A 121,896-nucleotide genomic window follows, 5' to 3' on the forward strand; every position below is an offset into this window, starting at 1 on the left:
GGCTGGATATGACGGCTGAGTAGATGCTGCCCATTAGAGCCTAGGGAAGGGGTTGCCTCGAGAGTGGCTGAGATTAATTCACCCAACCCCCACCAAGCTAGAGACCATCAATAATTAGTTGATTTCAGAAAATTAAGAAATTAGGTCTTTCTTGGATACCTAGCATCTGTGGCCTGAGATTTGTACCTATTGCATTGGATTAAGTACAAAGGGGGACTAAGGGAACACCAGGTATCTTGATTAACTACAGGACAGAGATAAGTCAGGCTTCCAAAAGACTCTGAAGCCAGGCCTGAAAGGAAGCCAGAACTCTGTGTTCACCTCCCATTGCTGCTTCTTTCCGGAGGTCTGTCTGACCCTTTTCTTTCATTTCACATGATCGGCCACCATTCAGTGTCCCAGTCAAAGATGACGCCTCCCAGTTCCAGAATGGACCCATTCGTCCAGCCTGGGGTCCTCAAGCAGAGCTTGAGGCCAAGGGAGGCACATCGCTGGAGACCTGGATTCAGGGAGCAGGAGGGAGGGGCAGGAAGGGAGCCATTCAAAGATGCATCACCAAGTGCTCAGAGCTTCAGGTGACTGGCTGCTTGATCCCCCAGACCCAAGGGAGGAGTCATCCTTCTGAGAGAAGGGAGGAGAAAGCATCTCAAATGCCTTCCCACCATTGAAAGTTCCATCTTTGGACCTGTGGTCTGCCACCCAATCCTCCGATTAGCTAAGTCCTGCTTATCTGTCAGTTCTCCATTTAAACATGACCTTCTCGGGGCAGCCAGCAGTCAGCTGGTCCCTTCATACACTAGTCACCTTGGTAGCCACAAAGTCACATCCAGCCATGGACATGATCACAGGAACTCTGCAGACAGACAGCTTTGGTTCAAATTCTGGGTCTGCCACTCATCAACTGTGAGACCTTAAGTCATCAAATCTTTCTGTACTTCAGTTTCTTTGTTTGCAAAATGGGAACAAAAACAGTGTCTACCCCACAGTCCTACTGTGAGGATTGACTTGTATATAGATATTGCTTAGAGGTGCCCGGCCCACAGACACACAAAAAAGTGCTCCACATCACTCAGCATCAGGGAAATACAACTCAAAGCCACAGTGAGATACCACTTCACACCAGTCAGAATGGCTAAAATTAACAAGTCAAGAAACGACAGATGTTGGCAAGGATGCAGAAAAAGGGGAACCCTCCTACACTGTTCCTGGGAATACAAGCTGGTGCAGCCACTCTGGAAGACAGCATGGAGGTTCCTCAAAAACCTGAAAAAAAAAAATGAAGATATGAGGAGACAAGTCAAAAATAAACTAGAAACAACAGAAACAACAAACCACAGAAATGGTCACATAGGATTCCACATGCTGGAATCCTCAGACACAGACGGTGAAATGTAATGTTTTATCAACTCCAAAATGCCTTTAATTACTACAGACTGCATCATTTGATGTCCTACCAAAAGAAGAAAGTTAGGCTGCCAATAGGTCATATGCACCTCTCATTGCTTTGAAATTGATTTCAACCATGTGAAGAGATCAGCCAATTTCTCCTGCCTTCTATAGCATTGTTTCATGAATGATGGGCAATCCTTTGCATGGTTTCAGTGTCAAAATGCAATACAGGGCTTCCAGTCAAGATGAACGAACAGAGACCAGATTTAGCCTCCCATCTGGAATAACTCAAAAGTGGGATAAGATGTATGAAACAATGGCAGTCGAGATATTGGTCATCAGCAACAAAGGACAGTGACTCTGGGGAGGCAAGGAACAATTGAGGGAAGCCCCATGATGCCCCAACCACAGCTCAAGGAGGAGAAATCTTGACAACCTCCATGAGTTGCAGAGAAGTTGGGATGATAGGGAAGCCAAGGCAGCTAGAGTTTTTAGGGCAAAGTATTGGAGAGAAGGAAGATTCTCAAAGAGAATTCTCCAGAGATCCAGATGGTCCACTTTGAGTCTTCAGTTGATAGTTTATCAGCACATGCCTGTGAGGAAACTACCCAAGGCCGGGCGAAGCACTATCTTCAAAGGTTAGAGGGAAAGGTACCCAGAGCTCACGCAGGTAGGAATAGGGCCTTCTTCTAACAGCAAGAGCAGAAAACCTCACAGTGAGTTTCCCACCCATTTCTTTTTTTTCTTTTTAACATATAATGTATTATTTGCTTCAGGGGTACAGATCTGTGATTCATCAGCCTTACACAATTCACAGCACTCACCATAGCACATACCTTCCCCAATATCCATCATCCAGCTACCGCGTCCCTCCAACCCTCTTCTCCTCCAGCAACCCTCAGTTTGTATCCAGAGTTTAAAAGTCTCTTATGGTTTATCTCCTTCTCTGGTTTCATCTTTTTTCATTTTTCCCTCCTTTTCCCTATGATCCTCTGTCTTGTTTCTCAAATTCCTCATATCAGAGTGATCATATGATAATTGTCTTTCTCTGATTGACTTATTTCACTTAGCATAGTACCCTCTAGTTCTATCCACTCCATAGCAAATGGCAAGATTTCAGGTTTTGTTGATGACTGCATAGTATTCCATTGTATATAAATAGCACATCTTCTTTATCCAATCACCTGTTGATGGACATCTAGGTTCTTTCCATAGTTTGGTTTTAGTGGGCATTGCTGCTATAAATATTCGGGTGCACATGTCCCTTCGGATCACTACATTTGTATCTTTAGGGTAAATACCCAGTAGTGCAATTGCTGGGTTGTAGGGTAGCTCTATTTTCAGCTTTTTGAGGAAACTCCATGCTGTTTTCCAGAGTGGCTGCACCAGCTTGCATTCCCAACATAGTGTAGGAGGGTTCCCCTTTCTCCACATCCTCACCAACATCTGTCGTTTCCTGACTTGTTGATTTTAGTCATTCTGACTGGTGTGAAGTAATATCTTATTGTGGTTTTGAGTTGTATTTCCCTGAGGCTGAATAATGTTGAGCACTTTCTCATGTGTCTGTTGACAATTTATATGTCTTCTTTGGAGAAATGTTCATGTCTTCTGCCCATTTCTTGATTGGATTATTTTTTGAGTTTTGAGTTTGGTAAGTTCTTTATAGATTTTGGATACTAGCCCTTTATCGGATATTCTATTTGCAATATCTTCTCCCATTCAGTCAGTTGTCTTTTGATTTTGTTGACTGTTTCCAAATGACCTCTGGGCATCATTTAGGTATCTGAGAAGGATCTTGCCAGTAGTGGGGGAAAATTAACCCTAGGTTAAGTGCAGCTCTGCTATTTCCTTATAAAGTTCTGAAAGGATCAGACTATTTCCATATAAATTTACTGCATCCCAGAACAAAGTTCAACAATATTTATAGGAACATAAAAATATCCAGCACCCAATCGGGATAAAATTCAACATATTCAGAATCCACCATCCTCAATATCTCCACTGCCAGTGCTCCAGACTGGGCCACCATCATCTCTAACCTGGATAATTACAGTGACCTCCTAGCAAGTCTTTCCCATCACCCCTGGCTCCTAGCGGCAGTCAGGATAGACCAGGTTATGCTGCAGTAACAAAGAACACCAAACAGCGCAGCCACTTAGCCAACAATGGTTTTGCTCCACACTCACATTCAGCACAGATCTGGAGAAGGGCTCTGCTCATCTGTGTTGGCCCAGTTGGGCTACTGTAACAAAATACAATTGATAGGGAGGCTTATAAACAACAAATTGATTTCTCACAGTTCTGGAGGCTGAGATGTTGGAGATCAGGGTGCCAGCACAGTTGGAGGCCTCCGTTGTGACTTCACATGGTGGAAGGGACAAGGGAGCTCTCTTGGGTCTCTCTTACAAGGGCACTAATCCCATTCATGAAAGTTCTGCCTCCCAAAGGCCCCCCTTCCTAATATCCTCACCTTGGGGGCTAGTTTTTCACCTGTGAATGTGGGGGGCGGGGGTCACATTCAGACCACAGCATCATCATGGTCTCTCCAGGATCCAAGCTGACAGAGCACCCACCCTCTGGAGTATTTCCAGGCACAGAGTAAGGGTGAACTTGCCTATTGGCCCTTCTGCCTAGAAGCGATAACACTTTGCTTCTGTTCACATGTCAATGGCCAAGCAAGACACATAACCTACCCTGAATAGCGGGTGGAAGACCGCAATCCAAGCACATGTCCAGGAGAGCTAGAATCTATTCTCGTGCTAACAACAGAGCGATCTCTGTAAGACATACGTCAGATCATGCTGCCCCTCAGGGTCAAAGCCAGCATTCCACGGTCCCTATAAGTCCCTCTGGAAGTCAGTACCCCATTACCTCTGTGACCCCATGTGTCCTGTTTCTCTTCCCTTTCCCTGCTCCCCTCCAACCACACTGACTTCCATTCTGTTCTTAGACATGCCAGCCATGCTCCCGCCTTAGCACTGGCTGTTTCCTCCTTCTGGAAAGTTCTTCCCCCAGGCACAGGCATGGCTCACTGCCTCGCCTTCAAGTTTGTACACAAAGTCACCCCCTCAATAAAGTCTACAGGTTGCACCCTATTGAAAATTGTTTCCTGCTCTCCTGACCCCCAGTCACCGAATCCCCATTAGCCTGCACTACTTTTATTTTGCTCCTAACACTTTATGCCTTCTAACATGCAATACGATTATCCTGTTTCTTATGTTTACTGCTAGAACATGAGTGTCACAAGAAAAAGGATCTTTACGGGTATAGTCCCAAGCCGCTCAGGCAATACCTGGCACATATTAGGAACCCATTAAGTACTATGTATGCAAGTGATAAATACTTGTATACAAGCAATAAATAAATACGAGTGAATACATAACTAGGCTCCCCAGGCTACTTGTACTTTGGGATCATGCTCCCACACACTTTAAAAGGCTGAACCGCAACCTTCATATTCAGCGCAACAAACTTATAGGGTAACCAAGCAGTTAGACTCAGATGGCGATGTGGGGTGTGAGAAGCATTGAGGATGATCAAAGGTAATTTTTGCTCCTGGGGCCAGAGTGTGGGGGCACCCTGGCTGCAGTGACAAGCTGGTTGCCACCCAGTGGCTGAATGAGGAAATGCACCCAGTCTGATCTGGGGAAGCTCTTAGAGGACAGGTGACCTCTACGTTTTAATTCCTTTCTGCGAGTTTTTCTAGGCTTTGTGAACAAGATGAGAGTCACTGGACTTGGTTCCCTCTGAGGTCTCTGGCGTCAGTGCCTATTAACCTAAAATGTGGCCCAAGCCCTTTTTCCAATCAACGTGATCTTTCACACACGTCCGTTTGTTCATCCATTCATGCCTTCAACAAACATTTGCTGAGTCGTGCCAGGGGTCCAGACACGGTGGGGAAGAAGAGGCCCTGCCTTTCCCGTGGAGAGGAAAGCCATCCATTTATTCAACAGGTATTTACTTACTACAAGCCCACGAGCGCTGTGCTGCGTTGCAGAGGAGAGCTAAGGAGACAGACTGAACGGACTTCAGGACGCCCATGTTCTATTGACAGATCAATATAAGCATGCAACAGTTATAAGTGCTGTGAAGGAAATGCACATGGGAGACAGATAAGGGGGGCTGCTTTAGGGAAGGTCTCAGAAGAGAGGATATTTAAACTAAATCCTAAAGGACAGGAATGGACCAGTTGAGGGGAAAGCCTTCCAAGAAGAGGGAACAGAATGTGCAAAATGGTGGACATTCTAGAAATGGAGAGAAGGCCAGAGTGACTGGAGAGGAGTGGCTAGAGGCCTACTGGGCCTCATGAGCCCCAGAGGGCAGCAGAAGTAAGATCCTGCTGGGGCTTGGCTATTGCATGGCCTTGGCCTTTATAGATATTATCGAACTTGTCATATCTTTTTTTTTTTTTTAAGATTTTATTTATGTATTTGACAGAGAGAGACAGAGAAATCACAAGTAGGCAGAGAGGCAGGCAGAGAGAGAGGAGAAAGCAGGCTCCCAGCTGAGCAGAGAGCCCAATGCAGGGCTCGATCCCAGGACCCTGAGACCATGATCAGAGCCAAAGGCAGGGACCCAACCCACTGAGCCACCCAGGTGCCCCTAACTTGCCATTTCTAAAGACCCATCTAGCTGGAGACAGAGAATGGAAAGTGTCAGTCCGTTTGGGCTACAATAACAATATTACAGACTGGCTGGCTTATAAAAACAGGAAGTTATTTCTCACAGTTCTGGGAGCTAGGAATTCCAAGCCCAAGGTGCTGATTTGGAGTCTGGTGAGAGCCCACTTCCTGGTTCACAAACAGCTGCCTTCTCACTGTGTCCCCACATGGCAGAAGAGGTGAGGGAGGTCTCTGGAACCTCTTTCATAAGGGCTCATTCATGAACCCTCACCCCTATGACCTAATCAATCCTAGAGACTCCCACCTCCAAACAACCTCAAATTGGGAATTAGAGTTCAACACGGATTTGGGGACACAAACATTCCATCTGTAGCAGGAAGCATCTGCTTAATGATGAAGAGTGAATACAAACATTAAGAAAACATCAGTCCTGTCCTCAAGTGGCATCCTGCTTCTGGAAGGAACATGGGTCAGGCACCCAACAGGTCTGAGTTCAGATCCAAGCTTCCTCAGTTTTCTGTGCTATGCTACTAGGCAACTTCTCTGAACTTTGCTTTTCTCACTTGAAAATGGGAAAAATAACACATACCGGGGGTTTCTTGGATAAATTAGATAGAGAAATGGGTGTGGAATGTCTGGTGCTGTACATAGCTCCTGGTAGTTGATCAGACACACATCCGTCCCTTTACACACATCCCTTTACAAAGTGAGGGAAGGACAGGTATAGGCACAATTTAGAAGCACAGAGTATGTAGGGCTGAAAGCAGCACTAAAGGACCCAGGTCATTGAGGACTTGAATGCCGATCTCTAGCACATGAATATCAATGAGCAGTGGGAGCCAGTGAGGGTTTCTGAGCAGGGGAGGATTGTGGACAGAGCCTCCTTTTAGGAGGAAGATAATTATGGCATCCAGGAAAAGGGAGAAGATGCAAAGAAGCTGTGCTTTCCTTCTTCCAGCTCCTAAAATGTAACTTTACTCAAGCTCCTCCCGACCCCCAAAGCTCTGCCCTGCAGCCTGGGCCCCTGGAACTTTGCTCTAAGGCCCACTTCCTTGTAGCCTATGATCTATTTCGCGGGACCACAAGTGCCTTGCTGCTGAGCATTTGTAGGTTCGGCTGTGTTCATTGTGAACATCTTGCTGTGTCAGTCAGGCAGGCAACAGCCTTGGAGGGAAGAATCTCTTTCAAAGTCCCCTCCCTGCCTTTGTTCTGGAAGAGGCCTGATTCCATCTCAGACAGCTGATGAAGAGAAGAAAAAGATCAGGGCCTCAGCTCTCTGGGCCTGGCTGTCCATCCTGCGGACACGGGATTGAGAAGTACAGCCTGACAGTCAGGCAGACATCAAAAATCACAAAAAGACCAGAACCTGAATCAGGATGATGGACTCAGTGCCCCTTGGATGGGTAGCCCTCCTCCCATATAAACCAGCCATATGGAATTCTGCGGTCCATCAGCTTTGGCATTGATTTTCTATGGTCTGCAGCTCTCAAGCTTGCAGAATGCACTTCTAGGACAGAAATTTAGAAGAATAAAATCAGCTAAGGCAGCAAATTTACCTTTTCCTCTGCCCTGTTCTCTTCACAGCCCAATCAGGGGACATGCCAGTGCTCCCAGGAGTGTGAACACAGTGAAGCTTGGTGTGAAGAGGTCTCTAGGGAGTGGGTAGGGACAAAAGCAAGCCCAGCCCTGGAGAGAACTTAGGTTCAAGTTAAGGAGATGGAGATAGATTCATTCATTCCCATAGGCATTTCCTCACGGCCTTTCAATGATAGTCTGTGCCAAATGCTGAGACAAATAAGACCCATTCCAACTCCTTGGAGGCTCAGAGTCTGGCAAAGGAATCAGTTCTATATGAAGTCAATAATGGCTGTGACAAGACACAATGATAGCAGGAGGGGGGATGGAGAAGCAATTATATATCTGGGATGCAGGGCTTCCTGAAGGAAGTGACATCCAAGCTGGGCTTTGAAGGTTGAATAAGAGGTCACTGGCAAGGTGGGGAAATGAATCACTTACACTAAGGTATACCCATAGGAAAAAAACAGAATATACATCCTTCTAGAGATCACAAGTCATATCTATTTTGGGGATGTGGGGAAAACAGAGGCAACTGGTGGGAGCTGTGACTGGACACAAAATCAGGGGCTAAAAGAGAAGATCAGGACTGGGAAGGAGTAGATATTTGATACTAAGTCATGGAGAATCAGTATTAAAAATAGGTTTGAGATTTGGATGCACTTAAAGGGAGATGTTTAGCTGTCTCAGATCAGCTAATAGGAAAATAACAAAAATACATGTACTTTATGTATATTATCTCATTTAGATTCTAGAACAAGCCAATGAGGTCAGTGACTATTCCTTTCCCATCTTATACATCAGGAGATAGGGTACAGAGAAGTCACATGACTTGCCCAAGGTCACATACTTGGTAAATGGTGGTTGCCAGCCATGGGAAGGAGGTATGGGGAGTTATCACTTAAAGGATACAGAGTTTCAATACGGAAGGATTAAAAGTCCTGTAGATGGATGTTGGTGATGATTCCACAACAATACAAATGTACTTCATGCCCCAGAACTGTACGCTTACAAATGGTTAAAATGGTGATTTTATGTCATGTGTTTTATTACAGTAAAAAGGAAGACAGAAAAAGATAAAGGAAAAGCATGGAAAGATGCAAGCATTGCATCTTCTGCTACAGGCAGATGAGAGGAAAGTCTGTCTCCCGGGGCCAGACCTGCCACAGAAGAGGCAAGCCCAGGACGGCTGAAGCCCCAACTTGGCCACTCCATGTACAACTCGGCCAGGTTGCATAGCCTTTCTGGGAAAACCGAGGAAGCTGGCTGATTCACAGATTTCCTCTAGTGTCGGCCTTCTGTGGTTCTGCCTTATTAGGAAGGCTTGGCTCATTCAGAGGACGAGGTAAAAGGAACAAAAAACCCAGGCCTTCCACATATTGGACATTACCAAGTAACTTAACTTACAGTGGTTCTTCAGAAGAACGTGCCTTACAGAAATGTTATCAGTGAATGTCCTGGTATAAAACAGATGGCTCTCTCAAACCAGGACACCAGGGAAGTTTACTAGAGTCCACTTACAAAGGTGTGAGCAGGGCTTAAGGAACCCCGGGGGCGGGGGGGAATGATGCAGTACCCAGGCTTTGCAACAGCATGACTGTTAACACCCTTAGTGGAAAAAAGGTGGTTCCAGGAACCCTGAGGGAGAAGATATGTGGAAGGCCACCTTTGGTAAGCACAACCCTGCAGGAAGAGAACTCAGGAAATTAGACTGAGACCTCTCTCTTCTTCTGCCCTCAGTCTCCTGCTGGGGCCTCCCATGGGCCAAGTCCAACAGGAAGCTGAGTACAGGGAGCCCATCAGTGAAATCCACACAGGCCATCCTCTGGAGCCAGAGCAGGGCGGTAAAACCTGGCAACGAATTTGGAGGGGCAAATGGATGGGTGGCTCCAAAGTGGTCGGCACCCTGCTATCCAGGAACCTGGCCAGGGCTGCAGGGAAGCACCCTCCCTTGGAGGACCCTTATGGTCTTTCAAAGGATGACCTGGGATCCAGGGTGGGAAGGAGCCTTGGCTCTTTCCGGCCTGGAGGGGAGTGATGCAGTTTGTTGGACAAATGACTCGTGTTCTTCCTAGTGTGACAGCATTGGCCAGGCTCCTATCCATGCACTGATGTGTACATTTGTTCAGACATTTGTTCAGCGGCCACCTGAAAATGACTCTGAGCCAAGCCAGGGCTAAGCCAGGGCTAGGAGGCACTAAATCAAGAAATGTGAAACAGCCCCAGCCACCTTAGCTGGTGAAATATGCCCAGAGCCACACAGGGATGGGTTCTTTCTACAGTTCTGTGAGTCTGGAGGCTGTTCTCAGGTACCCCATCTGTAGTATGGGCCAACCACCTTTTCGTCCCAGAGTTGTCTTGACCGTTCAAAAGGAACATTTCAGAAAAGCAGAAGGCGTGGAGGAAAAGCTCCACGTTTGGGAATCAGTGGCCTCTGTTCCAAGGACACCTCTGCCCCATGTTCCCATCCACTGCCCTATTATGCTGCCCTGCTACTGTCGTTGCAATTATATTGTACTTGCATTTGTTGCGATTTTTATCTTCCTCTCTCCCCATCTCTGAGTGTACACCTAGCAAAGGAAGCTCCTGGCCTCTGGCTACTCCCTGAATCCCCAAGGCTTGGAACTGAGTTTAAAACTGCCAACATTTTATACAGTGGGCAGACATTGCCAATGGCTTCACATGCATCTTCACATGGGGAGGACAGTCCTGGTTGGCAGGTGGTCCTACAAGACCTGTAGTACTGATGAAGGAACTGAACCCGGAGAGGGTAAGCAACTTGCCCAAAGCTGCGGAACAGATAGAGGCAGAGTCGGAATTTGAACCCGGGAGCCCGGCCCTGAGATCCGGCGCTGGACAGCGGCTCCTGAGCTGAACGAGTGCGGGAATGAATCCACCGATAAGTCAGTGACTGGCCGGCGGATGCGCGCCCGTCCCCTCCCCCGGACGCCGGGGTAGGGCGCCGGGACAAAGGCGCGGCGGAGGCCGGACGTGGGCCAGCCGGGTCCGCGCGCCGGAGGCGGGAACGGGGCCGGGCCCTTTAAGGGGGCGGTGCGGCGGCGCGGGGGGCGGGCCCGGGGGCGGGCCGGGGGCGGGCGACGGCGGCGGGCCCGGCCCGAGGGCGCGCGGAGCGAAGGGCGGCGGCGGCGGCGGCAGCGGCTCGTGCTCGGCCCGTGATCTGCCGGGGCTCCCGAGAGCGTTCGGCCCCCCCGCTTTCCGCCCGCCGCAGCGCGCCCCCCGTACCCGCGCTCGGCTCCGCGGAGGACGGCCATGCCGCCGCGGCGCAGCATCGTGGAGGTGAAGGTGCTGGACGTGCAGAAGCGGCGGGTGCCCAACAAGCATTATGTGAGTGCCGCGCGGCCCCCACGCCCCCTCGAGTCCGTGCCTCGCCGGGGGCGACCGAGAGCCCCTGGGTTCTGAAAACTTCCGAACCGTCTGCTCTTCCCCCACCCTCCCCTTCTCTCCGCGCTTGGCCCTTCTGCTGCGTGCCCGGGTCTCTCCCAGCTCCTCCCCCTCCCCCTCCTCTCTTTTGCCCGGTTCTCCTCCCCTCCTTCCCGTCCTCCCGCCTCGCGCCCCCGCTCGCCCCTCTGCAGCTCCTCTCCTCCTTTCCGTCTCCCCCTTATCCTCCCCCCAACTCCTCCTGCCCGTCTGTGGAAAAGTCTCGCCCCAGCCAATGTAGGGGACAGAGACCGAAAGAGGGGGGAGGGGGGAGGAGAGACACAGAGAGAAGCTCCTGTTCTCAGGGTGCCCGCCGGGTTCCTCCTTGTCCAGAGGCACTCAGACCCGCAGTGCCTAGCCACAGGTAGCCCCTCTGGGGATCGCCAAGTTTGGCTCTGTTCTTTCGGAGGATCCAGCCGGAGCCATCTCCGAGAATGGCTCCTTGGAGCGCCTGCACCGTGAAAAGGTTTAAAAAAAAAAAAAAAAAAAAGTCCCTGCCCTCTTTCTCCAATAACTACTGTTTAAAAATGTAGGAAAGTTTTCTCCTGGTACCTCCCAGTGTAAAATGAGAATCTTGTTTAGAGCTGGTGAAAAATGGGCCAGCAGCCTCATTTTGCAGATGGGAAGCCTGAGGCTCAAGGAAGCTGCAGGTTCTAGAACGTGGAGCTGCATTCAGGCCTTCCCTGCCTCTGGAAGATGTGCCTGGGCAGGCGGTGACCCCCAGATGGGAAATGGACTCTGCATCAGTCTAGGTACCTGAATCTGGGCTCAAGGGGCCATGGGATCACCTTAGAGGTTTTGGGTGGAGGGCTTCTGCGTCTGTGAGATATTGGGCCCGAGTGAGGCCTTGGGGAGGCCTTCTTCCTGAAGGGAAGGGGGGAGCTGTGGTGTCTGTGGTGGTGAGAGGGGGGCAGTGGCAGCGCCTAGCTGCAGAGAAGTTAACCAGGAAGGAAAAAAGAGCAAGAGGGAGGGAAAAAATCCTAACAAAGAAGTGTAGAACAATGACTAGCAAAGGGCGTTGGCTGGCTAAATTCAGCTCCTTGGCCTCCCTTGCAAGTCTTCTCTGGATCTATTTTCTTAAGAGGCTCGTTCTTATAAAGCAGATCTACATGCCCTCCGTGAATAGCCTATAAAATCCTGAAAGGAGATAGCTGGAATCCACTCTGCACTCTCCAGGAGAAAGGGTGTGCTGTGTGAGTCGGTATTGTTATTGGCTGAGGCAGCCAGTTACTCAGCCCTCAGCCAGGCGGTGGGAAGCTATTTCCTGGACCTGTGGCATCTTTAAATAGAGTGAAGTTTCCCTTGATTCCAGAGCGGAGCTGAATTGTCTTTTTTTTTTTTTTTTTTTTTTTTTTTTTTTTTTGGTTAACTGCTTAAATTGCTGCCAAATCTTGGTTTCTTGTTTGAGCTTGTTGAGTGTGTAACTGAGTTGCCTTTTGGGTATGAAGACAGTTTTCACCAACATGGCAACAAGAGAAAGTCTAAAATTCTCCATGCTGCCTCCCACCCAATCTGTGAGCTGGCAGAACCAGAATAGACACAGCCACCACAAGCCAGGCATCAGCATCCAGTCACTCTCTCCTCTCTGCTCCTAGCACATGCATATGAGGTTTGTATGCATGAAGTTCTTGAGCCCATTTGACAGATGAGGAGACTGAGGCTCCAAAGGGTGAGGTTCTACACCTGAGGTCACAGTCACGGGCAGAGCAAGGGACGTCAATCCAAGTCTGTTGGATCCCCAAAAATGGTGTTCCCCTGGAGCACACCCCTTCCTAGACCCATACCTTCCTAATTTCCTAATTTCCTTAAGTAGAGTCCCCTTAAGAACCAGCCATCATTGGTGATACCCTTGACTAAGCTTTTCATCCTCTGCTCAGTCAGATCCATCCCCGCCAGCTTTTTGAAGTTTCTGCGGCTTTAAGGGACATCTTGCTTAGCTTTCCATCACTTTTTAAGGGCTCCTTGAGACAAGTTAAAAATACAGATTTGGGTTCAAATTTTGGTCTCCACATGGTGGCCATGTAGCTTCTCTGAGACTCAGTTTTCTCATCTGTACCCGGGGGGTGATAGTGTCCATTTCCTAAGGGGAGGAACCATGTGACATCTGAGCTGGTGTGCCATAGCTTTGTGAGCCTGCCTCCCTGCTCTGTGGCGTCCATGTCACTCTGATTGGGAATGTGCCAAAGTCATGTGTGGAGGGATTTCACCAAAAACTTGTTTTTCTGCATGTGGGTTTAGTCACTCTTGTGACTCAAGGTGGCTCCCTCCCTGGTAACCAAGCTTTTGGCTCACCAGATGAAGAGGGACAATGAGCTAAAGTGAAGCCTGAGTCGTCCACAGAAACAGGGCAGATGTAGTGCCGTGATGGCAGGGGACGCGAACCCAGCGGAAAGTACCAGCGTCTCCCTCTCCTGTTCTCAAGACATGGCCACCCCACCACTCTGGAATAAATGGGCACAGAGGCTGCTGTTGGTGTGGGCCTAGGCTTTCATCCCATTTGGTGTCCTCCTCTCTGAACCTGACCCAGCCACCCTGGAGAGAAAGCGTGGCAAGGGGAGTTGGACAGTCCTGAGCTTTGCTGTGTGTGTGACCTTAGGCTGGTCAATCCAGCTCTCCGAACTCCATCTTCAACAATCTGCAAGTTGTAAATACTGTTCCTTCTCTCTGGGACAGAATTTCTCAACCTCAACACTGTTGACAGTTTGAGCCAGAACCTTCTTTGTTGTGGGGGGCCTGTCCTGAGCATTGTTGGAGATTTAGCAACATCTCTTTGTCTTCTACCCACTAGGTGCCAGTAGTGTCCCCTCCCAAATTGTGACAACCAAAAACATCTCCTGACATGTCTCATAGGAGTTTAAAATCACACCCCCCACCCCCACCACCCCCTGCCTCAACCTAACTCTGTGTTAGAATATATAAATCAGTTACAGAGAATTCTGTTAGCCACACCCCCTAATTTTCCACCACCTCCTCCCCCATTTGCAGCTACCTTGGCCACCTGTTTGCCACCCAGTTGCCTTGGAAGGAACTGGTCACAGGTACTGTTGATGTCGTGGAGAACTGCCCCTGAGCCCAGGGCTGGGTCACCAGTTACACCTGAAATGACACGAAGTGCTCCGTGATCAGCCGTGCCCCACCCTACCCTCCTTTACCTGTGAGCACAGATGTCATCAGTGGGCCCAGGGGCAGAGCCACAGGTCTGGTCTGGAGAATGTAGGGACAGAAACCCCCAGGACCTCTGAGATCCCAACCGTTAGGTAGGGGTTGTTGTGGATGATAATATCAATGATACTGTGATTCAGAGAGGCTCCCCTGGAGCCTCTGTCAGAGGCTGGGAGAGCGAAGTCTTAGGGAGCTGCTCCCCTTCTGTGTTAGGAAATCTCCTTGCCTGGAGCCCAGGGCTTTCAGAATGAATGGAAAGGGGGCTTTCTAGGGTGATGCCCTGGGGAGACCCTCCCTGGCTGGGTTATCTTCTGACTCCTCCTGAGAGGAGGAGGAAGTGTTCCCTGGAGGTTTTGCAGGATCCCGCCATTTCTTGCACTGGAGTGGGATATACAGAAGCCTTGGATTCAGAAGAGAGTCCTTGTCTGCAAGAGCCAGGAGGTGCTGGCTTGCTCTGCCTGGAGATCTTTAGATGTTAAGAGTAAGATGGTGGGAGTAGTAGTTAAAGCAGCAGTCCTAATAGCTGACATCTGATCACCTCTTGTGGGCCAGGCACTGGATGAAACTTTGTATAGTGAGTCCTCACAACAGTCCTTTAAAAATAGGTACTTTTGGGGGCACCTGGGTGGCTCAGTGGGTTAAAGCCTCTGCCTTTGGCTCAGGTTCATGATCCCAGGGTCCTGGGATCGAGCCCCACATCGGGCTATCTGCTCAGCAGGGAGCCTGCTTCTCTGTCTCTCTGCCTACTTGTGATCTCTGTCAACTAAATAAATGAAATCTTTAAAAAAAAATAGGTACTTTTAAATACACTATTTCAAATATACAAATACATAAGATGAAATAACTCTCCACCGGGCAGCTCTGTCAGATCTTCATATTTGGATGTTTCAGATCATTATTTTTGGTTTTTAAGAAATGTAGCAGAAACAAAACCTTTATATACCCTCCCTAACTCTCCCTCTCCCCAAAATGAACTGGTGTCCTGTAGTTGGTATTTATCATTCCTGTGTCCGTTTAAAAAATAGACTATTAGTGGAGCGCCTGGGTGGCTTAGTCAGTGAAGCGTCTTGCCTTTGGCTCAGGTTCATGATCCAGGGTCATGGGATCGAATCCTTCATCAGTCAGGCTCCTTGCTCAGCAGGGAGTCTGCTTCTTCCTCTCCCTCTGCTCCTCCCCCTGCTTGTGCTCTCTCTCTCCAGCTCTCTCTCTCTCTTTCTCAAATCTTATTAAAACAATAGACTATTGGGTCTGTTAGATAGGATTTTTTTTTCCTCTCAGCCTTATTGAGGTATAATTTATAAGCCATAGAATTCACTCGTTTGAAGTGTATGGTTTGCTGATTGTTTTAGTGAATTTATAGAGCCATGAAGCCACTACTGTAATGTGGTTTTATAACGTTTGCATCACCCCCAAAAAGGTCCCCGGGATTTGTCTGCAATCATTCCCCTTCCTGCCCCCCAGCCCTGTGCACCTTTTAATGTTTTTCCCTTTTTAACACTGGCCTAAATCTTGCATGAATGTTTTAGAACTTCATAAAAACATTGCCCTTTTGAGATCGATGCTGATACATGTGGCCCTAGTTTATTTTTAACTGCTGTTTAATATTCCACTTGACTAGCTCCTGGTGGGGACTCCTAGGGTGTCCCAGCAGTGCAGGTCCACGCAGCTGCTTCCTGCTTGTGCACCCGAGGTGGGGGCCACTGGGACACTTACATCCCCCAGAGCAGTGTCTGTCTGTGCACCCCTTTGCTGTGTGTCCTTTCCAGCACGCCACATGGTCAGACTTTATAGCTTAAGCCAATCAGCTCGGCACAGAATAGGATCGCAGGGCGCTGTTCCTGTCTCCCTGCTCACCGGCAAGTCGAGCATCTCCTGCCTCCGTCGACCATTTACATTTCCTCTCCTGTGAATTGCCTGTTTGATCTTTTGCCCCTTTCTCAATATATTGAGTTATTTGTCTTCTAGTAAATGGGGTGATTTTATATGGGCAAGATCCTAATCCTTCAGGTAGTTACCGTGGCGTTCCCATTCTCCCCTTGCGACTGGAGGCTCAGAGAGGGGAAGGCTTGTACCTGAGGTCACACAGCAAGGAGCGACCACATGAGGACTGATCCAGATGCATATGTGGTGTAGGACAGGTGGCAGTCCGGTAGCCCTATGATCCCACCCCTGTGCCAGGCAACCTCAGGTGTGTCACTTGCCTTCTAGACCCCAGTTCCTCCCTCTTGGCCCTGCCCTCATCTCACTGCTCCCTCAGCCTGGGTGCAGGCAGCCACACCCCTCATCATTCTCACCCCAGGAAGCTCTAAGTTGATTGCGCCCCTGGAGTGATGGGGTGGCAAATGCCATGCCACCAGCCTTGAAACCTTTCTCCATTTGCCAGGCGCTAGAAGCCCAGGGTCACCATTCTGAGCTGTTGGGTTTTGCCGGGTAGATCACACCCTTATTAGGTGTGACCAGCATTCTCATCTCAGTCTATAGGAGGCCTCTGGCAGGCAGGCTCAGTGGTCTGGCACAAAGCGTGCATCTGCTGCCCAGATTAGCTGCATTCTGTGCCTAGCCCCTGGTTACCTGGCCCCCCTTCTTTGGTAGGAACATGCAGGGCAGGGCAGCAAACTTGGATGTTGGGGATACACGTGGCCTTGGCCATTGCCACTGCTAGCCTTAGTTCTGCATCTGTAGAATGAGTACAGCATCTTACATCTGAGAGGAAGTGTTGTTGTGTGGTTTACAGATAATGTAGACACTCAGTGCCTTCTGCTAGAGGGATAGACGCCAGCTACTAGCACAGTTCTTTGGTGCTGAAAATTCCCGACTTTGAGGCCTGCTGAAGCACTTTTGAGCTGGGCGACCTTGTTGGCGAACTACCTGAAGTTCTATAAAATGAGGGCAGGAGTGTGTACTAGAACTTACGGGCGAATGTAGGGCGATTGTAAAGATGAACTCTTGTCACACAATAGCCTGATGCATCGTGTATTTAAGGCACTTAATCAATGGTAGTAGTCATGAAAAATAACATGGTCATAATAATAGCCATGATCCAAATCTGTGCCTCTTCCCTACCTGTGAGGCCATGCTATGTGTTCTCCAAATTGCTTTGTTCAAGTGACACGCTTGGGCTGCCAGCCCCAGGCTGGACACCCAGCAGCCTCGGACATGGGCCCTCCAGCACGATGGAGACTTCCTGTCTCCCCTGCAGATGGGTTCTTGTCGCACACTCCATCTACATCCCAGAAAAATAGTGCATTAGGTAGGCATTAAGGCCCCTTGGGTAGGTGGTTTTTTTTAAGGACTGTTGCTTTCTTTTGACTGAAAAGCAGTGGACCTTATCAGGTACCACCCTTATGGCTCTGGCCTTTGGATGCAAGGAGCCAGATGGGTCATCCTCAGCAGTTGATCGCAGCCTGCTCCTTATGCTCTGGGCTCCCGCACAGGCTCAGGATAAAGGCAAATGGAGCTATCATAGCTTCCGGTTACTTACGGGTCACTGTAGTTTCGACTTTGAATCTGTGTCATTCCATGCTTCAGGTGAGCAAAGAAAGCACACCAGACAGTGTGGGTTCAAATCCCTGCTCTGCCACCAACCAGCAGTGTGACTTCAGAGAAGTGGCTTATCTATCCTCTCTGCACCTCTATAAAACAGGAATAGTAACAGTCCCAATTTCATAGGACTATTGGGGGGATTAAATGGGCCCAGCATATAGACAGGGCTCCGTCATTACGAGCTATATTAGGAACATACAAACATAGTATCGTTTATGATAGTAAGAAGTCTGTAACCACTTAAACACCCTTCAGTGGAGAACAAGATAAATGAAATGTACTCTAACCACATACTAGGGTACTATCAAGATGGTAAAAATGTCTTCTGCCATGGGAATATTAAATAGTAAAAGCTGTTTGCAGAATAACATGCTCAGGCTGATTCCCACCTGATTACAAATGAAGGAGGAAAATATGTGTCTGTGTAAGCACAGAAATATAGCTGATAAAATATGGTCTTTTTTTTTTTTTTTTTTTTTGCTCGTCTGTGCTTTTCTGTTTTCCAAATGTTCTGCAGTGAACACAGATTCCTGTTTTTAGTGAAAATTAAAAAAAAAAAAAAACAAAACAGCAAATGCTCATTTTCAAAAAGAAGCTGTGCCAAGCTGTGGGTGGCCCCAGCCAGGTCCCCACATCCTGCTGCCCTGTCCCGTCCCAAAGCAGTAGGATTCTCCAGCTCCTCAGAGAGCCTGTCCTCGCGAGGTAGGCGTTGGCCTCCAAGCCTCTTCTCCCACTCTCGCTGCAGAGGGAGGTCTCTGGATGTGGGCTTTCCAGCATAAGCGCCCAAGAAGTGGAAAGAAATGAGTTTAAAATACCTCGAGGGAAGGCCGGAGCAGATGCTTTCCGAGTTAAAATGCTGCTTGCTCAGCGGGTCCAGGTCCCCCTCCCCTAACGCCTGCCTGCTGCAGAAGAGGGTTGGAAGGAATTGTGGGCCGGAGTTCTGCGGTGGGCTCCAAGGTCACAGGGCACAAGAAAGGCCATCCAGATGAGAGGTTCGCCCCGCGCCCCGCTCCCTGGGTGTTCAGGCAGTCACTATTAACCTACCCTGAGGTACACGGGGGTCAGCTGAAGGCCAGTTGGCTATCACGCTGCTGGAAAAGTACTAGGGGACCGACGGCACTATTCATGGTACTTCTGAACATCTAGGACACTCATATCCTGACCGCAAATGGCGCATGCTCTCTCCCTGGAAGAAAGGGCTGTGGAAGGGGGAGCGGTCTTGCTTGGTGTGACTCGGTTTTTTCCCTCCTTTTGGAGATGAAGGCCAGCTGTGTGGGTCACTGCAGCTGCAGGAAGGAGAGCCACTGGCCGAGTACCATGTCAGCCTGATGGGCGCAGCAGTGAGTCGTGGGCACCCGTCCCTGGCCCAAGGAGAGAAGATGAGGCTTATTAAGAAAGCCATGTGGCTGCGGGGTTGTGAGTGTGGCTTCTGCACTTGGAGGCCGGGTTCTAGTCTGATTCTGTCATTCACTCGCTGTTGGCCCTGAGCCTTCTCCTCTGGGAAGTACGTGGCTTTGGTGGCTTTGCAAATTAAATGAGTTTTGATGCAGAATGCCTGAGGACAGTGCTGCTGGGACAGTTGTCCTTGGAGCTTCCTGGTCCCGGGGTAATGCCCAGAAACTGGGGCCCTGTGGACCCTCCCCAGAGCCTTTGTCAGTGGGGTTAGCCAGATGCTGGGTGGAGCTGGCCTCACTGCCCCCTGCCATGACATGGGGACTTAGCTGATGTGATAGACTCAGGAAGCTCAGCATCTCACAGCAGGCCAGTGGGCAGGGGCTAGTGTGGCTCACTTCTCTGGGACTCTGCCGGGAGCTAACAGGTCCAACCTTTGTCACATGTCCATCATTCCTCCACCCCTTCTCCAAACCATGGGGTGTTTACCTCCCGTACTCCCGTACTTGCTGGCTCAGATGCAAACCTTCAGGTGGGCTGTGAGCCCAAGCCCAGGGCCTTCTTCAGGAGGTGAAGGGAGAAGGGACTAGTGGTGCATCTTTTGTGTGCATGGGGGCAGAGCTCTGCTGTCTGCTTCTGCGGGCCTATGTCAGGCTGTCCCAGCGCTGATTTACCAAATTTAACAGGATGCCCAGTTAAATTTGATACATATGTGATATTTGGGACATACTTAAACTACAAAATTGTTCCTTGTTTATTTGAAATTCAGATTTTACCAGGCACCCTATACTTGGGCAAATCTACAAAAACCACCGCTTTCAAAAAAAAAAAAAAAAGGCTAAGAACCTTTGGACTTTGTAATAGTGATAATGTTTCTTGAGAATGCACTGAACAAATACAGTTCCCTCCAGGGACCAGGCACTTTGAAGTGCAGGGATGATCTACAGATACACAAACCAGGAATTCAAACTTGAAGGAGGTCAGTGTCCTGAGAGAGACAGGCAGACGGGGTGTTTCAGAGCTAGTCTGGTACTTGGGGGAATAACAGAGGCCTGTACACTTGGGTTCTGGGAAACTTGGACTTGAACAAGGCAGCATGGCGGAGGTGACCCAGGGCGGATCACAAAGCTGGGGAGGGATGCCGCAAGTGGAGAAAGGGAAGGGAATTTCAGGCAGAGGACAGGAAAGCAAAGAAGTGGAAACCCCGGTATGTGGTACGATATGTGGTGCGTTTGAAAGAAGCAGAAGAGATTTGAGTGATGCAGATGAAGCTTGGCAGGTGGGGGCCGGAAGGACCCAGGGACTCCTGAGTGGGCTAATAACCACAAAAGAATAGAAGGCACAATCCCCACCCTCAAGATGGGCACAGCCCCAGGACACACGGGTGGGGGGCCAGGGCTCAGGCTCGGAGGTGTCCAAGAGGAAATCACTGGAATAGCTGGGGAGCTGATATTCAGGGGCCCTCCTGCTGGCTGGGTGGATAGAAAGGCCTTGTACGGGAGAATGGAGGGGGCAGAGCACAAACAAAACATGGGAGGTGGCAGGGAGAGAGAGCACCTGTCGACAGGGCGGCTCTGTGCACATCATGAAGATGAAGTCTGGCAGGAGGGTGGGGAGGGAAATATTAGAGGGGGTTGTGAGAACCAGTAGGGATTCCAAAGTTTGGGAAGGATTAAATAATTCCATACTTGTTTTGTTCTCAAGACTTAATAATAATTTTTTATTCTTTTTATAGAATGGGTATCATTTATCTGAGTGCTTCTTAGGTGCCCAAGGCTTTTCATACTTTATGTCACTGAATCCACTCGGCACCTCTGTGAGATGCAAATGGCAGAAATGAACCTGGCTAACTCAGGCTGTCAGGAATGTACGGAAAGATGGCTCCGGCAGAACGTGTGGGGAAAGGACCTGGCCAGCTGGGGCTCCCCAGGGAGGAGGAGCTGCCAGGGGGCATCAGAGCATCACCAGAGGCGGGCAGCTGCTCCATCCCTCAGATCTTTGGCCACCCAAGAGCCCCGTTTTCCAGAAAGAGAGAGTCCGACTGGCCCAGCCAGATCACTTGACCATCCTTTGGCCAGGCAACAGCTGGATATTGGGATACGGAGTCCCCCTGAATTGCAAGTAGCAGTCAGAGAGTCATTGGAGAAGATTCAAGGTACTGTTGCTGGAAAAAGGGGCAGGTGGGAACAGTTGATGTCTACTACATGGATACTATAATATTAGCCCATTTCACAAAGGCGGAAACTGAGGCTTGAGAAGGTGGAATAATTTGCCTAGGATCACACTCAGCTCTGTGCCTGTCATTGACTATATAAGGGTATAGTCAGTTCTCTCCCCACAGATGAAGGGAAACATTGCCTTAAAGTACACAAGGATAATATTTTCTAGTCTGCTTAATTAAGCAGAATTGCACGGACCCCCTGCCCACTGCATTGGCAAAGAAAGCTAGAAACCCACGCAGTGGCGTCACCATTTCCTCCTCCCCAGCCAAGGTGTGAATCAGCAGCCTTTGGCTTTGGGCCATCCTTGGCTGGCAGTCCGCTGCACAGATGTGGGTTTATTGTCTGCCCTGGGCCAAGCCTGGCCCAGAGCCGGAGAGAAGCTAAGATAGCCAGACAGCTTTTGTCCCCATGGAGGTCACCATCTGTTTGGAACACATCCTCACAGCCTTAGGGCCATGATGGAGCCTGGTGTGGGGCCAGGAGAGGGTCTGAGGCCTGGGTGGCCCCTTCCTCATTGGGACAGAGAGGTGTGCTCTGGAGGGAGAAGACTGACTAGCAGAGTTCTCAACATAGGTAGAATTCAGAGGGCCCTGAACTTGGAAGGGGAAAAGTTCATCTTTATTTTCATCAACCTCCGACCCTATCTAGCACTGCCTTCTATAGTGAGCGACAGCACCAGCCCTCAATGATAGTAGCAATACCTGGACTCCGTCACCAGTAGAAATTCCCCTGTTGCTGGAGGGGAGAGGAGTGGGTGACGGGCATTAAGGAGAGCACTTGGTGTGATGAGCTCTGGGTGTTCTATGCAACTAATGATTCACTAAACTCTACCCCTGAAACTAATACTACACTAAGTGTTACCGAAATAGAATTAAAAAAAAAATTCCATTCTATTTTCATATCCCCTTACAGCTGTTGTATGGTCCCCAAAGATCATTTATCATCTGCTGGTAGTAAGTAGATGATTTGCTAGTTCAGAATTGTGGTGTTACTCATTCTACCACTAGATTTCAATTATCACATAAATAAAGGGGTACATATATTCACCATTTTGTGTTTTGAAACCTTTTTATTATAATTCAGTATACTGTTTCCTTTGGAACCCTGTATGCTTTATTTTATTAATTTTAAATCATTCTAAGAAGTGGTCTGTAAAGGCGCCTGAGTGGCTCAGGGGGTTAAGCCTCTGCTGTGAGCTCAGGTCGTGATCTCAGGTCCTGGGATCGAGCCCCACATCGGGCTCTCTGTTCAGCAGGGAGCCTGCTTCCCCCTCTCTCTCTGCGTACTTGTGATCTCTCTCCCTGTCCAAAAAAAAAAAAAAAAAAGTGGTCTGTACGTTTTGTGAGATTGTCAAAGGGGTCTGTGGCACACACACACGCACAAAAAAGAAACAAAAAAACGGAGAGAGAAAGACTTCTGGGTAGAAGTTTCCAACTTTGGGTTTGGAAGGCAGGTGGCATGGGTTTGACCAGCTCTACCGGTTACCAGCTGTATAACCTGGAGTGAGCATCTTAACTTCTCTGTGCCTCAGTTTCTTCCTCTATAAAAATGAGAGTAAGAGGGGCACCTGGGTGGCTCAGTGGGTTAAAGCCTCTGCCTTTGGCTCGGGTCGTGATCCCGGAGTCCTGGGATCGAGCCCCATGTCAGGCTCTCTGCTCAGAGGGGAGCCTGCTTCCCTCTCGCTCTGCCTGTCCCTCTGCCTACTTGTGATCTCTATCTGACAATAAATAAATAAAATCTTAAAAAAAAAAAATGAGAGTAAGAATAGTACCCACTGTGGATTATTTCACAAAGGCTTTAGAGCAGTGCCTGGCATATGAAGATGCTAGATAGTTCTCCATTAGTATTATCTTTATCATCATCTCTATCACCATTACTTGCGAGGATAAACATGTCAAATGATAGGACTCAGGTGGTCTGGTATGACCACATATTGAGAAACATCCTCTAAATGGACCAGCCTGGGATGTATTCCCTGTGATTTTAAAGCACTTTTCCCAGAAGATTTAGATGTTTGGATATTTAGCAGTGCAGTAATTAAAACAACATTGAAAATAACTTTGATGTTTCTCATTGGAGGTATGATTAGATAAATGATACATGGCCTTCAGTGGACCGTTAAGGGTCCTCTCAAAATGGTTTTTTCAAAGAATTGTTAATGAATGAGAAATGCTTACCATATAATGCAAGTGAAAAAGACAAATTATGTATACAATGTGATCTTGATTTCAGAAAGTACTTGAATGTGTAGAAAGGGGTCTAGGGAAGAGCCCCAAATATCGTTTTGGTGGTGGAAACGTGGACAATTTTAAGACCTCAGACTTTGCCGTCAGACGGCTTAGTGCCAGCTGCGCTGAACTAGCCCTGTGACCTCCCTCGGCCTTACCTGCTACTTTGCAGAATGGAAACAGCGATACAGTGCAGCCTCGTAGGAAGTACACCTGGACTGTTGGGTGCTACGAGGAATTTTATTCCGCTTCATGTTGCATTACATTTTTGTGTATTACCCCTCTTTGTTTCTCTAGAGAGGAGAGGACAGTATAGTATGGTAGAGGCAGGAGAGGTTCCAGGAGGGAGCGAGAAGGAGGGGAGCCTGCTTCCCCTGCTCTGTTTTTCCCTCTCTCAATGACTTGTATGGGAAGCATGAGAAGCTGGCAGAAAAGTCCACATAGGAACTCAAATTGAGACTGGGCAGAACGGTCTTCTCCCATAGATGAGGGGCCCAGGAGGGCGTGGGCCCAGACCTGGCCAAGGATACTCTCCGAACTTGACCATTAGGAACAGCATACAGGTTCCGCAGGAAATGGGGCTCCTTGGCTGTACAAAGCTGGAACCCGCTTCTGCCATCGCCCTACTTTATCTGGCGCAGGATTCCCTCTCCCCTTAGGACACCTCTCCTAGGTGGCCACCCTGAGGTCTGAGAGCTCAGTCCCTCCACATTCTCAAGTTCTTTTCTCCTCTGTGTTCCTGTGCCCCATAGGACAAGACGAGGCTGGACTTTGCTGTAGGGGGCGGTTGTTTGGGGTGTATCTTAGGTTAGTTTGCCTGGCACCCTGCCAAGCACCCAGCTTTGATAAAGAGCCTCCCAGTGGACCAGCCGCATAGCAGTGCCTACACATTGGGACTAGTCGTCTGCTGGCTTGTCTTCTTTTCTCCCACCAGGCCCAAATCCCTCAGTCCAGGACCTGAATTGGAACAGATGCCAAGTGTGTTCCTTGAATGAAGCCATGACTGCCTGGGCCCCTCAGTTCTAAGTTCCCGTGATTCTAGGGTGATAGATGCTGACATCGATCAGCTGAGATGGTCAGATTCCTCGTGATGACTCCTGTTGGCATCAGACTGAGCATTGTGTCATAATTGTTAAGGCACACGCTTTGGAGGCAGCCAGACCTGGATGCGAATCCTAGATGTGTCACTTTCTAGTTATGCAATTCTGGGTGGGTTACTTAACCTCTCAGAACCTCCGGATCTTCTTCATCTATAAATGGAGGCCTCGTTCCATACATGCCACCGAGTAAACACTCACAAGAAAAGTAACTGTAATTCTTAGTTTAGTCCACTGGAAGCAGAAGGAATCCTCCAGCCCTCTGGGATGCTAGTAGGTTGAACCATACGAAATTGTCAACTTTTTACCCACACAAATAAAAGTTTCACTTGGTTCACCCTAATGATCTGGATTTGATTTGGGCCTAAGGCACACAGTCTGCTTACATGGAAGGGGGTTAATGTCTACCATGAGACCAGGCGTCTTACAGATTAATAATGTCTGTATTATTGTCCCATTTATACATTACACCTGCCCTGAGAGACAGGAAATAACTGTTATAGCATCCCTGTCTCACAGATGGGGAAACTGAGGCTCCAACTGAGCTTGGTTGAGGACATGGTGTGGCCAGGATTGGAACACATGTCTGTCAGACTCAGAGTCTGTGCAGTTGGCACTGTTGCTGTCTTGAGGCCGGGCTGCCTGTTCTGTGTGGCGTGACCTCACCTCGTGGCAGGGAGAGCTCCCAGCATTCCCTGGGGCCCCCTGGCCCAACAGCTGGCAGCTGTAGACTGAGACTGCCTGAGAGGGTCTTTGGAACCCCACATTTTTGACCCTCTTTAGACAGTCTCAGCTTCTACAGTTTTCTGCTACAGTATCTTTAGCTTTGGTTGGGGGACTGGAGGGTGACAGGAAGGATTTGTGTCAGTTATCTTTCTAAACTTTGGGAGTGTTCTTCCTAAGTCGTCCTGTTTACTTGTTAAATCCGGGTGCTGGCATCTAGGCTCTTGATCCAGGCCCAGTGTCTCCTGGTCCAGTCCTTGTCCACAGCCCCACCAAGGCAGAGCCAAGATGGCCACTAGAGGCAGGAGGCCAGAGAAGGAACTGTTGTAGAAACCCAGGCTGGTGACTGTGTTGGCCTGAACTAAATAAGGCCATCGGCTTCTCCAGACCCAATTACCCCATCCATAAAATGGGGGTGACAAGTCCAACCCCGTAGGGAATAAGGACCAGTAGCATTGCCAGGAGTAAGGAAGTGCTCATTAAATGTGAATCAGTGTTGTTGTTTTGTTGTTTTTCATTAAGAGGGAACCACTGAGAGACCAAGGAGGAAGGGAATCCAGTCAGAATCTGTGTTTTAGAAATATCCCTGTTAGGGTGAGCAGAGGGGCAAGAGGACTTGCAGGAACAGCCACTGGCATCCAAAGTGCAGCGGCCCAGGCCTGAGCTGAGGCTGTGTGGTGGAGGAGATAGCTAGTAAGAAGGCAGCACAACCAGCTGGGAAGGGAGAACCCAGGACGAGAACGGCTGCTGGACTCCTCACTCTGGCCTCTCCCCTATACCTTTCCGGCCACCCTGGCTCCTACCTCCTTCTCCACTGAGCTCCCTCCTATCTTGGAGGTCCCACGTCCATTTGACCTTGTTTTAGAAGATCCCAGACTTTTGGGATCTTCTGATCTCTGCCTGTTAGGATCAAGAATAACCAGGCTTCTGCATACATTATCTTTGTACCCATTGACTCCAGGCTGGGGGAAAAGGAACAAGGACCGTTCTTTATTGAGTGGCTGCTATGTACCTGGTGCTATGCTTGGAGCTTTGCATGCACTGAATCATCTGATTCTTCCCATTACCCCGTGAGGTAGGCACTTTGATTACCCCCGTTTTACAGATGGAGAAGCAGGCTGAGATAGGACCTACCCTGGCCCATGCAGCTAGGAAGTCACAGGGCCAGGGTTTAAGCCCAGACAGTGGGAGGGGCTGGCTAGGGTCAAACTCTGAAGTTTTAACAAGCACCCCAAACGTACGCCACAGCCGGGTTTGAGAACATGTCAGGGACAGTAAGGGTGGTCGGGGCTGCACACGCGTTTGTGAACTCATTTCTCCTGTGCATCAGAGAGCACCTACTGCTGGCAGTGCTGTCTTTGGCTTCCCACGTGTGGCCTCATTTACTTTTCCAAACAGAAAGTTGTTGCCCAAAGTCCCCTGGCTGGTAAGTGGTCGAGGCAGGATTCTCAGCTCTGCTGTTCCTGGGAGCCAGGGGACGTGAACACACTTGCTTCTGGTTTGCAACACTCACTTTTCACCTGGTCTTCTTGGTTAGGATTAGGCATTCTGAAGTAAAAACAAATTTGGGTTCAAATTCTGGTCTCCTCCGTAACCAAAGCTGCATGGCTTTGGGCTGGTGGTCTAACCTGTCTGAATGTCACTTTTCTCCACTGTGAAATTGGGTGGATAGTAGGGTTTGCTCTGCAGGGTTTCCTGAGAGCAGAGGGTTGGGGGCTTTAGGAAGTGGTCATTAGGTGTTGGTCCTCATTCAGAAAACTATTTGTCCCTTGAGATCCAGAGCAGTCGTTTCTTTCATCTGGAGAGCCTCTCTGAGCTCCCCCTGCAGAATGATCCCTCGTCCCCTCTATGCCCCCACAGTGACTAGAGAGTGCTTCTTAGGGGGTCTGTGGCCATGAGAGGATTCTACTAATGTCTTCTCTGTCGAGATCCCCTATGTGTCAGGCACTGTGCTGGACCCATTAGGTAAGAGCTGAGACCCCTCTGAGCACACATCCTGAGATTTCCTCCCATGTCACACAGCCAGGGTTTAGATCTTGACTGTGTCACAGAGTGGAGGTAAGCATTTGACCCCTTCTGAGTCTCCATATCTCACAACATAATATAAATTAAGTACAAGGCCTAGTCCCTGATCAGCCCAGTAAGTGTGGCCCATTTTGATTGTTTTTCATTACTTGGGTTTTATCCCTCCTGTCCCTCTGCCTCGCACATAGTGGGTGCTCATGTTGACTGCCCAGTTCTCTTTAGGCAGCCCTGTCCCTGCAGGAGAGGCCCCAACTTGAAATCTCTCAGCTGTTTCCTGCACAGCCCCGGGCTCCTCTGAGGCCTGGCAGCTGTGGAGAGCCCCAGAAGCCCTCAGTGCCTGCCCTGGAGGCTTTCCTAGAAAGCCAGCCTTCAGGTTGGTTTCAGCAAGCTGGGGCTCCAGCTGCCAGCACCTCTGCTTGCCATTGGAAATTTCCCCATGCTGCTTCAGGCCAGATGTGTGCGAGGACGTGTGTTGGCAGCCGAGGCCCCGGCTGGAGCCACACACCCAGACCAACGAGCATTTCCACCAGTTCTGTGTCTCGGTCTAGAAGAATTGAGGTAGCCCGGCCAGCTTGGAAATGGCTCCTCCTGCCCACCCATCTGGATGAGACTCTGGCAGTGACAAAAAAGCTCCAAGGGTGGACAGCTCTGTGTGGGCACAGCATGATCTTCCAGACTTTTCCTTTCAACATGGCTCACCTTGAAAGATTTGAGTTGGCCCAGGGGAGATGGGCTCTCTGAGCCTCCCGTGCCACATCTGTTTAATGGGGTTATCAGTGATGGTGCTGGAAGCTGCCTCTAGTCAGGCAGTGTGCCAAGCACCTGTCGTGCATTAGTTCCTATAATCCTTGGGCAACCTTAAAAAGTAGGTACTATTCTCTCCATTTTATAGATGAGAAAGTGGAGGCTTGGAGCCCTGCATTGACTTACAAAGTCACACAACAGCTTCAAGCTATAGAGCCAAGATTCATGCCCGGTACTCTAAAGCCAGTGCCCGTCTGTTTTTTAATAACATGAAGGAGTTATTGGTATGTGCATGTTTATTGTTTTTTTACATTTTAGTTGTCTGCAGTAAAATTCCCTTTTTTTGGTATAGCATTCTGAGTTTTTATGCATGTGTGTGTTCTTGGGACCACCACCACAGACAGGATACAGAACACTTCCATCATCCCCCGCCCCCTCCAGAGAATTCCCTCAGGCTGTCCTGGCTCTTGAAGGCGACAGGACGATGCCTCCACTTGTAGTTGAACTCGCTCCTGTGATGTTGTTTCTCTCTGTCGCCTGTTGTGAGAAGCCTGGGGGTGAGATGTGGACTTCTCTTCCAGGGTCGGGCCCCATGCCTGCGGTCTCCTCTGTCACAAAGCTGGTTCTGTTTCTAGTACCCTTGGCAGTTAAGCTGTCCATTCAGCCATTTCAAGAGCATCGTTACTCTCCAGACACGGAGAGCCTTGAGTGAGGTCACCTTGATTTATGACTGTGTCACCCTGTCTTGGCTTTTTGTCTCTTTGCGTGCCTGCCTGTCTGTCCTTCTGCCTTTTTGTCTTTCACCAGACATTTCCCAGGAGCCTAATGTCAGCAGGCACTGGCAGAAGCGTGGTGCCCCGGAGAGACGTGACCCCTGCCCCCTCAGTCCTCCCGGGGGAGCAGGAATGACAGAACAGTACACTCAGAGGCACGTGTACTGAGAGAGGGCAGCCCCAGCGGCTGTGGGAACCCACAAAATGGGAAGAGAGCCGGATCCAGGGTCTCCAAAGGCTTCCTAAGCTGATGTCTGAGAAATAGAGTTGCTAGCCAAGCAAAGGGAGAGATGCCCCTGCTGAAGGCCATGGCACATGCAGGGCTAGGAGGCAAGGGAGAAGCTTGCTGGGTCAGAGCAGGAGGCAGTCCCCTAAGCCCTCTAGCATGCTTTTGTTGCCTTCCTTGACAAGGCGGAAAGCTCCAGAAGGGCAGGGGCTTCTGTCTCCTCCATGGCCAGAGCCCAGCCCTTGGAAGGGAACCTGGTCCACAGTGGGCACTCTGTCCTATTTGTGGGATGCATGAGTGGATGAATGGACTGAAGTGTTGGAAGCAGGGGAGAGAGACACAATGAGATTCTCACGCCAGCCTGGCACCCCTCTGCCTGCGGGGAGTCAGAGGCCCTCAGCTCCCCCTGCAGGCTCACCGCGTGCCCTATGGACAAGCAGGGGTGGGAACACAGTCCTAAACCAGAGCATCCTACCTGCAGCCAGAGCCTCCAGCTCTTGTATTTGGGCCCCTTTCCAGGCATTCACTTAATTGAAAAGATTGAAGGGGGAAGAAAAGGAAAATCGGCAGCCAGCCCCCCCCAGTGTGCCACTTAGCTACAAAACCTGGGCTTGGTGCTTTCTGACACTGATGTAAAGACTGGAAAGTTCTGGCCTCGGATCCAGAACACCTGAGGCCTGGCCTTGGGAAGCTAGGAGGACGTGCGACCTCAGAGGCTGAGGGGGCTGGGATGTCACCTGCTCTTCCCATCTGCAGGCCAGGTCACTTCTGGGCTGGGGTTTCCTCCTCGGCCCAGGAGGCGGCCCCACCTTCCCAGCAGGTCGCTGCCAAGGATTGCACACTGTGTTCGCAAGGCAGGGCCCCCACTCACCCAGGTCCTGCCCCACTGTGACACCCTCCTATCAGCTCCAGGGTCTCCAAATCTTTGCGACACTTTAACAGCATTTCTGCAAGAATAAACTTAATGTACTCTCTCTAAAAAGATAAACACCTAGTCTTCAGCTCTTCCGGTGGCCCGCGATGCTGCTCTGGGGTGTTAGGCAATACGGACAAAGTGCAGGGTGTTGCAATTGCAAAAGGAGGTTGGGAGTGCTGACCTACATAGGCCAGATGTTGGGCAGACAGCTGGGGAGAGCGGACAGATCGGAACCAGAGGGAACTCGTGGTCTCCACGGGGAACAGCAGAATCATGCTTCCCATTAGTTAAGCCCTCGGAGTCCGTCCAAGTGCCTCTGCTCCTCCCTCTCTCCTCCACCCTTCTCTCCTTTCCTCCCTCCCTGCCTCCCACCCCCTCGCCCTGGGCTTCTCCAGCTCAGACCAGGGCAGCGTACTGCCAGAGAGCTGGCTCTGGAGTGCAGCCAGGCACTGCCAGGCTGTCCCCAGGATCCGCCAGCCCTGAGACCTAGTTAGTATGGGAACCTAAGGGGGGAGGGGGCACCGTCTTTTAAAGTTGGTTTCTTGAACCAAGGTCTGCATCCTTAGACATATTCCTGGGAGCCTCCTCGGCAGGAAGTAGCCTCATCTGGGACTTGAACTAGCACCACTGCCTGATTTGAGGGCTGCACGTGTTTTTGTATTTAAGGTTATGGCACCGCTTATGTTATCCCGGGCTCAGGCCTCGCTGCAGAAGCTCTGTGGCCCATGAACAGAAGCCCGAGCCCCTCGGTGTGCTGCATAAGAGGAGGGTTTTCCACCCTCCATTTAAAAAGGGCTCTGCTACTCCTCAGATCTGAGGAATTGCGTTTTGGAACAAAACTCCTGCATCCTTAGCACCTCCTAGGAGGACCCCCCAGTCTGGTTCCAACCCTCTTGTCTGCTCTCTGCATGGCTTGGGCAAGTCCCTTCCCCTCTCTGACCTCATACCCCAACTATAAAGTAAGGGGTGGTCTGGAGCAGAGTTTTCAAATATTTGCCAGTTTTAGAACCCCCTGCTGTCAGCCTGAAGCAGGCAAAGGGGGGCTGTGGGCAGCGGAAGAACCCAGGCCCCGTTGGAACCCGCACTGATGTTGCTGGTGGCAGCATGGGTTCCCAGGATCTGGTGGTTAGGCCAGTGGCTGCTGGGTTCCTCTTTAGATAGGAGAACCTGAAGTGGTGCTGCCTAATGGAAACTAGGGTGGGGAGCCAGGAGTCCCAGCAACCACACCAGGATCCAGGGACTTCTTGCAGGCCAGTCTGACCACTGGCTTCATCAGTTCTAAAGTTCTCTGAATAAGTCATTGTGCAGGAGGCCCAGAGGGGCCAGAGGATCTTGTGCAGAAATTTGAACAGTGCCTTGGTGGAAAGAGTCCATGGCTGAGAGTATAACCCGTGGCAGGTTGCTGCACCTCTTGGCCCATCCATATCCCCATTTGTAAATGGAGGGGTTGATCCAGATTAGGGATGCTGTGTATTCAGCACACATCCTACAATTCCTGTGCCATGGCAGACATTGCTAATGGATCACAGATCTGTCTTGCTAATGTGCCTTTCTCACAGCCTCTGTGGGCTCAGCCTCAGTCCCCTCTGCCCCACTGGTGCCCTCTCTTTAGATATTTTCTTCCATCTCCCTGGCCATTCCAGACAGCCCACCTGCATTGTAGAGTCAGGAGAGGGCTTCCCACTTGAGAAGTATTGTAGGCTCCTTGGCCGGCAAACAACAGAAGTCCAGACAGCGTGAGAATGGCAAGGGATTCCACTGGAACAGTACTGCCCTCATTCTCCATCCTCCCACATCCACCACTCCCTGTGCTACATGTTCTTAACTCAGTATTCTTCTTCGGATTGACTCCATTTTTTAACTTACATTATTTTTAAAGGTGACGCTTCCGCTGTCTCCCATAAATGGAAAACCAGTAGCACTTGCTAGAAATAGAAGGAAACTAAATAGAAAGGAAGAGGAGACTCAATGTGTTCAAGTTCTTCCTAGCTAGTGTTGCCTGTCCTGAGGTCTTCTGTCTTCTCTTCAAGAAAAGAGACCAGCACATACATGTTGGAGAGAGTATTCAAAAGCCATTATCACCAAACTTCCAGAAGGAAGGAAATGGCAGAGACAAACTGTCTCTCTGGGATTCCCTGAGATTAGTGCTGAGATCGGGTATCAGCTCACACCAGCCCCCGTGTAGCCCGAGTTCCTGCATACCTTGAGACACAGTGACCGGAAACACTATTACTTTGAAAAGCTCTTGGAACAGATCCTTCCCCACCTACACCCACAATCTTTCTCCCAAAATTAAAGTTCTGGCTATTGCAACCCAAACCAAGTTGTAATCGCTCTGTCTTGACTAGGGCAGCAGCCTCACCCCTCCTACATAGTGTCGGCTAAGATGCTGAGCTGAGCTCTGCCAATGCTAGAAAACCCCACTAAATAGGTTTGCAAAGCAAAGTGATATTGGAGGACGTTCCCCCGAGCCTCAGAGATTTTATTCACAGGGCAGAAACACCTTCTTGTGCTTTCAGGCTCATATGAAGAGAATGCATGAGATCACAGCTCTCCCGAGGCGGGGCGGCAGCTGTTACGGAGGGAACGCGGAGGCCCTTGCAAGAGCTACAGCTCTGGGTGGAGATCTGGCATGTGGGTCTGGAGGGATAGGGATGTCAGTTTATTGGGGCCCTGGGAGCTACAGAGGCACTTGGCCTGTTTCCGGCCCACCACTTAACTTTGCCCAGACCCAGCTCCTGGTATGTTTTAAGGGACTCTCAGCTTTGTTCTGATGTAAATCTTTATTCTTGGACAAACTGACCCCTTGGCTGTTGTCACTTGGAACTGAGGCCTAAATTCCTGCATGGTTAATGGGGGCCCTCCAGGCCCTGGGAGCCTCCACTGCCATGGGCCGGAGGTGCCAAGGGAGGTGAGGGTGGAGGACTTAGGAAGCACACATCAAACACCCTCCTTCGAGCACTCTTCCTCAGGCGCTGGCCACAGCTGAGATTCCAACCAACATAGATTCCATTTCTGGAGCTTTAAAAAAAAATACTCATTTGCTCTTACAGTGCCCATAAGGTTGGAAAACATCTATTTTTATCCCCATTTTTCAGAGAACAAAGGCTCAAAGACGCAGAGGGCTTACCCAAAATCATAGAGCTAGGGCCCCATCTGCCAACTCCAAGCTTCCTCCCACCCCCTCACCCCTACCTGGGCCATCAGCTGTATCTGGACCCAAAGAAGATGCCGTCTTGGGGCTCAAGACAAGAAAGTGGGCCACAGACCCTTTTCTTCTGTCCTCCTGGGATAACAGCATCTTTTTTTTCTGAAAATCTGAAAAATACAAGAAAGCATCAAAAACAGAATTTAAAAAGTCCTACATATGCCTACAAACCCTATATCTGGTATATATTCTATATATCTCACTGGTTTCTACACGCAACACACACACACACGTTTATATACCATACAGTCAATCTGCTGCATTTGTAAATTCCATATTTGGGCATTCGCCTGCTTGCTAAGATTTATTTGTGATCCAACTTCAATACTCGAAGCACTTCACGGCCACTCGTGGACAGGGGAGTGTGCAGAGCAGCAAAACATGCTATGTCACCCCCTGTGCATGTGCTCAGCTGAGGCCCAGCAAGGTGACACTCTGCCTTCTGCTTTCAGCTCTGACACTTGAAATAAGTCTTTCTCATGATACCTTCAGTGCTACTTTTTCTCTTTTTTTTTTTTTTTTTTTTTTTTTTTTTTTTTTTGGTACTCTCTGTTGGTTATTTCACTGTTTGAAATGACCCCACGCCTCGTGCTGAAGTGCCGTGTGGCGTTCCTGAACTCAGGAAAACCTTGTCACGGGGAAGTCACATGTGTTAGAGGAGTTTAGGTGTGAGGTACAGTGTTGCAGGCCAGAGCTGAATGTTAATGCATTAACAATACACATTGAACAAGGTGGCTTTATGCATGAACAGCCAAGCTATCCACGGGTCCGTTCATGAAAATCTTGTGACCAGGGATTTGCAGGACCCTAACCTTGTGTTTCCTCCAGGAACAGTGGTTCTGCATTTGCTAAATCAATGTTCATAAAGACTTTCTAGAGCATAACTACCAGAAATGATGTATGTACATGCTCACACACACACACACACACACGTAGTGCGATTGACATTACCTTTTTTTCCCTATTCTTTTCACCTAAGATAGTGCCCGAACTTTCCTCCCCATGTCATAGTATCCTTTCAGTTGCATAAAAACCCTCTTTATGCCAAAAGGGGAATTAACTGGAAGACCCAGGTCCCTGTCACGCGTCATGAAAACCTTGGGCGGGCAGGGGCCAGGCAGGGCTCTCCCTGCCTCTCCTCTCTGCTCCTCTCCTTCATTTGTCCCTGTCTGCGCAACAGATGTCTGTCACCAAGTGTGGAGGCGGCTGTGGCTGGAGCTGACATCTGGTCTGATTCCAGGTTCCTGAGAGAAGCCAACTGGTCCGCCTGGAGCAGTCATTGTGGCCGTGAGATGGGCAGGACAGGTGACACTTCTCAAGTACTGGGTCCGAGAAGGACTCTCAGCATCTGCCAGAGAACTTTTTTTTTTCCTTTTTCCCTTTTCTATCGTATGAAACCAGTTCAAGTTGAGAAAAGTAGCTTTTGGAAACCTTAGGACAGGGTAGTCGTCAGAGGACAGGGGTCACTGTGGCCCTGGCCACACCTTCCACTGTCCATGACTTGATGGGTTCTTTGTCCTTTGTGGGGCACCTCCTGCAAGGTCACACTGACCTAGGACTCTGGAACAGTCTTCAAGCCTTGGTAGAGGAGAGAGGCCAGGGTAGACAAAGGCCTGGCCCCAGGCAGGCTCACGACTCTGTGGCGACGTTGCATTTGAGCTAGACACAGAGCTCCGCTCCACTGAGGCTGAGGCGTGGGGGTGGGAGTTGGCAGGGCCATTCCCACAGACACTCACACGGAGGGGATAGGGCCCTGACTCCTCTGACAGCTCAGAAATGTGCCCCCCTGGCTCAGGTGAGCTGGGCCTCTATTCCCAGGCCAGGCAGGGCAGACCCTCTGACCCCCTTGGGGCCTGAAGAAGACCACAAAAGAGGCAGGGCCCTGGGAATGGAGGAATGGGGCAAAGTGAGTGAGTTATGGGAGAAGCGTCCAAGAGGCAGCGAGCAGAGACCAGGTCTCAGCTTTACGCCCGTGTTTGGCTCATAGTGAGGAGGGTATTGATCGCTTTTACCTCATGCAGGCCCCATGCGAGGCACTCTGTAGTCACATTCTCACAGAATCATCACCCCAACTCTGAGGTTGATACTGTTATAATCCCTGTTTTTCACAAGGAGGAAGCTGAGTCACAGAGAGTTTAAACCACTTTCCCAAGACCACGCAGCTAGTTGAGACAAAAGCAGAGGTGACTCAAGGCTGTCTTAATCCCTGGACTCCACAGCCTCCTGGTGGGCTCTCAAAGACAGAAGAAAGCGAGCTTACATCTGCCTACAGACCACAGTCCAGCTATAGGGTCTTCACTGCAGCAAGGCCTTCGGGGTTAGAGGGAGCCTGGCTCACAGTCCTCTTTCTGAACTTCCAACCTTGTGACCTCAGCCGGGCCACTGCACTTGTACGCCAACATGCCTGGCTAGGAGATTGTGAGAGGTGTTCGCCTAGCCTGCAGGCCCCTGGAAACTTGGGAGACGCTGCAGCCCCGCCATCTGCCCACCTCTACTCCAAGCACCCTGGTCATAGCAGAGCCCACCCCTCAGCCCTTCCATCCAGCCATTCATCTCTGGACTGACTTAGAGGAAGTGAGGAAACCCAGTACTTCTAGCCCTGATGACACAGTCGCAGGGGATGCCAGGCCTGGGGAGTCTGGGCTTTGTAAATCACGCAGGCCTGGCTGCTGAGGTTGAGTAAGAAGGGATTCCATGATGGCTAATTACGATTCAGGGCCTCCTGTGAGGGAGCAAGAGGAAATCTTCCAGAGCCTTCAGACATCACAGTGTGGGCTTTGTTCCTTCTTTCCCAGAGGGAAGGAGTTCCTGCTGCTCCCTGAGACTCTCTGCTTCAAGCACACAGGCCAGTGGGAGGGGTTGCGGAGCAGGGCACAGAGCAGAGAGGAGAGGCAAGCCTGTGGGACCATCCGAGAGACACAGCTGAGCTAGGCACCCCTCCTGCCGACCGCGGGCCTGCCTCGGATAGGCATTGCCTCTGTGAGAGCTTGACCTTCTGGCATCTCAGTTCCTTTCTGATTTTTCCACGAAGCATAGATTTTTTCCATCATGCTCTTCACTGGACATACAGCAGTCAGCAAAGACTATAGGCACTGTCTCCTCTCACAAATCTTAGAACCCAGTGGGAAAGCAGGCACCTAGCGATGGCAGTAAAGTATAACTGACTTTGTGATTGGGAAGTGGGTGCCAAGGAGACCCAACCTAACAGGAAGGGAGCAGTCAGGACTTTCTGGAAGAGGGAGCATTCGAACTATGCCCTGTTGTTAGACTTATGGAATATCCCACATTTTGAATTTACCTGATTGTTTCCTTATAGCGTCATTTAGCTTGTTCCTCTTTCTCCTTTACTTTCTTATAAGTTAGAACGTAGGTCAAGAGGCTTAAGATTCAGGTTAAACGTTTTGGCAACAATACTCAACAGAAGATTTTGTATGTTTCACATTGCATCACCTCGGGGTGTCCACTTGCGATCACCTCATTACAGTTTAACCACGAGATCTGCATTGAAAAGGTGCATTTTTTCCTTTGCTGAGGAAGTAATCCATGGGGTAATACTCTCACACTGGGTGGCTCTCCTTATCAATGACCTTTCACCCAGTAGTTCCACATCCCTCCAGGGAGTGCGGTGCCATCTTGTTTTCATACCAATGGCTAAGAGTTTCGGAGACAACACATTTTGGTCAGCACCAGTTTTTGTTGGTTTGTCGATATTTTTTATTCCAGCCATTCTAATAGATGCACAGTGATACCCCATCATGGTTTCAGTCTGTCTTTCTCTAATGGCTAATGATGTAGAACATCTTCTCGTGTACTTATTTGCCATCTGTGTATCCTTTTTGATGAAGGGTCTGTTCAGATCTCTTGTCCATCTTGTGATCATGTTGGTAGTTTCCTTACTGTTGAGTTTTGAGTCGTTTTTTAAAAAAATACATTCTGTACATAAATTTTCTTTGGACATTCACATGTTTTGAGGGCTATTCCATGGAGAAAGATTCAATGACATTTCCAGGGTAACATGGCATGGACTATAGAGACCTCTGCAGGAAATCTACTTTTGTTTAAAGTCATTTTAAATGTGATAAAATACATATAACATATATATATGGTAACATAAATGTTACCATTGTAGCCATTTTTAAGTGTTCAGGTCAGTGGCATTAAGTACATTCACCCTGGGACTCCTGGGCGGCTCAGTCGTTAAGCGTCTGCCATTGGCTCACGTCGTGAACCTGGGGTCCTGAGATGGAGCCCCACATCAGGCTCCCTGCTTAGCTGGGAGTCTGCTTTTCCCTCTGCCTGCTGCTCCCCCTGCTTATGTGCTCTCTATTTCTCTCCCTGACAAATAAATAAATAAATCTTTTTAAAAATTAAAAAAAAAAAGTCAAGGTCAGATGTGTTCAGACTGCTTTGGTGGCAAGTAACAGACACGAAAACTGGCTTAAACCAGAGAGGGAAGGTTTTGACTTGGGGCCATGAAATGTCCAGGATTCTGGATCTAGGGGTCCAAATGTCACAGGACTTGGGCTCTTTCTCTCCCTCTTGGCTGCTTGCTTCTGTGTGACAGTTGCTTTCCACACAGTTCTCCCCCGAGTCAGCCATCACGGTGGGGAAAGGCGGCTGGCTCTTCCCTGACCATGCCATCAAAAGTCCCAGAGTTGAGTCTCATTGTCCTGACCCATTGTTATGGCCAGGGACAGGCAACAGTCTGGTTGGCCAGAGCCACGACACCACTTCCTATCACAAAGAGAGGGATGACATTCCAAAGGAAATTAGGCGCTGTCACCAAGGCAAGAAAGGGAATACCAGAAAAGCAGGCATATTGATCAGCTCCTCTGAGGGAGGAACTGGCTCTGCATACCTCTTGTGCGCCAGGCGTTGGGCAAGGCCCCACGTGCATCAGTGATTGCAGAGAATCCTCAAGGGAAATTACTCACCCTGTTTTAGAGACAAGAACACTGTGGCCAGAGAGGTTGGTGCCTCTGAGTCTCCCCCAGCAGCAGGGCGGGTGTCAGAACCCGGTGGGTGTGCCCTTTCACCCGCCCCTAAACCCTGGGGAAGGCCAAAGCCCGGCATTGGGACAATTCTCATTAAAAGTTAGATCTGTGCCTAAAAATGCAGGCACCAAATTGTGTTCAGAGCTTGATTCCAATAAACCAATTAGGACTGCTGCAGAGTCCTTGTACCATATGTACAGAACTTTAAAAACTATAAACAAGAGATCTAGAATGAATTGTGTAAGCAGAATTTTGTTTTCCATTGATGGGAATGCTTTTTTGGTTGGCTTTAGGAAAACAATGACACTTTGGTGATCAGTTTTTTTTTTCCTTTGCCTTTTAATCCATGTTAACATTATTCTTGACAGATAGTTATCCAGACTTCGCGTAAGCATCCCCCACTGACAGGACTATTGTATTGGTATGGTCTTCCCTGGGCCTCAATTTACCCATCCGGAAGTTGGGGCCATTGGATTAGCTGAGTCCCTTTCAGTGATGGAAAAGCCTCCTGAGTGGTGTCCCTGCTCCTCGTCAAACCATTTTTCATACAGTGGCCAGAAGGATATAGAGGGAAAATTTTTAAAAACATACGTAAATCATGCCACACACCCCTTCCCCTTGAAACTCTTTAATAGAACAAAATCCCATCTCCTCCCCGTGGCCTGCAAGCCCCTTGTAATGCCACCACTGCCTGCCTCCCAGCCCCTGCCTCCCTCCTCCCCCAGCTCTGCTTGCCGGGACAGTCTTCCTGTATCTCAGACATGTCTGGCCTTTCCTGGCCTCCATATCCTTACTCGTCCTTTCTCTGCCTGAATACTCTGTTCTCCACTCTTCTGGCCAGCTCCTCATCCTTCAGGTCTCAGCTCAGTGCTTACTTCCTCGGATAGGCCGTCCCTTCCAAGGACACCCAGCTGCCCCACCTTCCCCCATCTCGTGCTCACCGCAGACGCTGGGGGCCTTCCTAAGCACTGAATGTAACTTCCAGTTACATACATACTTGCTTGTCTGCTGGTCTTTTGCCCATCTTCCCATCTCCAAGGGCAAGGTCTAGTTCGCTTTTGCTCCTCATTGTGTCCCAGCACCCAGCAAGGTGCCTGGCATGCAACAGGTACTTAATAAATGTTGTACAGTGAATGAATGAATGACAGATGGGAGCCACTCAAAATCCCTGTGCCGGAGTATTGCTGAAGCAGAATAGAAGTCTTTTTAATAAAACTGATAACTACTCAGGTGGCTTTAGAGACAGAGTTCTTTTTTTGTCAGAAAAACACTTTTCCAAGGTGATTCCCAAAGGATGCCTTGACCTGTTCTCTGGCTCCATGGGGTCCCCAGGACCAGGGAGCACAAACAAGGGCGGGGGGGGTGCTGAGATGCCCAAATCCCTGACATTAAATTAGCCTGTTTGGATGAACAGGGGTGGGGCAGGCATTGGAGAATCAGAGTACAGGATACTGAAAGTTCTTGAGCTTTTCCTTTCTGCCAGGCAAAGAGCTGAGAGCTTGGCCTCTAATAATCTTTACAACTCTGTGTGAGATGGACTTGCTGACCCCATTTTACAGTTAAGGAAGCTGTGGCTTTGAGGGTTAGGAAATTGTGTGAGTCTAGAGCTTCTTGACTCTAGAGCCCACGTTTCTTCCTCTCTGTCATGCTTCTCGGAAATAAAATGCATGTTGGATTTGGAGAGGTCATTCCTGGTGGACATAGCTTGGCACTCAAGGGCACTTCCCATCTTAGCCAGAATTATCTTCCCCTTATTCATCTCTTCTTACCTGGAGAACCTTCTCCTGCAAGTCCCTAACCGTCACCCTGGTCTCTGGCCCCAGCCCCCACAGAGTTGTTCCACAAAGTGGAACAACTTTGAGGAAAGTTTCCTGATGAAGTTTCCAGGTCCTTTGAAGTATACCATGATGACCCTAGGCTTCAGAGAGCTCTCTCCTACCTCCCATCCCACAGCAGTCAGGACCAGAGCACATGTGTCAGAAACCCAAAGTAAGCTGGCTTCAAGAATAATTTGAGAAGGCAGGTTCGGCCCAAGATGTACTGGCTCGGGAAATGTGACAAGACCAGGAGTAGATTGAGCTGCAGGCAGAGCTGGATCTCAGGGTCAGACCGTGTTACAGGAATCTACTGATGTTGGCCTCCTTCTAGGGCAAGCTCCTTCCAAGCAATGATGAGATGATCCCCCAGCAGCTCCAGGTCCCCGTCCTAATAGCCTAGCCACTTCAAAGAAGAGAGCTTGACTTTCTCAGGGATTGGAGCAAAAGCCCCAGAGCTGACTCTTACTGGCTCTGATTGGTTCAGCACAGGTCACATGCTCATTTCTCAACCAATCACTGTGGATAATGAGTGGCACCCACCTCTGTATCTAAGGAGCTGTGGGGAAGGAGGTTTTCTTCATCCATATATGCCCCTGTCCCTCCAGCCAACCCTCAGCTCATGGCCTCTGACAACACTGAGCCCCTCGTGTTTATACAGCATTTCTGTGTTTCCAGAGAGCTTTTTTTTTTTAAGGCTTTATTTATTTATTTGACAGAAATCACAAGTAGACAGAGAAAGAGAGGGAAATAGGATCCCTGCTGAGCAGAGAGCCCAATGCAGGGCTGCGACCATGACCTGAGCCAAAGGCAGAGGCTTTAACCCACTGAGCCACCCAGGCGCCCCTCCAGAGAGCTTTCACATACTTACTTTTTCATTGTCAACTACCCTGCAGCCACAGATCGTTTGTGCAAGTCAGGAAAGGGTTATGCACGTGCTGATTTCTTATACCTAGTGTCCAGGTGGTGTGCAGGGTCACTAGACCCTACCTCTGACCCCCTGCCACCTCACTTTGCCCAAATTTGTTATTGTGCATTGTGTTCTGTGTGGGCCGTGACCTGCGACAGAGGCTGGAAACATGGCCCCGTTGCTTATAAAGTGCTTCACTGTTCTCAGCCACGTGAAATCCTCACACTGTCACGTGAAGCAAGTGCTGTCAGCCCAATTCACAGATGCAGAAACTGGCACTTGGAAAGAGAAGGGACCTGGCCCAGGGCCTGCTTGGTGAAGTGGCGTGGTGGCTTCGCTTATGAAAAGTAGAAGAGGCCCAAGAGCCGCCGGTCTCAGTGACTTCTGACAAAAGGCAGAATTCTAAGAATGACTGGAAAAAGAGCCAGCCCCAGGGCTCTCTGGATTGAGTGGAAAGCAAGAAATCTACAGTGCTATAAAGAATACCATCTCCTGAGATGAGCTGGGTGCTAATGCTTTCCCATTGATTTCACTTAATCCTTTGCATAGCTCTCAGAGATGGCGGTTATACCCACATTATTAGGGAGGAAGCTGAGACCCAGAGAGAGTGACTTGTCCAAAGCCATTCGGCTGGTACCCAGGTCTTTCTGACTCAACACTGTGTCTTGCTCCAGAGCCCTGGAAATGGAGGGCTCCCTTGGTGTTAATGCCTGTCTCCTCTGTCCCCCTCTGTAGGTCTATATCATCCGGGTTACCTGGTCCAGCGGCTCCACGGAGGCCATTTACCGGCGCTACAGCAAGTTCTTCGACCTCCAGGTAAGGATTTGGAGTGTCTGGTGAGCCGTGGTGTAGGAAGAAGTTTAATTGGGCTAACTTTCCATTTTGACATCAGAACCTAGACCCTCATCTGTAGCAGACACATAGTATTCTTTTTTATTTCTTAGACTTGAAAATGTCCGTGTGCTCACTTCAGCCGCCCAGGTACTGAAATCAGAATGATGTAGAAATTAACATGATCCCTGTGCAAGAATGACACAAAACTGTGGAACACACGCTTGACTATTCCAGGAGGGAAAAAACCTTCCTGGCTTCAGGCATAGCTTGATCTAGGTTTTTCACAGTACCACTGCACCCAGCTCCTTCCACTCATCCTGCATTCCTATGTTCACAGTATTGGCTTTATCCTCAGATCCCACGGGGTTACAGAATGCTCTGAGCTTATACTCAGCGGGAAGGAGTGAAAGGTCACTTCCCAGAAGTCCCAGTGAACACAGTGTCCTCTGCATACCATCCCATGTCTTGACCTCACATGTTCTCTTGGAAGGTTGGGTGATATTAACCACAGGCAGCCTTGTTCGTATGGACCTAATCCATTCCTAAAAATGCTGCATAAAGAGTTTCCAGAATCTGTATTTCATTATTTTAAAGGGGGAGGCGAGATAATAACATGCTCTTAACCAGTTTCCCCAATATCACTAAAACAATCTCAAACGCCTATGTAACAAGCTGCCAAGAGTTATTGCATAATGGAAACCAACTGAAACACCAGTTACCTAATTATTAAAATGCGCTGAACTTGTTAGTGGTATTTTGTGTTCACAAAATGCAACAAAATCAAACAGTACCATATGTAAATTACATTTTCCTTCTGGTCCACAGCAAACATGTAAATACACAGAAGGGCTGTATGTAAAAGATGCTAAGATACTATCTAAAATAGACTTGGCAGGAGCAGCTTAGGGGCCAGGAAGGGGCTGAACCCTAGGGGAAAGGCAAGGAAGATGACTCCCAATGCCCTTAAATGACATGAACAGGAGGTATAGCCCTGTCTGAGAATGACCAAGACACCCTCTTACCTAGATGCCCTCTTACCCTCTTACCTCTGTGCAGAGCTTTTATAGCAGGTCTTCAGTTCAGAGATTGAATGTTGGGTAAACACTTCTACAAGTTACTAGACTGACTTTTCACACACGGCATGTCTGTGTAGGGAGGACTGCCTATATTTTGCTTCCAGAAGCCTCTTGTCTGCCTCTTACCTCCAGAAGATAACAGGGGGCAGAGAACAGTGAAACTGCTACAATCAGGATTGCTAGCCTGCAGATTATGGACACCCACACAGCAAACACCCCCTGAGCAGCTTAGGCAGGAAGAGAGGGGTAGGAGAGATTTATGGGAGGAGGCAGCTTTGCCCCACAGAGCCCAGAGCAGGAAAGGCAGCCGGCCTCATGGGGGCCACGGAACTAGCAACTGAATGGCCCTCAGAGGCCCAGCAGCTCCCCAGCCATCTATCACAGTGGCCCCAGGGTCTCCCACTGAGCCTACTTTGTTTTCCTGCTAGCCTCTCCAGACCAGCTTCCCCGGACCCATTAGTCTATATACCCCGGACAGCCCCGCAGTCCCCAAGTTGAAATGTCCTTCCCTGTCGTCAACACACCGGCGTTTCTAGGTGCTGGGTCCAGTCTCCAGAGGAGAAAATCTGATTGTCCCAAGGGTATTGGGTCCACCTCCGAGCCTGTCAGTTGTGGCCAGAGAGGTCAGGGCGTTTGGTATAGCATCATCTGGAGGAGGAGGCTGGACGAGGACAGGGTGGGGAGGCGCTTCTGGAAGCACATATGGAAATGTTAATTGCTATTCTGCAGCCCATGAGGCAACATATCCAGGGCTTTAGACCTAGACAGACTGGGTTCAAACCTCAGCTTGCCTTTCAGATCTCTGCTTGGTGTCCCCTCTTTGTGTTTCTGAGACTCGGTCTCCCCATCTGCATGTTCAAAGTGAAAACACTTTCTTGTGCATTCATGGTGACAGTTAATTGAGATATGCCATGCTCAGTAAGCACATTAGCTATCATTAGCTGTCCCTCTGTTCAGATGAGACTTGCCCAAGGTGACATCATTTGGAACTGTTTGAGCCAGCGTATGTTCACGAGTCTCCCTGGCCCAAAGCCTGTCCTCCCTCAACTCTCCTGTTCTGACTCAACTTTCTTATTTCTACCAGAACTTAAAAGTGAGGTTTTTTTTCCCACTCAGCATAATGGGCAATAATTGGGGGTTTGCTATCACAGAAACAGCTGCCTCAGGCTCCCCTCCCTGCTAGTCTAAAGGCAGTGGTTCAGCCAGCTTTAAAGAGTCCCAGATGGGTGGCTGGAGTGGGAAAGTCACGGAATTCCAGAGGGTCCTGCTGTCCTAGAAATGGCCGGCTGCCCACCCCCTACATCCCAGAGGGGGTATCTGGCAGAGAGTAGGGCAGACCCCACCAGCCAAAGTCAGCTGTTCCCAAGGACGAGTCAGGGAGGCCTGCCCGTATGGGGCTGTGACCCCCTGAAGTAAGATGATTTCATGATCCCACCCTCCCCTTCCTCCTGTCTGGCGAGTAGCCTCGGCTTTTTCAAAAGTATCTTGGCACAGAAGAGTAGGGGGAGGGCCAAACTTTCGTGGAGGAACAGCTAGGCCAGTGTGGCGTAATGGAAAACGCAGAGGACTCAGTCAGGAGACTTGGGGCCCAGCCACCTGTGCTGTGTGGCCTTTGGCACACCCCTTAACCCCTTTGTTGCCTTACTATCCTCATCAGGAACGTGAGGTAATGACAATAGAAACAGCATTTCTGGACCGTTGACTGCTCAGCATCTCAATATATTGACTCCTTTAATCCTCATGTTAAACTTATTAAATTACATAGATGAAGAATCGTAGGCTCAGAGAAGTTAAGTCATTTGCACAAGGTCACACAGCTAGTGAATATCAGAACTTGGATTTAAAACTAAGGAGGTGATACCAGATACCACACTCTTAGCCACTGTGCTTCTAGTGCCCTCTCTCTAGTGGCTCCTTCACAAGGTTTATGTGGCCTTAAGGGATGTGATGTGTGTCCAGAAGGAGTAGAGCACAGAGACAGCAGATTAGTGATTGCCAGGAGCTGGGGGGAGGGGGAAAGGGAAAGAGGCTCTTTGTCAGTACTGGGTATCTTTTAGGGGTGATGAAAATGTTCTGGAATTGATGGTCATGGTTGCATAGCCTTGTGAATATACTAAAAACCACTGGATTGTACACTTTAAAAGGGTAAATTTTATGGTATTTAGGTATATCTCAGTTGCTTTTTTTTTAAAAAAAGTGATGATATATGTGAGCAGTTTCTGGGCTGTCGAGCCCCGAACAAATGTCAGCTGTTGGAATTATTGATGGGCGTGGGTTGCTGCTGGGAACTGGCGTAAAGATTAGAGGAAGAGACAGTGCCAGTTTAATAGAGTGGTTAAGATCCTGGGCTTCGATCCAAATGCTGCCACTTACTGGCTGTGAGATCTTGGTTTAGTCAGTACTGTTTTAGTTGCAGATGACAGAAACCCAGTCAAAATGGATTACTCAAAAAGAACATTGATTAGCTGAACGTAACTGAGACATCTAAGTGTTCTTGGCTTCAGGTGTGGCTGGATCTAGGATCAAAAGTGTAAGTGAGGACCTGCCTTCCTCCAGTTCTCCTCGTTCTTCATGCCCAAGCAGGGTGATGGGTGATTCAGAGGTGGTCACAGCTCCAAGCTGTATCCCACAGGTCAGCTTAGTGGCTTCAGGAAAAAGAACACCCTCAACACTTTAAGCAAAAGTCTCACTGGTTCATCTTAGGCCAGTGGCTGGACCAGTCAGGGCCGCCCTAGGGACTGGAGTAGAATGTGCGTAGACTAACTGAGGAGTAGAAGATTCCCCTGAAGGAATCAAACAGCTGCCACAGAGGGGGGATAGCCTGTACATGACAGAAAACAACATATGCTCCTCCGGGTCGGGGCAGGACATTCCGGCAGAGGAAACAGTCTACAGAGAGACTGCCTGGGGTAGAAAGGAAGAGCATGACTCAGGCTCCTTTGTGGGAAAAGAGACTCACAGTCACCAGCAAGAAGGTCCCCTTTATGACAGTCCACCTTCCAGTGTGATTTCCTGACCCTCTTATGCTTAGAACAGCCAGACCCTAATCGTCATTCCTGCCACTTCCCAGTGGATCTCTGACCTCATATCTCATTCATTCTAGGGTGCAGACTATAGAGCCCTGTGCTTGGAATGGCAAGACCTGGTATCTGGTCCCAGCACTGTGTTACCAGCTGTGTGGCCTTGGGCAGGCCACTCAGCCTCTCTGAACCTCCCTTTCTGCCCTAGCTGGGGCCCATGCTGGAGAGTCCATTACAGCGTGCCAGAGAGAGCTGGCATATGAGCAGGGCACAGGGACGGCCAGAACGCGCAGAGCGCTGAGGGCAGTGCCTGGCGGAAATGGGGTTTGGTAGAGTGACACTGTGACGGGGTCAGTGAGCATTTGCTGAAATACGCCATGTATCCACTTTCTGTGCCATCCCATTTAGTCCTGAAGTCACAGAGAAGAAAGCAGAAGCTCGGAGAGGCAGAGTCCTATGCCCAGAAGCAGCATGGCTGTGATTCAGGCCCAGGTGTGGCTGAGTCTGAAACCCGTGCTCCCAACCACTGAGCCCCCCAGCCTCCTTGAGGCCTGCATTGCCTTTATATCTGTCTTTTCAAAGCCGGGTTTGCCTCCGAGTTCTGCCTAGAGCTGGTCTTCAGGGGCCCATCTGGCACTCCCACTAAGATGCGGCCAGAACCTGTCTTGCAGAGGGCTGCTCCCAGCACAACACAGGCCCAGCACAAACAGGCCTCAGATGGGAGAGGGGTCCACTCTACGCCACGCCATGTGACCTTTGCCCTCTGAGTTTTCCCAGGGGTTCAGTGTGTCCCCCAGGCCAGCGTCATGGTCTTTAGCAGAGCTGGGGCAGCCCTCACAGAAGGCACAGTTAGCTATGTGCTGAGCCAGACCTGAGCCAGACCCCAGTGTGCAGAGAGGGACCTCTGTCCCAGCCAGGGGGCCTTAGGCAGAGCTCACTTCCTGGAGGAGCTGACATCTGAGCAGGGCCTTTACAAAAAGTAAGGAGCCGACCTGCTGGCAGGATAGAGGAGGGCTTTACCTGAAGAGGAAGCCACATGTGCAAATGTATAGAGGCAGGATTTCTAGCTGGGCATCTGGCAGAATTCCCGTGGTAGGGAACACAGAGCCAGCTGGGTCACTCTGCCTAGCATGGAGCTCAGGGGAGAAGTGGGAGAACATTCCATCTGTGAGGACCCAGAGAGGGCTGTTCCTAGGGACAGGGGCTTGCTGGGAGAGTTGTTTCTGAGGCACAGCTCATCCCAGAGTTGGGAGTGGCTGACCCAGGGCACACAGCAGAAGTCATTTGTTTCTCACAAGGGTTGAGACATGACCGACCTGTCCCCTCTCCAGGAGTTTGATGGCCGCAACTGCCCTTCTGAGCTTTGGCAAATGTCTGCCCAGAAGCCCCCATGCTCCACCCCAGAGGCCAAAGGAAAGGGAGTGTCTCCTCATCTTCTCTGGGGGCAGGTACAAGGGGTGGCAGAACCGAAGGGCTCCCACTCCCCAGGCGGACCTGGCCTAGCTGGGAAGGCTGCCCAGTAAGATCCTAGGCAAAAGCTGGCCTCAGAATCCACCAGCCGTATTTATTGAAGTACTGAATAGCAAAGGCTGGGTCCTCAGACACACAGACACTGTCTTCAGAAATTGCAGGGCCTCCCACATGTTGTACACACTTCATGGAGTCATCCTTCCCTGCCGTCTGAAAAGCTGTGGCCATCTCGGTGGCGAGTAGCTGAGACAGCCCTTTCCCGCATGGTCAGCAGTTCTTGATTTCTGAAATGGAAAGGAACAACATTGTGTTGGTCAGTTGGCTCTGATTCCCAGTCCAAGGGTCCTGTCGCTGCCACCTAGAACCTTTCTCCTAATGTCTCTTCTCCTAGACCACAGAATAAGGGAGGGCTTTCCATGGCTGACCAAACCAGATAACCACTTTTTTTTTTTTTTTAACACATTCATTCATTCTTTCTTTGCACGGTTGTATGCCAGGGACCCAGGACCTACCAGTGAGGAGGTACTGGGGCAGGCCAGATGGCAGGCAGACTGATAAGGAAGTCAGACTGAGAAAACGCTGACCTGGACCGAAGGGGCTGCAGGAAGAAGAGCGAGGTGGGGAGGTGGGCCCCACGTGGCATGTCTGCCAGGACCCAGACCGTGCTGATATTTAGCCAGACCAGCTCCTCGAGGGGCAAAGTTTCCAAAGACAACGAGCCATGTCCACCAGTTCCGGGTATGTCATTGTGTGCTGTTCCGAGGACCACGTGGCTTCCCAGCGACCCTGCGCACGGCGGTCTCCACGGCCTGCTCTGGCTCTTCTGGGACAGGAGGCTTTGTGATCCTGAGGGAGTAAATCCCTCCAAGTCCAGTCTGCCACTAACACAAACCACGTGTGGCCCTCCACGCCAGCTTCCACACTGTTTTCCTTGGACAGCGTGTCTCCTTTCTCCCCGCCACAAGCTGATGTGTTGAAAACTGCTGATGGAGTGTTCTCTCTTCCCCCTTGGAGGCCTGCAGTGTGGCCACTTGACGTGGCTTCTTCTCCCTTCCCATCCCCCAGACTGACTCACTTTCCTCCTCGGTTTCCAGTCCTCCTCACCCCGAGCACCTTCCTTTTATTATCTGGGCGGCAGGGCATGGATTTTCTAGTTTCCCAGGAGAGCAGTCTACCCTGGGCCTCAGCCCGGCATGCCTCTGGTCCTGTTGCTGTAGACTGCCTGGGTCTGAGGGTTCCCATGGAGTGTCTGGAATGTGGCCTGTGGGTGCTAAGTACAACAGCTGTCTGGATAGAAGCAGTTTGTGGCCTATGAGCCTGGACACACTAAGACCAAGAGCAAACTAACTCACAGGCTCTGATCTCTGCTTGCCCATAGTCCTCTTAGATTGTTGTTCCCATTGGCAGGGTGATAAAGAAAGCGAACTAAAATTGGATATGGCTAAATGAGGAGGGTGGGTGTTCTAGTCCAGCCCTGCACCGTCTGTGATGATGGCACTGGTCATGTGAGGCTATTTAAATGAATAGGAATTAAATGAAATTAAAAGTTTGATTCTCCAGTCTCTGGAGCCATGTTTCAAGCGCTCAGCCTTGGAGCTCCATCTAGGGCTAGTGGCTGCAGTAAGGGCCATACAGACATAGAGCTCTGCCATTACTGCAGAAAGTTCTGTTGGATAGCCAAGCTCTGGCTCCCGAGGGCACTTGGATAGTCTGAGGACTTTGCTAACCTGGAAACACAGCCTTGTGATGGAATGTTATTCAGCCTTAAAAAGAAAGGACATTCTGACCCCTGCTCCAATGTGGCTGAAACTCAAAGACATGGTACTGAGCGAAATAAGCCAGACACCGAAGGACGGACATGGCGCGATTCCGTGACATGCAGCACCGAGAACAGGGAGATCTGTACAGATGGAAAGGGCAGCGGTGGTTGCCAGGGGCTTGGGGTGGAGAATAAGGAGTTCGTATTTAATGGGGACTGTTTCAGTTTTGGATGATGAGGAGCTTCTGGAGGTGGATGGTGGTGATGGTTGCACAGCAGTGTGAATGTCCTTCATGCCACTCGTTGTGTGGTCAGAAGGGTCAAAATGGTAAAGCAGACTGCGGTCCTCCTTCCCCAGATGCTGACTCGGGCTCCCTGGGCCGGGAGGCTGGCCCCTGACATGCAGTGGGCCCGAGGAAGCATCAGAATGTAACTCCAGGACTGTCTGGTCCCCAAGGTACAATCTGTGCTTAGACTTCACAGCATGAAACCCAGATCTGCCACCTCAAATTAATAAATGACATTTGGCGGGGGACACTTCAGCTCTTTGGGCCATGCTCGTCCGGGTAAAAGCAAGTCAGGACAAAGGACGAGAGAGTAACTTCCTAAGGCGTGCTGTCGGGGACCACAGGCAGCGCTGGGGAGGCCTGTTCCTCTGACCTCCTTCTGACAGGCACAGAAGGAAGCCAGGAAGGGGAACGGGTGGATGGATTACTGGCGCATGCCGTTCTTTTCTCCAGAGTTCTCTTTATTGGTGTTCCAGCATCATCCTGACAAATAAAACTGAGAAGGACCAAAAAAGATGGCGTTAGACAAAACCTGTCATTTCTGAAAGACTCTGTAGCTGAGACCAAACGATCACCCCACTTTTCTAAAGAAAGCATGCTGTTCACCTGCGCACAAAATATTCAACTTACTTCATCTCAGGCTGATTTTTCACACTTGCGTGACACTCCAAAGCCACCCTTGAGAGTGATCTTAGGGAAAGGGAGTGGGATTTCAATTAAGGTACCTGAACTAGCCGGACCACCACTTAGCTGGGCAACGTCAGGCAGCTGTCCATCTCTGCTCCCCAGTTTCTCCTATCTGGGACATGGGGAGCAAACATTTGTATCACAGAGTTACTGCGAAGGTCAGATCAAGTCATGCATAGAAAGGTTTACTAACCGTAAATTGCCAAACAACTGTTAGTCGTGGTGACTAATTAGTGTTTAATATTACAAATAGTACAATTAGTGTTTAATATTACAAATAGTTTAATAATACAGATAGTATTAGCTTAGGGCACTTAGCAAACAGGTGAAGCTGTCCCCCACAGTGTTCCATTCGTCGCCTCTGTCAGATTTTGCTGAATGTTGACTTTGTGCCGGCATCGGAAAGCTCCTGGATGCAAAGAAAGCAGCCTGCCTTTGCCCATGGGCCTGCTATGGGCTCTCCAGTTGCTGAATGATGGTGGACCAAACATGTCCCATGATGTCCCAAACTTGTCCCATCGCCACACAGCACAGAGTAGGGCCAGTGGGAAACCACAGATCAGACCATGACCTCTGGGCTGCTCTGCAGGGTGCCGGGCAGGCCAAGGCAGACCAGCCTACCCACGGGCATCACAGAGGACAGCACCAGTGGGGCAAGGAGCCCCAACTCGCCTCCTAGGCCCTCAGAGCGATCCATGTTCGTTGTCTCTGCTGTGTCGTCAAGGCTGGTGATGTGACGGCAGGGAAGCCACGGGCTTCCACCCCTGGCCGCATCGCCTGCTGACTGCAAGCTCATGGCAGATTTCTTCCCTCTCTGGGCTCCAGTTTCCTGGCTAATCATGTCCACCTTGAAGGAGTATTCAGAAGATTTAGTGAGAGCATGTGCCTAAAGAATCTGGTCCGTACCTGGCACGGATAACGTGTTTCTCTTGCCCCTCCAGCCTCTCCTCCCCCTCCCTGCTCACAAGCCATGCTTCTTCAGACTTTCTTTCCTTCTACCAGAGGGGCATCTTGAATGTCTTTGTCTTGGAGGAGAAATGATGAGCGGGCTTGTCACATTCCAGCCATCACGTGGGGGGCTCAAGGGTCCCTTTCCCTCTGCTGGAATCCCGGGCCCAGGTGCCCGTAGGGTGGTTATGCTGTTGTACAGAGCCTCTCTGTATAACAAGGGCCCATCTCTCACTCGGGTTGCATGTCCGTCGGAGCTTGTTGGGGGCTCTGGACCTGCAGGGGCAGAGAACACACACTTTCACACACACAGAGACACACCACTGTCAGCCGTGGCCAGTCACATGGCAGAGAGAAGTGGAGGTAATGAATCACACACCACTCATGGCTCTCCCACCCCAAAGTCACACGTATCTCTTCTGCTCACATGTAACTGGCCACATCCCACCGCCAGGAGGTGGGGAAGTACCGATCTACGGTGTGCTCAGGAAAAGAGCCAGAAATCTGATGACAGCCTCCATCACTGCCACGGCCCTGCTTTAATCCATAAAGTAACACCGCACGTCAGTCTCATTAGGGCCTACTTAGAGATGAGCCAAGGTCTGTCGATTCCCCAAGACCACAAACAACAGGTCCTTGGGATTTTGTCTATCAAATCAGAGAGGTGTTTATCACACTAGTGAAAGGTTTCCAGTCTGGGGACTCTGCCCCTGTCCTTTCCCACTCCCGCAGTAGCCTACACCTACCTCTGAAGGTGCTTCCTACACCACCCTGTAAGAATCAGTTTCCTTTTCAGTCTCTCTGAACTACAGTCTTTTCATCTTCAAACCCCATGTGCCTAGCACAGAGCGGGGCCCAGATCTATCTTTTGGGCCAACTGCGGAATCTTAGCATGGTAGGGAAGTGTAATCATCTCACAGACCTAGATCTAACCAGCCTGAGTCTCAGTGGTTTGTTACCCAACAAAACCTGCAATTCTTAGGAAACAGATTGACCTACTGTCAGTGAAATTCTGGTGGCTTTGGGGGTGTTGTTCCCGTTTCCGGTCCTGTGGCTGGAGACCTCCAGGAAAACTGAGAATGGCCTCTCCCAGCTCTGAGCCTTCACTGATACGGTGGCTGTAGACAGAGAATTGTTTTCATGGAGATCCTTCATCCCACTGACATTGCCTTCCCCATTAGTCTGGGTTTCTGAAAAGCTGAACACAGCAAGCCTTTGTATATCAAGTCACGTATTTCACATAATTCCCTTAAAATGTCAGAGATGCATTTATCATATTAAAGGCTTCTATTTTTGCTATTCTCCCCCTGTTTAGATGCAGATGTTGGACAAATTTCCCATGGAAGGAGGACAGAAGGATCCCAAACAGCGGATCATTCCCTTTCTACCAGGTGGGTGAGACACATGCTGTCAGAACGGGCTCTGGGGGATCCAGGACAACCCCCACATCTCAGCTTAGCTTCCTGGGACAGTGTCCTAATGACCAGAGTCCCAGTCATTTGTAGAAATTAGTGTCTAAGGATAAGTGCTGTGGGGTTAGATGCTACACCATCTACTGCGGCAAGATACTTCAGCTCCAGGATCCTCAGTTTTTCTGTCTCTGCAGTGGGAATAATTAGAGCTCATAAAGCTTTTGTAGTGTGTGGCATCTTTGTTTGGCTACAGTGTGACTTTGCTATTGTCATGGCATGAATTCACACCAATTTGGCAACTTAAAACTACCCTCATTTATTATCTCACAGGAAGTCCAGGCAGGTGCTGCTGGGTTCTCTGGTTAGTCTCTTAAGGCAGAAGTCATCGTCTTGGCCAGGCTGGGCTCTTATCTAGAGGATTAGAGAAAAATCCACTTCCAGCCTCATTCAAGTTGTTGGCAGAATTCAATTCCTTGCAGTTATGGAAATAGAATACGGGTTTCCTTGCTTGCTCTCAGCCAGGAACCCCTCAGCTTCCAGAAGCTGCCTGCATTCCTATCCATCTTCTAGCTGGCACTGGGGCATTGTACCTTTCCCATGCTTTGATATCTCTCTGACTTCCCCTTCTGCCACCTGTTGGAGAAAGCTGTTGGCTTTTAAGGACTCACGCATTATGTTATACCTACCTAGCTAATCCAGGATAATTTCCCTCTCTTAAAGTGAACTGTAGCATACACTGTAGCAAGAACCTAGGAGTGAGATCTCATCATATACACAGGCTGTGGAGTTCTGGGACTCTGAGGATGAGGATGGACATCTTTGGGGGCCCATTTTAAAAATTCTGTCTACCTGTCTGCCACAGTAACCAAGCACCTGCTGAGCTCCAGTCGCTGTGTAGGAGTTAACACATTCATGGTTGATCCCTGCCCTTAGACATGAAGTGTTCCTTCCCCCCCCCCCAAAAAAAATTCCTTTAGGAATAGTATTAAGTATGTCTACTGTAGGCCAGTCATGGGGCTAAGTGCTTTACAGTCATTACCTTGTTTAGGCTTCAGAATAACCCTGTGCCCATTTTGTAGATGAGGAAATTGAGGCTCAGAGAAATTATGATCATTTGCACAAATAGCAGAGCTGGGCTTCAAACACAGCTTTGGCTGGCTCCAAAATTCATGCCTAAAGTCAAATGGCCCCAGTTCAAGTGCCAATGCCTCCACTCATCCACTGCTACCTTCAGTGAATTATTTAAGCACAGAGTTTCCTTCTTCATTTACAAATTGGAGGTAATAGTGATACTTAAATAATAAACTTGTTGTGAGGATTAGCTAAGTGCTAAGTGACACATAACTAGCAGCAATCAAGCACTTACTATTATTTTTATGTACAGATAATCAGCAAATTGACAGTCACCCAAAACCACAAATATTTAGAGCTGGAAGGGCCCTTTAGATCTTTTCCATTTTGCAGACAAGGGAGCAGGCCAGAGAGGAGGGAGACTCCCTGGGTCGTCCCCCCCCCACCAGGAGCCCACCCTCCCCTCCCTACTCCAGGGTTCTGCAGTCAGCACATCAAGTGGTTCTTCCAGATATTAACATCACAGAGTGGACTTAGAGACAGGGTAGATGTGTTTGCCAGGCCTCATCTACTGGGAGAATCATTTGCCTAAAAAAGCTGATGTTTTTAGTTCTTCCACGGAGAAAGTGTGCAATCAGACTGGAATTTTTGTCTCCAGTTGGAGAAAACCCAGTGTGCCAACGCAGCAGCCAACTCATAGTGCTCCCGAGCATGGGATTTGAAGTCAAACGGACCCAGTTCCGCGACCTCACACAGATGATAGCCCTCTGCCCCCAAGCCTCAGTTTCTCCATCTGTAAATGGAACAATGACTCCTGCTTTACAAAGCTTCTCTCCCTGGTACATAGTAGGTTTTCTGCAAAAATCAGAAACAGGATCCTGGGACGTCCCTTGGGAATTTCTTGGTATTCATATTTTAGAGTCCTGCTTAAATAAATGATATGTCTGAATATTCAAGTTGAACTGGACTCCAAATGTAGGCTTTTTTCTTCAAGGAAGGAAAGGAAAGCAGTGAGTTATAACTTTTTACTGGATGAAAGGCAACAACCAGCTGTGAAAAAACTTCCCAGGACAGGGAAGAACTTGAGCTGACCCTCTCCCAAGGCCCTGAATGCTTTCGTGTTTACAGAATCCTTTTTCCACCCACAAATTTATGAAAATGCTGTTCTCAGAGACTCAGCCCCATTTTTTCCTGCTCAGGGCACCCACTTGCTGCTCAGAGAGGTGTGGCTGGGCCCCAGGACCCCTAGAGCGTCCCTTCGTGGCTTACCACTTCACTTTTCCTTGAGGCCAAGGCCAAGGGCAGGGATACACAGGCGGCATGTCCCCTCTCCTAGGGGTCCGTTTTCTGCCAAGACTGCCGCGTCAGCAGAACAAAAGCAAGTCTCTTGTTAGCACAAAGGCAGGGGGAGGGGGGAACAGTCCTGTACAATTTTCCATCCCAGCAAGAGCTGGGGAAGCCAACTTGGCAGAAGATGCGGCTTGAAAAATAAGACTTACAGTTTGGCCTTCCACCACTGTGGAAAACAAAAGCCTGCCCGTTCCCACCAAAGCCTGTGCACTCCACCAAGCACCCTTTCTGCTCCAGGAAGGCTGGAGCTCACCCTCCTTCCCCACAACTCACACAGAAACTCATCAGGCACCGATAAGGGACCATTGCCCCCATTGGCATTGGACTCAGAGCCCCCCGCCAAGGAGGTACTGGCCGCATAGTTCTACCCAACAGCCTAGGGCCTGAGCTGGCTTCCAGATCTGCTGCAATGGATGATGAATTAGCCTATCAGAGGCAGGTCTTAAGAAACCAGCCAGGCCGAGGAAAGAACACGGGCCCTTAACTGAGGAGTATGAGGCGTATCATCTAACCGGTTTCAAAAATTAAGTGATTAGGGGCACCTGGGTGGCTCAGTGGGTTGGAGCCTCTGCCTTCAGCTCGGGTCATGATCCCAGATTTCCGGGATCGAGCCCCACATCGGGCTCTCTGCTTGGCAGGGAGCCTGCTTTGCTTCCTCTCTCTGCCTGTCTCTCTGCCTACTTGTGGTCTCTGTCTGTCAAATAAATAAATAAAACCTTTAAAAAAAAATTATGTGATTATTCTTTTTTGAGCACCTAGGAAGGGCCAAGCCCTGTGCTGGGTGAGTCATGGAAGTTACTTCTAACAGATACGGGCTGTTATCCCATTTTACAGATGAGGAGACCAAGGCTCTGGGAGGTAAATGCATTTCTCAAGGCAGCACAGTCACCCTGGATTGGCTGAGTTCAGCGCCTGTGACCTCCCCAGCAGGTGCCACCACGAGTCTTCCTGTGCCCCTTGCTGGCAGGGCACCTGCCATATGCCCAGAGACTCCTTTCCCACTGGGGCCCTGCGGGGAGAAGAGTGGTGCTTTTGTTGTCCTGTCACCTGTCACACCCCCAGGAGACCTTGAAGGTGCGGGAGTTCTCCATCCTTCACTCTCAGCCCTTGCAGGCTGGGCCTTGAGAAAATTCTCTCCGTCAGTGGTGACTCCAGGACTAGCCTGTGCTGTTCCCACGGGCGGGTGCCTGCATCGTTCCTATTGTGAATTGTTAGAGTGGGGTCACAACCTCCCCAGTAAGAAGCCTGAACACCCCACTCCCCACCCTTCCTCTGATTTAGAGAAGGGGACATTATATCATAATGGGACCAAAATGGTTTTGGTAGGGACTCCTCTCCAGGTCTGAGAAACAGATTAGAGGCAGGAAGCATCTACTGTGGGAGGTTTCTCTTCAGGCAGGCATTCCTTATTTTTCCTAAAGCCTCGGGATTCTCCTCGGGGGTTCTAAACTGCTAATGGTTCCACCCACGAGGGTGGTAATTTGATGATCACAATGACTGGGGGTGGGATAGGGATGGGCCAGGGATGCTAAGCATCCTGCAGGGTGGGGGACACTCCCACGCAGGGAAGGACTTCCCCACCCAGAATGTCAACTGGGTCCCTCCCTGTTGGAAAACACAGACTGTCAGTGCCTAGAGGGCAGGCCCCCTGCACTGGCCCATTGAGGGCTCACAGAGAGACCGCACCTATCCACTGAATAAAAGCAGGGACACCAGGTTGTACACCCTCCCCACTAGATAGCGTAATTTCCTTTTTTATGGGAAACAGCATGAACATTTTCTGATTTCAGAAGCAATATATGTTTATGGTAGGAAATTTGGGGAAAGTCAAAGAAGAAAACAAAAAAACTCTGTCTTCCACCCCTTGGAGACAAGCACTTTGAAACCTGTGATGCATTTTGTTCTAGATTTTTCTTTTCTAATAAACATGGTGTGTCAGAAATTTGACTGACTCATAAGCAAAATTAAAACAATCACGATAATAAACAAAGGAGACTCCCTGTTATTAAAGAATTTGAGGAATATGCATTTTATCTCACAGTGGGTTATTGTTTTCTTTTAAGTGGTAGAAGTTAAGCAGGAAAAAAAAATTTCAACATTAGGTTGACCATATCTACCTAAATTCCTAATTGTGCCCTTTTGCCCAAGAGCCCGTGGTCAGATTATTTTAAATGTTAGGTTAACCCCTTTGGCTTTTTGGGTGCAAATCTCCCTTACCAGCTTGCATTGCAAATCTTGGAGTCAATAGGCTGTTTCCCATCATCCCTTTCAATTCTATCTTACACAAACTCCTTTGGACCTTTCCTGCCATTCTGTTCCTACTCACCCAAGCTCTATCTGTGGACATTGCAGCCCCCCCCCCCCCCAGAGCCATGCAGGAGCACTGGTTGACCTCTCCTTGCCCTGCCAGGCTTGTGACCCGAATTCTTCTCCTTGACCTCTCTCCTCTGAGCAGAAGTAGAAAAAGCTCTTCATAGCTCTCCATGCTCTGCTATTGGAAAAGCTGTGGTCTCTCTGTGCCCTCTTCTTTGACCTCCCCCTAGAGACCTCCTGCACTCTGCATAAACTTGGCAGACAGGCTTGCCTCCATCCCCCACCTCCTTGCCCCCCGCCACCGCCGTGTCTTATTTCTGACTTTGCCTGCCCCCTGCCTGTGCCACAGGTCCAGAACAGTGAAGCCAAGCCACCTTACTGGTCAGTGCATCCACCTGGCCACCATCTGCCCATGACTCTCCCCTGTTAGACTCATGGGAGCTTACCAATCTGCTTTAAACAAACCTCACCAAGAGCATTTTAGCATCTTGGATCCTCAGTGGCATCGTTTTTGTACTTGTCTTTGCGTGTGACCCCCACTGGAAGCTCTGGTACCACATCCAGTGCTCAGGATATCACCAAGCAAGCAGTAGATGGAGTCTTGGTTAATTCTCGGTAAGGGAGGCAGGCTTGGAACCCTTCTGTTACAAACAGCTGATTTGAGGAAGAGATTGGAAGGATTTGTCATCTTGGCAAGTGAAATCCACCTTCATACATTCATCAGGTATGAGTGCCATGTGGTGAGAGTACAAAATTGATCAAGGTCTGGTCAAATCCTGTGTGTACAGAGCCCCCGGACTAGGAGGAAAGAGGAAGCTCTAAATCGACAGTGTGTGGGATCAGAAAGAGACAGGAACTCTTAATCCATTTGAAGTAGGTCAAAGTTTCTCAACTGGGATGGTGGGTGAAGCTGGATAAGAAGGTAATCTAGACAGAGGGAAAGGCACAGAATAATGAAAGAGTGTGGGGTATTTGCAGAAAGTAAGACCAGACTAGGCAGAGGAGGACAGAGGAGAAAAGGAGGTTGAGCTGTTAGGTGGGACATATCATTGTCCTCTCTACTGCTTACTCCATCTGAGAACCCAAGAGTTCGATCATCAGATCTAGCCTTTCTTCTTCAACTGGTAGGAGCCCCCTCCTTTCCCAGGATTTATCCAGCCTCTCTCATCTCACCAAAATTTGCCTCCTGGGCCCCACTCCCTCAGGCCCTTGCACTTGAGCTGTGAACAGGCCCTTGGAGGACCATGCATGGGGTCCTCCAGGCCCTGTGGCCATCCAGCAGGGGATATTAATGGAAGCCAGGAATTTGGGTACCACTCAGACTTACCACAGACAGCCACATCCACACCCTCCAGGTTTGCTGAGAACTTATCATCACCCCCTTACAATACAATGTGTGCTCTCCTCCTCTGCAGGCAAAATTCTCTTCCGACGGAGCCATATCCGGGACGTGGCCGTCAAACGCCTCATACCGATTGATGAGTACTGTAAGGTAAGTCTAAGAAATGTTAACACTTCCCTGTGTCTCGTGTCTTCTCTTTGAGTTGTTTCTTTTCTTCTTTTCCCTTTCTGGCTACAGAAATAGTCATTGTGAGCAATTCACAGCTAAAAGAAATGTAAAATCAGAAAATCAACCACCTATGAGTCCTCAGAGGCAAAAATTATTAAGGTTTCTACATTTCCTTTCTAGTTTTTCTATGTGCATTTCTTCATGGTGTTGACATCACCCCGTATGTGTTATTTTTGTGGCTCTTTCTTTTTTAATATTGTGATATAAGAATTTCCCAATGGTATAAAATCATCTTCTTGAGCCTACTTTAAATGACTGCACAGTGTTCCACTGAGTGTTAATATTCCAGAAGTTACTCAGTCCCTGTCATTGGACGGGGCAGCTGGCTTCCAATCGCTTGAATGTTATAAACCACAAGGGGCCTGCCTTTTGCTTAGATCTCCTTTGATTTGTGGCTGTGGTTGGGAAAGAAGCATGCTTTTCCTTTGTTTAGGTTCCCTTATCTTAAGTATTTATTTCTCGAACTTAAAATCACTAGCAGTTCTGATTGAGAAGGGTGGAAATAGCAAGAAATGCCTTAACAGTGGGGCAACCAGTGCTCTCTCTCCCAGAGACTGGAAACAGAGCAAGTATATTTGTTCTTCTCACTTCTGTCTTACATTTTCCTGGAGGTTCTAGCCAGCGTAAGCAAGCAAAAAAAGAAAATAAAAGGCATACAGTTTGGAAAGGAAGAAATAAAACTGCCTTGATTCACAGATGATATGATTCTGTTGTAGAAAATCATAAGAGATCCACAAGAAAAAAAAACTACTAGAACTAATAAACAAGTTTAGTAACATCACAGGCTAAAAGATTGATATAAAAAAATCAATTGTGGAGGCACTTGGCTGGCTTCTTTGGTGGAATGTGAGACTCTTTATCTCAGGGTTGTGAGTTCAAGCCCCATACTGGGCATTGAGCCTACTTGAATAAATAAATAAATAAATAAATAAAACTCTTTCCTTATAAAAAACAATCAGTTGAACCTCTAAAGACTAAGCATGAGCAATCAAAAAATGAAATTAATCATTCTACTCACAATAACATCAAAAAGAGTAAAATACTTAGGATTGAATTTAAGAAGTACAAGGTTTATATATTGAAACTACAATACATTGTTGAAAGAAATTAAACCAGCTCTGAAGTAATGGAGGGACATTCCATACCCATGGACTAAAAGACTCAACAATGTTAAAATGGCATTCTTATTACTACTCAGCCATCAAAAAGAATGAAATCTTGCCATTTGCAATGACACGGATGGAACTGGAGGGTATTACACTAAGTGAAACAAGTCAGTCAGAGAAAGACAAATACCATATGATTTCACTCATATGTGGAATTTAAGAAAACAAAACAAACAAGCAATGGAGGGGGAGACAGAGAGGCAAACCAAGAAACAGACTCTTAACTACAGAGAACAAACTGATGGTTACCAGAGGCAAAGAGGTTGGGGATGGGTGAATAGTGATGGGAGTTAAGGAACACACTTGTTGCAGTGAGCACCGGGTGATTTATGGAAGTGCTGCATCACTGTATCATACCCTATAATTAATAATACACTGAATGTTCACTAACTGGAACTTAAAGAAAAACTTTAAAAAATCTAGGAGAATAAATTAGAATTTGGGGGTCAGGATGAATTTCTTAATGAAAACAATGTGTGTGTGTGTATTATATATACTTGGAATTTGTAGAAATTGATGTGAAAAAGTCAAAAAAACATACAGAGAAAATGGGCAAAGGACAGGGTTGGAAATATAAAAAGAAAAAACAAAAACAAACAAAAAAGCCCAATGACAATAACAAAAAGATACAAAATAAAATAAAATGGCAGTTCTTCCCCAGTTGATCTCTATATAATCTCTGTCAAAATCCTAGAAAGCTTTTTTGTAGAAATTAACAAGCTGATCCTAAACTGTGTGGAGAAATGCAAGGAACCCAAAATAGCCAAAACAATTATGAAAAAGAAGAATAAAATTAGAAGCTTGTAATACCCATTTCAGAACTTCTACAAAAGCTACAGTAATCAAGACAGTGTGGTACTGGCATAAGGGCAGGCACATAAATCAGTGGGACAGAAATGAGATCCTCGAAATAAACTTTTGTGAAACTTATGGTCAATTGATTTTCAGCAGTAGTGCCAAGAAATTCAGTAAGAAAAGGATAATCTTTTTAACAGTGTGGGATAATAGAACATCCATACACCAAAAGGAAAAAAAATTAAGTTGGATCCCTACTTCATATCGTGCTCAAAAATCAACTCAAAATGGATCACAGACCTAAACGTAAGAGCTAAAATTATAAAACTTCTAGAAAAAAACATAGACGAAAACCTTCACGATCATGATTTAGGCAGAGAGTTCCTAGACAGGACACCATAAGAGAAAAATTGATAAATTAGGCTTCATTAAACTTCTGAACTTGTACTTCAAAAACATCGCCTATGAAGAAAGTGAAAAAACATGTCATAGATGAGGAGAAAATATTTGTAAATCATATCTCTGACAAGGGACTTGTATTGAAACTATATAAAGAACTCTTAAAACTCAACCATAAAGATGACCTAGTTTAAAAACAGACAAAAGGTGTGCCTGGATGGCTCAGTCGGTTAAGCGTCTGCCTTCAGCTTAGGTCATGATCCCAGGGTCCTGGAATCAAGCCCCACATCAGGCTCCCTGCTCAGCAGGAAGCCCGCTTTCCCCTCTCCCTCATCCCCATTTCTGTTCCCTCTCTCACTGTGTCTTTCTCTGTCAAATAAGTAAATAAAATCTTTAAAAATAAATAAATAAAAATAAAAATAGACAAAAAAGATTTGAGTAGAAATTTCACCCAAGAAGATGCATGATGGTTATTAAGGCTGTGAAAAGGTGTTCAGCTTCATTAATCATTAAGCAATGAGAAATTTGCAGAGCCATGGGAATGGCTATAATCCACAAGACAGCAAAACCAAGAGCTGGTGAGGATATGGACAACCTGGACACATAATAGGACATTCTGGTGGGGACACATGATAGGAAACCTCTTGGGAAAACTTCAGCACTTCCGTCCACAAGTGAAATTGACCATGTGGCCACTCTTAGGTATCCAGAGAATTGAAAACATGTCCACACAAAGACTTGGATGTATGTGTTTGTAGTAGTACCAGTTCATAATAGCCAAAAACTGGAAGCAATCCAAATGTCATCATCAGGAACATAGATAAAGAAAATGTGGACTATCCATACAATGAAATATTTTTCAACAATAAAATGCAGTGAAATCCTGATAAATGCTGCAGGTTGGATGAATCTCAAACCCATGATGCTAAAAGAAGCCAGATACAAAAGACAATGTGTTGCATGATTCTATCTACATGAAATGTGCAGAAAAGACAACTTTATAGAGACGGAGAGCAAATCAGTGGTTTCAGAGGCCTGAGGACAGTGCAGGCAGAGATGGACCACACATTAGGCGAGGGAAATTTTTGAGGTGATGGAAAAGTTCTAAAACTAGATTGTGGTGATGGCTGAACAACTCTATAATTTACTAAATGTCCCTGAATTGTATCCTTCTAATGGGTGGGTTTTATGATACATAAATTATACTTCAATACATCTTTAAAAAAAATATAAAGGGGGGCATGCGGTGTGAGGATAGATGCCCCTTGTCTTGGCAGGAGACATCACATGGGCAGAAAATCACTCCTGATCACTCCTTTCTTCTTGCCAGACATGACCTCATTTCACCCCTCCAACAACCTTAAGGAATAGGTTTTATTATTCCCATTGTGTAGACGAGAAAACAGAGGCCCAACAAAGTTCTCTCTCTTTCCCTGGGCCCAAAATGAATAAATAAATGTTTTTTTAAAAATCCTGGAATAAAAAGAGATAGCAGCTGCCTGCATCTGGCTGGTGCTTGGAATGGTATAGAGATCGTGAATTCACCTGGATTCTGGATTTGCCATAGGGAAGAAATGGCTTATGTCGTGTGAGCCATGTGGAAGTTACCACTCCCTACTATTAATGCATCATAAGAGGCAGAACAGATATTTTGGGGTTTGGGTTGGCCAAATTCCCCAGCCTGGCTTCAAGGGAACTGCCCTCCGGGAAGGAGATGAAACCGTCTATTCACAAAGTCTGCAAAATCCTTTACAGACTACACAGATTTACTTAACATTTGAGTATCTGTTATTAACATTGTTGTGAGCTGACTTAAGGCAATTTAATCGATAACTATTAGCTTTATTTTAGAAGAAATTGGTAATCTCCAATAGGTAAAGATAGACAAAGGTTGTGGGTATCCCAAATCTAATTCCAACTAGGAAGAAGCTTTCTGCTCTATTAGATCTGTTATAAAGTTACAGTAATTAACATAATATGGTGTTGGCACAAGGATAGGCAGACCATTAGAACAAAATAGAGAAGCCAGAAACAGACCTGTGTGTTTTTGGAAACTTTAATATTGGCAAAAGCAGCCTTGCAGGTCATTGGGGGAAAGGTTGGATTCCTCAGTAAGTGGGAATCCTTATGGGAAAAAACAAAACAAAACAAAAAAAACGGTATCTAATCCCTGCTTCACAGCACACATGTAATCATTTCCAAGGAAATTAAAGACCTAAATGTAAGAGGCAATAGTATAAAAGGTTTTAGAAGATAAAAACGGCGGGGGTGGTGGAGGGGGGCACTTTATAATCTCTAAGTATAGAGAGATTTTTTTTTTTAAGATTTTTATTTATTTATTTGAAGAGATCACGAGTAGACAGAGAGGCAGGCAGAGAGAGAGGGAGGAAAGCAGGCTCCCTGCTGAGCAGAGAGCCCAATGTGGGACTCGATCCCAGGACCCTGAGATCATGACCCGAGCCGAAGGCAGCAGCTTAACCCACTGAGCCACCCAGGCGCCCCTAGAGAGATTTTTAAAGATACAAAGTACCAACCATAAAAAGACAGATTTATTTGACTGCATTAAATTTAAGACTCTGTTCGTTCAAGAACACAGTGAAAACAGGACTTGGCCAAATTCTGCCACATATACAAGCATTTATTATCAAGCAGCGCTCTAAACAGCCTCTCAAGTTGTTCTGTAAGCTTACTTAAATACCAGCTGTCAGTCTGACACCACTTTGCATGGACATTTCCTCGAGACAAATGGAATGATAGCCCAGTGCCAGGATCAGCTAATCCCACCCTGGTCTGACAGTAAAATCCCCTAGAAGAGACAGAACACAGAGGACTCAGAATCCTAAACCCAGTGCACCATTTTGGAGGATGGATTTGCCACATTCTTTTCATGCAAGGACCAGAGTAGCTGAGATTATTTCTAGAGCATCCCTCATTTCGGCAGTAAAGAGTATCATTTCTAACAACTGTCGTAATGGTAAATAAAGGCTGCGGTGTTGGTCAAAGGTCAAGAAAATGGAAGCCATGAAGTAGCCTTTTCTAGAGTGAGGACTTGTGAGTAGAGGTCATTTTTGATGAAGATTCAGTTTTACTAACCATCATTGGGGTGTAACTTAAATCTAACATACATACATAAACACCCAGACAGACAAACACATGAGTGTGTTTGCCCATACTGTAGTATTTTAAAGTAAATGACAGGCAGTCTAATGGCAGAGTTTACCAGACACCTCCTGTCAAGATTTTTACTGTATACTACCACCTGTATTGTTGTTATTATTATTACTATCATCATCATTATTATTATTTTTAAATTTAACTCACTTTTTTAAACTTCTTAAAAATATACTCTTTGGAGGAAATTTTACAATACACCATAATATAAAATTGCTAAAAATTGCCATAAAAATAAAAGAGAGAGCAATGAAACAATAGCAACAAAGGATATGTCTTTAAATCTAGCCAGCTGCTGCTGTCTGCCTACCAAAAGCCCCTCACTGCCTGGTCCTGCTCTTTTTTTTCTTTTTTCTTTTTAAAGGCTTGCTTATTCATTCATTCATTCATTCATTCATTTTAAAGAGAGCATATGCTAGTGAGGGCTGGGGGAGAGGCAGAGGGAGAGAATCTTCAAGCAGATCCCTTTCTGAGCACGGACCCCACACGGGGCTCGATCCCATCACCCATAAAGTCATGACCTGAGCCAAAACCAGGAGTTGGATGCTCAACTGACTGAGCCACCCAGGCCCCCCAACCTCATCCAGCTCTTAAGAGGCAAGTTAGGAAGGAAAGTTTTTTCTTCCAAGAATTTCCCAGTTTTAGGTCTTATGTTAAACTCTTTAATCCATTTGGAGTGGATTCTTGCGTGTGGTGTAAGATAAGGACCCAGTGTCATTCTTTTGCATGTGGATGTTGTTCTCCCAGCACCATCTGTTGAAGAGACTCTCCCTTCCTCATTGTATGTTCTGGGAGCCTTCTTCAAAGACAAGTTGCCCATATGTGTGGATTTATTTGAGGGCTCTTGGCAGTGATTTTGTGGATGTAATACCAAAAGCAGAGGCAACAAAAATAAAAATAAATAAGTGGGACTACATCAAACTAAAAGGCTACAAAACAAAGGAAATAATCAACAGAGTAAAAAAAGCAACAAACAAAATGGGAGAAAATATTTGCAAGTCATCTATCTGTCAAGGGGTCAATCTTCAAAATATATAAAGAACCCATATATCTCAATCGTAAAAAAGCTAATAACCTGATTTTAAAATGGGCTAAGACCTTTAATAGACATTTCTCCAAAGAAGATACACAAATAATCAACTGGTATATGATAAACTGTTTAATGTCACTCATCATCAGGGAAATGCATATCAGAACTACAACATCAGGATGGCTATTACAAAACACAAAAACAAAAAACAAGTGTTGGTAAGGATATGGAGAAATTGGAACACTTGCACACTGTTGGTGGGAATGCGAAATGCAGCCGCTATGAAAAACAGTATGGAAGTTCTTCAAAAAATTAAAAATAGTGCTGTCATATGATCCGGCAATCCCACTTCTGGGTATACAGCCAAAGAAATTGAAGTCAGGGATCTGGAAGAGAGATTAGCACTCCCATGCTGGTGGCAGCACCAGGAAGAAACTTTCTGCTTCACTAGACCTGTTACAAAGTTACAGTAATTAACATAGTATGGTGTGGGAACCTAGTGGTGGAAACAACCAAAGGTGATATATACATAGGACAGAATACTAGTCCGCCTTCAGAAAGGATATTCAGACATACATCACAGTATGGGTGAACCTAAGGATCCCGTGGGAAGTGAAATAAGCCAGTCGCAGAAAGATAAAATCCTACACTTCCGTGATCGTCCAACTCAGAAGCACAGAGCAAATTGGTAGTTGCCGGGCGCTGGAGGGACAGAAAAATGCAGAGCTACTAACTGATGGGCGTGAAGTTTCTGTCAAGCAAGAGGAGTAAGCTCTAGAGATCCCCAGGATGACACCCAGCCATACAGTGTCACGTACTTAAAATTTGTCACGAGGATAGATCTCGTGAGTGTTCTTATCACACCAAAATAAAATTTTAAAAATAGAAAGAGAAGTGGTCATTCTCTGGGACATTCATTTTGAAGTTCAAGGGGACTATAAGAACTGAGAAAACTCAACCTCCTCCCTAGGCGAGGCATTTTATCTAACAGGGCTGTCTTGCTAGCTCTAGAACTACCACCGGGAACCGTACTTAATTGATACAGTACCAAGAGGCATACAGTTAATGTTGTCAAGCAGCTAGTGTATGATGGAAATCTTAAAGCCACTTCCTCACTCATTCGGTAGCACGACCTTCCAAGGGGGTGTTTGTGATTTCCATTTTACAGATGAGCAAACAGGCTCAGAGAGGTGATGGGACATGGCCAGAGCCAGAATCAAGAGCTGGGTCCATCTGAGCTTTTATCATTGACTCTCAGCAAACGGGACTCATTCTGCTCACCTCTCCTCTCGTCCCTGCCATCGACCAGCCACATCTATCCACAGGGCCAGGATTCTATCCAGGGTAGAAACGAGTTTTCCTGGAACTGTGGTTCTTTGTTTTCACTGACCGAACACAAGACAATTCTGGAGTATTTCAGAAGCAGAATTATTTCTCTGCCCCAGGTCATGTTTTTACTGTTAGCCTGTCCTTCCAAAATGAAAGGGGCAAACATCAAAGCGTTGGGTGCCGCCTTTTATTAGGAGCTTGGCTGTATTTGATGGTTTGGGGGTTTGGCTTTTACTTCCTAGGAATTGCTCAAGACCAAAAGGGAACTTGGCATTGTCAGGAGGTTTCCATGGGCCTCCTTGTCCCTTCCCTCACTGGTCCTTTCAGAGCCTCTGCTCATTTCAGCAGGGATCACCCTGGGAGATCCCATGGTGGAGGCTATGGCCCCAATAGGTGGAGGCTATGGCCACCTCAGGGCCTACCCTTCTCCCCCAAGAAAGGGCCATGCGGCCACACCTAGCCTTTCCCTCATGGCACTGATCCAGTGAATACACTAAACAGGTTATCAGAGAATCCCCAGCACTTTCTAGACCTATAGGGAAGATGCAGGGGAAGAGCCACATAGCCATGCTCTCCGTGCATTCAGGGTCGAGGAGCTGGAGTCGGCCAGCCCTGGGCTCTCCGATCCTACCTACTTCACCAGAGCTTCCATTTCCCCATCTCTGAAACGGGCCAGCCCTCCCAGCATTACATGGAATGACACAGACGAGGGCGTTTTGGGAGCCGTTGAGTGCTGAGCCGACATAAGGGAATGGAGTTACTGCAGTCTGGGGGCAGCCACAAGATTTCTGCACACAAAGCAGCCAGGACGCACCACGGTCCAGCATATAATCAGCTCTTTCATTATGTGGTTCTGACTGTATGAGCTGCAGGATTTCAGAGGAAGGAGAGACCCAAGGGGCCCCCCAACACAGCAGCTCATTCCAAGCAGAATGAATCCTCCAAACCAGAAAGAGAAGGAGGTCAGAAGCCAGAGGTGGGAGAGGGAAGCACCTGCTCTCTCCCTTTTGGGCTCTCTGCCTCCAGCCTGGAAAAGATCAATCGCTGGGGATTGGCTGCAGAACAGGAGCTAGGTCAAGGCTAATAAAATCAGTGAGCCACAAAATAGCAGGCCCTTCACCCCAGAAGGTAGAGCTTGGACAGTGACTAGGGAAGTCACCCTACTAAAACATGTCTACCCACCTCACATCTTCTTCTTCTTTAGATCTGAGACAGCTCGAACCTAGGCATTTGGCTGAAAGCCTGAGCCGGACTCAAAGGCTATATAGGGTCAGCTACCCAGGTGACCATCAATGGGTGAATGAGCAAACAGAACATGGCCTATCTGTGCAGTGGAATATTATTCAGCCTTAAAAAGGAAGGAAAGTCCAGTACCTGCTACGACATAGATGAACCTTGAGACCATTAGCTAAATAAAAGCAGCCCAGCACAAAAGGAAAAATATTGTATGTACCACTTAGACAAGGCGCTTAGAGTCGTCAGAATCATACAGACAGAAAGCAGAATGGTTGCCAGGAGCTGGAGGAAGGGGGAACTATTTAATAGGTACAGGGCTTCAGTTCTGCAAAACAAAGCATTCTGGGGATGGAAGATGGGGATGGTTGCATAACCAGGCAAATGTACTTAATGCCACTGAACGGTGTGCTTAAAAATACTTAAGATGATGGGGCATCTAGCTGGCTCAGTTGGTAGAGCATAGGACTCTGGGTCTCCAGGTCATGAGAGCCTACTTAAAAAGAACGGTCAAGATGGCAGATTGTGTATTTTACCACAATTAAAACTTTTCAAAAATCAGAAAAATAAATCAAAATACCCCTGAAGCCCAGAGGAAGGTACCAGTGGAGACTCCCATCTGTCTCTCCGTTAGTCCAGCCCAGCCCTGTATCAGGGATGGAGTATCATTTTGCAGAGGATGAATGGGAGGTGAGCTTTTAGGGCCTTGTTATAGAAAATAGAGGATGTATTTATCTCCACTCCCAACTCACTCAGCACCTGCAGGAGGCACATGAGAGGCACCCAGGAACGAGGCCTTATGTGGAGAGGAGCAGAGTCCTGCGTCCCTCAGGAGCATACCCTGGTGGGCTGAAATGGCTGGCAGAATTGCACGTGCTGTTTACATCCGTACACGTGTGCGTGACGCAGCTCTCCTGCCCCGCAATCTGTATCCTTGGGACCTGGGCCAGAAGGGGCTTAAATAAAGATCGGTTACACTGAGCTCTTTATTCATGATGGAGCAGTCACCACAGTTTCTTACCCTTTCAGGTTGGGGGTGTGTCCCATCCTTTCATATTGGACACGTCGACCCAGAGATCGTGTCTATTGAATCACTGAATGGATACCCCTTGGGAGCTGAATGGGCACAACAAATGCCCTCTGTGCCCTCCACCTGCTCCTTATCCAACCTGCTGGCAGACATTTGAGGCTCCTTTAACTGATGAGCTAGGGTGGCAAATTAATATGGACTGGGGCAGTGACAGATGCCAGATGTTCAGTAACCTGGAACTTCTAACCTCTACCCAAATCATAAAGCAGCACCCTCGCTGTAACACGGCAAATCTGTGACTTAAGACATGCATGCAGGCGTGTTGGAAACCAGCTTGGTGTTCACCAGTAGACAGCTGGGTCAGTAATGTATGACGCATTTGGGCAGTAGACACACTCAGCATCCAGTAGACGTGAAGTCATAGCAGAATAACGACATGCATGAAGTCCCCAGTTTCATGTTTTAGATAAATGTATACATGTTATTTGCTCAGTTATGCCCATAACATGTATGTGCGTGTGTGTGTGTACACAGTGTGTGTGTGCACACATGCATGTGTGTGGTCCCCAAAGCAGCACATTCTCAGACCCTACCCCAGATCTACTGAATCAGAGCATCTGGGGGTAGGACCCAGCTGTCTGGTTTCACAAGCCCCCCACGTGATTCTGATCATACCCAGGTTTGAGCAGTCCTGACTCATGCCATTCCTGATACCCCTTTCCTTCCTCTGGACTCATTCGTGTCTCTTCTCCAGGCCCTGATCCAGCTGCCCCCCTACATCTCTCAGTGTGATGAGGTGCTGCAGTTCTTTGAGACAAGACCTGAGGACCTGAATCCGCCCAAAGAGTAAGTTGGTGTGTGGACTTCCCCAGAGCGTGCCCTCCCAGCCGTCCCTGTTCCCGGGCCAGTGCCAAGAGGAATTGGAATAGAGCAAAGTAAAAATTAAACTTGACCATCCTGATTGAGCCCTTGTGGGGTCTTGCTCCACGTGGCCCTCACCGAGGAAGGAAGCTGGTCCAGGGTCACTACTGGAATCCCTTACATGCCTCCACCTCCCAGGCATGCCTGGAGAGGACTAGAAGCAGGAGCCTGAGTGCCCTTAGGGTGGGGCCTTGCCCACAAGGGTAAAGTTGCTCTTGAAGGATACGAATGGATGAGTTACATGACCTGCTCGAGGTCTCAGCACTTGTGAGCAACCGGGCCAGGGCCAGGATTTGGTCCTGACCATCCAGGGTCTTACACTGTCCAAAATGTTCACCCCAGCCCCTGCAGCAGAGCAGAAAACACCCTCGGGTGCCTGTCAGTGTGTGCCCAGGCACACTACAGAGACTCTCACCCCCTGCCTGCTGGCTTTATACACTAGGAGTTGATGGCGCCTGTGGCCCTGCCAACTCGAAACACTGACATATGCATCGTGCTTTTTAATAAGTTTAATTGAGGAAACCACCGTGTGTATCTGCAGAAAGAAGTGTTATCTCTAGTGGAGCGGTCACGGGATGGGAGAGGAGGCCAGCCCACAAGTGTGGGGTGGTCATGGGTCACACACCTGTCCGGAAGGGCTGAGAAGTGCCAGCCAGGCTCTTTGACCAGAGAGAGAGAGCAGGTGCAGATGCACACACATGCACACAGATGCACAAATAGAACAGCCACTGAAACTAAAAAACATAGCCTAGACTACAGCAGAGAAAGAACAGTGGGCCAGCCGTGATAAGCTGACAGCATCCTGCTGGAGTGTATTATCTAGTTGCAAGAGGCTTTCTGTGAAGAAGGAAGAGTTTCCAATCTCTCTGTCCCTTCCCTGCTATATGATGACCTTCAACAGGTGTTGTGACTTCTCTGAGCTTCTGTTTCCTCATTCGTAAAGTGGTCTTGGCTAAAACTTCGATCCTGTCTTGGTTGTGAGGATTCAACACCATCCTGCCCATAACGAGAGCCTGGCGCATGACGGGTGATGTCTTCCTGTCTTTAAGCCAGCCTTTGACGGGGAAGGAAAGTGGGATGGATGCCGAGGACCCAGGGGATGGCTCTGGGGCCACAGCGGGCAGTGAGTCTCACTCAGGTGGGCCTTGGTTGTGGGTTGAGGGAGGAGTGAAATAGCAGCGAAACGGCTGGTCCCTGGGTCAGGCTCCTGAAGCTAATACCAACTTAGGGTCTAAAATGGAAACTGGGGCTCCTTCCCAGCAGTCTTTAGGGAGACAGAAGATGGATTCCACTTGGTGCTGTTAAAGGAAGGGTTTTTGCTGCCATGCATAGGAAAACTTGGGACCACCCCAAGCATGTCATACAGATACATACATAATGTGCCTGTGTGAACCCACACGTGCTGCCACTGCTTGAACCCAGGAGCCCCCTGCTTCCCCTGACCCACGGCTCTGGCCAGGACAGCAAGACAAGCAGCAGGAATATAGGGCAGGCAGGAGCCCAGGACTTCAAGGATCCCAGACTGTGGCTTAGGTCACAGGCCTTGATGGCAACTCAGGCAGATTGGAGCTTTACGCAGAGGTAGCCTTCAGGGACCTCTGTGGGTGTGTCTTGGAGCCGGGCACTAAGAGGAAGACTTCACCTACAGTCCAGGCCAGGGTTTAGTCAGGAGCGTGGGCCCCAGCCAGGCTTCATAGGTTCTGATGTTGGGTGGGCTGCTTCACCTCTATGGGCCTCCGTGTCTCTATCTGTGACATGGAGTGACCCTTAAGGATTATAGTGAGGGTTCTTCAGGTGGGTGCAGATACAGCACTCCGACCAGCACCCTGCACCCAGCAAGTGCAGGTAAACGTGAGCTAGGTTCTTCCACTGTTGCCCTCCCCCACCCCCCACAGGGGCAATGAAGTTTAGCCCCACAGAGGTGATGCGCATGGCCCAGGGACAGCACGATGGAGCAGCGCAGCCCAGCTCCGGGGCCAGGCCCTGCTGCTCCTCCCAGATGCACGGGAGTGCGGCCCCTTTCTCAGGGATTGGCTTAGCCTCCTCACCCTCTCCTTCAAGGCCCGCAGTGACAGAGACAGGGTCATTACCCGGTGGCGAAAAAGCCAGACTTGAAAATCAGACCAAGTTTGACGCTTCTCCAAAGAAGATACACAAATGGCCAATAAGTAGAAAAGAGAAGCGGCCCAGCGTCCTTAGTCACCACGAAATGCAAATCCAAACCACAGCCGCTAGAAACCAAAGCCGCTCTGCTAAAAGCAGATAGCAGAGAGGGCTGTGGAAGATGTGAAGGAACTGGCATCCGCGTGCGCTGCGGGCGGGTCCGTAGGACGGTGCGGCTGCCGTGGGGGGCGGCCTGGTGGAGCCTCAACCGGCGAGACCTAGAGTTACCATGTGACCTGGCTTTCCATTCCAGCGTAGAACCAAGAGAAATGAAAATATACATCCACACAGAAAGCTGTGTACAAATGTTCCCAGAAGCATGATTCGTAAGAGCCAAAACATGGAAACAACCCAGGGCCTGTCAGCTGATGAACACATCAGCGAGGTGTGGTTTACCCACACAACAGGATTTTATTTGCCATGAGAAGGAATAAAATACTCATCCACGGTACAAGGTGTCGGGCCCTTGAAAACAGGCCACCTGAAAAAAGCCAGTCACAAAAAGCCTCATACTGTATGATCCCATTCATATAAATGTCCAGCATAGACAAATCACTAGAGACAGCAAGCACCAATTAGTATTTGCCAGCAGTTGGGAGGAGTGGGAACAGCGAGTGACTGTTTATAGGTCCAGGGTTTCTCTTTGGAATGATGAATATTTTCTGGAATTAGATGATGGTGATGATTATACAACCTTGTGAATATCCTAAAAACCAGTGAACTCTACACTTTAGAAGAATGAATTTTATGGTGTGTGAATTATAGCTCAATTTTTAAAAAATTAGGTGGATCTGGGTTCAGCTTGCTACTTGCTAGCTGTGTGGCCTTAGGCAAGTTACCTAACCTCTCTGGGCCTCATTTTCCTCCTCTAGAAAATGGGCATTAAAAGACTACTTATTTCCAAGTGTTATTATGACTATTAAATGAGTGAACTAAAAGTACCTAGCAAGTTACTGGCACGGGGTAATAACATTTAGTAATTATTAGCTAATGTTACTGCTGCCACGACATCTGTCTCAACCCAACCATCCTGTCGCCTCTCTTATCCCTTCATAATATAGGAAACCTTTTTACTAATGGGATAATTTACCTAAAAGTATTCTGTAATCCTTGATCTGTAATATTGTATTGGTAATGTAGTTGCATGTATAAATTCCAATGTGGTTGACAAATACAGGGGAGTCATTACTCATTATTCTGTATGAATTCTAGCCCACAGCAGTGTTCTCTGTGTCACCACAAGAGAGATGTGGTTTTTTTTTTATTGATTTCCAGAATTCTACCCAGTTTTCCTGCATTCTGCCTACCACGTACCTACCCCAAAAGCTTTCTGCTCCATGAGTACAGCGCAGGGCAGCCCTAAGAAGCGGGGCAGGGCCTCTGCTGGGCCTGATGAGGTGGCATCTGGCTCAGTGCCACATGGGGACCTAACGTTGTTTTCATACTGCATCCCCAACCAACATCAGCCCCTCCCTAGGGACCCCTACTCTGCAAATAAGAGTAGAGAGCCTGGTCTCCTGAGTGCCAGAACACTTACAGGACAAAGGGAGCAAATGAAGAGGAATTCTTCCTTTTTCAAAGAGTCTGGGTCCCTGAGGCTGCCTCTGATTGTATTCACTGGTGATGTTCTGGGATGGAGAATCTCCTGTTCCTAATGGAGTAACTCAGGTCGGTGCTAACTCATCATTCTCTCCCACCCCCTTCTTTCCTGTGCAGGGAGCATGTTGGGAAAAAGAAATCTGGTAAGAATATTTTCCATTTTCATTCATTCAATGTTCAGCATACCCCTGCTGAGTACCTGTGATCGCTGGGCCCTGGGCACTGCCCAAGGGATACAGCATGTGACTGGTGGGTGGATGGATGGATGGATGGGTTGATGCCTGATTGATTGGTTGACACTCCACCCTGCTTACCCACCCACCCCACCCCTACCTCCCCCCGCAAAAAAAAAAAAAAAAAAAGAAAAAGAAAAAAGAAAGAAAGAATTGGAGGTTGCTACATCTTATACCAAAAGGTTACAGATGGATAAGACCTGCTGTCTTTCCCTGCGACTGCCTCAGAGGAGTAGGGGAGCCCGACACCCCCAGCCACCTATAGGGGGTTAAGTACAGAAATGTGGTGCCTCACACCTGAGAGCATTCTTCCCAGGTGTGGAAGGGGTCAAAAAAGAAGGGATGCTGGGTCTTGCACAGTGAGCGGGAGCTTTCCCCAGAGAGAATGGCGGTTGGGGGTCAAGAAGAGCCACACAGGTGGGTGGCCTAGCCTCTGTTTTTCTGTTACTCGGACACTGTTCTGGGCAGAAATGGCCGCTCTTCCCAGCACCTCCGGCTTTCACTCCCTTCTCCCGAGCTTCAGTCCCCTCCCTTCCCAGCCTCCCTTCTCCTCCCTGGAAGCCACAGTTCTTCCCGCTAGAGAAAGAGAAGGTGGGGATTCGGGTGTGCACAAAGGAGTGACTCAGTCCTTGCAGGCCTGGGGTTGATAACTTTAGATTCAAACAGTCTGACCGTTTCTTATATCGACCCAGGATTATCTGCCCTCCCCCACCCCTGCCCCGATATCTGCAGAGTCCCCTGCCCACGACCCCCACACCTGGAGCCAGCATGGTCCTCCGAGTTTCCAGAAGTCTAAGTTCTTTTATGCATCCAGGAAGACTGAGGGCGTTGATAACGATGTAGGGAGAGAGGGGCCAAGCAGAGATTCTGGACATGAAAAAGAATGCCTCCTCTCATGGTCCCTCAGTTCCCTTATCTGTAAAATGGGGATAATAATAGTAACCTGTCCTGGCGGATCATCATGGGATTTATAGTAATATGTATAAAGCATTTGGAACAATGGTTGGCATATTTTAAGTGCTCCGTGTATACTGCTGTGTCTATACTGCCACCATTAATTCAAAGCACATGGGTGTCCCTGTCCAAATTCAATGGCTCTGGTCCCTTTACTGCCCCCTGGGTACAGGGCTGTGGTCAGCTTTATAGGGCCCAGGACGTTCTTGCAAGGAAGAGTGGAGAGAAACTGGGTCTCTTTCCCTCAAGGCCTGGCGTCTGGAACGAATGCCCGCCTTTCCCCAACCAGTCTGTTTATAGCTCCACTTCTGGGTTTAATAGGTACTGACCAGAGCCACGGCATCCTGTTAGAGCTGCAGATGGTCCTTGAGCTCTGAGCGTAATGATATGTTTCTTAGAAAAGAACAGAGAGGAGAAGAGCAACAGCTACTCTTGGGCTGGTCACAGAGTTTCTGGCTTTGAGTGTGCAGAGACATTCCTGAAGGGAACGGCTAAGGACGAGAGGAGAGAGACAGCTCTGGTTTGCAAAAACCAAAATGTCTGGTCAGAACAGGCTTGATGAGGGGACTGGTCTGGAAAAGAGAAAGAGGCTCTAATTTGTGGTGACGGCTATTACATCATTCACCTGCAATGATGGGGGATGGATTTATTTATAGTTCAGCTGAATGGAAAATAGCATCTTTCTTCATTTAGGCTAACGACCGATGCTGGGATTAGCCTTAGTTTCTTATCTGACCCTTGAACACTTCCTTTATATTAGAACTAGCCTTCTTGACGGACTGTGAAAGGGATTTCAGATTGACAGCCCAAACGCTGAGATTTCTGTGCCAGAACTCTAAATTGGAGAAGGCTCATCTCTTTCCAGAATTTGCTAGTCATGGCCGGCTGGCTGGCCTCTGCAGACTTTGGCTAATGTGGAATCAACTCCTATTCATCTGGCAGGAAAAAATCCTCCCACCAAATTTAAGAGGTCATCCGATTATTTCAAGAGCATCCTTCTTCTTGATTTTCCTACCCTTATTGCAATATTCTCTGATTTACTGGCTTTTTCAGCAGGACTAGCAGTATAGTGAATTTCTGGAAAGAAAATCCCACTTTACCATTACTCACTGTATTAGTCTGGCTTGGGCTGCCATAAGGAAAATACTATTGACTGAGTGGCTTAAACAACAGAAACTTATTTCCTCACAAATACAGAGCCTGGATGTCTGAGATCAAGGGCCAGCACCATCAGGTTCTGCCAAGAGTTCTCGACTGCTGCCTTCTCACTGTGTCCTCCCACGGCAGAGAGAGAGCAAGAACAAGCTCTCTGGTGTCTTTTCTAGTAAGGGCACTGTCCCCATCATGGGGGTCCCACCCTCCTGACATCATCTGAACCTAATTACCTCCCAGAGGCCTGCCTCCAAATGCCATCCTATGAGAGTTAAGTCTTCAACATATGAATTTTGGAGGGACAAAATGCAGTGTTTGGCAGTTACCGTTAAAATTCAAGACATGTCACCATGAATCAAAACATTCCAGTTAGAAGTTCTATGGTGTCTCAGGCATGAGAATATTTTACGGCACTCCCTTGGTATTGACATCACCCTTCCACTGTCAGACCTCTCTGCTGACCTGTTCCTTCTCTCCTTCCTGCTGGACCACAAGGATGGCGTTCTTTACAGAGGAATACTTAGACTTCAAGCTTACAGCTCCTAGTACTTAGCTACCTGTGTCAACTTCTAAGCTTTGCTATTACTCTGCATTGTAGAGCTTGGACGCAATACCACAGTCCACCAGTAGGTGTCTCCACCTAGCACCTAACTGGCCTGATGCTAGTTTGAGAATCCTGGTCAATCAAAGGAATGACATTTTCATAAACTGAGGGCTCTGGGAAAAATGAAGGCAGAAGAACTCGTGCTGGAAAAGCAGCCCCAAGCACTCTCTCCAAACCACTTAACTACAGGAACTCCAGTGTAAAAGCTGCTGTCCTAGAAAAACGAGGAGGAGAGGTTAGATGCAGGCATGGCCCCTACCAAGTCTTGGAGAAAGTGCCAGCCGGAGCCCTGTGCCCAGTAGCAGATCTGCTCCTTCCGGCCCAGAGTGCTAAACCTTGCTCCCTTAGCTCCACATTTGCCTGGATTGGTGTCTCGTTTGCCGTGAGTCCTGTGATTTTCTGATTCTTTCACTGCTCTTCATTCTCCCACATCCCCTTGGCGGCCTGGTTGGGAGAGTTGGCACAGAAATGAATAGATCAGTCCATTGATCAAAATCCTGAAAATTGGTTGTAGTCCAAATGTACTGCCATCAGTGTTGTTCAGACTGCATGGCAACAGTGAGCTTTCTGGACCGAGTCACCGGACTTAACTGGACCCTGACTCCATCAAAGCTCTGTCCCTACTTAGAGGCAAGAAGGAGTCATCTTCAATTGCCAGTGAGATGGCCAGGCCTGCCATAACTATCAGCATTGTGTGCTCTTAGGAGGAGGCCTGAAGCCGTGCAAAGCAGAAGAGTTTCTAGAAGCTTCCCTTTGTCCTTTGTCTGTTCACTCCACAAATAACCATTGAGTGTATACTAAGTGCTGAGTGAACAAGGCAGACACAGTTATTAAGGGTTTATTAAGTACCTACTGTATGCCCGACAGTGCTTTCTCTAAGCCCCTGGGGAATACAAAGGTGAACAAGATGTAGCAAGTATCCCTATAGTCTGGTAGGAGAAATAGATGGGTAAACAAAATAAAATGTTGTCAGTGCTCTACAGGAAGGCATTTTAGTTTATTTCTGGGGTAGGAAGTCCTTTAAAGGTGAGTTTTATAATATTGGTTTTTTTTTTCCTTCAGGTATTTATCGAGTCTAGTAGGTACCATGACATTCCAGGCCAGGGGTCGGCAAACATTTTCTCTTATATGCCAGATAGTAAATATTTCAGGGTCTGCGAACCCTGTCAATAATAATTTTTCCTCTGCCTCTCTCCTTTACAACCCTTTTAAAAATATAGATGCTTTCCTGGAGTGCCTGGATGGGTCAGTCAGTTAGGCATCCAACTCTTGATCTCAGGGTCATGAGTTCAAGTCCTGCATTGGGTTCCACACTGGTCGTAGAGCCTACTTTAAAAAAAAAAAAATCTTTTCCTAATTCCCCTTGCACTGAAGCAGACCGTGGGCCTATGAGCCTTTAGACAGGGAATCCGACAGTAAACAGGAGACTGAGTCCCTGCATTCATGGGGCTTATGTTCTAGAGTGGAAAAACAGACAAAAAGGAAACAGTAAATACACAGAATCTATTATTTTTTTTAAACACTGTGTTGAAATAAAACTAGGTGAGGCACTCAGCCCCACCATATGAGTTGTACAGAATATTACTCCTGAATTCGGGATTGTCCTTTCCTTACCTTTATATACATTAAACGTATGTGAGTCTTTTAAAAAAACAACTAGGTGAGGCAGTGCAAGGTGATCAGAGAAGATCTTGATGAGATGCCATTTGAGCAGGAACCATGCATTTACAAATGCAAAACCATGCATTTACCTGTGCCACACGGGGGAGCGTGGAAAAGAAATGATCAGAGGGATTGGCAGGACCCCCTAGGCCACTAGGTTTTTCCTGAGTGAGATGGAGGCCATTACAGAGTTGTGAGCTTTGAGGAACGTGATCTAACACATCTTTTCAAAGGATCGCTGTGGCTGCTGTGTCAGGAACAGATTATGGTGGTCAAGGCTGGGGCAGGAGACCAGTTAGGAGGCTAAAAATAGGTGGTTCCCATTTGAATGCAGGGGAGAGAAGAAGGCATCCCGAGCGGGGAAAACAGCCCAAGCAAAGGCACCTTCATGAGGTTTTATAGGTATACCAGGGATGGGGTAGCCAAAAGACAAGGCCATTAAGGCCAGCAGAGTTGATTGTAGAGAACCTGAGGGCAGTGGGGAGCCATAGCAGATGCTGGGCGGTGCGCAGCGTGATCAGAGTAGCATTTTTGGAGTGAGCCCTCTACACTATGGAGTCAGAAACAGAAGGGCAGGATAGAGACCTGTTACACACATTGTACCCCCCCCCCACCACCATCCCGAAGAATCCTCTCTCAGACCATGGTGCAGAGGATGGAGCTGCGTGAGGACGTGAGTCAAGTCAGGGAACCGGGTGCTAAAAAGAAAGTACTCTCCCATCAAACCTATGGCTGGATGAGAAAGAATCCAGACCTGCCTCCAGGTGGCAGCAGAGAGCCCCCAGGCAAGAGCACAACCTCTCCTGGACCTCCTGCGGGCAAAGACTTGGACAAGGCTCTGAGAATTCACCTGGGCAGTGGGCTCAGGTTCCAATCTGACTGTGTAGTGGCTGCTTTTCTCCCATCTCTCCAGTTCTTCCTGTCAGATTGAGAGCCATGGAAGCACAGTTGCCTGGATACAGCACACCTGAGCCCCAGGTCGGAAGGGTAGCTGCGTTCCTGGGGTTGTGATCCCTAAGGCAGGCTGTATCCTGGGATAAAAGCTATAGACTCTGGTCTCTACCTGTTGCATCTCCTGGGGAAATTGTCCCCATCTTGCAGTGGCCAGGAGCCTCCAGCAAGCCAGTATCTGTCTCCACTTCCTCACCTGATAGGACCTCTGTGGGCAGAGTGCCCGGTGGTCCAGGATACTGTCGAGACTTCTGCTGTCGGGAGCTTCCAATCTCCTGGGGGCAGTGGGAGAGGCAGTAACAAGCCTGCTCAAGGGCTACTACTGACAGGCTCCGGTGGCTGGGCTGACGGGTGCACTGTCATGCTGGAGGCCAGGAGGGCGTCATCCTAGCAGCCTGACCTTGGGAGAGGTGCTGGAGGAGGAGAGAAGATAGCCCAGAACGACACAAGGAAATCAGACCCAGCCTGATTGGTTCCTGGGGGGACGTTCCTCAGACGACCCTTCCTTCCCTAGCACCTTTTCTTTCCTCATCTGCCTGCACCACGCCCCCACCACACTGGAGAGCCTCTGAGCCGGGTGAACCTGGGTCCCGTCCAGCTTTCTCAGCACCCAGCTGTGGGACCCGAGGCAAGTCACTTAATGTCTCGGATCCTCTCTTTTCTCATCTACAAAAGGGAGGTGGCTGTACCCACCTTCCAGGATGGTTGTGTTGACATAGTTTTTGTACGACGTGTAGATATGTATGATGGCTTTCATGCGAAGCTCCTTCGCTCCACACCTGCTCCTGAACCTTCAGTCTACATCTCCATCTCTCTCCTCTGCTCTCTTTCTCTGTTCCCATGCTTTCTGCACCCAGGGTGGCCCTGGGACCCTCTCCGACTCCTGTTTCCCGCCATTACCCTCAGCTGGGAAGAGCCAAGAAGCAGTGACACTTCACCCTGCTACAATGCCCTATTCTGGTTTTCCACATCAGAGATTCAGAGCACATGGTTCTAACAAAGGGCTTTTGTGCGGCTTCTGGATGCCAGAGGCTGGGGCACACTGGTGTGCTGGTAAATAACTTTACAACCAGCTTTCTGATCAAGAGCACTGCTTTGTACCATTTGCCAATATTGATGGTGTAAATACTCCCACTGTGGCCAGGTTCAAGCCACCAACAAGGCGTCACCCGACAGAGCCAGGAAGGGACCCACAAAATCGGCTCAGGGTGAGGTGGCCCTGGTACCCCACTCCATTACTGAGTGTGTTTGGACACAGAAATGTGGGATTTCCTGGATATTGCAGTTGTTTATGGAAGCAATAGGAGGCGATACTGTGAATCAGGACTTGCATAAAACCATGGCCTTGTGGCCACAAATGTCTGCCTTCCTACCCCCTTCAGTCTGCTGCTCTCAAAGGCCTGTTTCCTTCTCTTTGGAATTTCTGAACTTGGATGTCCCTTTACGTCACCCATGTTGTAGGATATCTTCCTTTATTAATCAGGTATGTCTTGGTGTTTTACCGGGACCACACAACTCTAGGAGGCACCATCCACATCACATCCCGTGGAAACTGCCTTTCCTGTCCATGCCCGTCTCTTCCCGCTGCCACTGCCATGATCCTAAGCCACTGTCATCTCCTCCCTGACAACCCCATGACCTGCATCTGGTCTCCTGCTTTCTTTCTTGCCAGCCTCTAATGTGGCGGTCAGAATTATCTTTCTGAGGGTGTAAATCTGTACTTGTCATTCCCTTCTTAACACCCTCTAGTGGCTTTCTACTCGAGGGTTAAAAAAAAAAATCCAGGCTTCTTACGTGTCTGTTCTGACCCATGCCTGCCTGTGTGTCCTCATACGGGACTGCTCTCCTCGCTCACGCCAGCCCCTTGGCCTCCTCCCAGGCCCCTTCCTATCCGAGAGGCGGTCTGCATCATTGTTTCCCCATTCTCTCATGTCTCCTGTTCATGTCCCCTCCTTAGGGAGGTCTTGCTGACCACCCCATTGAATGTGGCATCCCCTTTCCTGATCGTTCTTGGTCCAACATCCTGGTTATCTCCAGCAATGTACCTATCAAAAACTAATACTTACATTGTCTTGTATACTTATTATTCATGTTTCTCTCTCCCCAAGGAGGTGAAGTTACTTGAGCCTGGGAGTCATCTGTTTCGTTCACTTTAGTGCCCCTCAGCATCTAATAGTGTGTCTGGAGCATCACTGATGACAGCCTGAATTCATAGATGAGTGATTTGGGATGGCTGGATGTTTGGTTGGTGGATGAGTAAGGGCAGGAATGAATGGATAGATGGAAGATTGGTAAGAGGGAAAACATTTTCCTACTAGGGTGTTGGCTGCTTCGGGGCAGGGACCGTAATCTCGACCAACTGTGAATCCCCAGGGGCTCACACAGTGTCTGCATTGAATAGGCACGTGGTCAGTTTTGGTGGCTGCGTGGGCATATTAAGGAGGAGTGAATAGATGAGGGGACCTTTGAGATTAGTCCTGTAATAACACTTTCTGTCTTTGAAATGTTCTCCTGACCCACCCTACCCCCGCCTCCTGCTCCTTCATGCGTGGGTGGTGGCTAGAGGTGACATCTGATGAGGTTTTGTATCCACAGGGGGTGACCTGACCTCGGTGGACCCCATGGTCCTGGAGCAGTATGTGGTAGTGGCTGACTACCAGAAGCAGGAGAGCTCAGAGATCAGCCTCAGCGTGGGGCAGGTGGTGGACATTATCGAGAAGAACGAGTCAGGTAGGGGAACCAACCCGCCTCCCTCCCTGCCCTACCTGGTCACCGAGCCCCTAGGCCAGGAGAGAAAGACAGAAAGTGGAAGCACTGGAAGTGCCATGGCTGATCCGAACTGGGCAGTTAACACAGATCCAGCTGACACCCTGTCAGAAAGCTACCCCCGTTGGATCACAGTGCTTGGACATCACTTGGTCACAACGCACCAGCACCCTGCGGGCTCGTTGTTATTGCTTTATTCTGAGGGTCTCATTGCATGAACGTGTCTCCTGGCTTGCAAACACTTGGGAGACATGGGGTCCAGCATTCCCCTGAATGGAGCCCTGAAGGCTTTGTCAGCTGTGGGCTCTGATGGGACAGACACATCGCCTGTCTCCTTGGCCCGCCTGTCATCACAGGGACCCCTGGTCATGTACACCAGCCAGGTCTGGGATGGAAAGTGTATGATTGACAGACACTTAGCCTGCGTTTCCATCTGAACTCTGCATTTCACAGCAGTCCAGCTTGCTGCTTCTCTCTGGCCATCAATTCTCTTGTATGCAAAATAGAAGAAGCTTCAGGACACCTGGTGGCACCGTGGTTGAGTGCCTGACTCTTGGTTTTGGCTCAGATAACGATCTCAGGCGGTTGTGGGATCAAGCCCTGTGTCGGGCTCCACGCTCAGCCTGGAGTCTGCTTGGGACTGTTTTCCCCCCCTTCCCTCCCTTTGCTCCTCCACCTTCCTCCCTCAAAAATAAATCTTCTAAAGAAATAGAAGAAGCTTCTACCTCAAAGAGCTGTTACAAGGATTAAATGAGATGCTAGAGTGTACCTACACCTAGGCCCAGCACACAGTAGGTACTCAAGAATGTGGGTTTCCTTTCCTCTTGCCTTACTTAGCCATGAAGCAGCCATTGGCAAGGAGTAGGGGATGAGCAGATTCTCTCCAGGAAAAGGTAGCAAAACCCACTGGCTTTGTTGTGCCTGAAATGCGACATTGCCTAATATCATTAGCCGCCAGTCTCTGTGACATCCCAGTGGCTAGTAGTTTGCATCAGCATCTGGATCATGGTACTGTTAGTCATGAGATAAGCGTTAGCCAGCCAAATTCTTTAATATAGCAACTGCCATCCCCACTGCACAGCTGAAGAAACAAGACTCCAGGTCCCGTGCTCGCTCACCCAAGATCTCACGACAAGTTACCGAGCTGGAATTCTTTTATTTTTTTTTTTTAAAGATTTTATTTATTTATTTGACAGATCACAAGCAGGCTGAGAGTCAGGCAGAGAAAGAGAGAGGAGGAAGTAGGCTCCCTGCTGAGCAGAGAGCCCGATGTGGGGCTCGATCCTAGGACCCTGGGATCATGACCTGAGCTGAAAGCAGAGGCTTTAACCCACTGAGCCACCCAGGCGCCCCACTGAGATGGAATTCTAAACCAGTTCCCGCTGACTCCAAGGCCATGTGACTCTCTAATTCCTGGGAATAAGTATATGCAGCTGATCTAAATCTTGGGAATGAGTATATGCAGATTATGGGTGTGGCTAGGGTGCCCCACAGGGACTAGTAAGGAAGTCACCCCCACCGCCCTGAGCAGCCTGTGAGCCTGAAGTCCAGAAGAATACATTGCCAGGAGAAGAGTAGGAGCCAGGATGGGCTATTGAGAATAAGGCTGGTATGTCCGGAGGCAGTGGGGGTAGGGGGCCGACAGGAGGTCACATCTTACAGTGGCCAACAAACTGGCAACAATTTTTTTTAATTATATTTTACTGATCCAAGTAATATGTAGGCACATTCTTTTTTTAATTTTTTTTAAAGATTTTATTTATTTATTTATTTATTTGACAGACAGAGATCACAAGTAGGCAGAGAGGCAGGCAGAGAGAGAGAGAGGGAAGCAGGCTCCCTGCTGAGCAGAGAGCCTGATGCGGGCACCCCTATAGGCACATTCTTCTTAAAACATTAATGGTAGGGGCGGCGCCTGAGTGGCTCAGTGGGTTAAAGCCTCTGCTTTCAGCTCAGGTCATGATCCCAGGGTCTTGGGATCAAGCCCCGAATCGGGCTCTCTGCTCTGCGGGGAGCCTGCTTCCTCCTCTCTCTCTGCCTGCCTCTCTGCCTGCTTGTGGTCTCTATCTGTCAAATAAATAAATAAAATCTTTAAAAAGAAAAAATAAAAGAAGATATAAAAAGGTCAATTTATAGTAATCTTTCCTTTAAAAAAAGAAAAAAAAATTAATGGTAGGGGTGCCTGGGCAGCTCGGTCATTTAAACATCTGCCTTCAGCTCAGGTCATGATCCCAGGGTCCTGGGATTGAGCCCCACATCAGGCTCTCTGTTCAGCAGAGAGTCTGCTTCTCCCTCTCCCTCTGCCTCTCTCTCCAGCTTATACTCTCTCAAATAAATAAATAAAATCTAGGGGCACCTGGGTGGCTCGGTGGGTTGGGCCGCTGCCTTCGGCTCAGGTCATGGTCTCCGGGTCCTGGGATCAAGTCCAGCATTGGGCTCTCTGCTCAGCGGGGAGCCCGCTTCCTTCTCTCTCTGCCTGCCTCTCTGCCTACTTGTGATCTCTCTCTCTTTCTGTCAAATAAATAAATAAATAAAATCTTTTTTAAAATAAATAAATAAAATCTTTTTTTACAAATTAAATTTAAAGAAACATTAATGATAAAGTTAAAATCTATTTTTCCACTAGCTTCAAACTTAGTCCCCTTTCCAAACCCCAGACAGACCTTCTTTCAGTTTACTGTGGATCCTTCTTAGTAATGTATGCACATATATGTATGTGTATATGTGTCTTCATGCATATGCATGTATACATGTGTCTGTGTTTGTATGTGGCCTGTCTACATGTGTGCACGTGTGTGTCCATACAGAGATATATAACCATATGCACACACAATAGTTTGTGTGTAGTGATATGATTCTGTAGTGTTTTTAACCCCAGTGGTATCATTCTGTACATTTTGATCATTTCAATCTGCAAGGTGCTTTTTAGTCAACATTTAGCTCTTCTTCCTTCACTATCTGCATACTCTTTGATCTGAATAAATCATATTTTTCTCTAGTGTGAACAGTGTATCTGAGCACACTGGCGAGTCCTCCTTTAGGTTAGGTATGACACACAGTACTGAACCATAGGCACACATATTTTGAATTTTAAGACACTGCCTAATGACCTGCTTCCAAACTGGCCATGGCAATTAACCCTCCCCATGGCAACGTGAGGCGTTAATGTGTGGATGGTTGAGGGCTAAGCCCTGGAGGCTAAGACAGCCTTGGACTGAATCCCAGCTCTGCCGCTTTCTTTGTGACCTTGATCAAGTCCCTGCCTCTTTTCGAGCCTCGGTTTCCTCATCCGTAAAATGGGGTGGTCACATGCAGCTCCCAGGACTCATGGGAGGATCCAGCCGATCAGTAGTAGAGGTAAAGCTCTGACCCGGTGTGGCACACACTGCCGTCATTGTTGTTGTATTGCGACAGTTTGCTTAACCCCCACACAAGTACCTACAAAGAGGAGTTCTTAGGAAGACAGACGACATACCTTCCAATTTCTGGATGTGCACTGATTTGTCTGCCCTGTTCACTCACTCACACACATGCTTATGGTGCCCAGCCACCAAAACTGGTATCTTATTTTTAAATTTTATTTAAAGATTTATTAATTTTTATTTGAAAGAGAGAGAATGGGGGACCGGGGCAGAAGCAGAGAGAGATAATCCCAAGCAGACTCCCTGCTGAACATGGGCAGGACTTGATCCCACAACCCTGAGATCACAACTTGCATTGAAACCGACAGTCAGATGCTTAACGTGCTGAGCCACCCCAGGCACCCTCCCAAAACTTGTATTTCAAAGGAGCGTCTTAGTTGAGTAAAGCAGCTGACTTCTGCCTCAGGGAGGTCAAAAGTAAAGGCCTCCCTGTAAGACCAAGGCGGCTGTTCAGTAGTCTGCCCCTTCCTTCTCTTCTTTTTTGGGGTGTCTAGGGCTTGGAGGTGTGTGATTTTGGGGAACAGATCCTATTTTTCTCTTTTTTTTTTTTTTTAAGATTTATTTATTTGAGAGAGAGCACACATGTGTGAGAGCTGGGTGAGAGGCAGAGAGGGGAGAGAGAGAATCTCAAGCAGACTCCCCACTGAGCCTGGAGGCCCAGGACCCTGAGAACATGATCCAAGCCAGAACCAAGAGTCGGGTGCCTAAGGAACCAACTGAGCCACCCAGGTGCCCCCGGATCCTGTTTTTCCATGATATTGTGCAGAGCACGTTGAGCCATGTGGTAATTTACCTTTGCCATTGTGACCAATCACCACAAACTTAGTGGCTTCAAACAGCATAAATTAATTATCCTATAGTTCTGTAGGTCAGGAGTCCAAAATGGGCCTCATTGGGCTAACATCAAGGCTTTGGCAAGGCTGAGTTCCCATCCATGGGTTCTGGATAGGATCTGCTTCGTTGCCTTTCCAGTTTCTTTTTTCTTTTTTTTTTTTTTTTTAATTATTTTATTTATTTATTTGACAGAGATCACAAGTAGGCAGAGAGGCAGGCAGAGAGAGGAGGAGGAAGCAGGTTCCCCACGGAGCAGAGATACTGACGTGGGGCTCGATCCCAGGACCCTGGGATCATGACCCAAGCTGAAGGCAGAGGCTTTAACCCACCGAGCCACCCAGGCGCCCCACCTTTTCCAGTTTCCAGAGGCCACTGCACCCCCTGGTTCATGGTCCCTGCCTCTGTCTTCAGAGCCAGCCGCGCTGCACCTCTCTTGTCTTTCCTCCGCAGCCTCATCTTTCCTGGACTCTTCTTCTGCCCTCCCTGTAATCCCACGGGGCCCGCCCAGATCATCCCAGATAGCCCCCCTATTTTAGCTTGGCTGCTTCATGACCTTAATCCCACTCCCTGCAATCTTAATTCCTCTGTGCCACAGAATTTACTGTAGTCACAGTTTCCGAGGATGAGGACGTGGACATTTTTGGCAAGTCATGATTCTGCCTACCACGGAGTACGAGCTCTTTCTCTAAAGAAGGAGGGCCTGAGGGTCTGGGTGAGAGGCTTCTCAGGCAGTTACATTCCAGCCAGCTCGACCCTGTCACGAGCAAATGCAAGATCAGTGTCTCGGCTAAGTCATGAGAATGGTGGCTTCAGACATCAGACAACCCTGAGTGCACCTAGCAGCTCCTGCCTAAGCCATGTGAACTTGGACAAGCCTGCTCACTTCTTGGAGTCTAGGTTTCCTCATCTATGCTATGGGGATGAGGATGTGAAGATGAGATAAAATAGTGGAAGTAAAGGAGTTAGCGCATACCTTAGTGCAGATAGCCACGTTCTTTACTCTGGTCACTCAGGATGACCTTTCTGTCCCCTGTCCCAGACTCAGGAGTGGATTTCTTTTTAGGCTGCCCTGAGCAGTTAGCAGGCAGCTAAAATGGGGAGTTGTGTTCCACAGTAAAATGGCGTCTCTTTCGCCCTACCCCGAGCACTGACTCATGCAGGGGCTGAACATTACTATATTCTGACCCCCAGGCTTCACACCCAGCGCAACTAACCTCAGTCTGCACTCTCATTTCCCCAGGTTGGTGGTTTGTCAGCACTGCCGAAGAGCAAGGCTGGGTCCCCGCAACCTGCCTGGAGGGGCAGGACGGTGTGCAGGATGAGTTTTCCCTACAGCCCGAAGAAGGTAGGAAGGAGCTGGAACCTTGCGCTTGCCAGAGACACCTGTGCTGGTCATCCAGCACACCCACCGGGGACCTCCTTACCCAGCGCCTCCCTGCCCTTCAGCCTCTGCCCCCAAGTCTCAATGGCTCACTGGCCTAAAACTAGGCCATGGGCTTGGGGCTGACCGCAAGCGTGTGCTTTCTTGGGGTTTTTGGGAGCCAACCCAGGTGAGCCTGGCTGGAGCTGGGACCATAACACCTCCATGGGACCCCAGGAGGGCCCCAGCTTGATCACTGTCAGCACCTCACCATTCCTCCCGTGAGCTATTCTGATGGCCAAGATGCTGCGGCTCCTTACAGCTCATTTGTGAGACATCTGAAGCTTTCTAGAAACATCTGTGCTTTCTCAGTGACTGGAGTGGGCATCAGGATTAGGGCTGACCTTTTCCACTTACTTCCGTTACCAGGAGAACTTACCCCCAGGTGTCCCAAAGGGTGGTTCCTGCAATGCCAGAAATACCATCATCCGACTGACTCTGATTTCCCCAGGAGGAGCTTTCCTGAAACCAGAGGACAAGTTCATCTTAGCTAATAAGCAGAAGGCTTTGAGAGCTAGACAGACCTAAACGTGGATCAGCTGCACCATTACAGGGAGAATGGGCCAGCAGCTTCACCTCTCCCTGCCTTAGCCCCTCCTCTGAAAATGGAGATGGTGATGTCTATATCATGGGATTATTTTTTCTTAATTAAATGATTCCACATGCAAACGTTCAGCAATAAATAACCAGGAACAGTTAATAGATAGCTATGCCTTACCCAGAGCTGAACATTTGGGGCTTTTAGCTGACTGTTTTGGGGAAAGCACAAAACTTCTGTCTGTGTTTATCAGAGAAGAGGGTGAGAGGAAGGGGATATTTCTGTGCCCAAAACTTAAAAACTGTGTAAATGGTTTTTCATTTAGTTTTATTATGGCCAGCACCCCTCAGAGTAAAATGTCTGTGGGTTTGCTCTGTTTTGGGGGGACCCTCCAAGGCACTAGGGGCTGGGCCAGCTAAAAGAATCAACTCAGTTTCAGGAGTTGTGATATACTACATGGAAACTAGTTCCCTTAGACAGTTAATGATGATCATTACAGGCATCCCTCTGTAAGGGATTGATTATTAACCCCATTTTACAGATGAGGAGATAGGCTCAGAAAGGTAGACACACCTGCCTGGGGTCACACAGCTAGGTGGTAGAAGAAATACATTTTCCTGAGTCTGTACATTTTTCTTCCCGCTGACACAAGGGCTTCTCTTAGTGCCTCTTTATAAATCACACTAGGAATAGGATTAAGTCCACTGGTGGCCTCTACACCCAAGTCCAAGGTTAATAATCAAGAACTTGGTCCTTTTAAGACACCTGGGGCTTGGCATAGACTCAGAAATAATTACTCCTAAATGGAAACATGCACTTGGTGTACCCTTTGCCTCTAGACACTGGAAGTGCTTTGTCCTCACCTCTGCCTTCTGCCCTTTACCTCCACATGCTGCCTGTCCAGTTTCATGGAGGTACTGGTCTTTGCCCCGGCCCGTGGGCCGCCGCCGGACTCTGGGGGACTTGTATGCTACCAGCTGGCGTCAAGGTGCCTACCTTGGGGCTTTCTTGCCTGGTCGGTTTGGAGCCGGTTCCTTGCATCTGCATGTGCCTTCCTGCTTGGGGACTGCTCGTGCCTGTTGCATGTGAGAAACAGTGACCTTGTCTGTACTGTGTGTGTGTTGGCATGTTGGCCTGGGCAGTATTTCTCAGCCTGGGGCTCTAAAGTCTCCCAGGTGAAAAAATCATGCCTGGGGCCTATCTAATGCTGAGCCGGTGACCTGTTTCTTTCATCAGACACATTACAAGGGAAAGAAAGCAATGTCAGACTATCTTAAGCAAAAAGGGAAATACACCAGCTTGTCACTGAAAAGTCTGGGGAAGGACTAGCTTCAGGCGTGGCTGGATCCAGAGGCTTGAAAACATTGTCAGCACCTGGTACTCACTCTCCCCACCTCTGCTCTGCTCTCTGCTTTGCTGACACGGTTTTCTCACGACAGCAGTTGTGGGCCCCTTTCAGGGATTCAGGGATACCCACCCAAGGAAGTGCTTCTCCCTCAACACAAGTCCTAGGACTGGAGCTGACTGACCTGCTTGGGTCACGTGCTCTCCTGGAACCCACCACCACAGTGGCCAGGGGAAGAGCAGATGGATGAGAAGCAGGCAGCGTCAGCAGGCACCTGCCAGCAGTCTGCGTGGTCCCCCACCTTAAGCTTTGTTAGGGATCGCTGAGTGTTTCATGGAGCCCGGGGAGAGCCTCCTGGTGCCAAAGACTTTCCCTGTGTAATTCAGATGAAGGATGGGGCCCCACAGGCGTCCAGGGCCCACAGGACTGCCTGCATTTAGTCTTGGATCTAGGCAGCACCCCTTTCTATCCAACCAAATAGAACTTCTGTGCATCTACGGGCTTGAATGAGCCCCCTGGCACCCCTCACAGTGTCCACCCACCCCCTCCCACAGCCACCATGAGTGAGGGAAACAGCTGACTACCATACACAGGATCTGTGTAACTTGAGTCAGCTCGGCCCCCACAGAGCAGGTCAGTGGGCTAGATCAATCAATAAATAAACTCGGTGTGTGTCTACCGCCTCCCTCGACACCAGTTGGACAGGCCACAGACAGCCCATGGTGTTTTCCCAAAGGGGGAGAGTCGGCCCCAACACACTGGCCATCAGCGCCAGCCCACAGCTGGCTCAGTCACTCCCTAGGGGCCGGAATGTAACCAAAACAGGAAAGCCCTTCTCTCGCCTCACCAGGGTCCCCTGGGACATTCATTCATTCTGACAGCATGGAGCACGGGAGCTCTTCTCTTGTTCTCTGGAGGGCCCTACCACAGTGTGACAATGAGCAGTCTCCTAGCAGAGCCTGAGCAGTGGTCCCGTGGCTTTGAGGGGAAAGAGTCGGGAACCGCAGAGAGGGAGGTAGAAGGGACCCAAGTTACATTAATGAAAATCGAAGCAGGCAGTGATTGTACCATATGTGTGTGTGTGTACATATATATATAAAACCATGATGTCGTACACATAGAACTAAGACAGTGTTAAATGCCAATTATATCTCAACAAAAAAAAGCCAAAACATTAAAAATAAAATTGAAACTTCAGGCGTGGTTGGATCCAGGAGCTTGAAAACAATGAAAAACAAAAATCAGTTACCATCTAGGCAACGAAAATTGCTTTAAAAATTAAAAAATAAAGATGGGGCGCCTGGGTGGCTCAGTTTGTTAAGCATCTGCCTTCATCTCTGGTCATGATCTTGGAGTCCTGGGATCGAGCCCCATGTCAGGCTCCCTGCTCAGCAGGGAGTCTGCTTCTTCCTCCCCCTGTTCATTCTCTCTCACTCTCAAATAAATAAAGTCTTTTAAAAAATTTTAACAGAGAGGGAGGTAGGGAGGAAAGAAGGAAGTAAGAAAATTGCCAGCGCTTGCTTCCTTATAGTGATTTAAGCCTGAGACCATCTGCTGCCAAAAGTTCAGCTCATCCCTGACTCCCTGACCCCTCTATCAGCAAAACTGTGGAGGAGCCACAGATGAGTTGACCCCCTCTGGCTTGAGCAAGGTGGCTCTTACCAGGCCCTTCATTTACTAAACATTAACTAATTTACTGAACTTACACAGTATTCCTGGGACCATGCCCAGTGCTAGAGGCAGGGGAGTGAACAAGACAGACACAAATCCCTGCCTTCATGGCGTTTATATTCTAGCAAGGAACACAGACACAAAACACAATAAATGAGAAATTATATGCTGTGTTAGAAGGCAATTCCTGGTTGGGGGCGGGGACTAAACCTAGGTAAGGGGATGAGGTTGCCATGGGTCTGAATACTGCCTAAAGCAGGGTCAAGGAAGGTGACTTTGAAGCACAGCTTTGAGGAAGTTGAGGAAGAATGTGTGACACTGAGGGATTTCAGAAGGACTGGGACCTGACCTTTGTCCTGCTTCCCATTCTGCACGGACAGGGCAGTCCAGATCCAAATGAGGGCCTAGAGGGTCCCCAGAAATTGCTGGAGGAAATCCAGCTCCGATGGGCAAGGCATCTCGTGGATCCCAGCCTTGGGTTCATTCGCATCCCAGGACTCTCTCTGTCCTTGACTTAACTCCATCCCTTTGTTCCCACAGAGGAGAAGTACACAGTTATCTACCCATACACAGCTCGTGACCAGGATGAAATGAATCTAGAGAGAGGGGCCGTGGTGGAAGTCATTCAGAAAAACCTGGAAGGCTGGTGGAAGATCAGGTACCTGCTGCAGCCGGGTGGGTTTCAGGTCACGTGATCTCTGGGTGCCCAGAGGTCTGTAAGTGATTGCTGACGGTTGGGGTAAGGTTTTCGGCTGAGCCACAGAAAGATGCTTCTTGGTGTCCTTTGACCTCCCTCCCTATCCAGATCCTTCTCTAAAAATCTATAATAAGCAAGATCTCCGAACATACAGATGGCCATGACCTGGTTGACCAAGACTGGTTTCCACCTCCACGTAATTCTCATAAAGAGAAGCTGTGCTGCCCAGTGTGAGTGATTTCCCTCCCCAGCCTCACTCTGAGACCAGTGCAGTGTGAAACACCACAGGGACCGTAATTCATCCTTGGGCTGATCACATGCCCTCCCCTCAGGAGACCAGCTTTCTAGCTCTCTGTCACAGCCCTTTTGCCTGCTGTGATGAATTAGCACCCCACAAGTTTATAGGGTGGCGAACTCATTCTGGCCTGCATGGTGCTTTCCCAATTTTGGTAATGGAAGTCCTGGGCGCCCCTCCTTGGTCACCCTAAATAGGCAGGCTGCGGCCACAAGAAATGAACGCAAGGAAAGAAGCCTGAGGTCCCTGAGACCTGGTATTTGGTCAGCAACGTGAGGCAGGGCATTAGGACTGCTCGTCGGGGGCCGAGCCTGTGGCACTTTGTCCGTTCACTCAACACACACACACCAAGAATGTGTTTGACCCAAGCCATATTCTAGGAGTTGGGGAGTCAATGATGAGAAAGACACTGGTTCATAGCGGAGGCACAGAAGTCAGGCTCAGTTCCAGAATGGGGATGTGTGGGGACCCAGATCCCAGAGGAGAGGCTCCTCAGCCCAGGGGTCAGGAAGGCTTCCTGAGAGAGGGGACTGGGGAACTGAGGCTTGAAGCAGGAGTGGGGACAGTGACACCTAACATAAGTATAGATGGTATAAGATACTTAACTAATTATCCTAGAATTCTGTGGCTCTAGAGTTCAGGTGTGGCTTCACCAGTCCCTCATGAGGTTGTTATAGGGCATTACCGAGGCATGCCATCATCTATCTGAAGGTTCGACTGAAGCTAGAAAGGGACAGAGCCGGGATTTAAACTAGTACCTTTCTCTCCCAGAGCCCTTCCCCCTCCATGTGTTAGCTCTGCTTATAGCTTCAGGACCGCAGATGGTCAGCTGTCTTGTACCGAGGGCCTGAATGGGACGTAGCATGACAGTTTCCAGCAAGGACAAGATTTATTCCCTCTCAGAGGGTATTTTAAGACTGAAAGACACCAAATTCTGCAGATTTCTCTCTTAGAAATTGGCTTCCAGTTATCAAGGACCTTTTAATTATCGAAACACAGTGTCATTTAGTTCTTAAAGTGATTCCTGACAAGAGATTTGGCCTTGCCGTATGTCCTCTCTAGTCATTTAGGTCTTCTTAACCGTCCCCAAAGGTGTGGGCACCTGTTTTGTGGGCCCGACCAGTGGGTTGCTTGTAACTAGTTAACACCAAGGGAATGATGCCCTTGAGTTGCGTGTTTGCCAATTTCTGTAGTGTAACTGCTCCCATCGGGTGACACCCATGCAGCATCAGCATCAGTAACTGGGGGTTTGGGAGAGATGGACACGGTTGACCATCACAAGCTGGTACAAGTGGACCTCAGAGTTCCTCTGGTCCAGATGGACCCCTCTGGTCATGCTGTTACACTGAGCTCTATCGTGCAGAGAATTAAGTGAGCATCTCACTCACTGAATTCCAAAAGGGATTCAGTGAGCCCTGTGTCAGGGTCTCAGTCACTGTGCAGTTCAGGGACCGCCAGCTGATTCTGAGCAGGCCCTGGCACCAGCCCCTGACAGGCTTCACTCCCCTGTGAAGGGAACACATTTAACCTCCATGTTAACCAGCGTGACCGGAGTCCGCCCTGCCCTTGCCAGCCTGTGTGTTGGAAGCTGGGGCTACTGGGAAGAGGCAGTGACATGCAGAGGTTAGGAGCACAAACTAGGTCTGCATCCATTTCTGCCGCCTCCCAGGCTTGGATGAAATACCTTCCAGCTATAAAGTGGTTAGAACAGACTGGCACACGGGAGGTGCCCACTAAGTGCCAGTTATCATGGTCTTCGTCGTCATCACTGCAGTGACGGTAACTGGGCAGTGAGCGTAGTGGGTGTTTATGGCTGCTGGCCTTTGCCAGGCCCATGGGGACTTTGTCCACTCGTCCTTTCATATCGTCCTTCAGTTCACTGGCCCCGAAGCTCTCTCCAGACAGTGATCCATCCAGTGCCATCTCTGCCCAAAGCGTGTGTGTGTGTGGTCACTGGGGACACAGAACGGCCATAGCCAAGTGTGGCCGTGTGTTGTAGCTGCTGGGTAGGGGGTGTTGTGTTTGGGAGACAGTGGGGCACCGTGGAAGGAGGGCTTCGTTCTCTGTGAGGCTCAGGAAAGGCTTGAGAAAGGCTTCTATTAATTAAATAGAAGAGCAGGAGGAGAGAGGGAAGGTGCTTTCCAAACACAGGGTTTCCAAGAGCAGAGGCTAGGGGAATGAAAGATGTTATTGTATTGGGGAGACTACGAGCCTTTTGGAGTGGGAAGGACATGAGGCTGCTATGAGGGATGAAGCTAAGGAGGCTGGCAGAGGCCAGGTTGGGAAGGCCTTGAATGCCAAGCTGAGGGCAGCAAGGGGTGTGCCAGCCTCTGACCCATCATTCCTGCCATCTGGGACCTGGAGCACAGCTTCTTCCCATGGGCCTGGTGGAGCAGCCTGTCCAGCATCCTTCCTCCTCCCAGGTACCAAGGCAAAGAGGGTTGGGCCCCAGCCTCCTACCTGAAGAAGAACAGTGGGGAGCCCTTACCCCCAAAGCTGGGCCCTGGTTCATCCACCCACACCGGCGTTCTGGACCTGGATGGCGTTTCCCGGCAGCAGAGTTCAATGGGCCGGGACAGGGAGCTGCTCAACAACCAACGGGATGGCCGGTTTGAAGGCCGCCCAGTGCCTGATGGTGACATCAAACAGAGTAAGTGACTTCCCCCCCGCCCCACCGCCCGCCACCAAGCTCCGGGGAGCTGCATGGCTACTCTGTGCCAGGCTCCGTGCTCTTCACATGGTGTCCCTCATCCTCACAACAGCCCTGCTGCCCCACACCCTGTAGACAGGAAAACATGCACAGATATCTTAGGTAGAAATTCTAGACCATGGTTTTCCACCATCTTGTGGTGATCGCAGGAGCTTCCTCAAGCTCTACTGTGTGCCAGGAATCTTAAAATTAGTCTCCTTAGCCCCAGAGATGTAAGGGCCACCCAGCTAGTCAACAGTGGGGTGAGACTTGAACCCAGGCCCACCTGACTCTAGCACATATGCCCTCTCTGCATGGCCACACTTTGGAGCCAGAAGTTGTTGACCTTGTGTTGAGTTCAGTCTAACTACAGTTCTTTACCCATCTTCCTTTCTAGCACTTCCCATGTTGACATTTCTCTTTAATGTTCCCGACACACCTAAGAGGCGGGCTCCTTATTTTTGTCTGTGACCGGCACAGGACCCTGGCCTCAGGCACGTGGCCCTGGCCGGTCACAGGGGCCAGGAGGAATCTGACTACAGGGAAAGTCCCCTGACCTCCCCCTGGTTAGGCTTCTCCAGCTATTTCTGGTGGCTCAGCAAACTTCTAGAAGTCAGTGAATTCTTGAAATTCAAGAATTTCTCAATCCTTTGCTCAGCTGATTTCTCAGAAGAAAAACATTGACATGCCATGGGGGTGGAGGGGTTGGTTTTGGCCAGCCCCTGCTCTCTGTGGTTCTGTCATGGGTAAGAACCCAGGAGGATTCCCATTAACACTAGAACAAAGGAGAATCGGAAACCCAAGTCTTGGTGAGGATATAGGTTCAGATGCTCAGACAAAGACACTCCCCGCCCCCTGCCACAAACACATACCCCCCCTATAACAGAGGCTCAAATAATTTAGATGTTTTTGTCTTTCTTATGAAGTGGTGGTCCTGCTTTATGTGCAGAGCCAGCAGCTCCGTGAGGCAGCAGTCCTGTCACATGGTGTCTGTCTTGTGTTGCCCTCATCTTTCTGGTCCAAGCTGGCACCCCACTCATCCAGCCAATGAAGAAGGCAGGGAGAAGTAGAGGACTTGACCCAGAAGTACACACTTTGCTCTCTGCCATGTCCCACTGGCCAGAACTGAGTCGTCACCTAGCAATACCCAGCTGCAAGGGAATTTGAGAAAGGCTGTCTTTCTGTAGGCAGCGGAGTGTCCATCTAGAACTGTTGCTATTGAATTCGAACAGAAGACAGAGGAGATAGGCATTTAAGAGATTAGTAGTCCTCTCCACAGCCCAACTGCCAAATTAGCCATCTGTGTGGACCCATGCTGAACCAGCTCATGGGGTGACCCATGCCCTGCCTTGAGCCGGGATCCTGGACCACTACAGTTATCCTCTTGACCCAGAGACCCACAGTGAGGACAGCCCAACTCCAGAGCCCTTGATGTCATCAGTTCGAATTTGTTTAATTTTTGGTATCACATGCCCTCTGGGTGCCGAGCGCCTCTGCCACAGACCCTGGGAGGCTGGCATCATCCCCCTTCTACAAATGGGGCCTGTGGGTCACACTCAGATGACTGGTAGCAAGTCAACCCCCGTGTTACACTGAAGCCTACGCTTTTCTGCCTCCCTGGAAAGCGTCACATCGCTCCAGCACATGGGCAGTCCTGCGGGTCCTGAGCTGAGTCTGAGCCGCCCCTTCCCGGTCAGGCTGGTCCTTCCCACGAGAAGGGTCTCAGTGGCTCAGTAATACTGCCTGGAGCGTGATGCCTGGTCCTCTCTGCAAGACAGAACGGATCTCTCCTGGTGTCCCCCTCAGGAGTCACAGCTGTAGCATTCTGCACGTGTGTGCAATAAAATCTTATCTCTTTGTAGGATCACCTAAGATGAGGCAGAGACCGCCTCCGCGCCGGGATATGACCATAGTAAGTGGACTGTTGCTGCCAGGAAGCCAGCCCCCGACCTGAAACGGGACCCTCACACCCACCTTGCCCTTTCCAGAGATGCTCTCTTTCCCCTCCACATGGCTGCCTCATGAAGCAGGCCAGAGACGTGCTGGTCCCCACGATGGGAGAAAGGCTAGAGTCCCAGGGGAGCGGGAGAGGGACACAAGTTACCTGTGGCTTTGGGACCGTTAAGTCTCAGGATGTGCTGTCTGCTTCCTGAGCCCACTTTGCTTTATCTTTGATCAGTCTTCTCAAAGAGGGTGACTTGAAACCAAAGCTGGGGTGAGACACAAATATTGTGAGTAGTACCATGCTGGTCATTTACTGCCAAACTCCGTTTGTAATTTTTCGGGTACCTTTCTAACCATTGAAAAATGAGGCTTTGACCATTTATTGTGCACCCGCTGGGCACCCTGCAATGTGCTGGGTGCTTCATGATCTTGACTTACTGAACGCTTACAGGGACGCACCCAGTAGCTCTCCATTTTACAGGAGATGAAAATGAGGCTCTGGAAGGGAAGGGATTTGCCCAAATGTGAACAGCACACATAAGCAGTATTTCCAGCTCAGATGGGTCTGACCTGCAAAGCTGCGTTCTTTCCACAACCCTCGCATGGCCTACCCCAGATTATCATGACTGTAGGTAAAGGTCCCATGTTTCTCCTCACTCTGAAGCTGACGGGCCAGTGACCCATCCAGGAGATAAGGATCCGAGCAATCCTCTGTGTTTTGTCCCTTAGAATCCAACTGGGTCCAGCAGTACCCCTCAAGGGTGTCCATGTGCCCCAGGCCCTTAGCACCTTCCCCCTTCAGCCAATGGTAACAGATTTACCTTGGACTTAGCACTGTGTTTAACTGTGCCAGCCTCGTGGTCTCAACCTGCCCAAGCCTCCCATTCCACCCCAAGTGGAGGAAGAGTATTACACCATTGCCGAATTCCAGACGACCATCCCTGATGGCATCAGCTTCCAGGCAGGTCTGAAGGTTGAGGTGAGTGGACCTCGGGTCCCTTTGCCTACTTGTGATTCTCGAGCCGCGGTACCATCCCCGCTTCTCTCATTTCTCTCGTCTTTCTTCCTCTTCTCTCCTTTTCTCTCCTCTCCTCCCTTCTTTCTTTTCTCTTCCTTTTCCTTTCTTGCTTCCTTCCTCTCTGTCCTTCCTTCCTTGTTTCCTTCTTTCCCTCCCTCCCTCCTCTCTGCTCCTCTCTGCTCCTCTCTGCTCTTCTTTTTCTTTCCTTGCCCTTTATTTATTTATTTATTTCTTCCTCTTTCTTCCCTCCCTCCGTCCCTCCTTTATGACAGCTTTACTGAGGTATAGTTCACACCCATACAGTTCACTGGTTTATACAATCCAGTGGTTTCTGGTGCATTCACAGAGTTGTGCAACCATCACCACATTCGGTGTTAGAACATTTTTGTCGCCCAAAAAAGAAACCCTGGACACATTTACTGTCACTCCCTGTTTCCCCTCAGTCCCTCCCAATCCCCCTGCCCCCAGCCCTAGGCAACCGCTGATCGGCTTTCCGTCTCTCTAGTACTGTGCCTGTTTGGGACATTTCGTGTAAGTGGAATCCTACACTAGGTGATCTTTTGCGACTGCCTCGTATTCTGTTTTTATCACCACCTACTTCCCTTCGTGCTTCTTTCTCTCCTTTTCTTCCCACTCCTTTGCGTGTCTGCTCTGTTCCTGCACAAAGGCCGACATAAATCCTTCCTGCCCTTCCAGTTCTTTTCTTCCCTCACAGAGTTAGAGCTTGAGGCTGTCTCCCGTGTTTCCTGGAGAGCCTGTAAGGAACGGTGAACTCAGCACTTCACACACATCCTCTCTCAATCTTTTACTCATGCGAGGCAGGACCACTGACAATCCCCATTTTTCGAATGAGGAAGATTTGGCTCAGGAAGAAAGGTGCTGTCCGAAATCACACAGCTAAAACATGGCAGAGCCAAGATGTGAACCCATGTCTGTCTCCAGATTTGGAACCAGGAATGTTCACATTCCTATTGTTACTTACCTGCTGGACATTTGGGAGCTCCAGGAGGGTAGAGATCATTTCTGGTTTTCTCTCCTGTATCTTTACAGCTAGCACAGTGTTTGGAAGGAATATTGTTGAACTGATGAAAATCTGTCTCCCCACTAGCCTCCTGCTTAACATTCAGAAGGCCAGGGAGTATCCTCTTCATTCTTAACCGTGGCCCTAGCATTGGGGCCGGTCCACAGTGTGTTCAGCAAACCGTTGCTGTAGGAATAAATGTTGGGATGACTGAAGGAAATAAGGAGTAAATGGATGACTGTTGTGTCAGTGTGTGAGTGTGGTGTGCCCTGAGGGTCTTGAATCACTCTCTACCAGATCTGCAAAGCGCTGACACCTCCTGCCTTTCTCTGTCTTTACCCTCGTGCCCCAGGGGACCAGCACAGTCAGCCCAGCAGAAGGTAGCTTTCTAAAGACGGATCCTGGGCCTCACCACCACTGATTCTGCCTAGGCCTTTCCAGAAGCTTGTCCTCAAGCCAACTATCTTTCAACCCATTGAAGGAGGGCTGTCTGTGGGGATGTTTAAAGAGCTTGAGCTAAAAATCTCTCAAACTAATTTCTATAAAATGCAAATCCCAGTCTATGTAGACAGACTGAGGGAAGAGCAGAAATACCCACAAATTTCTAAAAGGCCTCTTATCTGTTTCTCTTGTCCTTTTATTTTCCTTCCATTCTGACCTTCCCAACTTCAGATCTACAGAGAGAACTCACAAGGCATCTTGCTTATGCTATAAGATCATTCTATACCCAGGTCCCCCATTTTGCTGTTGTAAAACTCATACATCCAGTTCTCACATGAAGCATGTGCCTTCTCCTTAACGTCTTTTCATCTCGAAGAGCTTCCTCCAAAGCCTGTTCCCATTGCTTTTCTGCAGTCCCTGCCGGTCACGCTGGCTTTTCCCCAGCTCTCTTAATCTCCCTGCAGGAATGACCTTGCTGTAACCCAGCTCCTAGCACTCCACCTGCCTTCTCATAGGAGGCAGTCAAGGTCAGTTTTTGAACTGAACTTGGCATCTCAAAATCCAACTCATTCTTCAGATCCCTGCTTCCTCTGCAAAGCCTCCCCTTTGACATTGGTTTCCCTGCCCTGCCCTGTCTGGCTTCTGTGTGGGGCCATATGTCGCAGTCTTTACCTGAGGGCAGTCCTTGACTTCTGTATAGGCTTTCTTTTTTTTATATAAGATTTTATTTATTTGAGAGAGAGTGAGGGAGAAAGCACAAATAGAGGGGAAGGGCAGAGGGAGAGGGAGAAGCAGGCCCCCCACTGAGCAGGAAGCCTGATGTGGGGCTTAATCCCAGAACCCTGGGATCATGACCCAAGCCAAAGGCAGATGCTTAACCGACTGAACCACCCAGGTGCCCCCGTACATGCTTTCTTGACATCATGAGAAGTGAGTGTGGTTTTCCCCTCCTTCTTCAGTGACTTTGTAGGTTTTGTCTTCTGAAGTGAAAGCTCTCTTCCCTCAGCGCTTGGAACAGCCTCTATTCTCCCCTCACATCTAGTGCCACTGCTGAAAAGCTGCTACCTACCTAATCCTTGTTCTCTTGCTCGGTACCTGTCCTTTCTCCGATTCTCTCAAGAGTTCCTCATTATCTTTAATATACTGGAATTTCACTAAAGTGTGTCTTGGTGTGACTTTTTTTTTTTTTATCCTGCTTGGCATGTGGTGAGCCTTTACGATCCTGGCCTCAGGAGATCTTCCCAGATAATTCCCCACTTTTACCCTGTAAACACTGCATCCCTTCACTCTCTCTATTCTTTCCTCCCGGGCCGGTTATTATTACACAGCTATGCGACCTTCTGGCCCTGTGCTCCACATCTCTTAACTTTCCTTTCACATTTTCCATCTTTGTGCCTTTGTGCTGCATTCCTGGAGCATTCCGCTTCACCTTTGAGCTCATTTAACATTCAGTCTGTTGCCGATTTTAACTCTGCAATTGTAATTTCCACTTCTGAGAGTTACCGATTCCTCTTCCGGATTCCTGTTCTTGTTTCAGCATAAGCTGTTCTTTTAGGAATACAATGCCCTTCTGAACCTTCTGTACTAAGTACATTGAATTTAAGCTCCTATTATTAGGGTCCATTCTCTCCTTCCTCAGCTGTATGTCCTTTACCACGGTGCTGGTGTTCCTTTCGGTTCTTCTCATGGTGTTAGTACTTGCCTTGGGCTGTGCAAGGCGAGGCAGCAGTCAGACAGCCCAGTCGGGGCATGTATGGAAAGTGCTGGACACCTGCCATGGGTCTCAGGGCCAGGTGGGGGGACATCCAAGCCAGCCACTGAATGGGGTTGGGTGTCCCTGATGCATACTCCCACGTTCACTGCATGTCCTTGGGAGCAAATCACCTTCTTGATTCTGCCTGTCCCATAAGAATGGGGTAAGGGGCATAGAGCACCCACAACTGGCTGCTTCTGCTGCCGTATGTCAGTTAATTCCCTGTCACTTGGTCCTGCACCTCCCTATCCCCGGGTTCCACCACCTTAAAATCTGGGGGACCTCAGCCTTCCTCTGCCTTCTGTAGCAGGCACCCCTGCAACAGTCGTGGGCCACAGCCTCTCTCTGCTGCTTTTGTCCCTCTGTGAGTCCTCACAGTTCCTGGTCCACTAACTTCCCCCCCCCCACCCTACCTCCTCCTTCTGAGCTTAGCTTTGTACTCATTTATTTCCCTGGATGTGTTGTATAAAGGAGAAGCCGCTGTTCATTCCATCTCTCTCACTGAAACCAGAAATCCAGCTTGTGTAGTATGAAGGTTTGGGGTTTTTTTCCACCCCCTCAGAGCACTGAAAAACATGATAAAACCACCCTGTCCTTTAAGACAATGAGTTTCCAGCATTTTGTACAAACACACACCATTGTTCCGTGCATGCTGGCAATCTGAACATTTGCCGATAGGCACCACCACTCCCTGGCTCAGAATGTTCTGAAATCAGCCAGGGACAGCCCAGGATGTCTTGGACAATGCCCTGAAGCTGTGGACTGAGTCTGCATGCCACAGGGAGTTCAGGGGGTCCCTGGGGCTTTCTGAGCCTCCCTCCTGGCCCCCTCCCCGCTTCAATGAGAACCAGTCCCCTTTTTTATTTCTAGCTCTGTCCTGTCTCTCTTCACTAGAGCTGATCCAATAAAAAAGCTCACATACCCAACATTCTTTTAACCAAACCTTGAAACTTCTCTGCTGATTGTTCCATGACATCAGCCTATGGCTCTGCCAGTGGCAGCTCAAGGGACCCAAATGGGAGGTAGTTACCACTACAGTTTTTGGCTTTACCAAGTATTCTTTTCTCATGAGCTATTCTGTACTTGCTAATATATTCCTCTTTCCCATTTTTGATTCCTGGTTCATTTCAATCTCATCTTGGCCTTCGGAGTTCATTAATGGATCTTCCATGATCTAGCAGTGGAGCTGCTGAACAGCTTAGGTCCTTCTTGCCTGGTCTTTGTATGTTTCAGACCTATGTTGATGATAATGATGATAATTCTGTGCCTGGGACCATACATGCTTGATAACTGGTCTTCATAGAAGCCCCAAGACTTCTATGATATATTTAGCCCATTTTACAGATGGACCTGAGACAAAGAGAAGTTAGGTCCATTGCCCAGGGTTCTACAGCTAGTAAGCAGTAGAGCTAGAATTTGAACCCAGGTCTCTGGTTTTAAAGCCCAGCTCTTTTCTTTCCCCTCCATTCTTGTGATTTGGCATTTGCTCTTATTCATAACTGTTCTTGGCTTCTCTCTAGTAAATGAAAACTCCCAGAAATTGTGATCAAGAACACAAATGTTTCAAGCTTCTGCCATAGTATTTGCATAGAGTGTAAGCTCAGCAAATCCCCTTTCATATATTTCACTGTGATTATTGTCCTATTTTCGTTTTCTCACATACACAGCGTTGTTGAATTTGTGGCTGTGCCGACTAACTTGTATGACCAGAATCACTTTGTTACCGGAGCTACCGAGTGTTGGTGAGACACTGGTTACGTCACGTAAGGGGCTGGCCTTTATCAGCACCCCTTCTGGGAAACCAGTGAGACACATTAAGTATACACCTGTCACATGCAACCTGCCTTGTCCGTGATCTGCCCTGTGATATAATAATAGGGAACATTTACCTTGCAGCATTTATCAAGAGCTATTGTCTGCATTAGCTTATGTGGTCATCATGAAAATCCCGCAACTGTGTGTTACTGTTCTCTCAGCCTCCCCATCCCGGGCTGTGGAATCTCAGCCCCATGGCTTGTACAAGGCCCTGCAGGCAACAAAAGATGGAGCTAAACTAGAACCCAGACTCTGTCTCCTGTACCAGGTCTGCTGCTGCCTTTCCTCTCCGGCTGGGCTGGACAGAGGTAGGCGGTGGCAGGACCCCACCCGTGGCCCCCTTCACCCCCAGCCCTTACCCACTTCAAGCACAGCTCCTCTCCAGGCTGGTCCCCTTGCCCAGGCACGGTTGAGTAGTGGTAAAGGCTCAGACTCTGGAACCCACCAACCTGCCTTTGACTCCCGCCTCCGCTGTTAACTTTCCTCATGACCCTCTGCCAGTTCCTCGGTTGTCCTGAGACTCAGTTCTGCATCTGTAAAATGGAACGATAATCCCCATCTCATAAGGTGGCAGCAAGCATTCATTAAGATCTCCTACGCAGAGGGCCTGCCAGGGAATCGCAGCGTATTAGTCTGCTCCAGCTGCCATCACAAAATATCACAGGCTGGGTGGTTTAAACAACAGATTTATTTCCTCACAGTTTCAGAGGCTGGAAGTCCAAGATCAGAGTGGCAGCAGGTTCAGTTTCTCAAGAAACCTCTCTCCTTGGCTTAAAGGCAGCTGCCTTCTTGCTGTGTTTATACCTGGTCGTCTCTTATTCTGTGTGTTCTCTGGTTCCTGATCTCTTACTAGCATATCAGTCGTGTTAGCTAAGGGCCCACCCGTATGATCTCATTTTGATTTAATTACCTCTGGAAAGGTTCTGTCTCCACATCTCGTCACATTCTAAGAGAGGTGTTAGGGCTTCAACACAGGAATTTGACGAGGACACAATTCAGCCCATAAAACGGAGCTGACACACCTTTCAGTTAACCCAGGCCGACAGTACGGCACAAAGAGGAGACAGGAAACATGAGACCTTAAATTCTGTGGGTGATTCTGCCCACCGTTCATTCAATGGGCATATCCCAGAGGGAGAAGGAAAGAAGATGAAAATTTCTTTTGCCTTCATCAGCAGGGGTTCCTGTCTATCTAAACATGAGCTGAGTGTGATTCCGATGTTCAAGGGTATGCATTTTGGGGCTCCTGTGTGGCGCAGTTGGTTAAGGGTCTGCTTTTGGCTCAGGTCATGATCCCAGCGTCCTGGAATCGAACCCCACATTGGGCTCACTGCTTAGCTGGGAGTCTGCTTCTCCCTCTCCTCCATGCTCCTGCTATCTCTTGCTATCTCTCTCTCTCTCAAATAAGTAAATTTTTTTTTAAGTATGCATTTTTCATACCGCATGGCCTCTGAACACCAGCCAAATGCGTCGTCTGGTGCTCAACCAAAAGAGCCACGATCAAGGCTAGCTTTGGCTAAGTGGATTTTGCCTTGTACTTCTTTAGAAACATAGCAGACACTGCTGCTGGCCTGCCCTGCATCCCGACCCACCCAGGCTGGCCTGCAGCTACAGGTCCCTGCATCCAGCAGCCTTCCATCTCTTCCACCTGCCTAAAGGCACCTGCCCAGAAAGCCTGGGGGGTTAATGACCCGGGGTGGAGGGGCAGGGACTAAGAATCGGGAGGTAAATGGCCCAATGTCTCAGTTGGGATGAGTCTGCTTGGTCCTAAAGGATCCCTGGTCGATTAAGTCCCCATGGCTCAGAAAAATAAGCTTAGAATTCACTCTCTCTTTTCCCATTTCCTTACTTGGGCTTCTTGAAATCACCTCTCAAATTAATTACCTGTACCCAAGTGTGTGTCTCCAGGACTGCTTTGGGGGATATCCAAAATTAGACAAGAACCTACCCCCACGTAAGCTGTTTCCAATACACGGTCTTTAGAGATGGGCCACCCCAGCCATTGCCTGGGAATCTGCTGAATGAAAAATCCCCACTTCTAGATTCTAGGAGGATTCTAGATTCTCGGTTCTCCCCAAGTATTCTGGTCCACTGGCACTGAGGCTTTGGCCACTAAGTGTTCTTTTTCCTCCCCTCCAGGTGATCGAGAAGAACTTGAGTGGCTGGTGGTACATTCAGATTGAAGATAAGGAAGGATGGGCCCCGGCAACCTTCATTGACAAGTATAAGAAGACCAGCAATGCCTCAAGACCCAACTTTCTGGCTCCCTTGCCCAATGAGCTGACCCAGCTCCATCCAGGGGATGCAGCAGCCTTGGAGAACAACACGGGCACTGAGGCCATCGGTCCCTCCCGGCCCTTGCCTGATGCACCGCACGCCGCTGTGGACTCTGGGATGCCATGGTCCAAAGACTGGAAGGGCGGCAAGGAGGCCCTGAGGAAGGCGTCTTCCGACATGTCCTCATGCACCGGCTATGAAGAGATCTCAAGCCCCGACCTGGAGGAGAAGCCCAGCCTCCCTCCCCGGAAAGAATCCATCATCAAGTCAGAAGGGGAGCTGCAGGAGAGGGAGCGGCAGAGGATGGAGCAGCTCAGGGGCTCCTCACCCAAACCTCCAGGCATGATTTTGCCAATGATTCCAGCCAAACACACGCCCCCAGCCCGGGACAGCAGGAGACCAGAGCCCAAACCTGACAAAAGCAAGTTGTTCCAGCTGAAAAATGAGATGGGGCTAGAGTGTGGCCACAAGGTCTTGGCCAAGGAGGTGAAGAAGCCCAACCTCCGACCCATCTCCAAGTCCAAAGCTGACCCACCGGAGGAGAAGCCGGAAGTTATTCCCCAGAATCCCTTCTTGAAGTCCAAACCTCAGGTTAGGCCCAAGCCAGCTCCTTCCCCGAGGACAGAGCCACTTCAGGGCGAAGACCAAGTGGATATCTGCAACCTGAGGAGCAAGCTGAGGCCCGCCAAGTCCCAAGAGAAGCCCTCACTGGATGGAGAGAGCAGCCCCCAGGCTGCCGGTGGCCAAGAAGTGGCCTTCAGCCGGAGTTTCCTCCCAGGTGATGGGCCTGGCCACGCCCAGGACCGGACGGGCAGACAAGATGGGCTCAGTCCAAAGGAGATGTCCTGCAGAGCCCCTCCAAGGCCAGCCAAGACCACAGATCCGGTGCCAAAGAGTGCGACCACCCCTGTCCAAGAGGCTCCCCCACAGAGACCTGTGGTCCTGCCCCGGAGACCACCACCCCCTAAGAAAACCTCTTCAGCCTCCAGGCCCCTCCCAGAGGTCAGAGGGCCACAACGGGAAGCCAGTGAAGGCAAGGCAGCTCCTGCCCCAGGCCGGGCCCTGCTGGTCCCTCCTAAAGCCAAACCTTCTCTTTCTAACTCCTCAGGCAGCCAAGATGACATGCGAGGCAGAGGTGGTCTGGGACCACGGATGGTGGGCAAGATCGGAGAAAACAGAGAGAAACTAGCTGCAACCCCTTTTCCCAACGCTGATGGCCCGAAGGACTCTTTATATGTTGCGGTGGCCAACTTTGAAGGAGACGGAGATACCAGCAGCTTCCAGGAGGGGACGGTGTTCGAGGTCCGGGAAAAGAACAGCAGTGGCTGGTGGTTCTGCCAAGTCCTGAGCGGGGCCCCTTCCTGGGAAGGATGGATTCCTTCCAACTATCTCAAAAAGAAGCCATAGCCACTTCCTTCCCTGCCTGGCAGTCCCGTGCATCTCCGCTGGCTTTACCCACGTATTTAATTTATCACCCTTTATGCAGCTTCAAAGGAAGGAAGGACTCTGGAGCACTGTGGTTTCTTCCTCCCTTGGGTGGAGAGCAGTCCGCCTCACTGCAGCATGGCCTGGAGGCTCAGAGGCCACACCCCCTGCTTCCTCTCCAAGTCAGCATCCCTGCCTTAAGGCCGGTGGCATCGCCACCCTCTGTAGGCCACCTAGCAGCAGGACCGTGACTCTCCAAGGCCTCCAAGACCAGAACCCATTGTCTGGAAGCTGCAGAAACAGTCTCATTGCTGGTTCCCCACCCAGTCTGTGATGGTTGGCTCCAACTTCTCCATGTTTCTAAAAGTCCAGGGACTTTATTTACTCCATATCCAAAATGGTGGGTACCAGAAAGAATTCCTGCCCTGGAAGTTGGCTCCATTGCCAGTCCCAGAGAGATGTCCTCCTCTGGACCCTGAGAGGCTCTGGACCTGTGAGGCTCTCAAGTTCACCAGATGCAGCTCTGCCCCAGGAGTGGGCCTGAAGGTCCACTGAGACATTCCGCCTCTTATTTTCTGGGATCCTGACAGATCCCAAAGGGGTGCATCCAGCCCCAGCATGCTTCACCGTCCTGCACAGGGCTTTTTAAATAGAAATCTCCAGCCGACCTTGGGCCATTTCACATTTGTCTCCATAGAGCAAGAATCTCAAAGTTGCTTTGAAAGGAGCGGTTCACAATCCACGCCCCTTGGGAGCACCCTTTCACTAGGTAGCTAGTAGGTGCCAGACTCTGTCCTTGGTACTTGACATTACATCCTCACATCAATCCTCTCTTGGGATATTGCACCTGTGATGGACAGAGAACCTCGGACTCTGTGCCCAAGGGTACACTAGTTAGGAAGAAGAGGAAAGAGGACTTGAAGCTGGCCTGACTTTCATGCCCGTGCCCTTCCCCCAGTAGCAGGCTAACCGGGCAGGGAAAGGGAAGACGCTAAGTGCCAAGAGCAGGTGGCCAAATGGCTTGCTTGTGGTGTAGGTGAGGGGGCATTAGTCTCTGCTCCCACACCCACCACCCCTCCGACCCACTGCAGCTCACACCGAAGCCTGCCCCGCACCCTCCACAGCTTCTCCTCCATGGTGGATGGGGGGGAGAGGGGGAGTTTGCCCAGAGCTCTGGCGGTTGCCATAAGACCTTGTTTCCTGCTGCTGTGCAGGTGCCCCCTCTGGAGGATAAAACTTGTGGAGCTGAGGTGATCTCCCATGCCAGCCTCCAGGGGCCGTGATGCCTCAAAAACTTGCTGCTTCCTGCTCTCTGGCATTCATAGAGTACTCTTCTCTGTTTCCTTTTTGTGCATGCTCTCTCCCTGTCTGTCCTCTTGCTTCCATTTGGAAAGACACGGTTCACTGAGGCACATAGAGGCACAGCGACATTGCAGAATTAGAATCCGGACCCAGGGTTTCCAGCTCCCAGCCCATAGTTCTTGCCCATGGACCAGGCTGCCTGGCGGGAGAGAGGGCAGAACCCTTCCTCATCCCACCCTGCCCTGCAGAAGAGGACCCAGCTCGGGACCCAGATCTCCGATTCAATGTCCATCTGCTATGATGCTTTGGGGACTGCAGGGCCAGCTTTCCCATGGACACCCACTGTCCGCCTGCAGTGCCAAAGATTTCAGTGCACACAGCCCTCTTCTGCTCTTCCTACCCACGGCCACACGGACTCTGGAGGCTTCTACAGGAGAAAGAGCGTTCTCTGATTCACGGGAGCATCTTTATTCCTTCCTTCAGTCGATCTGTGAACCCCACCCTGAGAACCTGGGGGGCAGGGCCCTGAGGTGCCTCTAGCAGTGCCCACTTGCCCCTTGGCCCTGTGCCCAGAACCGTGGGGGAGGATGGCAATTGGGGGAAGAAGGGAGGCTGGGAGAAGGCCACCCACGTCTTCAAGGCCCCCGCATTTGGAAGGAAGCCCATAGCATGTTTTCCAGGTTTTTTGACCCACTTTGGCTTAAACAGCTTTTATGAAACTGTTACGCAGAATTTGACTTCTGCGTCAAATTCAATAGACAGAACTCAGCCTTTTTTTTACCCCCCAATTCATTCTCTGCTTTCTGTGACCTTTTCAAGTATTTTGTGAGCACCTACCACGTGCTCGGCGCCAGGCAGACCGGGACCCGTGTGGCTCCCTGCCTGGCTCTGCGAGCTGAGGTTTTTGTTTGCTGCTTCCACACAAAGGGTTTGTCTTTGGCCTCATTCCCTCCTCCTGAAGGTCAGCTGAGTGGGAATAGACTAGTTCCACCTGACGTGAACTGAAGGTACTGAAGCCACATTCCTCTCTGTTCACCGTTCTTTGCTCAGGACACATCCATGGCCTGAGGACTTCTCTCTCGGGCTGTGTGTGCCACATGGTGGGCACTTGCACGAGCGACCAGAAGGGGGACGGGTGTCTGGTGGCCAGTGGCTCTCCCTGGCTGTCCTGGCCTGATGATTTAGCATCACAGCACCCAGCCCTGTGGCCGCCATCTTGTCAGCAACCTGATGGAGGCGATACAAAACTCCCCGGAGGTTATGCCCACAGAGAATGTCCCAGGCCACAGTGATAACTCCCATGCCAAGCTCCAGGCAGGTCCCTGGTGTTTCAGCTCCCTCCTCTAACTTAACCCTGATGACAACCCTCTGAGCTGCCTAGGATCAGCCCTGAGCTGTGGGGAGAAAGTTGAGGTTCACAGGGTGAAGTCATGTGCCCAGTCTCATCCAAATCATGACTCTGCCGAGACTTGAACCCAGGGGTGCCTTCTCTCCAGTGCCTGTGTTTTTTCTTCTGCCAATGGCAGCAAAATGTGCATGGCATTTCCAGGGAAGCAGGTGACCCCCCTGCCATGACTGAGGTTTCTCCTCCCTTCACCCCACGATCCCAGGGCAGTAGGTCACAGGCCAAATGCCAGTCCAAAAGGTGAGCATGTGAAAACCACAGCTTATAGTGCCGAGAAATCTTTGGAAAATCTGAGTTTTAGGATCCACCACTGGGCAAAATAGACCTTCGCAAAATGTTTCATTCAAAGTCTCTGCCCTTTGGTGAGTTTACATCATTGTTCCAGGCTGAGATGGAGGAGCTGGGCTCCGACTTGAACCACTTGTAATGCCCTACCTCACTGAGGAATTGCTAGAGCCCTTAGCTGGTTTCCAGTAATCACTTTAAGCCTCACCACAGGGCCTCCCCATGTCACCAATTTCTTAGGCAGAGTTCTTGGCCTTAAAACGTGACTGAGCCCACTGGGGATCTCAGTACCAGGTGGAGTGTAGGAAAACCGACTTGCCACGTGAAAGGGCAGGGGCCGAATCTCCCCAAGTTTTGGAAGGTCCTGAGGCTGAGGCATGGACTGTGTCAAGAACAAAGCACTGAGTGGGATAAAGAAGTTGCTCCAGCCCTCAACATCATCTGGTAATTCAACATCATCAAGAACAGGAACCTTTTTGGCACAGCTCCCATCCTTTTATTGTGCCCAAGCCTGTCAGGATTGGGTCAGGCTGCTCCCTAGGAGGTCTCGCCCTTCTCTATGGACTGGCAGTGGCTACATAACAGCCTGAACCACGCATGGCAGTTTTGTCACTCGCCCTTTGTTGTCCAGGCCCTTCTGTCAGAGTTTTTGCTGCAAACCAGCCATACCGTACGATAGACCAAAGATGACCTAGTGTCAAACTCTGGCCCAGAGGAGTGGGAACTTGGCTTGCATGGACACCTGAGGGTTTAGGATGCCCTCCGTCAGCCTGGAGGAATTGCTCCTAACTTGGCTGAGGTTCTGACAGATGGACCACAGCCTGTGACAGACCCAGAATTAAAACCCAGAGGCTCCACAGTCTTCACCTGCTCGGGGACCACCTGCTGAGGACCCTTCCCACAGACTCAAACATGCAGCTCCTTAGGGTAATGTCTGGTTTCTGGTGCTACCGTCATCATGTGTCGGCATTCCCTCTTTCCTTCCTATCTCTGTCGTCTACTCCAAAGTAGGCTTCTCAGCACCAATCAGGACAAATGACTCAACTTCTGTTGTCCTCAAGGAGGCCAAACCCAGTGCCACAGCCAGTAGCCTTCACTTTCAGGCCTTCTGTCAACATACGGACAGAGGTACCCCCCCCACACCACCTCCACCAGGCTTGTTACAGCAATAAGCAATTCTGACACAACTAGGTGTCCATAGATTTTTTTTTTCCCCCGTGTGTGCCTGTCTATGCCTCTGTGCCCCTGTAACTGTTAATAGTGCCCCTTCCACTTGTACAGGGGAGATGATAAACTATGGTCACCTTAGCCATCCCTACGTTTCCTGCTTCCAAGCACCAATAAGTCACTAGGCCACTTCGTGTGTCCCTCCAGGAATAACAGTGGGGCTCTGACAGGCCTACCTCCTCATGTCTGCTCATAGAGTGACACTGGAGATCCTCCAAATATCACGGCCCTCCTCATACCCTCTTGGCAAACTGGCAAATCTGGTGGTGATTGTTGTTTCCTGTTAACACACAAAAATACATGAGGATATATAATGTGAGGGGGGGAGGGGTGGCAAACAATTAGCTGTAGCATGTATAGACTATATACCGTTAGACTTTTTCTTTCTTTCTTTTTTTTTTTTAAATAAAAATGCTTGACTGGTTTCAAGCTTCATTGTGAAGAGGCCATGTCCATGGATTTCATTTGGCTAAAGAAGAGGCGCATAGCTTTGTGCCCTGGAGTTTTGGGCTCGAGTTTGGGGATCAAAGAACAGAAGCCAGGGTGAGTAGGAGTGACTTCTCTGGGTCCTAGTGCATCTTGATTCTTTGAATTGCGGTGTCCAGAAGCAACGGGAAAGCGTCCTTAGATCACAGGGTGTCTCTCACATAGTCTCAGCTCTGTGCCGTAAGATGGAAAACTTCACACATTTAAGGTGTCTTGAACCTCTCACCGGTGTTACCTACTGCTGGGCTAGAGCATGTGGTTGAGGGGAAGGGGGCAACCATGGCTGGGCTGCGGGGACTGCTCACGCCATCTGCTCCAGGGAGCTAGAGGGCATTGCCTGATGGGTTATTACCTTCCCAAGGGCAGAGGCAAGGCCACACCAACCCCCAATGTGGAGCCTCCTTGGCCTCAGGTGAATCATTAAACAAAATGACAGTGCCACCCACCTGCCTAGGGAGAGAAGAATAGAACCAGCAGAGGCTCTGGACAGAAGAACATAGAAAGGGGAAATTTACATTCAATATTCACCCTCCCTTTCAAAGAATGCAACGAGCTGACCAACCTTGTTTAAGAATAATGGTCATTCCTGTATTAATCTCTGGTCCCCTAAGAAGGAAAAATCATGATGCTCTTCAGCCCCCCATCCCTTGGGAGCCTTTTCTCCCAAATCTTCCAAACTAACTGTGGTTGTTCTTAAGAATGCAACTGGTCATGGCATGGGATTTGTGAGGCAGGCATGCAGGGGCACCTGCCCCTGCCCCTCACTGGATGGGATGGGACGGGATGGGGACCGGACCATGGTCAGGAACCCAACCTGACTTACTCTCGGGGGCGGCTTACCCATCGCCTTCAGGTCTCAGTTGGAACTGACGTGTTCGCCTTTCACATTATACTGCTTCAGAAATGCCAGGCCAAACACAATCCAGCTGTCACACACATTCCCTCCCACTCTCCTTACCATGACCCTGTAAGGGGTCATGGTAAATCTGTGTGCCCAAGACTCCGGTCATGAGGCCACTCTTCTCCAAATCCAGGGTGTTTAATGTCCATCGCTTCTCTAGTTAGTATCCATCTGGCCCAGCTGTTCCTCACCATCTTGCAACCTGTGCCTCCCAGTCAATGGCTCTCAAACTTTAGTGACCGTACAACTTAGCAGGGAGCTTGTCAGAGTCCACACTCCCGGGCTGCAACCCCGGAGAGTCAGAATCAGCAAAAATCTGCATCCTTTAAAACTACATTGTGAGGAAGTGGTCTGCATACTCCACTTTTGAGAAATGGCCAGACTCAGCACATTGCCTGGGGTAGTCTAAGTTTTCAAAATGGTACTTCATATGGGATGCCTGAGTGGCTCATTTGGTTATGTGTTCTGCCTTCGGCTCAGGTCATGATCCCAGGGTCCTGGGATCAAGCCCTGCATTGGGCTCCCTGCTCAACAGGGACTCAGTTTCTCCCTCTCCCTTGCCTTTCGCCCCCAACACCCAGCTTATGTTCTCCACCCCGCCCCTGCAAAGTCTTTAAAAAATGGTGCTTCATCTACTATTATTAGGCATGTCACCATTATTTTTCAGAGCATTTACTGTGTTCCAGGCTACAGACATTCATTTCATCCTCAGAATGCTCTAGGTAGATACCTGCATTTTATATATGAAGGCACTATGTACATTTCAGAAAGGTGAAAGCACCACACCAACGTGTCACAGAGCCAGCAGATAGTGTCTGGTCCTAAAGCTGACTCACTTATCCCATACTATGTCCCCTAGCAAATGCTAATCAAAATCTATATCTCATCCTGATATAATTAGCTCCTGGATTCAAAACCTTTTTCAAAAAATGTTTCCCCTTCCACACACCTAACTCTATAATTAAGGCAAAAGGTCTAACTTCTGTTGAGTCCAAGCTATCGGCTGGGTACTTAATAGATATTCTCTCTTCAACCTTCGTTACAGTTCCAGGTAGGAATTGTTATGCCTGTTTTATGGATGGAAATTAATAGTCTAAGAGATTAAGTTTATCTATAGTCACAGCTAGTAAGAGGATGAACTTGGATATCTAACTCCAAATCCTGTGACCTTAATAGACCATCCCAGCTTCCAAATTTATAATTCCCCTGCCATTCAGCATTTTTCAAAATGTGTTTTCCAGAACATATATTCATAGATATTCTGAAGTAAGTGTTCTGTGGACACACCAGACATCTCAAAGCTTCACATAATAACATGCAGTGTGAACACCTGAGAGGGGACTTTTTATAGTGGGTTCCTCAAACAGACTTGATGGTGAAACCATTCACAGATCATCTAGCAGGAACAGTGTTTCATGTCATAAACTCTGGAAAATGTCAAAGTCTATGATTCAACTCTCCCTTGAATTGTGTCTGAGCCACCATCCTTAGCTGATTCCTTACCCTGATACCAGCTGTGACTCTGTCCCTCACTGCAACCCAGTCTTCAAGGCTAACCTTCACAGCATCGCCAGTACAAAATACTTCCTTGACTGGAGAGCTGCTCAAGAACGTCAAGGTTACCTGCTGGCTATTGGTCCAACCTGAAGCAATCTGAATGGGTTTCTCCATAGTGAAATTGCCCCACGTAGGAAACTTCAGAAAATAGCCTGCAGGAATGCAATTTGTTTTCTAACTTATAAACAAGTTCTCCTTTAGAGACCTGTAAATTAATAGCAGTGTTCAGAACATTCCAGTGCAAGTTAATAAAGCCTAGGTTCTCCTCCAATTCAGATTCAGATACTACCATTAACTATGTTCTCTGGCTTCCTTTCAACTGCATGGCCACACTCATACAGTATAGTTTACAATAGTCCTCATCAAACAGTTTTCAGTGAGTTTGGTCAATAAAAAAATGTAGCATTGGGGCACCTGGGTGGCTCAGTGGGCTAAAGCCTCTGCCTTTCTTTTGGGTCATAATCTCAGGGTCCTGGGATCGAGCTCTCTGCTCAGCGGGGAGCCTGCTTCCCCCTGTCTCTCTGCCTGCTCTCTACTTGTGATCTCTGTCAAATAAATAAAAAAAAAAAATCTTTTAAAAAATGTAGCATATATGTGGTATATAAGCATATGTATTACTAAATGAATATATCATGTACTCTGTTTTTAGGTAGTAAATTCCTACCCTCCATGCTTGGTGCTCTTTTCCACTTGAAGGGGACTCCACAAGAATAACACTCCAGCCTTCTCTCTCCCTAGGTGAGAAGAGGCAATTCCCCCATGATTGATATCAAGGGGAGCAAGAGACCGTAGAGCATAGCACATGCCTCCTTCTCTCCTGTTTGGGATCAGATGTCCTCAAGGAATACCTCTTCCACCTGGCTGCAGTCAGCGGGAGGCTTAGTTGTAAAATGAGCACCACAAAAGGAGTGAGTCCTGTGCTTTTCAGGGAGCACGTCAAATTCCGGGATGCAGGCTGAGGAAATCCATGACGGCTCCACACCTCACCTAAGCCAGATTCTCCCATGCTCTCTCAAGAGGAAAGCTGACTGTGTTTTTCAATTCCCAGGTCCTTCTGTCTCTCTCACATCTAACTTCCGGTGTGGAGAAAGGCAAGCTCTATGTTGGGCTCCTTAAAAACTGACTATTGGCTACTGATTAGGCTAATTTTAACTAATTTATTATAGAAGTCTTTATATATTATAATAAAACATATACTATAACTAAAAGTGAAAGATAAGCTAAAACATACATGATTAAAAAAGGTAATTTTTCACTACTGTGAGATAATAAGGGATTTATATCAGTCTCTGCCCCCAGTTCCCAGCACAAAGCTCATGAAACCCTCGTCCAGAATTTCCTGAGTGACAAGAGCTCCAGGAGCATCCTTTGTTCTAATATTTGGTCTTTAACCTCAGTTCCTGACACAAGGCTCCTGAAACCTCTATAATTTCCTAGGTGACAGGAGTAGCTCTTGCTCCAATAAGGTGCTTCTGGGGAGCTCCTGGATGGCTCCTGGAGGGGGGGCTGGTCACAAGAAAGACCAAGCCCCCATCAGAAGCTGGGCATTTCCAGCCTACCCTCATTCTCTTGAGAGGGAGAGGGGCTTAAAATGGAGTCCAAGACCGTTCGTGCCTACATGAGACAGCAGCCATGAAAATCCCAATAGTATGGGGCTCAGAGAGCTTTGAAGTTGGCAAACACACTCACACCCAGTGGGAAATGCATGCCGACTCCAAGAGGACAGGAGCTCCTGCCTTTGGGACCCGCTCAGACCTCGCGCCCTCTGTGTCTCTTCCTCTGGCTGTTATTCTGTAGCCTTCATCATATCCTACAGTAAACTGCTCAATGTAAGTGCTTCCCTGAGTTCCGGGAGCCTCCTGAGCAAATTGTTCGAACCTGAGGAGGGGGTTGTGGAAGCCTCTGATTTGTAGCCAAATCAGACAGAAGTTGTGGATAAACTGGGGACTTAATACTTGCAGTTAGCCTCTGAAGGGGTGGGGGTAGTCTTGTGGGACTGAATCCTTAACCCACGGTATCTGATAGTATCTCCGGATAGATAGTGTTAAAATCAACTTACGTTGTAGGACACCCAGCTGGTGTTGCAGAGAATTGCTTGATGTGGGGAAAGAACCCCTACGTTTGGTGACCAGAAATGTCAGAAGGGAAGCGTTTTGTGTGAGTAGTAAAGGAGACACATAGGAAAAAGAGACACAGGAAACACAGGTAGAAAAGAAGAGTTCAGAATACAGCTATGCCCCAATGACTTGTTTTAAGCACCTTCTGGAATGGGTGGACCCCATTTTGTAAAACACCAATAAAGGAACAATCGTGGCCTCTGGGGTTAAACAGACCCAGGTTTGAGTTCTGGCTCTGATCTCTACTTGACCTCTCTGATTCTTAACATCCTCATCTGTAAAATGGGAACAACAATGCCTTTCTCAGGCCATTGTAAAGATTAATGGAAACAAAGTACGCCTAGCACATAGTAGGCACTTCTAATAGCGCATCCTAAGTAGTATTGTTTGTATGAAGAGTAAAAAGAATGAACAGTCTTCAGATGTTTTCATTGCCCAGGACAGGAGTTAGCAAACCTTTTCTTAAAGAGTTAGATAGTAAATATTTTAGGCTTTGGGAGCCAAGAGTCAAAACTAGAATGTTATGCAAGGACTTACATAACTATTTAAAATGTAATCATTTGAACACATACAAACCATTCTTAGCTCTGTGAAAAAAATACCCAGCTGAGTGGATTAGCCCCGACGACCACAGCCTGCCAACCCTTGGTCTAGTCTATATTCATCTTCTATTTCATTACTTTTCTCTAAATGGAAGTTTTCCAAAGTGCGTTTATAGAACGTCAGTCCCTCATATGATCATGAAAAAGCATCATGTGGCCAAACCCATTTGGCAGACACTTGCATAAGGATCCTCCAGGCCTCTTCCTTAGAGATCCGTGTCACACGCTTGCATATTAAAGGCTCTTAGAATCTTGCAGTAAAGAAGCTGTTTACCCTGGTTTAAGCCAGAATTTCCAAAATGTACCTGATAACAGAATTCTCTTTCTCATGTAACAGCTAAGAATATCCCATAGAACATATTTTGGAAAATTCCACTATAGATCTTAGAATTTAGTCATTATGCAGAATTTCACCGCATTAAGTTGAATTTGTGCCCTGTAATGCATACATCTGAGGAATCTGAGTTGGATCGTATGTGTTAGTTACTATCGTCAGCAGAGTAACTAGGCCAACTTGGTCTCTAGTTTGAATCAACTATAGATTTTGTTGATTTTTCTCCCTGTGTTTGTCTTAGGACCACGACACTTAGGACTGCGACACTGTTCACTTGGAGAACCTTAAGGAAGTCCCTCTTAGAAGGATCAAACCCCTGATAGAACACCTGCCTTAGGAAGTATGCAGCAGTGTGTTCTTGGAGATCTGAGAACCAGGATTTGCTAAACTACTGTCACTGTGTATTCTTTTTATTGCAGTGAGATACATATAATATTTATTATTTCTGGCATTTTTAAGTGCACAGTTCAGTGGTATTAAATACATTCACTCTATTGTGTAATCATCACCACGGTCCATCTCCAGAACTTTTTTTTATCTTCCCCAACTGAAACTCTGTACTCATTAAAAAACTCCCATTTCCACTTCTCCCGACTCCCTGCTCACCAGCATTCTACTCTGAGTTTGACTCTTCTTGGTACCCCATCTATGGGGAATTATACAGTATTTATCCTTTGGTGGCTGGTTTACTTCAGTTAACATAATGTCTTCGGAGTTCATCTATACTGTAGCACATGACACTTTCCTTCCTTTTTAAGGCTAAATAATATTTCATTATGTTTCTACCACATTTTATTTATTCATCTGTCAATGGACACTTGGATTGCTTCTGTCTTTCAGCTATAGGAAATGTTGCCATGTACACGAGTGTACGAATATCTGTTTAACTCTCTGCTTTCAATTCTTCTGGTATATACCCAAGAAGCAAAACTGCTGGAGTGTATGTAATTCTATGTTTAATTGTTTAAGAAGCTGACATACTCTTTTCCGTAGTGGCTGTACCTTCACAGTTTGTTAATTTCCAGACCACATTTTTTTAATTGAGATATAACTGACATGCAACAGTTTCAGAGGTTTAATATAATGATTTGATATTCATATAGATTGTGAAATGATTACCACAATGTACTTAACAAAGTACTTAATGTACTATGTGTACCACACATAGTCACAGGTTTTTTTTTTTTTTACTTGTGATGAAAACATCTAAGGCATACTCTTTTAGCAAATTTCAAATATAGAATGCAGTATTATTTTTTAAAAGATTTTATTTTTTTATTTGACAGAGAGAGAGAGATCACAAGAGAGAGAGATCCTCAAGAGAGGGGGAAGCAGGCTCCCTGCTGAGCAGAGAGCCCGATGCAGGGCTCCATCTCAGGACCCTGAGATCATGACCTGAGCCGAAGGCAGAGGCTTAACCCACTGAGACACCCAGGCACCCGTAGAATGCAGTATTATTAAATATAGTCACATGCTGTTTACTACATCCTCATGACCTATTTATTTTATAATTGGATCTTGGTACCTTTTGACCTCCTTCTCCCATCTTGCCCACCCTCTACTACCTACCTATTTTCTGTATCCATGAGTTCTGCTGTTTTTTTAGATACCACATGTAAGTGAGATCATATGGTATTTATTTTCCTGTCTGACATTTCATTTAGCATAATGCCCTCAGGGTCCATTTTTGTTGTCACAAAGGACAAGATTTCCTTCTTTTTATAGCTGAATAATATTCCATTGTATTTACATGCCACATTTTCTTTATCCATTCTTCTATTTTTAAAAAAATATTTTATTTATTTATTTGAGAGGAAAAGCAAGAGACAGCACACGTGGAGGGAGAGGGGCAGAGGAGGAGGGAGAAGCAGACTCCCCAGTGATCAGGGAGGCCGATCTGGGGCTCAATCCCAGGACCCTGGGATCAGGACCTGAGCTGAAGGCAGATGTTTAACTGACTGAGCCACCCAGATGCCCCTATTAAGTCAAACTTGGTTCTTTTCTCATGGTTCTTAGCCCACGGAATTGGAAGTACTAACCTGGGACCCCAATTTACTTGCTAACAGAACTCAGTTGTTGAGGCCAACATTCAGATAATCTAGACTATGCTTCTCCATTGTTTAAAAAAAAATCATCAAAGTGAAAATCAAAAATTTAAACATTCTCTTGGAGAAGTTTTATACCCGAGTGAAGAAACATGGTCTTCCTACTTAACGCTAACCTGTCCCTAACCGTGCCGCCTAGGGATGAGCACACAGACACTCCCCAGTTGGACAGTCTTTGTGCCACCAGCCTTTCCACTCCTCATGAACACCCTCCACATGGAGAAGGGTATACAGAAGCTGTATGCGTGTTCTGGAGATTATTTGGGAAGTGCTGGGATCACCCAGTGACTTCCTTTCACAACTGGGGCTGACTCCCCAAAAGCACACCACAACACTGTATTCAAAGATACCCGAAGCTGCTTCTGGAATTTCATTTTTACCCAAAAATTGGTAATAGGAAAAAAAAAGTTGGGATTAGAGATTTAAGCACCTTAATCAGTCAGTTATTTTACATATTTTCATATTGGAACAAACAAGGATACGTTATACAGTAGAATATAAAAACTGCCTGCATTTTTAAGATAAAATTGCAGACTTCAAAGAAACACAGGTTTCAGTGGGCTGCTTTGGGCCAGGCCCCAGGCTGCAATCCCCTTGCGGGAACTTAAGTAAGTAAAGTTTGAGAAACCAAATGATTCATCACTCCTGCCACTGGCAAGTAGGGCAAAGCCAATTAGGAGACTCCTTCCAGGTATACTCTTCTCACTGGGTTCATTATCAATCAAAACCAGACACGCCATGGAGGATGAGCCATAGAGATTCTCAGAAATAACACCTGTGATAGCGCTCTGGAGTGTGGGCAGAAAGGGATTATTTGTCAAAGCAAATACTTCTGAGAAGCTCCTGCTTTTAAAAACTCTTCATTCTTCTGGTCACATGGTGACCATGAGTAGGGGAGCCCTACTCAGTTCTCTCTGTACTTAATTACCTTAAGAAAATACTGGGTAGGTTTTCAGCTAAGGGGTACAAGTTTGGGGTGGGGATGGGGTGAAAAGGGAACTCCTGAGTTCCCGAATATTCAGATTCAGGACTAGGGACTCATACAAGACCAAGGTTGGATGTTCATGACCTACATCCCCACCCCCTGTCCCTTCCTACCCACACACATACATAAGCGCAATGAACAGGACGAGGGCTCGCCCCCTCTGCACTTAGCACTCATCATTGAAAGCTGGATGTTCTAACATCATCCAAAGTGTCCCTGCTATGTCGGAAAAGACAGGGGCTCAGGGGTTGGCTAACAAGTGGCTCTGGCAACAGGGAGAAGACAAACCAAGCCAACCCTTGCAAATGCTTGCTTTCAGCCTATGGCAGTGATGTGCCCCCTTCAGAATCAGAGTCTGCCCCTCTCTTTCAATGGTGGGTCAATAACATTAGCCAAGAACACACCATGGGTTGTGTGTTTCCCTTGCCATCCACATCAATGGAGAGCCCAGTGTGCCCATGGTGAAATTCCTTCACACGCCTCCTCTCTGCCTCTAACAGAGAACTTCAAGAAGCAGAAATGCCTTGGCTTGAGGTAGGTGAGCCTAGATCCTGTACAAGACTGTTCTGAAAGCTCCATTTTCATGCATAAAAGCACAGGAGCAAGCAACCTAATCCTGGGCCTTCGTTGGGCCAGACCTGGTGCTGGGAGCTGGGCACAGAGAAATGAACAAGAAGAGTCTAGCCGGAAAGACTGACCTATAGACAATTGCAGGGAACTCTGGAGAGAACTGTAAGAGAGTTTCTGGACAGAACGGGAAAGGAAACCCGCCTGGGGGTAAAAAAAAATTATGAAAAGCTATCTGAAAAGCCAAAAACAGGGGACCCAGTAGGTGAGGGCCATGTTTCCAAAACGTGAGCTGAATACACACTCACAAATGGTACTATGTCCACATCTCACCTCTACCAGCATTTACTTAATATTTTACTTTAAATTGATCAACTCAAAGGTTAAATATGTTTCCTTGAAGGGACGCTTCAAACACTGGGACATAAACAGAAGGTAACTCTAAAAGTAAACACAACGAAAGCCAAACAGTGTCACTGAATCCCAACTAGGTCTAGTTAGTTACCTATTCACAGTTCTGACACTGAGGCCTGCGTGCTCTCTCTTTCGCTCACGCTCTCTGCTAACAGGACATCAGCACATATTAAGGAGGTGTTAGAGACAAGCTAACACCAAAGTGAGATTATATACTTAATTGAAACAAAAGAATGGCAAGAGTACTGAAAGTGGTAACTTGCAGACAGTGATTCCCATCATTTCATGCATAGTAAAGTACCACTCCAAATTGCCTTTCTCACACTTTAAAATATACTGGATTAATTTTAATGTTTTCATTAGGTTAGGTCTAGGGGCCACAGGACAATTTAACCAGAACACAAACTAGAGGTGGTGGGGGGAAATGTGAAAGGGTAGACCTGGCACGGTGGAAGCTGGCAGCAGGAACAGTGTGTACATTTTCATAATTGCAAACTGTAATTTGAACAGGACCACCCTGATCTGATCACCCTTTTCTGGATCTAATTACACTCAATGAGGTCCATGGTAGAAATCATTTTTATTTTAACTGGAAGTCTTTGATCCTCTCTTCATAACACTACTGACGCATAATAAGATTTTTTAAAACTCCCTTTATGTGGAAGGAAACAAAAGGGAGAATTCTTTGTAGGGAATGTTGCTGTAACACTTACCATATTGCACGGTAATCCCGTGTTTATGTGTCTGTCTCCCCGGCCAGACTGAGATCCTTCCGGGCAGGGATGTCCTGTTACTTTTCTCTGTCTCCTGAGTATTTGGGGGAAGACTTGGACATTATAGCCCTCAGTGTCTGCTGAGTGAATTGGCCCCACAGGTAGAATGGTGGGACGGGAAGAGAAGACCCAAATACTCCAGTATGCTTCTGACCAATGTTTTCTTAATGAGAAGCAATGTAGCATGGTAATTAATTCGTTTAGATCTGAATTCTTGCCCATTAAAGATAATAGCATGGTTGGTGTAAGGATTAAATGAGCTAATAGATGTAAAG

General features: G+C 48.6%; 1 protein-coding gene across 1 annotated transcript; it reads left to right on the top strand.

The window, feature by feature from the left end:
* Window positions 1–10,706: 10,706 nt before the first annotated feature.
* Window positions 10,707–111,222, top strand: SH3PXD2B (SH3 and PX domains 2B). The gene is made up of 13 exons (XM_004737601.3): window positions 10,707–10,931; window positions 41,737–41,817; window positions 52,398–52,473; window positions 58,644–58,720; window positions 69,706–69,797; window positions 73,752–73,777; window positions 81,786–81,920; window positions 87,453–87,557; window positions 91,727–91,844; window positions 94,602–94,828; window positions 96,730–96,779; window positions 97,665–97,790; window positions 104,999–111,222. The coding sequence occupies exons 1-13, from the start codon at window positions 10,857–10,859 to the stop codon at window positions 106,541–106,543; spliced, it is 2,733 nt and encodes a 910-aa protein (XP_004737658.1). The 5' UTR covers window positions 10,707–10,856; the 3' UTR covers window positions 106,544–111,222.
* Window positions 111,223–121,896: the final 10,674 nt, after the last annotated feature.

This window comes from Mustela putorius, unplaced genomic scaffold (assembly GCF_011764305.1).
Source record: "Mustela putorius furo isolate JIRA1106 unplaced genomic scaffold, ASM1176430v1.1 tig00000145_pilon_pilon_pilon, whole genome shotgun sequence".
NCBI classification, from domain to species: Eukaryota; Metazoa; Chordata; class Mammalia; order Carnivora; family Mustelidae; genus Mustela; species Mustela putorius.

Excerpts from the sequence above, each read along its gene's own strand:
- SH3PXD2B (XM_004737601.3), top strand. The coding sequence starts at position 10,857 with ATGCCGCCGCGGCGCAGCATCGTGGAGGTGAAGGTGCTGGACGTGCAG. Across the intron at positions 58,721-69,705 it reads CGATTGATGAGTACTGTAAG|GCCCTGATCCAGCTGCCCCC; the intron begins GTAAGTCTAAGA and ends TCTCTTCTCCAG. Across the intron at positions 87,558-91,726 it reads TTCCCTACAGCCCGAAGAAG|AGGAGAAGTACACAGTTATC; the intron begins GTAGGAAGGAGC and ends TTGTTCCCACAG.